This window comes from Schistocerca americana, chromosome 10 (genome assembly GCF_021461395.2).
Source record: "Schistocerca americana isolate TAMUIC-IGC-003095 chromosome 10, iqSchAmer2.1, whole genome shotgun sequence".
NCBI lineage: Eukaryota > Metazoa > Arthropoda > Insecta > Orthoptera > Acrididae > Schistocerca > Schistocerca americana.
In genome coordinates, this window is record NC_060128.1 from 188,877,784 (window position 1) to 189,021,962 (window position 144,179).

Here is a 144,179-nt window from a genome sequence, read left to right on the forward strand (position 1 = left end):
TACAGCTCATGGAGTCTTGTTGCTGCACTGGGTGTACACCGGAGCGAGGCAGGATGTGTGGATGGGTAACTGCTGTCATTTAAAGCAACGTGGCCAATATGACTTGTTTGATGCAGTGAGAAAACAAGTATTGTACTGTGTCTGCACTACATGTTTTAATTCAGATAGTCCGTTACTGTGTAATAACTTTTATTTAATAAATTTTTTTTTAGTTTTGTTTTGAACTGTCCAATTGTGTCAATATCTCTTATATTTTGTGGTAATTTATTATATAATTTAATGGCATTGTACAACAACCTCTGCTGAGTTTTAACTTTATTTTTCCTCCCTAGATGCAGATTGTATTGGTTTCTAGTTTCAGTTCATTGCTGAGTGCTGTTCGAGTGTTTGGAATCTGCACTGAGTCAGATTTAATGAAGAAATCAAAGCAATTCACTACATAAGTGGGAACTCAAACAAGAACCATTGGAGGGAAAATGAAGTTCCTTTTGAGGAGCATTATTGAGAAAATTTTGAGAACTGGCATCTGAGGCTGACTGCAGAATGATTTACTGCTGCCAATGTACATTTCGTGGAAGGACTGTGAGTATAAGATTAGAGAGATTAGGGCACTTACAGAGGCACATACACAGTTGTTTTTCTGTCACTTTACTTGCGAGTGGAACAGGGAAGTAAATGATGAGTAGTGGTACAGGGTACCCCTCTGCCACACAACATACAGTGGCTTGTGGAGTTCATATGTAGATGTATATATAGCTGTAGATGGCAGACATTAGTTCTGAAGGGAATGAAAGTGTAATCACTCAATACCTGTTATGTGAGCAGCATCTCCACAAAGTGGGATACATATTGGATTGGTGCCTCATAGTATAGCACTTTTCATTGTGGCCAGTGTATTGCAATATCACTACCACCAGTCACTGTAGCTGGGGTTCAGAGTGCATGCCAATGTGTGGTGCTTGATTCAGAGATAGCTGGTTCATATTCTGTTTGTGGGAACAAATTTCATTACGAATGTTTGGTGAACAGGGGAAGCATAGGTGATGATGTAAACTCCCTGATCACAAGAATTTGTGCAATGCCATGGGTTAAATTCCAAGTCAACCCACAGTGTCTGATATACCTTTCTCACCCCCCCCCCCCTCCCCATGCACCCCTTTCCACCCCCCCCCCCCCCCCGCCCCTCTCTCTCTCTCTCTCTCTCTCTCTCTCCCTCACACACACACACACACACACACACACACACACACAATCATCAAGAACAACAGTGTTCAAGAAGTAATTAATACAACACATTTTTTTCTTAGAGCTGGTTGGTTTATTCAGGATTCCAGTACACTATATTGTTCTCCACTCTTTTGGCTACAAAAACTGTTCTGCAACATAATCTTTGTTCAGTGCAATGCCTTATGCCACCTTACTGGGAGACCCTATTTGCTGGCACGGTACCATCCTACTGGTCAATGTCAAAGCCAACGTCTTGCTGCGTCAGTAACTTCCCCATCATCCGCGTACTGCTCCCCGTGGATTGCATCTTTCATTGGGCAAAACAGATGGAAGTCAGAAGGCCTGAGATCTGGTCTGTACAGTGGATGAGGAAGAACAGTCCAATAAGTTTTGTGAGCTCCTCTCAACTGCACAGACTTAGGTGAGGCCTCGCATTGTGTCGGAGAAGGAGAAGTTAGTCTACATTTTTGTGGCACTGAACAGGGTGAAGTTGTTTCTTTCATTTCCTGAAGCTAGCACAATACACTCTAGAGTTGATCATTGCACATGAGGGAGGACATCAAACAGAATAACCTCTTCAGAATCCAAAAAGACTGTCAGCATGACTTTACCAGCTAAGGCTGCAGCTTTGAACATTTTTTTTTTTTGAGGAGAGGTGGTGTGCTGCCTCTCTGTGCATTGCGTAATTGTTTCCATTTGGAAGTGACGAACCCGTGTTTCATTACATGTGACGATAATCGACATTAATTGTCACGAACAGCCTCTTAACGTGCAAGGAGTTCTGCGCAGAAGACCCTTCGTTCTTCTTTACGGTCTCCTGTTAAGTGGCAAGGAACCCAGGGGGCACACACCTTTGAGTACCCCACCTGGTGGGTGAGTGTGTCAGTGCTATCAACAGAGACGTCCAGTTGAACAGTGAGCTGTTTGATTGTCATCCATTAATCACATCAAACGAGAGTGTCTGCAGATTCCAACGCTACAGGAGTCACAGCTGTGTGCAGCCGATCAGTATGCAGGAGACGGGACAGGTTTGTGTAGCCTCGTTGCGATGACGACAGGTGCCTCGTTCAATGACTCACCGTGCTTTTGTTCACTGCCAGGTCTCCGTAGACATTCCACAAGTGCCTATGATTGCTCCGGTTTTCTAGTAAAAGACACCCAATGACAGCTCTCTGCTTGGAATGCACCTCCATTACAGACACCGTTTCAAAGGATACACATAGTGCTGCCACCTACTGCAACTTCATTAAACTATAGGGGCTGAAACGGTAATATTCGATGATGTCCTACAAAAAAGTCTGCATTTTTCAGCTGAAATTGTCCAAGAAAAAAAGTTCGCTGCATTACACGTTGTATGCCCCACGTACATTCATCATGTTTATCTACAACGTTGATATACCAACTTGAATCTTTGTATCAGGCACTTAGTATGTTTAGTCATTGTTTAAGTCATTCTTATCAAGATTTGAGTTTGACAGTTGTGCTAACTGCAAAGAAACGTGTAACTGAATAGAAATAATGTTTCGCTGGGGTTTAGTGTAGGAGAGCTCACTGTTCAGGGTTGCTGCTTTCAGTACGACAAAGTAAGAGTGCAACATTGTTTACAGCAGTATTCTCTAGCATTTCTGACTGAGTCAGTGACTATTAAATAATATCTTGCCACTATTAAACATTTATTCACTGTCTGATGATGGAGAACAAGACAGAAAGATTTCCTCCGAGTAATGAAGATATGTCATTGAAAAAAATTAATGACTATGGATTTCATGCACCTGTGACTAATAGTAATATAAACAGATCAGATTTACAACCACTATGGGGATAAATAGGTATTTTTTTCCAGGCTAGTGTGATATAAAATAAAAACAGATATTTTCTCCCGAATTTTCACCTAAGGTTTACACTGGTCTTTAATTTATGGAAATAGTTTCACTGTTGTGTGGAAACCTGGTTCCACATACCTCTGGAAATGTACCCAGGACATATCGGACCAGTGTCAAGCAGAATTACTGCTGTATTGTCCTCCAAAAGTGGACCAAGACACTAGTAAGCAGGTGTCCATGTTTTGGGCCATTAGTGTGTGTAAAATAGTATGAATGAATAGTGGTTTTTTAATTCTTTTATTTTTTCTTTATCTCTGCACTTACTATTCAAATTCATTCACCATGACATTTCATTTCTTCCTTCCAGAATTTATGTACCACCATTTTCCATTACATTCATCGAAATCTCCACAACTACTTTACAGAATATGACAGATATCACAAAAAGAAAAGCACTTTTATGTTGGTCCACAACAATTTTTACTTATTCACATACCTGAGAGCAGCCAAGAAATGACAAATCAGACTGTGAATGAGTATTTTAGCAGAATATTGGGAACAGCATTTTCTGATTTTCTTGCTTCTTTTAGGATGCACCTTTAATGCATGGCCCATCACAGACATAATGAATTCAACACTTCAATTTGAGCATTCAGTCTTTGCATTCCGCAGCTCTAACCGAGAAAGGGAACCTTTAGGGAAGTGGAGTGAGTTGAGGTATACATTTATAAAATGCTAGCAAATCATATAAACTTAATCTGTACAATTGTATTCACACCATACTATTACTATTTGTGCCAAATGTAATCTCATAAGTAGAAGGAAAATGGCTGCTTTGAAGAAACCTACTGTTTCCTCAGTTATATTATTATGGTAGCAGACAGGAATAACAAATTTTCTTGCACCTTATTTTGTATGGCATATAGTATGAAGCTGATGCTCCGTAAGTAACAGAGATTCTCTTGAATCCAGCTCATGCTGTATACAGTGACTGTCAAGGCAAGTTTTTAAATAAATAATGGGTGGATTATTGTGTTGCTTGCGGTATGGAGCATTTGTGAAGATCACTATACTTCAGATTAATATTGCTGGCATAAGATGAATCCAAATGCTTTTTTAAAATATTTTTAGTCATATTTGAATGATACTTCAGTATTTTTTTTTAAGAGAATATTGGCAACCTCCACTGAATGAAACACCTACCACTACGTGTGTATGTAAAAATTAATGTTGGTGACATTTTCATTCAAATATTGGATGTTTTGCTTTTTCAAAAAAGAAAAAAAAAGGCTTACATCAGATGCAGTTTGAAGAGATTTTGTGACTGCAATTGACTGCAATCCCAAAAGTCTTCAAATATTTAATTTGCAGGGAAAATTTTAAATTTCACATGAGATGTAGTACATGAAATTGTCATTTGGAAAGATTTTCAGCAAACAAATCCTCTCAACAGAATAATTTTTCTGAGAGTTTCTCTGATAATATTAACTTTTTTGATTTTACTGAAGTCTAGTTCTAAGTGCTAAAAATTATGAAGTGCTTCCACTCGGCGTTTCCTTATATTGTTGACAATATCGCAGAAAATTATCCATAGTGCCACTGCAATACTTACTGTGAGCGCTTTCTTGCATCTCCTTCTTTGAAATAGGTACTCAAATTGTGTCCTTTCTTCTGTGATGCAAGTACAATTGTTAAGAAATTTACTCTACTCAAGCATGTTCAGTCATCTTATTCAACAAAACTTCTAATGTGCAAAACATTATAGCAGTTTCAGGACCTGGGCTGTCTTGTGAACCAATGAGTTTGTAGGATCATTATTGACACTGCGATGTGTAGACACATCCAGTGAATTGTAAGCACTGCAACTGTAGACATCATGTGATATTAAAACAGTGGCATTTCTGTCATTGTCCTCCTTACATAAAGAAGCTGTGAGTAGTTTAAAAATGCAAAGCACTGTTCCACAAGGATTATACGGGCTTCCTTGGGTCCATAAGAAAGATGTACCCCTGCGGCCCACAGAAAGTTTACAGCTAAACTAATAGCAGCACACAAAGTTTGGTAACAATAAGATGCTTGCAATTTTTTAGGTCAAGCAGTACACCGTGAGAACATGAAGAGTGTAGATCTATGTCTGTCTTATATTAAAACTTCATCAGAACAGGACTCGGAAGGCCTAACAGTACTGACCGATCGCCATGTCATCCTCAGCCTATAGGCGTCACTGGATGGAGGGGCATGTGGTCAGCACACCTCTCTCCTAGTCATTGTCACTTTTTGTGACCGAAGCCACTACTTCTCAATCAGTTTGCCTCACAACCGCTGAGTGCGCCCCACTTGCCAACTTGGCAGCTTGGACAGTCACCTATACGAGTGCTAGCCAAGACCGACAATGGTTAAATTTGGTGAGCTGACAGGACCTGGTGTTATCACTGCAGCAAGACTGTTGGCATTTGTCTTACCTAAATAATTTAATTATGAGTTCAAAATTTAGTTACAACTCTCATGTTTTTATACAACATTGATTTGTTTTACTTCCACAACATGAACATATGTTTTCATATAATTTATGAGTTTGATATCAGGTGATAAAAGGAACCCACAATTTACACATTTGTTCTATAATGTGTTTTTGTGAAATGATATGCCTAAAAATAGAAAATAAAATAAATTGGGGAAACATCTGACACGCTTTTCAATGATGCTCAAAATAGTGTACAGGTGAACTTGTCGTATGTTGTTTTAGGCGTCATTCAAAAATGTACCAAATGTTTCTCATCTGTTTTATTTCTTGCTTTTAGACAAATCATTTCATAAAATGTTCAACCCTTTTTTCCAAAAAAATTAACATAGCTCTGCCAACTGTTTGTGAAGTATTTAAAATTTCCTTCAAAGCAGTAATTAGGTTTTGTAATTGCCATGTTTTCTCTTTTCTCCAAAACTAGACATCACGCTGTTCAATTTAAAATGCTATTTATCCATTTCCCGCTCTTCATTTGGCTATGCAAATATGGACAAAACTTTAATCTCAGATCACTAATTAAGTTCTTCTTAATTACTCTCATTAATTTCAAGCAATTGAATGGTTACAGAATAAATATGAACTCTTTTGTGCACTCATTTGATCCTTCCTGGCAGAATAAAACTGTGCTGGAACGAGACTTGAACCTAGGACCTTTGCCTTTCATGAGTGCTAGTCCCACAAGGTATGCACAAGAACATTTTGCTAAGTTTGGAAGGTAGGAGATGAGGTACTGGCAGAAGTAAAGTTGTGAGGGTGACTTGTGGATTGTGCGTGGATACCTCAGTCAGCAGAGCGAGTTTCAATTAAACTAGATGCCATTCTGGTCAACTTGATATTTCCACTTCTCACTCCTCATTTAGCCATGAAAATTTGGACAAAATCTGTTGTGTAGTTTCTAGGGAGTCTTGTTTCTGATCCACTCAAACATTTGACCAAAACTTAGATGACACTGTTTTCTGTTAATATTTGTATTTAATTTGTTAATATTTGTATTTTGTGTATCACGATATGAACCTTGGAAATGCAAATGTAAATGCAAATGCAAATGTAAATTGACTCTCTGTATAAACTCTTTTTAAAAAAATGAGGAAACTTGTTTTATTCATCAATTACGTCAATTTTAAATAATAACTGATAACACAGAAATAACAATAAAATTTTAAAAATTAATTAGTATTGTCAAAACATAAAAAAGGTCACCACATTATTAATAGTTTTTGCAAAGCAGTTACTCACTTTCCGTGGAACACTAGTGTTCAGAGCAACACAGTTTGGTGAACTACACTCTAAAGAGCAGTTTGGGGCCTTAGCACTCTTATAGGGATCATATCTTCTTCTGTAGGCGATGGAATTACGGTCCCTTCAATGGTTTTCATTTGACAGCCTCTGACTTGTTTCTTTTTGGACGCAAATTACAGTATTGCCTATGAACACACACAGAAATAAAAGTGAAGATATTATCTGTACAGTTAGAGGGAGTGGCAGGAATGGGTTGAGCTGTGAGTGCTCCATACTCTTCAAAATTTTCATTTAATGAAACATCAAAAACAATTTTACAATTAATTTCCACAATTTTAAAAATGACACATTAAAAATGTTCAAAAGCAGATAACAAACCCCCAATTATACCCAAAAAATGTTGAAACAACTTGAATAATAAAATTACAGAAGGCTGTCCACCAAATTAAGTATAATAGCCAAATGTTTTAAAATGCATAAAAGACTCAAAATACAATGTTGCATCTAAGCCAGATCACCACATACAATCTTGGTATAATGATGAAAATTGTACATGAAAGCTTGCTCTAAATAATGGCACACAAATCTGCTCTTGCCAATATGACAGTTATAACTTACCGGCAAATATCACCACACATAACCAATATGGAAGCAATTTGGAAATGTGAAAAATTACCAAACACTTTCACAAATTCTCAAAATTATTTGGACTATGCACTCAGAACAGATTTATGGCGACAACATTAACCACAAAAGGCAAGGCTTCAAACAAAATCACTGCAAGAGGAAGCCAGATTGAGACACAAGCTCTCGAGCAGAAAATATGCCACAGTTTGTTTCGATTATAAGCGATCACATCACCAGGCAACAGGTACAATGTAGACTACATTTCTTTTATTTCTGACTATGATCACAAATTTTACCTCCTTGGATTTCCAGTTCATTCAGTGATGATTTTCCTCAGATCTGCAGCAAAACATGGGAAATAACACAAATACAACTAGTGGATTGTCTGCACCTTAAAACAATAAAACATGTCATAATGAAAGATTACTGGCATACATGTGAAAAATATGTACTTTAAATATGATGGGGCATAACTGTTTTAAAACATGTTGTAATACAGGGTGATTATAAATGAATATTGGGGTTTTAACACTTTGTAATATTTATTACATTAAACTTATAGTTATAAATGATGTGTCAAATGAAAGAGCAACTCAAACAGTTTTACCAAGAACCTTATAAATGTTCAATGTGAGCACTGGCGTAGCGAAGTACGCGATTGGTTGAACTTCACTGTACCCAACTAGGCCACTAGGGGCCCAATGAAAAAGGCTTGCTTTGCATGGCCTCCATGTTCACCCGACCTAACGCCATGCGATTTTTTCCTTTGGGGCTTCATCAAGGATGGCGTGTATGTGCCTCCACTACCAACAGACCTCCCCAAATGAAGAAACTGAATTGAAGTAGCTGTTGCTACAATCACTGAAGACACACTTATAAACGTTTGGGAAGAACCTGGCTATAGACTTGATTTGTGCTGTGTGACAAATGGTGCTCACTTTGAACATTTATAAGGTTCTTGGTAAAACTGTTTGAGCTGCTCTTTCTTTTTATATATCATTTATAACTGTAAGTTTAATACAATAAATATATAAAGTGTTAAAACCCCAATATTCATTTATAAACACCCTGTATAATGAAGCAGTGGCAGCACCATCAAAAGGTGCTTAGTATGATTGCACCTATTTGAAATGTGGTATGTACTAGGCCACAGTGTTGTTAACAGTGCTACTCTTCATAAGAAATTGCTGTACTGTAGCCACGAAATGTTTGTGTCGTAAGCTCGTTAGATGCCACTAGTGTAGGGGTACACATATTTGTCAATTATATGATTTTATTATACGGTATAAAGAAAAGAATACAACAGGTAAAGTTTACAGAGGCCTTACCACGTGTGTAAATTATTACGGAGATAAAATTCAATAAATTATGAACATGATTGAAGTAAAATTTAAATTTTTAAAAAGAATATGCTTAAGCAACAATAATTCTGACAAAGTCTTGTGGTGAATTTAGATAAAAATATAATGAAATATATCTAAAAACAAAGATGATGTGACTTACCAAACGAAAGCACTGGCAGGTCGACAGACACACAAACAAACACAAACATACGCACAAAATTCAAGCTTTTGCAACCAACGGTTGCTTCGTCAGGAAAGAGGGAAGGAGAGGGAAAGACGAAAGGATGTGGGTTTAAGGGAGAGGGTAAGGAGTCATTCCAATCCCGGGAGCGGAAAGACTTACCTTAGGGGAAAAAAAGGATGGGTATACACTCGCACACACACACATATCCATCCACACATATACAGACACAATGACATACACAAGAACAAGCTTTTGGAGCCAACAGGATAATACAAAAATGATAAAATAAATAGGGAAAAAAGCCAAATGGATGAAACAACAGACTGTAGCAAGTAATCGATGCCCATTGCTGACACAGTCACCAGAAATAGTCAGTGGAATTTAACCACCAGAGACCCTCTCATGACTCGTTTTATGTTGTTTAAGGTGCAGACAATCGACTAACTGTATTTGTGTTTTTCCCCATGTTTTACTGCAGATCTGAAGACGGTCATTGCTGAATGAAACTGGTAGTCTAAGGACTCACTAATTTTGTGATCATAGACAGAAATAAAAGAAATTTATTCTACACTCTTTGGATCACTGTTCCATTTGTGACCATGTCACTGCACTGAATAAACAACACACAGTACTGATGAACAGTGATAATTTTATAACAGGACAGCATGCACTCAATAATCATTAGTTGCTCAAGTACTAAGTGGAACTGTATGTACACAGAAATAAATCTGATCTCTAGCACGAGCTCACTACCGATCATATCAGGGAGATAATTAACAGCAACTTGAGCTCAATGTGTCACCCCAAGCTGTGCCTTCCAGGAACAGACAGGGCAGACAGCTCTACAACAAAAAGAGCTGTAGCTCCACTGCTCAGCTAGCACACACTCTCCACTGGCCACTGAGAGTGTACAGTGGCTACCCGCATGTTTCGCCAAACTCGTGCTACTAGATGGTGCTTCCTTATAATTTGTCTGCCATTTCTATGAAATTATAAAAGAGAAAGGAAGCTATGGCAAGAGTGATAAATTTAAAAAATTAACAATTTATTCATAATTTATAATGAAAATAGAAATAACTGATTTACTGCCTGTATCTACAAAATATCCCTTCATCTGCTTACATCCCTCAGAAGTGGAAAACTTAACACGAAAAACAGAGTTCTCAAATCTAAGTTTTCACCCCTTACCACTGACTGTTCGTATGCCCAAATAGTAGGGTGATCCTCGATTACAATTTATTTTTCAACAGAGATTTAAAAAATTAGAATCAGTTGGAGAATATTGATGGATCTTTTCATAATGTTCAAACCCCCATTACTTTTAGAGAAACGCAATGAATGGTGGATGGACTACATTTTCTTTTATTTACCTATTTTATCTGATATTCTGATTCTACAAATCTCGAAACATATAATGCAAAAGTCTGATGGAATGATAGAGTTTTTCAACCTCTGTGTGATGTCTCCATTTATCGCTAGAAAATAATAGCGATAAAAAACTAAAAATCGGTTATTTGAAAAACTGGCTATGTTGAGCAGTTTTACTAGTTGTGCATTAAACTGGAGACAAAAAAAACCCACGTAACTGAAAACCAGTCATTTCAGCGATAACTGCCATCCCTTTTTCCCAGGCACGCGTCCGAGTCCATCCGACCTGCTCAGTCAGCGGTGCCTCTGGGTTCCTCGTGAGGTGCCACAACCTCCATCACAGCGGTCTGCGGCTTCCCTCCTAGGCTCTGGATGGTGCTGGTGACACCTCGTGCCTGTTGCCACTGCACTCGTGTTACAGTGCCGGTGCTGCCACCTCTTCAGACTGCAAATTGTTATGTCTACAGATAGCACACTACAAAGTCTGTGAGAAAAGTAGTGAGACTGGTATTTTTATCTACCAAAGTTTTTATTTTTTCAAACAACAATATTGTCTCCTTAAAGGTAGATCCCTTCTGCAGCTATACATCAGTGGAGCCACTGTTCCAGTATCGGTAGCTGTGCGGAAAGAGTTCAGCTGGTACGGCCTTTGACATTCGGTCACATTCTTCTGAATGTTCTCTGGAGTCACAAAATGAATCCTTTTAAGACATTCTTCAACTCAGAAAAAAAGTCATAAGGCCTCAGATCAGATGAACAGGAGGGCTGTGGAACAACAAGAACACCTTTTGAGGTCAGAAATTCGATGATGTAAGTGGCCGTGTGACGTGGGGCATTGTAGTGATGCAGCATCCACTTGTCTGCAATGTCTTTTCTCACTCCATTCGGCCTTTTCCAGAGCCTCTCGAGGGCAACTTTTTCAAACACTTGGCTGACAGTTTGTCCTAGACGAACAAATTCTTTATACCCCTACTGTCAAAAAAGCAAATCAGCACTTTTTTGATCTTCAGTTTGCTCATTTGAGCTTTTCTGTTCGAAGAGACGTCTCAGTGTGCCACTCCTCACTTTCCTGCTTTGTCTCAGAATTGTACTCAAAAATCCTTGTTTCGTCAGCTGTGGTCATTGGCAGTCCTCTCTAGAAGATTAATGCATATGTTTCTTCGATTGTCCTTCTGCCAGTTGTGAGGTTTCGCAGCATCATTTTAGCACAAACCTTTCCTATGTGCAAGTCTTCGGTCAAAATTTGATGTGTGGTGAAAGTGTTTAAGTTTAACAGGTACCCATCATCCTTATTGTTAAACGTTGGTCTGATCTCAAAGGAGCATACACGTGTTGGACATTTTTCATAGGTTTTTGAAGCTGAAGACATCCTCGAGAGAGGTTCACCATCAACATGTTCTCACCCTTTCAAAAATGATTTGTGCCGGCAAACACCCGTGCTCCCGATAAGGAATGTTCCCCAAAGCCTCGTCTCGACTTCTCAAAGGCCGCGCTGGTGGATTCCCCAAGTTTAGTGCAAAACTTGACAGTATGATGTAGCTCTACATTCTGCTGTTCCATTTTTGGAACACATAACAAAAACACAACTCCATTGATGACACTCTCAAAAATCACGTGATAGCTGTAAGGAGCTGAAATTCGGCCTGAGCATCTAGAAGGGATGAACACACCGGACTACATAAGTAGAATAACATAGCATTGACACATTGTGTTGCCAGTCTCATTACTTTCCTCACTCACCTCGTATCCTAGCTTTTGGAACCAATACTTTCTTCCTCAGAGGAGAGAGAGGGTTAGAGTGGGAAGGATGAAAATGGAGTGCAATGGGCTCAGAGCCATCTGCAGTGAGGGCAAGGGTAAGCACTGGTCACATCCTGGGGCTTGAGTTTGCTGGCCTCCCTTTCTAACCTTCCCACTGTATCCCTCTACCCTTCCTGAGGACATTCCTAAAGGTAGGGTAATGTCTTCACTTTTACTTCAGTGTCTGCCTATCAGCAGTACTGAACATTTTATCTGTTGAAGAAAGTTCTGGTTAGCCATTCTGCCTCATATTTATTAGTTTTCTGTTACAAGGAGGAGACAATGGTCTTCATATGACTTACTAAAAAATTTAAAAAAATTAATGTAAAATACTTTTTATGCTTAGATTATAATTCTTGGTATTCTGTTTGGCAAGATGATGATTGTCAGTTGTTTTCTACAACCACCTTCAGATTGTTCAAAAAGCAAAAAACAAGTGCACGTGCATTGAAAAACATGATTAACTACAGTCATGCAGTGAAATATATTCATACTTTGGGCCAACAAGGTTATGACAGTATGTACTTTACAACTTCTTTACCACTTAGCCAGGTCGTAAACCATAATATCGCAAGATGTTGTCTATGAGTTACATTTGGAATGTCTTGTGAGACAAGTTGGACTTGTGACATTTTGCTTTTAACCTTCAACTTGTGCAAATTTTATGCAGATGACTATTTTATAAGCTATGTTGTGTTATTCCTTTGTAGGCCAGGCTATGGAACAGCTGACAGTACTTGTACCATTGCATATACTGTTCTCACTATAATACCTTCTGTGAAATTGCAAATAAAGTTTTACTAATGCTACTGGCAATTTTCTTTCTTTATATCTTCATCTTGCAGGATTATGGTTTAAAACCTGGTTCCCTCACAAAGAACTTTTTAACTACATTCTGTCATAATCTTGTTGGCCCACAATATGGATGCACAATTCCAGTTAATGATGTCCTACAGTGCACATGCACCGCTATTTTACAGTCTGAATGATCCGAGGATGATTGAAGTAAACAACTGAAACTAGTCATCATGATGTAATTGTATAATGAAAATTGTGGTCTAGGCATAAAAAAGTATTTTGCATTAAAAATTTTTTATGTTTTAATAAGTTTTCTATAATTTCCTGAAATACATGAATCACTGCAATACAGCACATAGCTTATGCATCTATTCTCATTGTCCAGCGTAAGCTGAAACTAAACAAAAACCATAACCTTCTGCCAGTTTACTGTATCCTACATCTACATCTCTTTCTATACTTTGCAAACCACTGTGAAGAGCATGGCAGAGGGTACATCCCATTGTATCACTTAATAGGGCTTTCTCCCATTTGATACACATTTGGAGTGCAGGAGGAATGATTGTTTAAATGCCTCCGTGCATGCAATGATTAATCTAATCTCGTCCTCACGATAGCTACAGGAGCAATACATATAGGGTTGTAGTATATTCCTAGAGCCATCATTTAAGGTGAGTTCTTGTAACTTTGATAATAGATTTTCTCAGGATAATTTACGTATATTTTCAATAGGCTTCCAGTTCAGTTCCTTCAATGCATCTGTGACGTTCTCCCACAGACCAAACAAATCTGTAACCATTCATGCTGCTCTTCTCTGTATACATTCAATATCTCACGTTAATCCTATTCAGTACAGGTCCCACACACTCAAGCAATATTCTAGAACTGGTCGCACGAGTAATTTGTATGCAATATCCTTTGTAGACTGATTGCACTTCCCAGTATTCTTCCAATAAAGTGAAGTCTACCACCTGCTGAACTGACAACTGAGCCTATGTGATCATTACATTTCATATCCCTACAAAGTGTTACACCCAGGAGTGGTACAAGTTGACCAATTCCAGCTGTTACTGACTGACATTGTTTTCATACTACACTCTGTTTTCTCATTGTGTGAAGTGAACAATTTTACATTCCTGAACATTTGAAGGAAGTTGCCAATTTCTGCACAATTTTGAAATCGCTTCGAGATCTGACTGAATACTTGAGCAGCTTCTTTCACACAGTACTTCATTATACATAACTGCATCATCTACAAGAAGTCTGACATTAATATTATTGATGTCTGCAAAGTCATTAATATATGACATGAACAGCAAGGGTCTCAACACACTTCCCTGGGGCACATCTGAAGCTACTTCTTTCTACATCTGTCAATGATTCTCCATCTGAGGTAACATGCTGCACCCTCCCTACAAAAAAAAGTTTCATTTCCATCACAAATTTCACTTGATTTCCATACAGTTGTACTGTCGGTCATAAATTTAGGTGTGGTATTGAGTCAAATGCTTTTCAGAAACTAATAATACAGAGTCCATCTGGCTATATTGGCACAAGGTTTTCAGTATGCTGTGTTAGAAATGAGAGTTTAACACAATCGATGTTTTCAGAAGCTGTGCTGACCGGCATGCAGCACGTCATTCTGTTCGAGATAACTCATTAGTTTCAGCTCGGCACATATTGTAAGATTCTACAACAAACTGATGTCAAGAATAATGGACAACAGTTTTATGTATCATTTCTGGTATCCTCCTTGTAGATGGGCGTCATCTGTACTTTCTTGAAGCTACTATGCACATTTTTTTTGTTGAAGGGATCTATGGAAGATTATAGCTGAAATAGGGAATAACTCAGCTGCAAATTCAGTATACAATCTGTTGCGAGTTCCATCATTACCTGGAGCTTTGTTCAGTTTTCACTGTTTTAGCTGTTTCCTGATGCTACATCTACTTTGCTCACCTTTCAGTGGTATGAGAATTGATTTGGGCCAATACCCTTGGGTTTTCCTTTGTAAAGGCACATTTGAAAATGAAGTTAAGCATTTCTGATTTGTTTTGGGACCCACAATTTTAGTTCCGGTCTCATTGGTAACTCACTCAACACTAACTTAGGTGCCACTAACAGCCTTCTCATTCAGTATTTCTTTGGATTTAATGGAATGTCCACAAAACTATTTGTGCAAAACAATCAGTATTAAACTGTAAATAATTAGGCTTACTGTCCAAAATAATCCTCAAATAATTTCTTCTCACTATGTTATTATACAAGGTCATTGAGGAATGTGAAGCAGCAGCTCTGAGGTTGGAAAACTGACAATAGCTGGAAGAGTGATGTTCATTTGATCAGATCATTGTGTCTCATAGGTACTGCTATGAAAGATAACATTTGGGAATGTGGAACGAGTTGAGGTATACGTTAACACGACACTAGCAAATTGTGGACATTTAATGAGTATGCAACACTGACAATACAGTACCACTTAATGGTATTCGAGTCTGTGGCAGATAAATTTAATTGAGTAAATAAAAAAGAAAGTTGTCAGTTTGAAAAAAGCTGTGGTACCTCCTCAGTTTTGCTAAATGAATGCTATTTATATCCTACTAGTTAGGCTTAATATTTACTGTACTAATTACCATTCTATTTTTTGAAGAGAATACTCCAGCTGTTTGCTGAGTTCTGCTCGCAGTACATTGCCACTTGTTATGCTGCTCTATAATGAACAATGTAGCTATCAGAACTATTAGTTCCTCAACAGATTTCAGATATGTTGCAGAAAGAGTGGATAATGGGGCAAGTTTTTATTTTTTAATTGGTGGAGATTCCCAGTTTCTTGCTTTCTGTTGTCTGGGAGCCTGATGCGTAACTCATCATGATAGAACATAACTCTGTTCTGGTATGAGGACGAGGAGGCAAAGTCAATATGAAAATTATTTTTGTTTCCTGTACTGTGAGTGTGTATAGCACAGTTCAGTTGAAACGGATTTTTATGAGATGTGGCTATAAAATAACAGGACTATTGCTGTAAAATATTTTATTTGAAAAATTTACATATTTAGTTACCTCACTGTCAATGTACTTCCCTCCTCTATTCCTAGAATCCTCTGTGCAAATTTTCCACTGATGGAAACAGTGCCGCAATTCTTCCTACGTGAACTTGATCTCTCAGCTTAAACGACTTCAATTGCCATCGCCTTTTTGTTGGCACAATAAACATCCCTTAATGTCAGTGTGAGGGGGAATAGAAGGAGGAGATGGGGCGGGTGTTAAAATGGACATAGAGAGTGGGAAGGAGGAGACTGACAGAAAGAGGGGGCAGAGTAGGAGGTGGGGGGAAGGAGGAAATGAGCAGGAGGAGGTGGGTGAAAGAGAGAGAGAGGGGAGGAGGAGGACGAGGAGGAGGAGATAGACAGAGATAGGGGGAAAAGGAGAGTTTCCATAGACATTTAGCAACTGCAAAGCATTGCCAGATTCACTAGTAATATAAACAGGAAACATTGTTTCCAAACATTCAGACATACGTGGGGTATGTATATTTTTAAACAATAATATACAAATTTTCTGTCAAAACTAACTGCAAGAAAGAAAATGCTATGCTCTGAAAATATGCAGTTTCATTTTCTTTCTCACTCTCAGTGTGACCTACTATAATAGGGCATTTAAACCGTCAGACAAACTGTTTCTCCCACATATATTATGTCTGCTTGTACATAATTTTAAACAAAAATTGTATATACAGTAATGTATTGTTTTGTTTCCTTCATCAGAGTTGGTTTCAACATAGAACACGAAAATTGTATTTATGGCTTATCAGCTAATGATTACAATACAGCTGGAGAATCTGAACAGTCCAAAACTTGGTAATCCTATCTGTCTGTAGGCTAAAACTATGCAACAGCTGGAGAGGACTATCTCATACCCTGTATACAATGATCCTAGTCAATTTATACATTCATTTTAAGCAGTTTATCAATTTATCCATTCATTTTAATCAATTTCAGTTCCCAGCCATAGTTTTGTTTGCAATAACAATGTAAATATGGGTCAAGGTCAAAGAGAGGGTGGAAGAAGAGGCATACAGAGAATGGAGGGACACAGGAGATGGACGGAGAGAAGGGGGACGATGTGATATTAATTTCATACTCTTTCCTTTTTATCTGTTCGTACGAAGAACTTTCAAATTATTTTTATGTAACTGTTTTCACACAGATGGAAGTACCACAGATGGAAGTACCACAGATGTTAAGTCCCATAGTGCTCAGAGCCATTAGCCACAGATGGAAGGACGAGGCCTTTGCCTTGATAAGGAAAAATTTTAAGCCCCACAAAGTTACATGAAAAAAAAAGGACGCATAACGAACAAATTATCCGTATGGGAAGAAATTGGTAGCTGTTATCTACATGTAAAGACAAAAAAATGATTAAAGTTTCAGAAAAATTGCACGATTTGTTAAAGAGAAAGAGTTTCACAAACTGAGCAAGTCAATAACACATTGATTCACCTCTGGCCCTTATGCAAGCAGTTATTCGGCTTGACACTGATTGACAGAGTTGCTGTATGTCCTACTGAGGGGTGTCGTGCCAAATTCTGTCCAACTGGCGCATTACATCATCAAATTCCAGAGCTAGTTGGAGGGCCCTGTCCATAATTCTCCTCACGTTCTCAGTTGAGGAGAGATCCGGTGACCTTGCTGGCCAAGGTCGGATGTTGCAAGTACGAAGGCAAGCAGTAGAAACTCTCGCCGTGTATGGGTGGGAATTATCTTGGTGAAATGTTAGCCCAGGACGGGATGTCACGAAGAGCAACAAAACGGGCCACAGAATCGTCGACGTACCGCAGTGCCAGAAGAATGCCCCGGATGACAGTCAAAGGGGTCCTGCTAGGAAACGAAATGGCGCTCCAGACCATCAGACCTCACTGTCGGGCCGTATGTCGGGCGACAATCAGGTTGGCATCCCACTGCGGTGCTGAGCGTACATTTCAGTAAGATAATCCCCGGCTGCACACGGCGAGAGCTTCTACTGCTTGTCTTCATGCTTGCCAAACCCTATCTCGGCCAGCGAGGTCGCCAGATCTCATCCCAACTGAAGACGTATGGGGCATTGTGGGCACGGCCCTCCAACCAGCTTGGGATTTTGACGATGTAACGCGCCAATTGGGCAGGATTTGGCACAATGTCCATCAGCAGCACATGCAACTACTCTGTCAATCAATGTCAAGCTGCTAGCATAAGGACCAGAGGTGAGCCAACGCGTTACTGACGTGATCAGTTTGTGAAGCTCTTTTTCTTGAATAAATCGTCCAATTTTTCTGAAACTGAAACCATTTTTTGTCTGTACATGTAGATCACATCTACTAATTTCTGTCCCATATGCATATATGTTTCATGGTGCGTCGTTTTTTATTTTTTGGCTGAATGTTTTCACATGGACGTCTCTGGTTCGGAAGGAAACTGAAGCCAGATTCTGTGCCACCAGCCTTTCATTTTCCACTGGATTTAGCACGTAAAATAAGTGGAAGCCACCAATTCGGAGAAAAACGCAAGAAAAATCTACGTAACAAACTGAAGAATAAGGTGCATTTAATTTGCGCTGTTATCGACATGTGACTGAAATTAAATTCAGTTTATATGAAAATCGGATGAAGAGGGAATTGCGATACTAAAACCCGACTTTGACCTGTGACTATATAGTGAATATGCGACAACGTCGTAAACAACACGCAAACTATAACGTTCCGATTCCGATTTCGAGAATGTGGTAAATTGGTGGGAAAATTAATCGAACTACGGCTATTACGACCAATAACGTATAAATAAGAGGATAAGATAAAGAAGTGCGTATTGTAACAAGTAGTTCTATAGATGTAACAGACATAGCTACGCACAGTTCGGTCTAAAAAAATTATTTATCGTAAGTAAATGGTAGCCGAGGTGGAAACTGCGATGCGCCGTTTCGAATATGTATTTACTTGCAGTAGTAAATCGAAATAGTTATCAAAAAAGAACTGTTTACCTCAAGAAATCGAAGCTCGTGTTGGAAAAAATTCTATTTAGACATACATCTTAGGCGCAGACTGTGATGAATAATTAGTAATAACGTGTGTACCATGAGTAAATCAAAACAGTTACTACAAAAAGAAAAGAATCTGAACAATTTATGGTGAAGGAAATGAAAGTCGTAAAATACAGCACAATAGCTGCGGTGGGGGTCAAGTTAAACACTAAGAATTAAAAAAAAAAAAAAAGAAAAGAAAACGGAAGATGTCGTAAAGAAAGACTGATAACTCCATTAAATAATATAATTTCCTCGGAGACAGAAGAGACAGTATTTGGTTTCTGATACACAGCACAGACAAAAATAAACCAACGATACTATGACAACAAACTACGCTACAAAATGCAGCTCAAACTGCGCACCAAATGGCGTCACAGCGGCTATTATGATTACTGTTATGTTGCACCGCAAATTCTTCTTGAACTGAGGATCAATAAGAAGCACCGTGACTAAGGTTGTGGAATAAGAACTGCTATTTTCCAAGACACCATTACGAAGATGGGCGGCATAAATTAGACAGCCGCAGTACTCGCAAATATTCCTATCTTCTTTTCTGTCAGACACCATTCAGTCATTGCTGCGCAATAATAATGACTTCTTTCTCACTAAATATCCACCACTTCTTTTGGTGTTCCTTCGCTTTTACTGCCCCTTATAGTTTACTATCAATCTTTATGTCGTTATCCGTCAATTACGCATGAGTTCGATTATCTCCTTAAGGTTTTAATGTTGGGTTAATATAGCAATGACTTCACTGACATTGGTTGCGGGATTTTATTCTTGATGACGAATGCTACGAATTTGTTCCTTGCCTCATTATCTTTTCTGCACTGAAATAATATACGGTTTGTATCTCCCCGAGTAGTATCGTCACAATGACAGGCTGGTGTGTGGTTTATATGCAGTCGCTATAAATGCTCTCGGAATGTCCCAAGATTGAGCATTACTCAATGCGGTTGTTGCTAGTCGGGCTCAATAAACGTTCTGAAATCAAGGTCGCTTCGGAATTCGTGGTTGTATTTGCGCATAGTCCTGTAATTTGGCCCATTCTTCCTGCCAGGATTCGAATGCCCTTTTTCGAATAAGTTGTCCATATTCTGTACAGGGAAGCTTGCTCGTAGAGTGCTTTGCTAGTTGACCCGCTTTTTCACTGCCTCTGTGTTCGACTCGGCAGAGATAAAGGGAGTGAGCGGTCCACGAATATCTGTGGTCTAAGAGCAACGGTGACAGTTGAATACAGAGATTCGGCTTATCCTTTGGCGTATACGTTCCCTGAACTCGGACCGAGTAGAAAAGAACGGAAAAAGAAAGGACGATGTCGGCTACTGGAGCCGTTTGTCTGGTGGTGGCGGTGTGCGCGATGTACGCTACGGCCGAAGAGGTGGACCCCAGCCTGGAGTGGTCGCCGACCCGCGTGCTGCGCGGGGGCGGAGGCCGCAGCGAGCGCGCCGTGCTGGGACTGCTGGCCGGCGGGGGCGTGCCGGACAGCGAGCTGCAGCTGGAGGCGGAGGCGGGGGCGGAGGGGGAGGCGCGCGTCGCCAAGCGGCAGGCGGCCGGCCTGGACTGGCAGCTGCTGGCCGAGGAGGGCGGCGGCGAGGCCAGGACCCGCGTCAAGCGCGCACAGGTCAGTCGCGGGGTACCTCCTACATTACATTACATTACATTAGATTAGTTTTTCGTTCCATAGATCCGTGCTGAGGAGATCCTCGTGGATGTGGAACATGTCAATTTTTTTATTTTTTATATAAAAAGCTGAAATAACAATATTAATAGTATGAATATATATATACATCATTCGTTTCTATTAAAAAATTCGTCAATGGAGTAGGATAGTATGAATATATACATCATTTGTTTCTATTAAAAAATTCGTCAATGGAGTAGAAGGAGTTGGCCACTAGTAAGTCTTTCAGGCTCCTTTTAAACTGATCTTTATTTGTAACTAAATTTTTTATGTTTGCTGGCAAATTATTGAAGATGAGGGTTCCTGAGTAGTGGACCCCTTTTTGAACTAAAGTAAGCGCTTTTAAGTCCTTGTGCAGATCATTTTTGTTCCTGGTATTGTATGTATGAACTGAGCTGTTTGTTGGAAAAAGAGATATATTATTTAGGACAAATTTCATTAAGGAGTAAATATACTGAGAGGCAGTAGTTAGTATACCCAGTTCTTTGAAGAGGTTTCTACAGGACGTCCGTGAATTTACTCCACAAATAATACTTATTACACGCTTTTGGACTCTGAAAACTTTTGTTTGACTTGAAGAGTTACCCCAAAATATTATACTATATGACATTATGGAATGAAAGTAGGCAAAGTATGCAAGCTTTTTCATTTTTATGTCGCCTATGTCTGCTAACACTCGTATTGGAAATACAGATTTGTTAAGTCCTTTCTGCAGTTCTGTGGTGTGCTCCTCCCAACTAAATTTATTATCAAGTTGTAATCCCAGGAATTTAAGACTCTCAACCCCTTCTATCTGCTCTTCTTCATACTTTATGCATATGCTGAGTGGAGACCTCTTACAGGTTCTGAACTGCATATAGTGAGTCTTTTCGAAATTTAATGTCAGTGAGTTGGCTTTAAACCATTTATTAATATCCACAAAAATATCATTAGCAGATCTTTCTAGAACTACACTCGACATACTATTTATTGCAATACTTGTGTCATCTGCAAACAAAACTAACTCTGCTTCTGGCAGTGTAACTGATGAGAGATCATTAATGTACACAAGAAAAAGCAATGGTCCTAAGATGGATCCTTGTGGGATACCACATGTAATTTCTTCCCACTCTGATGATGACTGATGACTTAATTCACTAGTCCCTTGCACTGACACCCTTTGTTTCCTGATAGCGAGGTATGACTTTCGAACCATTTTGCAGCACTGCCCGTGACTCCATAGAATTCTAATTATTTAAAAGGATGGTGTGGTTCATACAATCGAATGCCTTTGACAAATCACAGAAAATACCTGCTGCTTGTAACATCGTGTCGTGTGCTGCACTACTCGTTGGAAGTCCCCTGCAGAAATACTGAGCAGTGCTACCTTTACAGCCGACCATAATTGCGAAAGTGTGCACGCACTGGCTCCTCCATTATGTCTCATAAATGTTCCACGGTATTCATCCTAGGCGGCCTGGGGGATCAAATTGTCCAGAAGGTTCTTCAAACCAATCGTGAACAATTGGGGCTGGTGACACGGGACTTTGTCATTCATAATTCGTGTTGGTCTCCAAGTAGCCGAACATAAACATTTCTAGTTAATGACTAGTTCAGCTGGACCAGAGGACCCAGTCCGTACCGTGTAAACACAGCCCACATCATTACGGAGCCACCACCAGCTTGCACAGTGCCTCGTTGACAACTTGCATCCGTGCTTTCGTGGTGTCTGCGCCACACTCGAACAGCTCTCACCGACTGAAATCGGAACTCAGTTGACCAGGCTACGTTTTCCAGTTGTCCTGGCGCCCGACCACAGGAGAGGCGCTGCAGGCGGTGTCGTGTTGTTAGCAAAGGCACTCGCGCCGGTCGCCTGTTGCCGTAGCCCGTTAACCTTCATGCGGTCGCGCTAGAAATAGTCACGCGAGTTTTCATCGATCTCTAGAGGTTTTCCCCTTTTAAAGGTCATATTTCCACAAAATATCGACATAGGATATCTCACACAATATTGCAAACACATTTGTAATCAAAATTATTTATTTAACAAAAAATATACAATTGAATACAAAAAGGAAGCCAAATACCCAAATGAAATATAAGAACATTTTTTTTAATTGTAATATTTTGGGACTATATAATGTAATACTTAAGACTAGAATTATTCACTGTCTTAACTCGTCACAAGAAAAGCTAATTTTGCTTTGAAAAAAGAATTTTTGATTGAAAACGTCACAAACATTTCTGTCAGATGAAAAATCAGTCTGTATCCATTTCATTTCAGTTTTGAGGCTGACAATTATTGCACGTAACTGTCGTGGTTGAATGTCGTAGAGAGACGTTTCTTCCACATTCTCGCTTTTATATTCTTTTTTGAGCCATACAAATAACATATTCCTCTCCTTGTAGGGGTTGATACAGCTGAATAAACTACGTCACTCTCTCTGTAATTTTCCAAAAATACTAACAAATCTTTTGGTAAATGCTTCAATTTAGCTCTTTCTTTCAGGTTTTCGCTCATCAGTTCCAAAGATAACGCATGTAAGAATTGTCTTCTCGTTTTTTCTTTCATATTAGCTGTGTTGAAATAAAAAATGCGTAACGAATTTATTGCTGCCAAGTCAAGTAAGCGGAAAAATATACATGCAGGCCGCCTTTGTGTTCTTCTTGATGTTGAAATTCTGGAGCACATGTACATTCACTAGAGAATTGGAAGAGTCTATAAAATTTAGGAATTATAGGGGAATTACAAAAAGAAATACTTACATTCCGAAGTAGACGAGTAGAACAAAGTCTCGTAAGCGCTCGCAAGGCGGTAAACTGACCCCCGAACGTGTTCGGACCTATTTGAACTTGTCCTGAGAGGCAGAGAGGTGCGACTTGGACCAACTTTGAGCAGCATCTGTCGGAAAAAGTTGCAACTAGAGAATACATGTCCCTCCCGCCGCCTCGTTACCTTTGTGGAATAAGTATGGCGCGAAATTGCAAAAACGCGGTCACTTCGCCGCCCGCGCGAGCGCGTGAAGGTTAAAGCTAAATTTTGCCACACTGTCCTAACAGATACTTTCATCGTACGTCCCACATTGATTTCTGCGGTTATTTCAGCCAGAGTTCCTTGTCTTTTAGCCAATGACAAATCTACGAAATGGAACGTCTTATAGGTCTCCTGGTACCATTCCGCGTTCAAAGTCTGTTAATTCCCGTCGTGGGCGCATAATCGCGTCGCAAACCTTTTCACGTGGATCGGCTCAATACAAATCACCGCACCGCCAGTGCGCCTTGTGTACGCGATATTATCGCCATCTGTTACGTGCATTTCGCTACGACATGACTTTTGCCACCTCATTGTATAACACACACATATTACTGCCTTATTTCTGGTTTATTCATCCATTTAAACAAAACACTTTGCGGGCATGACCGTGTACGGTTAAATTTTACTTGCGGCATCAGCTGCGTTGTCCGCCGATGCTGTTTTTTTCTACTAGCCAGAATTCGTTCAAAATTATAGGATATACTCACTGGGGTATTGTGCTTATTTTAACACAAGGATTTTCTTAGTTTTTAAATCTCAGAGAATTTAGAGCCTTACGTACATAGAAAAGTGTGGATAGTTTCCTTATGTCAACTTTTTACAAAAATAATTATAATCTTAAAACTAACCAATACTTTTAGAAATCCATTGCTTGAAGTAGTTAGAAATGTAAGTAATTTTTTTTTTCAAATTTTTATTCCCAATAGTCTTGATAAAAAGCGCCTGTTACATGACTAAATTTTCCACCCTCTCCGGAGCCCCTTATCGATGCTGTGTGCTGTTGTTGACAGTTCCTTTCCCTTGGCCGTAACCAGTCGGTTGGTAGTACAAAGCAGCCAGTGAGAATTGCTGAATCTAATGATTTGTTTCGCCGCAATATATGAATTGATAACTTTTGTTTTCGACATGGGTAGCACGAGAGAGGCAATTATTGATCTGGCTATTATGGATTATACAGGGTGTTTCAAAAATGACCGGTATATTTGAAACGGCAATAAAAACTAAACGAGCAGCGATAGAAATACACCGTTTGTTGCAATATGCTTGGGACAACAGTACATTTTCAGGCAGACAAACTTTCGAAATTACAGTAGTTACAATTTTCAACAACAGATGGCGCTGCAAGTGATGTGAAAGATATAGAAGACAACGCAGTCTGTGGGTGCGCCATTCTGTACGTCAGCTTTCTGCTGTAAGCGTGTGCTGTTCACAACGTGCAAGTGTGCTGTAGACAACATGGTTTATTCCTTAGAACAGAGGATTTTTCTGGTGTTGGAATTCCACCGCCTAGAACACAGTGTTGTTGCAACAAGACGAAGTTTTCAACGGAGGTTTAATGTAACCAAAGGACCGAAAAGCGATACAATAAAGGATCTGTTTGAAAAATTTCAACGGACTGGGAACGTGACGGATGAACATGCTGGAAAGGTAGGGCAACCACAGAGGGCAACGCGCAGCTAGTGCAGCAGGTGATCCAACAGCGGCCTCGGGTTTTCGTTCGCCGTGTTGCAGCTGCGGTCCAAATGACGCCAACGTCCACGTATCGTCTCATGCGCCAGAGTTTACACCTCTATCCATACAAAATTCAAACGCGGCAACTCCTCAGCGCCGCTACCATTGCTGCACGAGAGACATTCGCTAACGATATAGTGCACAGGATTGATGACGGCGATATGCATGTGGGCAGCATTTGGTTTACTGACGAAGCTTATTTTTACCTGGACGGCTTCGTCAATAAACAGAACTGGCGCATATGGGGAACCGAAAAGCCCCATGTTGCAGTCCCATCGTCCCTGCATCCTCAAAAAGCACTGGTCTGGGCCGACATTTCTTCCAAAGGAATCATTGGCCCATTTTTCAGATCCGAAACGATTACTGCATCACGCTATCTGGACATTCTTCGTGAATTTGTGGCGGTACAAACTGCCTTAGACGACACTGCGAACACCTCGTGGTTTATGCAAGATGGTGCCCGGCCACATCGCACGGCCGACGTCTTTAATTTCCTGAATGAATATTTCGATGATCGTGTGATTGCTTTGGGCTATCCGAAACATACAGGAGGCGGCGTGGATTGGCCTCCCTAGTCGCCAGACATGAACCCCTGTGACTTCTTTCTGTGGGGACACTTGAAAGACCAGGTGTACCGCCAGAATCCAGAAACCATTGAACAGCTGAAGCAGTACATCTCATCTGCATGTGAAACCATTCCGCCAGACACGTTGTCAAAGGTTTCGGGTAATTTCATTCAGAGACTACGCCATATTATTGCTACGCATGGTGGATATGTGGAAAATATCGTACTATAGAGTTTCCCAGACCGCAGCGCCATCTGTTGTTGAAAATTGTAACTACTGTAATTTCGAAAGTTTGTCTGCCTGAAAATGTACTGTTGTCCCAAGCATATTGCAACAAACGGTGTATTTCTATCGCTGCTCGTTTAGTTTTTATTGCCGTTTCAAATATACCGGTCATTTTTGAAACACCCAGTAAGTTGATTACAGTTTTCGTATCCATTTCTTGTTTGTATGTTTCTCGGCTCGGAATGTGACAAGATTTCTGGGGATGTTGTGTCATATTACAGTATTATAGTTTGGTTGTGAGTAAGCGATGCCAATGAATCTGACAACAGGAAAACTGGTTGTGGTGACGGTCTGGTCTGTAGCGTGGCCCAGTGTTGGTTCCGAAAACTTTGTCTTGCATTTTACAAAAGTCCCAGTTTCCAAGATTGTGGTTACGCAGATTCCTCAGAGCACAATTTCCATTTTAAGAAACATTCTATTTCATATGACGTTCTTTACAGCATATTCCATTACGCCGCCACATAATTTCTTGTACTCCGTACGACGTTTATTAAACTCAGTTTTCTCATTTCTGCCGCCACCCTGTCCGATACTTTACAGAGTGGCAGTGTTTCTCTACTGGTCATAGACTGGTCACGCGTCAGCTTCGCGTAACCAGTGCGATGGTACTTTCAGGTAACCAAATAGAGGTGAAATTTAAACAATTCCGTTCTTCGTTATTGTCATTAAAATTTGACCGTATTTTTTTGTTGCGACCTAATGGCATAGCTTCAATTGCTGCGAGTGAAATGAGCTGCAATTAAATTTACGGTCTTGATTGTCACGAATTTTTGATTGTTTCCCCGAGTACGTCACGAATTTCAATGTTGTGTTTAGGTTCGAATGGGGCAGTTTGGATGTAAAGTTGGCGAAGACAACGAATGTGAAAGCCAAAAGACATAGTTGTGGTGGCAGATTGCTATGTAGCATAGCGCAAGGTCTCGGTTAGGTTGACAAGTGAAAGTTTGTGAGTTGGTTATGTCATCGAATGTGAAAGCTAAAATACCAGGTTCTGGTGAGAGACTGATCTGTGCCTTAAGCTCGACGCCAATGTTATGTTGGAATGTGAGCTGTATTCGCAAAAATTACATTAATAATCTTTGTTGCCGCATATATTTAACTGTTTTTTCCAAATATGTCGCGAATTACGAAGTTGTGGCTTCAATTGTTACTAGCGAAACGAGCAATAATTGAATTTATAATCTTGTCACAAACATTTTACTGTTTTTTTTCCCGAATGTCACGTTTTCTTGCGAATGTGTCGCGAATTACGAGGTTATTGTTAGCACAAGTTCAATTAAATTTATAATCTTGATCGACGAAATATTTGACTGTTTCTTTCATACCTGTTATGATTTTGCCGGCCGGGGTGGCCGAGCGGTTTAAGGCGCTACAGTCTGGAACCGCACGACCACTACGGTCGCAGGTTCGAATCCTGCCTCGGGCATGGATGTGTGTGATGTCCTTAGGTTAGTTAGGTTTAAGTAGTTCTAAGTTCTAGGGGACTTATGACCACAGCAGTTGAGTCCCATAGTGCTCAGAGCCATTTGAACCATTTGTTATGATTTTGGACGTTGTGACAATGTTCTTTCGAAACATGTCGTCTGTCCGCTGCTGTCACCGGCTACGTAGAACTAAGGTCTCGATCGTACGTATACGACGATAATTTAAGGTCGTGCACGAACACACGATCCACCCTTCTGCTCGGGCGTCTATTGTACGATCTTTTGAAACGCTTACTATTGTTCAGATTTCATCTTTTTTATTATTTTATTTTTTATGTTTTTTAAAAAATTTTACAGTTCATTTCCAAAATCCGATTTTTATTAGGCTACATACCATTCTGCCCAGCTGGAGGATTCCCCAATATCCATCCGGGGGATTCCCCAATTTTATCACGCAGCAGCTTCGTTAGTCAACTTAGATTATTCTCCGAGCTGAATGCCCAGGAATTCACCGTACTGACTGCTTTGCATCCTGCGCAGTGCTCATACGTAAGAGAAAACGATTACAGTTAACTTGTTGGCTCAGGTTATGATAATGAGTGATTTATAAGGTGTTAAGTAGTGCAAAATTTTATCAGTGGGAACAGAAGACAGTGATAGTGGTCCTAGTACTCCAAAGTAATCTACAGCGGGCATGTTTAAATGTAAGAGGCGAAAACAAAAATATAGAAAAATCTGGGAAACTAATCCTGAATTTAAAGTTTCATGTTTACTGATGAATCGAACTCTGAAAGGGTTAAATGTAGAATCCGTAATGTAACTTTAGTGTCTGGATTGGAATGTGTTAAAAAAATTCTAAAAGTGAAAATATTCTCAAAAAAGTGAAGGTGGTGCCATCTAAGAGCCATACAATTTTGAGAACATTTGTGAAATGAGCTACAACTGATGCGTCTTTAAATAATCAGGCTCACATTACTGAAAAAGAAATCGGCAGAATTCGTGGCAGAACACAATCATCGTTTTATTGTTGTAGATCAACTGGAGGGCATAGTTAAAAGTTGCTTTCCTGATTCTAAACCCGCCGACGCTATACATTTGCGTTGCACCAGATGTTCCAACATCGTAAAGAATGTGATAGTAGAGAGCCATAAGAATGAACTTGCAGAAAAACTGGGACATAAAACATTCAACGTTTTTACTGATGAGTCAACAGACGCCGTGTGTCGTAGTTAGATATTTTGATAAAGACACAAATAAAATTGAGAGTAAATTTTTCAGTCTTTGTGAAATTTCGAAGCAGGGAAAATATGATAAGGTAAATGAAGGTGCAACAAGTAAACAGTTTATTCTAATTCAATACTTTCATTTTATGAGTGCAATGTTGCTGCAAACAATGTTACATGGTTTGCATCTGATGGTTGTAATTCTATGATGCGGTCAAGGAACTCTGTTGCTACTAGGTAACCTGAAAAACATCAAGGACTAATTATTCTCAAATGTATGTGTCACTCGCTTCACATGTGTGCCAGTGAAGCTTGTAAATGTCTTTCCTGACTTTGTGATGACCTAGCTAGGAACATTCACAACCATTTTAAGGCAAGTGCAAGGAGAGAGACACAACTGCATGAAGTTCAAGGATTCTAGATATCAAAATTCATAAATTGTTGCATCCATCACAGACAAGATGGCTATCTTTGCGGGCCTTTGTAGTCATAATTTTAGAACAGTGAGTTTTGATTTTAAAGAACTAGAGGAGAGGCTGACTGCGGCAGAAGAAACTCACCGATCACTCAGTGACAATTTTTAAAAAAATATTTTATTAGTTTTGGCCGACATTTTACCGAAATTCACAGATTTAAACAAGTATTTCCAGAGTGGTAAAGTTGTTATTATTGACTTACATGAACAGATGGAAGAAGGGTACAAGGAAATGTTGCTTTGCTACATGGGTGGGGCGTATGCTCTAACCAATAAACTGACACTGACCCCTAACAGCAGGGCGAAGTTTCTTCCTGACAGCCAAATGAATTTAGGAATTGAAGATCAATTCAGAAACCAATGAACGGTAAACTCAAAAAGATTTTTTTCGTACCTTTTCAAATTGTTCAGTATGGCCCCCTTGAGATGCACGGTATACTTCAAGCTGTTCCTACACTGCAACGATCACGTCTTGAGTTACACCTTCCACAGCTGCTGTTATGTGATGTCTCAGTTTATTCATTGTTGTCGGTAACGGAGGCACAGAAACAGTCTTTTATAAACCCCCACAAACAATAATCACATACAGTCAGGTCAGGTGACCTTGGAGGCCAGTAATGAAAGGCTGAATCATTTGGTCCAGTGCGACCGATCCATCGTTCAGTACTCCTTTGATTTAAAAATTCTCGCACTTCCAGACGCCAGTGTGGCGCTGCCCCATCCTGTTGGTAAATGGAGTCATTCGAATCAGTCTCCAACTGCGGGAAAAGGAAGTTCTCAAGCATGTCGAGATATGTGCTTCCTGTAACCGTGTTCTCGGTAAAGAAAAATGAACCATATACCGTTTCCCGTGAAGCTGCACAAAACAGATTACCACTCGTGTTGAACAACTTCATGTGGTTGTTCCGTACCCCATGTCCTCACATTATGACGGTTCACCTTTCCATTTAATTGGAATGTTGCTTCGTCACTTAAACACTAAGCGTGGAAGAAAACTGTCATCCTCCATCTGGCCAAGATCGACATCACAGAACTGCACACGTTGTAGTTTGGCACCTTCACGAAGGGCCTGCAGTAGCTGAATTTTGTACGGTTTCATGTGTAAACGTCGACGCAACACGCGCCAGACGGACATCGGGGGCAAGTTGAGTTGTCGAGCTGCACGGCGAACTCCTCGTGAAACTGTGGCAGATGCGTTCGACGTCTGTGTCAGACACTCGGGGACGGCCCGGCGATCTGCCTTTACACAAACAACCTGTTTCTCGGCATTGTTCATGCCATCGTCTAATGCTCTGTGCTGTAGGAGGATCCACACCGTACCTTGTACGAAAGTCACGCTGAACAGTTATTACTGATCCGCAATGCGCAAAACGTAGCGCACTAAACGCTTTCTGTTGTCCCGACACCATTTTTACTAGAACTGAAGTGGGCGCTCACTTACGCTGCCTAACGGGAGCCAAGTAAAACTCGAGAGTTTGCTCTTTTCAACAGTACGTTGTTCGCGCACATATCTCAAATAACACAACAGTTATGATTTTTTAAAAATCGGATGGTTCTTTTTGATAGACGGTGTATAATCAATGGGATGTCGTGAAATACTTTTATCGAAAATGTTGGGATTTCATGCAGGTGGGATGTCTAGAACTGAAGTGATGATGATTTATTGCCACTGCTTGCAGTTTTGACGCCTAAAAGTACTCTTTCAAACAAACAAAGAGAAAAGCTCCCTGTCTTATACCTGTTATGTCAAAAGTAGAGATGATAATAAGCATCTACAACAAATCGATGATGACTGGAAGAAACTTCCTATCGTAAAAATAGACGAAAATGTTAAGAACTTTTCAAAAGTGGACGTATTTTGGGGGATCGTACTCAAAATAAGAACTTTATTTGGCGAGAGAGAGTTCCCAGCCCCACCAGAATTCGCACTATCGTGTTTATCCATTACATATTCAAGTGCTGACTGCGAAGGAGTTTTTAGTATGATGAATCTTATAAAAGTGAAAAATAGGAGTAGGTTCGCTACTTCCACATTGAATGGAAGTTTGTTTGCTAGCCAGTGTGTGAGGAGCAGAAAAAAAAATCCTGCTGAAAACATGCTCAATAGCATGAAGAAAACGCACGTACATTCACGGCCATCCACTTTCAGTTTTTCTGTTCCTAACCCTTCACAGGAGGAAGAAGATGATGTGATGATGCATTCCATTTGTAGGTCTTCTTCCAAGGTAAGCATTTGAGTTGTTTCTCTGCATAATTTTATGAACCATATTATTTAATTGTTGTAAATTCTTTCCTAATTAAAAATTTAAAAATCAATCGCATTAATACGTGGAGAAGTAAGCGTGAAATAATCGGACGCGCATATTTTTTATGTGGTACCACTATAAAGCCCCGTCCGAGGCCGGTCGAGACCTCTTCCCAGTACACTGCAACAATCATAATAGCGCTGTAATTCCGTTTTTCTTGACGGTAAGCACGTAAAGTGAGAAAATTTCAGAAAAGGATTAAAATTATGCTTAAATTTGTTGGCCGTCGCCAAGTGCTTTCATTATGAAATATTGGATGATTATAGATTAGGTAATTTGCGCTGACTTTTAAGCAGAAGCGCAGTTTTGACGCATCTCATTATTTTTGACCTCTCATCTCCTGAACTATTTGCTGTACGGTGATAATATGTTGCAGGTGTATCCGGTGATATACGTACATACTATATGCAAAATGTGTTGCGAATGGCATTAGTGGTAAAGAAGTGATAAATGAAAAAGCATCACGGCTGATTCTGAAGCTTCGCTGCACGCGCAGTGCAAGCAGATGGTAGTTTTTGATACGTCTAAGTGTCTGTCACTCCTACCCCCCTCCCCTCCCCCCAGAAGTATCTGCAACAGTGATATAATTTAGCACGTGCACTCAGCAATATATGCACATACTGTCTGCAAAGTGTGTTGGCGTGTTAAGAATAGCATCAATAGCAACGAAGTAAAAAATTACAACATCTTGGCAGATGCTGAAGTTTGACCACCTGAACAGCGAACATGTACTTGTAGTAATCGATAAACTTTTTCCTTCCATCATTTTGTGGGGGCTGTCGGCGAGAAAAGATTTCGCAAAGGTTTGAAACTGTACGTGAAGTTCGTTGGAAGTCTGTAATTGTGTCATTTTCGAGTAACAGAGGAACAAAGTTGGAATATTTTAGCGCCGTCAGCTTCAAGGCAAATACTTTGTTTGTAATGGTAATATTCATTTTGTCGTGTTAAACTTAGGTTACTCTTAATGAGTACATTATGACAGCGTGTTAAATTCTTAAATTCGGTCAATAATTACGCGAAATATTGAATATGAACTTTTTGTTGCCCATGGAAGCCGTTAGATCGGACACCCAAAATCGGATTTTAGATTGTAGATGTGTAGATTCCCTTAACGAAATGTATGGTAATTTTGATGCAGTTATGCGATCCAGTAACGCTGAAAGGTTGGCAACGCTGCCCTTCATACCTGACGGCGTGCGCTAATAACATTGCTGCGCGGAACACGTGAGTATGCCACTGAACCTGGTGTTGCAATAGTTCTGGCCCTGAATTTTGGGTAAGAAATGGAACTACTTTTAGTAGAGTTCGAGGATCTAGAGGAATTTGCAGTACTAGCCGTCTGTTTCGACCAGTAAAATAAACTAGTATGGAACGGATGGCTGGAAGATCCTGAAGGGCAGATTCAGCTGCCTATTTGGAAAGGTTTTCCCTATCCTTCGCGCCCGCAGGTATCTTTCGAAGTGAAGTATAATCTGTATTAGTAAGAGGAGCCGTTAAGTGTAGCTGACGGTGATGTGAGTGTGTGAAGTGTAGTATCATGTCCGTGTTTGAGATGACGGGAAGAGGGAGGGTTTTGAAACCCGCTATCGTCACAGCCGGCTCTTCGCGAATAGCACCGAGGGGCCGCCGAGCTTCGAAGTTCCCATCCGACAAACCGGATCACCATCAACCGAATCAGACACCCTCACTTCGTGAGACGCTACCGAGAGGTTTGGAATTTAGCCCAGGATTTCGGCGCAAAGACTGCCGATCACCAACTTTACGCCACCAGCTCTGCTCGCCTTGTCGGCCAAATACAAACGTGGGAACTTAAATAGTGGCAACTATTTATTCACAACCGAAAGAGTTACGTGTTTGGACCTGTTACGCCGGCTGGTGTGGCCAAGCGGTTCTAGGCGCTTCGGTCTGGAACCGCGCCACCGCAGCGGTCGCAGGTTCGAATCCTGCCTCGGGCATGGATGTGTGTGATGTCCTTAGGTTAGTTAGGTTCAAGTAGTTCTAAGTTCTAGGGAACTGATGACCTCAGATGTTAAGTCCCATAGTGCTCAGAGCCATTTGAACCATTTTTGCACCTGTTACTGTCCTTCAAAGTAGTCACCAGCGTTATGTAGAACCCGTTGCCAGCGATGTGGAAGGCGTAGTATACCGTTGGCAGAGCCTGTTCCGTTGATAGTGCGAATGGAGCGGTCTACTGCCTGTCGAATCTTCAAATGGCTCTAAGCATTATGGGACTTAACATCTGAGGTCATCAGTCCCCTAGACTTAGAACTACACTACTGGCCATTAAAATTGCTGCAACAAGAATAAATGCAGATGATAAACGGGTATTCATTGTAAAAAATATATTATACTAGAACTGACATGTGATTACATTTTCACGCAATTTGGGTGCATAGATCATGAAAAATCAGTACCCAGAACGACCATCTCTGGCCGTAATAACGGCCTTGATACGCCTGGGAATTGAGTCAAAAAGAGCTTGGATGGCTGTTCAGGTACAGCTATCCATGCAGCTTCAACACGATACCACAGTTCATCAAGAGTAGTGACTGGCGTATTGTGAGGAGCCAGTTGCTCGGCCACCAGATCTGGAGAATGTGCCGGCCAGGGCAGCAGTCGAACATATTCTGTATCCAGCACCTGCAACATGCGGTCGTGCATTATCCTGCTGAAATTTAGGGTTTCGCTGGGATCGAATGAAGGGTAGAGCCACGGGTCGTAACACATCTGAAATGTAACGTCCACTGTTCAAAGTGCCGTCAACGCGATCAAGAGGTGACCGAGACGTGTAACCAATGGCACCCCATACCATCACGCCGGGTGATACGACAGTAAGTCGATGACGAATACACGCTTCCAATGTGCGTTCACCGCGATGCCGCCAAACACGGATGCGACCATCATGATGCTGTAAACAGAACCTGGATTCATCCGAAAAAAATGACGTTTTGCCATTCGTGCACCCAGGTTCGTCGATGAGTACACCATCGCAGACGCTCCTGTCAGTGATGCAGCGTCAATGGTAACCGCAGCCATGGTCTCCGAGCTGATAGTCCATGCTGCTGCAAACGTCGTCGAACTGTTCGTGCAGATGGTTGTTGTGTTACAAACGTCCCCACTTGCTGACTCAGGGATCGACACGTGGCTGCACGATCCGTTACAGCGATGCGGATAAGATGCCTGTCATCTCGACTGGTAGTGATACGAGGCCGTTGGGATCCAGCACGGCGCTCCGTGTTACCCTCCTGAACCCACCGATTCCATATTCTGCTAACAGTCATTGGATCTCGACCAACGCGAACAGCGATAACGCGACACGAGAAACCGCAATCGCAATAGGCTACAATCCGACCTTTATCAAAGTCGGAAACGTGATGGTACGCTTTTCTCCTCCTTACACAGTGGATCACAACAACGTTTCACCAGGCAACGCCGGTCAACTGCTGTTTGTGTATGAGAAATCGGTTCGAAACTTTCCTCATGTCAGCACGTTGTAGGTGTCGCCACAGGCGCCAACCTTGTGTGAATGCTCTGAAAAGCTAACCATTTGCATATCACAGCATCTTCTTCCTGTCGGTTAAATTTCGCGTCTGTAGCACGTCATCTTCTTGGCGTAGCAATTTTAATGGCCAGTAGTGTACTTAAATCTAACTAACCTAAGCACATCACACACAGCCATGCCCGAGGCAGGATTCGAACCTGCGATCGTAGCGGCAGCGTGGTTGCGGACTGAAGCGTCTAGAACTGCTCGGCCACAACGGCCGGCTCTGTCGAATCTCTGGAACAGTTCTGAAGCGAATGCCACGAAGTGGTTCCTTCATCTTCGGAATCAATTCATAGTCACAAAGACTTAAGTCGTATTATTGTTCGTTTTTGGAGCATCACCTGCAACCAGCTTTGCGAAAGAAGCGGCGACACTTTCTGCGCAACCCACCCATCATTTTGCACGACAATGCTCGGGCGCGTACAGCGCAAGCCGTGACTGTTCTGTTCGGTCGATGGGACTGGGAAGTACTGCACCATCCACCAAACTCCCCGGAGTTAAGTCCTTGCGACTTTGATTTGTTCCGAATATGAAGGAACCACTTCGTTGCATTCGCTTCAGAACTTCCAGAGATTCGACAGGCGGTAGACCGCTCCATTCGCGCCATCAACAGAACAGGCTCTGCTAACGGTATACTACGCCTTCCACATCGCTGGCAACGGGTTCTACACAACGCTGGCGACTACTTTGAAAGACATGAACAGGTGCAAACATGTAACTCTTTTGTATCGGTTGTGAATAAATAGTGGCCACTATTTAAGTTCCAAACCTCGTAGAAACTTTTTGAGAAAAGCATATTTGTCCTGTCAGCTAGACTGTTGTATGCTTATGCCCAACCGGGTTCGATTATTACAATCGTCTGTACTGTTGCTGGTTATTGTGACATCTTGGTGCGTATTTTAAGGTGCATTTTGGTACAAGTGCAGCTTTTCCTTTGCGTGCTGCACGTAATGAAGATGAGAACTGAACACGGTGAGTCGTCAATCGAGTATGAATAGACAGTCACGTTGTTCGTTCGTAATTCTGCATACTTCGTAAATGAAATAGGCTGCTACTTTGTTTCACTCACAACAATTTGAGCTGAGCTATTGGGTCTCGCCTTAACCAGCATCAGGAGATCGCGACGCATCGAAATGTGTAGGATATGACTGTAAACATGTGTGCTGCTCGTTTCACTTGCAAGAGCTTTAGCTGTGCCCTCAGGTCCCGTCCTAACCGCAACTGGGAAAATTCGAAATATCTGGAAAACTCACCGAATCTCATTGGCTACCGTGTACTGTCACCCGGTTGGCTACCAATTCGTCCAGCGATAAGGAGTTGCATAGCGCATTTCAGCTATACAGCTAAAGCCTGTTTTGCGATACTATCTTCGATTTATTTGCAGTAAGTATGATTTCTTTATTTCCAACTGTACGTCACTGTTCATATGTTTTTTATATGTTTATTTGTTAGCCGTTCAGCATGTTTACCATGCAGTTCGCTTCGTCAAAATACACTTTACATATTCATACAAGTATAGTTGTTACTAACTTTTACACTATACATTGTGCATATACACTCCTGGAAATTGAAATAAGAACACCGTGAATTCATTGTCCCAGGAAGGGGAAACTTTATTGACACATTCCTGGGGTCAGATACATCACATGATCACACTGACAGAACCACAGGCACATAGACACAGGCAACAGAGCATGCACAATGTCGGCACTAGTACAGTGTATATCCACCTTTCGCAGCAATGCAGGCTGCTATTCTCCCATGGAGACGATCGTAGCGATGCTGGATGTAGTCCTGTGGAACGGCTTGCCATGCCATTTCCACCTGGCGCCTCAGTTGGACCAGCGTTCGTGCTGGACGTGCAGACCGCGTGAGACGACGCTTCATCCAGTCCCAAACATGCACAATGGGGGACAGATCCGGAGATCTTGCTGGCCAGGGTAGTTGACTTACACCTTCTAGAGCACGTTGGGTGGCACGGGATACATGCGGACGTGCATTGTCCTGTTGGAACAGCAAGTTCCCTTGCCGGTCTAGGAATGGTAGAAAGATGGGTTCGATGACGGTTTGGATGTACCGTGCACTATTCAGTGTCCCCTCGACGATCACCAGTGGTGTACGGCCAGTGTAGGAGATCGCTCCCTACACCATGATGCCGGGTGTTGGCCCTGTGTGCCTCGGTCGTATGCAGTCCTGATTGTGGCGCTCACCTGCACGGCGCCAAACACGCATACGACCATCATTGGCACCAAGGCAGAAGCGACTCTCATCGCTGAAGACGACACGTCTCCATTCGTCCCTCCATTCACGCCTGTCGCGACACCGCTGGAGGCGGGCTGCACGATGTTGGGGCGTGAGCGGAAGACGGCCTAACGGTGTGCGGGACCGTAGCCCAGCTTCATGGAGACGGTTGCGAATGGTCCTTGCCGATACCCCAGGAGCAACAGTGTCCCTAATTTGCTGGGAAGTGGCGGTGCGGTCCCCTACGGCACTGCGTAGGATCCTACGGTCTTGGCGTGCATCCGTGCGTCGCTGCGGTCCGGTCCCAGGTCGACGGGCACGTGCACCTTCCGCCGACCACTGGCGACAACATCGATGTACTGTGGAGACCTCACGCCCCACGTGTTGAGCAATTCGGCGGTACGTCCACCCGGCCTCCCGCATGCCCACTATACGCCCTCGCTCAAAGTCCGTCAACTGCACATACGGTTCACGTCCACGCTGTCGCGGCATGCTACCAGTGTTAAAGACTGCGATGGAGCTCCGTATGCCACGGCAAACTGGCTGACACTGACGGCGGTTGTGCACAAATGCTGCGCAGCTAGCGCCATTCGACGGCCAACACCGCGGTTCCTGGTGTGTCCGCTGTGCCGTGCGTGTGATCATTGCTTGTACAGCCCTCTCGCAGTGTCCGGAGCAAGTATGGTGGGTCTGACACACTGGTGTCAATGTGTTCTTTTTTCCATTTCCAGGAGTGTATATATATATATATATATATATATATATATATATATATATATATATATATATATATATACTCATTTTTAGCAGTTAGTACTTTTTACATTTTACACACATCATCATTTTACATATAGACATAAATACATAAACTTCTTATTAATCAGAAGATTTCTGTAATAATCATTATGTAGTTTACATTCAAGAATTAATTATACAGTTTTACAAATTTGTTAATGATAGTTACAATATTTCATTGTTTATACATTTCTTCCACATTACTTCCAAGATATTCTTCAATTAAGTAGTATGCTTTATTTTTAACCATGTGTCTAATACCTCCTTAAATTTAAAGTGGGTGAGGGTTTTGACTGATTGTGGGAGTTTGTTATATAACTTTAGACTTACGTGTCTGCGACAACTTAGAGTACGGTATATCAACCATGCAGTTGTTTCTAGAGCTGTGCAAATGTAAATTGACTCTCTGTATAAATTGTTGTATATTTTCTTTTACGTATATTAAGCAGTTATACATATAGAGGCTTGGGAGGGTCATTATGTGTAATAGACTGAAGTTCTCCTTACAGGTTTCTCTAGGACCCAATCCTTGTATACATCTAATTGCCTGTTTTTTTCCATTTCAATACACAGTTTTTGCCTGTTGAATTACCCCATAACAGAATCCCATATTGTATCTGTGACTGAAAAAATGCACAGTAGCAGAGCATCAACAAACTTTTACTGACAGAATATCTTAGTTTTGTACAGGAGGAATACCACGCGTGTAAGTTTGCCTGTGAGAGAACTTAAATGATCATCTCATGAGAGTCTTTAGTCTATTTTTAGTCCCAATAGTTTGATACTGTGGTTTTCTTCTTTTCGTACCTTCAGATTAAAATAAATTTCCTTCGTTTCCATTACCGCTGTAGAATTCTTTTTGTAATGCCTTTACTCGATTCGTATTCTTTCTGATGAATGTGTCCCTTAAGAATCTGTGAATGCGGAAGTCTTCTTCTCCCGAGGAAGTAAGTATCGTAACCAAAACTGACTGTTTTATTTATTTTTCAGAATATGGCTACGGACGTGATGTGTTAGTCGCCGTGTTCTTTACGTCGCCTGACGCTTGTTGACTCCGTCACTGGTCAAAACGTGCCGTCTGACATCGGAAGGTGTCACTAGTATCGTAATTTTCATCTAATCCGAATTTGCGATAGCCTGCTAGATGTCGGCTTCGACCAATGACGTGATGGTATTTCCTGCTCTGACATTATTTCCTGATGCACATTTTGAACTGTGTTGCCCCATACTCTACAGCGTTGTTCATTTTCATGTTTTCGCTGGTTCTTTTCAATTTTTTAAGCTCTGCTATGAATCAGAAAAACATTGTCCTCTGCCTAAAAAATTCTGCTGTAGTTTCTATTTTGTCGGTAATTTTAACATTTCGACGAGTTATTACACATTGCTGTTGTGAAATACGAAGCCAGCTGCAAGTCCCGCTAGCGCGCCTCATTTTGCCTCGTTTTTTGGGATGCCGGAAGTGTCGGCTGTGGCATCCTGCAACTGCATGTCACTGTCCTGAATTCGGTTGAGGAGATTGATTACGTGAGGGGTTTTCTTCAAAATTTGTATCCCCTCCCACCACTTGCTGAGATGTGGTCCGAACCACCCTCCCCCTTTCCCCCATATGCGAGATTTATCCCGTCACCGGGTGAAAATACGTAAAAATGAATTTTTTAAAATTTGTTTTAAGCATTGATTGACACACTTTAATAAAACCATGTTATATTTACTAAGTGCATTAAACATTCTCTTTTAGCATTGATTAAAAACACTTTATTTTAAAGATGCCAACCCTGAATAGTAATCGGCCGGAAAACACAGATGGAGACGGACAAACATACTCTGTGGCAAATAGTGTTGGACCTTTAGCAGGATCCCTAAAACACTGACCATATATATATATATATATATATATATATATATATATATATATATATATATATATTAAATGTCGCAGAACCTTTACTTGCCTTTGCAGATGAAATACGACATTGTTTGTACCTTCCTTTGTTCCGTATGATTACGTGGCTTTTCAGTCTCTTGATTTATATGATCACTAAGATAATTCTTGGTGAACTTCAGCTTAGCTTCCTGCCACTAACGGTTCACTTCTTGCTCGCACACACGTGTTTCGACTTGCCGCCGTGTAACAGTTTTGATACAAATTTGTGTGGAACACAGTGAGACCGTCTTGCCGCGCAGCAGGGAAGTCGCCAGGCGACATCTCGCGCGGCGCGTGTCTCAGGCCGGAGAACCCTCTGTACCCACTCGTGTACCCTCACTTCGAAGAGGCCATAAAGACAGATGAGCACTTCAATGATGTCTGCGCTCAGGATTAATTATACAAAACGTTATCCGTTATTTTGTAGGGCGGGCAACCACAGCCAAACTTCGACATTTTTTCAAAGAAAATTCCGCACTGCCTGTATGAATGAGTTTTGTCTGCGCGAGCGCTTTCTGGGTTTCGGTCAGTCAGTCAGGCCGTGTTCTTCTGCCGCGCGGCTCCTCTCAACTAGCATGGTCATTGCCGCTAACATCATTTAAAAAATTAAAAAAAAATTTAAAATTTTTACTACTGTTTTCACCATATGACGGTACATTGGACATGAATGGTGGGGAGTGGCTACGGGGCAATGTTCAACGTTACTATGTTATAAATAGCGTATACTGCCTGAGGATGCACCGATAAGTGGTGCGAAACCGGTCGCAGATTTAATAAAAATCATTCATACAGCCAGTGCGGAACTTTCTTTGAAAAAAATTTATCCGTTATACTAATGTATGGTCTCTGAATTAAGAAGTTGACTTGGGATTTTCATTTTCCCCTTCCCCCCTTTAAACGATATTTGGTGAGATTTTGCCAGACACCTCTCCAATCCCACCGTTTTGAGTTGACGTAATTAATTGGGAACTACAAGGTGATGCACAAAAATATTGCTCAAATTCAGGATTTTTTTCTGCATACTGGAATGTAGTAGACAAATGGGGTTTGCTGCAACGAATAAAACATACATTGACGTTTTTATTGCTATTTTTTATTGAAAAATATTTATATTTCCACTGTGTTACTGGTATTTTCCCGAAGCAGCTCTGAAAGGCGTTAGGTCGACGGTTGTTATAACTACGGTTGTGGTTATCTGAAACATGCAATTAACACATCACCCTGATCCTTACAGCTGTAATTTCAGTTCATCGCAAGGACTTGGAAAAAAATACCCCTCAATTATAGATATTTGAAAAAACTGGCCATTTTTGGACCTCCCTTCTTTGACCGAAAAAATATCAACATAAAAAAATTGGCTTCAAGGGAGAGCAAAAATCATTAAAGCTCTATGAAAATTGTAGCGTATATGACGACAACCATGCCGAAAAACGTGGTTTTGACAGAAACGCGTTTAAAATTTGACAAGCATTTATCATATAAAAAACGAACTAAGGTTGAAACTTTTAGGATATCATCGATGCGTGGTCCAGAACAACTATCGCCCCGGCTAATGGATGGTCGCTTTGTGCTACTTTGACCTGATAAGGCCACATTTTCGTCCTCAAAGCTCTTTTCGTCGCTGATCGCATCGCCGCTATCTTCTCTTATCTTCACAGCACCGGCGCATTTCGTCACCGATTTTGACTTGGAGGGCATTTGCGACGTGCATTAATGCAGTATGGCCTACATTGAATAAACATACGGCCAAGACTGAAGAAGACAGTTTCACTTCGGCTGGGTGTTATTTTTGGAGCGTATCTCCAGTTTTGAAAAAAACCGCCCAAACAACGCTCCAGGAAATCATCAGGTTTAGTCAAATACAGTAGTTATAAATAGGGGTGATGGTATCGGTAACGACTTGTGGCAATGGTGTTTTGTGTTTATAACTTTCCAATTCACCGTTTGCTTTAGCCCACAGAACCGTTACTTTTTGGAGTTCGCGCATAATATTTTGGGGAATAATTCTTCAATGTATTATACATTCGAATTCCACAATAAAAAAATTTCGTCACACTGTCTTCCCCCTTAGTGGACAGCCTCTTAGACATGCGCACTAGCTTCTTGGAAAGGTGTAATAACATATTGTAGCAATTGTTTACATTTACGGCCTACTCTTGAAATTTACAAACATAATTTGTACGAGCGTAACAGGTTGGTATGTTCTACTTGAGCTATATAGTTAAATTTCAGCATGGGTTGCTAGCTTCATTTATTTATCCCAAAAATGTTTTTCTTTTCAGTTAGTTCCGGGTAACGTTGTCTCCACGCCAGTAGTAGAGTTTTGTTTTTTCTGTTCTGACGGGCACAGTTACAGTTTTGATTGTGATACATAAGCTCTGCGTACGATGACGATCCGAAACGTTATGACCACCTCCTTAACAGCAAGTCGGTTCACCTTCGAGACGGAATACAGCAGCGATTCGACAGGCCCTCGGTAGGCTTGTCGGGCTCTGTGGCTCCAGACGGCTGCGCTCGGGTCCCGCAGTTTCCGTAGGGTTAGAGCCAGTGGCTTGTGGCCGAGCACGTGCTACCCGATACCATCCCAGGCGTCTTCCAGCGGGTTGGCGTCAGGTGACTTCGGTCGCCGGGGCATCAACGTCAGTTCACTACGATGCACCTCAAACCACTGTGGCAGGATTCTGGCCTCGTGACGCGGACAGTTGGCCCGCTGGAAGATGCCATCGCCGTCAGGGAAGGCATCCGATGTGAAGAGATGCAGGTGATCCGCAGTAACGCTCACACAGTGCACAGCTGTCGCGGTGCCTTCGATTAACACCGCAGGCCCTATGGAAGCCTGCACGCCGCGCGGGATTAGCCGAGCGGTCTACAGCGCTGCAGTCCCGGCGGAGGTTCGAGTCCTCCCTCGGGCATGGGTGTGCGTGTTTGTCCTTAGGATAATTTAGGTTAAGTAGTGTGTAAGCTTAGGGATTGATGACCTTAGCAATTAAGCTCCGTAAGATTTCACACACATTTGAACACTTTTTTTGAAGCCTGCACGACTGTCCCCCGTGGCATAGCGTGTAAGCATTATAGCAGGGAAGGCGAATCGTCGACTTAGGTTCAGTGGGAGGTTTTTAGGGAAGTGTGGTGCAGGAGGATCTGCAGCGAATTGACGCATGGTGCAGAGAATGGCAATTGAATCTCAATGTAGACAAGTGTAATGTGCTGCGAATATATAGAAAGATAGATCCCTTATCATTTAGCTACAATATAGCAGTTCAGCAACTGGAAGCAGTTAATTCCATAAATTATCTAGGATTACGCATTAGGAGTGATTTAAAATGGAATGATCATATAAAGTTGATCGTCGGTGAAGCAGATGCCAGACTGAGATTCATTGGAAGAATCCTAAGGAAATGCAATCCGAAAACAAAGGAAGTAGGTTACAGTACGCTTGTTCGCCCACTGCTTGAATACTGCTCAGCAGTGTTGGATCCGTACCAGATAGGGTTGATAGAAGAGATAGAGAAGATCCAACGGAGAGCAGCGCGCTTCGTTACAGGATCATTTAGTAATCGCGAAAGCGATTCGGAGATGATAGATAAACTCCAGTGGAAGACTCTGCAGGAGAGACGCTCAGTAGCTCGGTACAGGCTTTTGTTGAAGTTTAGAGAACATACCTTCACTGAGGAGTCAAGCAGTATATTGCTCCCTCCTACGTATATCTCGCGAAGAGACCGTGAGGATAAAATCAGAGAGATTAGAGCCCACACAGAGGCATACCGACAATCCTCCTTTCCACGAACAATACGAGACTGGAATAGAAGGGAGAACCGATAGAGGTACTCAAGGTACCCTCCGCCACACACCGTCAGGTGGCTTGCGGAGTATGGACGTAGATGTAGATGTAGATCTGTACAGGAAGCTAGTGCGACCCATTGTTGAGCACTGTTCGAGGGTATGGCATCCGTTCCAGGTCGGATTAAAAGAAAACGTCGAAGCAATACAGGGGTGGGCTGCTGGCTTTGCTACCGGCAGGTTCGATCGACATGCAAGTGTTACGGATATTCTTCGGGAGCTCAGTTGGTAATCGCTGGACTGACGAAGACATTCATTTCGAAGAGCACTACCGAGAAACTAAAAGACAACCGGCATTCGAAGCTGACTGCAGAACGATTCTACCGCCGCGAACATACGTTTCGCGAAGGATCACCAAGAAAGTTAACAGAAATTAGAGCTCGTAGAGCTCGTATGAAGGCATCCCCCCCCATGAACCATGGACCTTGCCGTTGGTGGGGAGGCTTGCGTGCCTCAGCGATACAGATAGCCGTACCGTAGGTGCAACCACAACGGAGGGGTATCTGTTGAGAGGCCAGGCAAACGTGTGGTTCCTGAAGAGGGGCAGCAGCCTTTTCAGTAGTTGCAAGGGCAACAGTCTGGATGATTGACTGATCTGGCCTTGTAACAATAACCAAAACGGCCTTGCTGTGCTGGTACTGCGAACGGCTGAAAGCAAGGGGAAACTACAGCCGTAATTTTTCCCGAGGGCATGCAGCTTTACTGTATGATTACATGATGATGGCGTCCTCTTGGGTCAAATATTCCGGAGGTAAAATAGTCCCCCATTCGGATCTCCGGGCGGGGACTACTCAAGAGGATGTCGTTATCAGGAGAAAGAAAACTGGCATTCTACGGATCGGAGCGTGGAATGTCAGATCCCTTAATCGGGCAGGTAGGTTAGAAAATTTAAAAAGGGAAATGGATAGGTTAAAGTAAGATATAGTGGGAATTAGTGAAGTTCGGTGGCAGGAGGAACAAGACTTCTGGTCAGGTGACTACAGGGTTATAAACACAAAATCAAATAGGGGTAATGCAGGAGTAGGTTTAATAATGAATAGGAAAATAGGAATGCAGGTAAGCTACTACAAACAGCATAGTGAACGCATTATTGTGGCCAAGATAGATACGAAGCCCACGCCTACTACAGTAGTACAAGTTTATATGCCAACTAGCTCTGCAGATGACGAAGAAATTGAAGAAATGTATGATGAAATAAAAGAAATTATTCAGATTGTGAAGGGAGACGAAAATTTAATAGTCATGGGTGACTGGAATTCGAGTGTAGGAAAAGGGAGAGAAGGAAACATAGTAGGTGAATATGGATTGGGGGACAAAAATGAAAGAGGAAGCCGCCTGGTCGAATTTTGCACAGAGCACAACATAATCATAACTAACACTTGGTTTAAGAATCATGAAAGAAGGTTGTATACATGGAAGAACCCTGGAGATACTAAAAGGTATCAGATAGATTATATAATGTTAAGACAGAGATTTAGGAACCAGGTTTTAAATTGTAAGACATTTCCAGGGGCAGATGAGGACTCTGACCACAATCTATTGGTTATGACCTGTAGATTAAAACTGAAGAAACTGCAAAAAGGTGGGAATTTAACGAGATGGGACCTGGATAAACTAAAAGAACCAGAGGTTGTACAGAGATTCAGGGAGAGCATAAGGGAGCAATTGACAGGAATGGGGGAAATAAATACAGTAGAAGAAGAATGGGTAGCTTTGAGGGATGAAGTAGTGAAGGCAGCAGAGGATCAAGTAGGTAAAAAGACGAGGGCTAGTAGGAATCCTTGGGTAACAGAAGAAATATTGAATTTAATTGATGAAAGGAGAAAATATAAAAATGCAGTAAGTGAAACAGGCAAAAAGGAATACAAACGTCTCAAAAATGAGATCGACAGGAAGTGCAAAATGGCTAAGCAGGGATGGCTAGAGGACAAATGTAAGGATGTAGAGGCCTATCTCACTAGGGGTAAGATAGATACCGCCTACAGGAAAATTAAAGAGACCTTTGGAGATAAGAGAACCACTTGTATGAATATCAAGAGCTCAGATGGAAACCCAGTTCTAAGCAAAGAAGGGAAAGCAGAAAGGTGGAAGGAGTATATAGAGGGTCTATACAAGGGCAATGTACTTGAGGACAATACTATGGAAATGGAAGAGGATGTAGATGAAGATGAAATGGGAGATATGATACTGCGTGAAGAGTTTGACAGAGCACTGAAAGACCTGAGTCGAAACAAGGCCCCCGGAGTAGACAATATTCCATTGGAACTACTGACGGCCGTGGGAGAGCCAGTCCTGACAAAACTCTACCATCTGGTGAGCAAGATGTATGAAACAGGCGAAATACCCTCAGACTTCAAGAAGAATATAATAATTCCAATCCCAAAGAAAGCAGGTGTTGACAGATGTGAAAATTACCGAACTATCAGCTTAATAAGTCACAGCTGCAAAATACTAACACGAATTCTTTACAGACGAATGGAAAAACTAGTAGAAGCCAACCTCGGGGAAGATCAGTTTGGATTCCGTAGAAACACTGGAACACGTGAGGCAATACTGACCTTACGACTTATCTTAGAAGAAAGATTAAGGAAAGGCAAACCTACGTTTCTAGCATTTGTAGACTTAGAGAAAGCTTTTGACAATGTTGACTGGAATACTCTCTTTCAAATTCTAAAGGTGGCAGGGGTAAAATACAGGGAGCGAAAGGCTATTTACAATTTGTACAGAAACCAGATGGCAGTTATAAGAGTCGAGGGACATGAAAGGGAAGCAGTGGTTGGGAAGGGAGTAAGACAGGGTTGTAGCCTCTCCCCGATGTTGTTCAATCTGTGTATTGAGCAAGCAGTAAAGGAAACAAAAGAAAAATTCGGAGTAGGTATTAAAATTCATGGAGAAGAAATAAAAACTTTGAGGTTCGCCGATGACATTGTAATTCTGTCAGAGACAGCAAAGGACTTGGAAGAGCAGTTGAATGGAATGGACAGTGTCTTGAAAGGAGGATATAAGATGAACATCAACAAAAGCAAAACAAGGATAATGGAATGTAGTCTAATTAAGTCGGGTGATGCTGAGGGAATTAGATTAGGAAATGAGACACTTAAAGTAGTAAAGGAGTTTTGCTATTTGGGGAGTAAAATAACTGATGATGGTCGAAGTAGAGAGGATATAAAATGTAGACTGGCAATGGCAAGGAAAGCGTTTCTGAAGAAGAGAAATTTGTTAACATCCAGTATTGATTTAAGTGTCAGGAAGTCATTTCTGAAAGTATTCGTATGGAGTTTAGCCATGTATGGAAGTGAAACATGGACGATAAATAGTTTGGACAAGAAGAGAATAGAAGCTTTTGAAATGTGGTGCTACAGAAGAATGCTGAAGATTATATGGGTAGATCACATAACTAATGAGGAGGTATTGAATAGAATTGGGGAGAAGAGAAGTTTGTGGCACAACTTGACCAGAATAAGGGATCGGTTGGTAGGGCATGTTCTGAGGCATCAAGGGATCACCAATTTAGTATTGGAGGGCAGCGTGGAGGGTAAAAATCGTAGAGGGAGACCAAGAGATGAATACACTAAGCAGATTCAGAAGGATGTAGGTTGCAGTAGGTACTGGGAGATGAAAAAGCTTGCACAGGATAGAGTAGCATGGAGAGCTGCATCAAACCAGTCTCAGGACTGAAGACCACAACAACAACAACATGAAGGCATATACATAGTCTTTTTCCCCTCCTCTGTTTGGGAGTAGCCGGCCGGAGTGGCCGAGCTGTACTAGGCGCTGCAGTCTGGAACCGCGCGACCGCTACGGTCGCAGGTTCGAATCCTGCCTCGGGTATGGATGTGTGTGATGTCCTTAGGTTAGTTGGGTTTAAGTAGTTCTAAGTTCTAAGCGACTGATGACCTCAGAAGTTAAGTCCCAAAGCGCTCAGAGCGATTTGAACCATCTGTTTGGGAGTAGAACAGGAAAGGAAGTGACTAGTACTCTCCGCCAGGTACCGTACCGTGGCTTGGGGAGTATGGATGTATATGTAGATAATACAGCTCCCGTGCCTACTGCAGCCGTAACTGCAGATGTCGCTGGGTGAAGTCGGAAGTAGGTAGGGGTCGCCTGCTGCCGCGCGTTGGACGGCGCCTTCCAGAAAACTGGCGCCCGCTCCAGCACTGCTCTCTGTCGCCAGGTCTGTCACAACCGCCACCTGTCCCACTTTTCAGAGGAGACGAGCCTCGAGCCTCCAGCCGCCCCGTGACCTTGGGCGGACGTCGAACACCTTGCCGTACACTTGTGGCCTCACTCTCCTTCAGCCGCTTTCCCTGTCACTGACGGAAGTAGAAGTAACTCGAGGCCTGCCGCAGGGAACTGCGTTGGCATCCTTGCTTGTTGTGATGTATGTTAATAACCTGTCAGATAACATTAATTTCAAACCAAGAGTCTTTTTTATTACAATGAAACAATGTATAATAAAATACTATCTGAAAAAGCTGCACAAATTTTCAGTCAGGTCTTAGATTTCGAAGGGCAACTTGTTTCAGATGTTCAGAATCGTAAAATTGTGCACTTCACACAACGAAAAAGCTTTGTATCCTGATTACAATATGATTTAATCACATTAGCAACCAGTCGACTCATACAAATACCTGATAAAACACTTTGTGCGGATATGGAATGGAACGGTCACCTAAGTTCAGTCGTAGGTAAAGCGGGCGGCTGAGTTCATTTTATTGGCAGGATAACAGGGAACTTGATAGATCTAGAAAGGAGATTGCTTGCAAAACACTCGTGAGACTCATCATAGAATATTGCTCAAATGTGTGCCACCTGTGCCAAGTAGGACTGCAAAGGAGACTGTTTACGAACACTTCTTTTTCCCGTCTTAAAACAGTGCTCATTTTTTGTGGAAACCCTTATTAAATGAGGAATCTAAGAGTGTAAGACAGTCCCCTGCGTACCATATCCGTAGGGACCAGAAAGACAAGTTCAGCATAATTCCACGTCGCACAGAGTCATTTAAGCAGTCATCGGTCCTGCACTTCGTACACGAAATCTAAATCTATGGTGCAGTGAGAAGTACCCTCTGCCATACACTGGAGAATGGCTTGTAGATTATGAATGCAGACGTAGACGTATCCGAGCTGCTATCGGTACTTTTTCGCTCAGTGCACTGACTGTCGGTTACCAGAAACCTTACGCTTCCGCCTCTCCTTCCCTTCCTCTAATGAAAACACCGCAAGTGCCGTAACCCGAGCTCAGTAGACCCAAAATATGCGAACACGTCTCTCGGCTTATCCGTAGATACTCGGCCGTTTCTGACGAAACGACTGTCAGAGATTCCGACGTAATTTGGATGCATTTTAGCGCAGCCCCGTTTTCGAAACCCAGTTACTGTTTTTGTCTAATTTGTTTATTTTTCTCGTTTATGTCCATAGCAAGTTACTATACGATTATTTCGTGTCAAGTTAGGGGATGCAAGGGCGTTATATTAATCGTAAAATTACATCTGGGTTTGACAATAAGTCTAATTCATATTATATTATACAGGGCGTTCAAAAAGAAAAGTCTAGAATACTTTGAGAGGAGGTAGTACTCATCGAAACAAGAAAAACAAGTCCAGTAAACATGGATGCGAAAATGCATACTTTCTGCCATAAACGCGTGTTTACAGGAGGTGTTCAACGAGGCGTCCATTCATAACAATGCACTCCTCTGCTCTCCGGCACAAGGATGACGAACCTTTTGAAGTATACCCGCTTGTTGTTGTGCCAGCTGGCACACATCGAATACGCGACCCTGTAGTGTCCACACATTGTTGACTGTCGTGGCATAGACCAACTCCTTCAAGTTTCCCCATAACCAAATGTCTAGGGGACTGAGGTCTGGCGAACGAGCAGGCTCGATGACATCAACTTTCATCTGGCATCCCTAGGCAAGGAGGTTTGACGGTAATCTTTCAATATTTGTATTTGTTGCTGCAGTGGCACAGCCTCCAGCTAGGTAGGAGATACATTAATGAGAAAGTCCAGATAATGGGTCCCAGTTAAACCTTGTGGTAGTAGTATGGCCCTATTAATCTGTCGCCAAGTACGCTCGATTGAGAATCGGTTTTGGTGCCGTCTTTCCTGGATTGCTTGCGCATTTACACCTGCTCGTACATGCTGGTTATGGAAATTCACAACACCATCTCTCGTGAACCTGCCTCATCAGTAAATAAAATGTTGGATGTAAACAGTGGATCTGCGGCACACTTCCGCAACAGCCGTTGACAGAACCGCCGCCTGCCGTGACGATCCTGTGGCCTTAGGGCCTGAACGAGGTGTGGATGATATGGGTACAGCAATCGTTACTGACGTACCCCCAGATACGAGGGTGAGGGACGCCTTCTGCTGCTGCCGATCGTCGCACACTGGTCCCAGGGGTTTCTTCATCGAACGTAGGAGGCGCTCCTCCGTGTCAGGAGGGGCCTCCCACTGTCAGTCTACCGAGGTGCGAGGGCACCTCTCAGACGCTGGAAAAGTCTGCCAAACAGTTGATCAGAGGGCACTCTGCGCTGTGGACATTTTTTCAGCGTAGGGGGCATCGGCTCACAGGCTACCTCCATTTGCTAAACCACAGCACAATATCATATCCGCCATTTCACTGGTCGAGTAGTAGACTTCCATTTCTAAAAGTGGTAGAAGAGAGAAAATGTAAATGTACGTACAAACATCAATAACAGTAAACACTTAAGTAAATCCGCGTGTGGAAGATGGTAAAACACTATGATACATACCAAGGGCTGACAGCACTGTACAATAAAGAGTCATAGACACGACGAAAACTAACGTAGCATCGAACCGCACAACTGACTGCATGCCACCTAATGGTAGGTAGAGAACCGTGAGTATGACAGCACAATACCCTGCCTACACATTTGGCGGAGCACCAACGCAAGCGTCGCGCAGCCCCTCCATAAACACGTGTCTATCTCGGAAAGTATGCGTTTCCCGGACCCATCTTTATTGGACTTATTTTTCTTGTTTCGATGAGTACTGCCACCTCTCAAAGTATCTGACTTTTTTTTTTGAACACTTTTTTTTTGAACACCCTGTATGATACATGTGTGTACGGTATTTTCAGGAGATGCGACATTTTTGAAATTCTTATATTCTTGTATTTCGTTCTTGTATCAGTTGCCTATTTTGTTCTTATGTCTGCTCTCGAGGAAGATTTGGTGCATTCTCTTTATGATACCGTTTGTGAAAACATTCGAAACAGAAGTTTCAACAGCACGAGCACTGCGCCAAGGGGGTTTGCCACAGAGAGATTTCTTCGTATGGATGTGACGTGGGAAAGAAACGTCGTTAACATTGCTGAAGATTTCACGCGTTGGCAATAATTTCGCGGCAAACCACGCATAACGGACAACTTTTCCGAAAAGTGACGCTTCCTATTGATTAAGAATCAAGACACAATAGAGAAATTTCACCGAAAACAATATGACATAAATTTTCCATTCACTTTTCCCCCCCTTTTTTTTAAATTTGTTGATCAGACATACAGTCACTTAACGAATAAGAACAACGTTATTTGAGTATGCACTGGAAAACATTCGCATAGTAATATTTTAAGGACTGGGTAGATAAATGAAATAAACAATAAAATAAAATAACATAAAAATGCAGTAATCGGGTTTCGAACTCGGGATGCAAAAGTGAAAATCTGCGCCGCTAGCCACTTTGCGACTAGCTGGGCTGAGCTTATCGCGCGCTAAAAGGCATTGGAATTCGTCGGAAACTTTGATGACGGTCGTTTCCTCAGAAACGGTCGAGTATCTACGGATCAACCGAGACACTAGTTCGGTTATCTTGACCCCTCTTCCTCTGAGTGAAGTTTCTGAGAAATCGGGTTACGGCACCTCACGTGTTCTCCTCGTAAATTGTGAAGATAAGAACGTATTGCTGCACCAGGATTTGAGGCCACTGCTTCCGCGCTGGTGTGCATTAGCAACCTCGGCCCAGTTTTGACGCTGCGGACACGCTGGGAGCAGTCATTTCGACAATACTGCTAAAAGCCGGTGTTTATTGTTTTGCAGTTGGTGCTGAACTCGGAAGAGGATGCAGGCGACATCGAGGCGATGCAAGAGGAGTCGGCCAACGAGGGCGGCTTCGACGTCAGTGTCGGTGGCGACGGCGCGGAGGAGGGGCAGGCGGAGTGGCTGGAGCGGCGCGGCGTCCCTGCCAGGTGGGCGGCTGTCCAGGGCTCCAGACGTACTGGAACATCAGCCACGGGGTAGCAGGGGGGCGCGAGTCACCTGCGAGCGTAGAGGACGTGTAGGTCGCACTGCCCTAAAAGAGGACTGGAGCGAGTTTTCGACTCACTGTTAACACTGTGCATGCAATGCCCCTTTTTTATTTGAACTTAACAACTCTCTATTGCAATATGCTGACATGCATGTGAAGGGTCAGCCAAAAGTCCCTTAGCAGTTGAAAATGCAATTCACAGATTTATTTATTTAGTTCGTAAGGCTCACATGTAGTGTAAAATATACATTAGTATATGTATATAACAATAATACAGAAAGACAAAACTAATTAAATGTCAATATCTAAGTTTTTTAAGCCGCATAAGAGCTGTATCGTCAGCTTTCATGAGGTCGCTGCAACTCCCCTGTTAGGAACGCAAGGGGTATTCATCCCTAATGTGCTTGACTGTCTGGTTCGGAGCTCCACAGTCACAAACCGGAGATGGTGAAGCACACCATTTGTAAAGTGAATCTCGCGCGCCGGCCGAGCCCAGTGCGAGCTCTGTTCAGTTGGACCCACAGCTTCCTGTTGAGTTCTGTGCCAGCAGTATCAACAGTTATACTTTCGGAGCCACTCACGCTTTGCAGGATTTTCAATAAGTTGGCGCTTCTGACCAAACAGGTGTCTCACCTCGATATTTCTGGCATCTAGCTGTTCTACTTGATTTCTTAAACGGAATCTATTTCGTCGTAGGGGTAATTCCAGATTCTCCTGTAGCTTGCAGTATTCTCTAAGCGAGGCCTCACTTCTGTGGATTTCTTGTTCATATGTGTTCCTCAGCAGAGAAAGTCAAGAAATAGGTGTTGGCTGGATTGTCCCAGTAATTAACTGCATAGTGTGGTCCAACCGGACGTCGATCAGGTTGGTGTGGCAGCTGATGAGCCACACCAGGGCGCAGTACTGGCTGCTGACAAGACCGGGGCAATGGATGACATGCTCCCCATGTCATTTCACAAAATGTGTTAATAATGTTGTTACGAGTTTTTATCTTGGCAGCGGCATTTGCAAGATGTCTTTTACAAGAAAGGATGCGGTCAAGGGCGACACCAGCGTACATCGGGTACTCGTATGGCGAATGGAATGCGTACTGGAATGCGGTAGGCAAATGGGGTTTACTGCAACGAATAAAGCGTACATAGAAGTTTATATTAGTATTTTTTATTCAAAAATGTTAATATCTTCACTGTGTAACTGGGATTTTCCCGAGGCAGCTCTGAAAGGAGGTAGATCGACGGTTGTCGCTGTAACTCCCGTTGTGGTTATCTGAAACATGAAAACAGCATATGTCTTTGAGCCTTACATATGTGATTTCACTTCATCATAGGGATTTGCAAACAAACAAAAATTGGCAAAATTAATGATATTTGAAAAAATGGCCATTTTTGGAACCTTCCTTTTGCTGAAAAAATACTAAATATTAACATAAAAAATATCGGCTACGGTGAACTGAAGAGAATTCAATTAGCTTCAACAAAACTTGAAACTTCGGGAAATCATCGATACCTGGTCCATAATGACTACCGCCCTGGCTGGTGGATGGCATTTCATCGCCGATTTTGATTTGAAGGACATTTGCCAAGTTCACTAACGCAGTGTGGACTACACTGAATGGACATATGGCCAAATTTGAAGCAATGTTGACAATTTCGCTTCGGCTAGATGTTATTTTTGGAGCGTATCTACAAATGAGACTATTGAAACTTTCGTTCACATTTTGAGTAAAACCACCCAAGCAACGATCCAGAAAATGCGGTTTACTCAAATCGGTATAAATAGGAGTGATGGCGTCGGTAACGACTTGTGGCAATGTCGTTTTGTGTTTATAGCTTTCCAGTTCACCGTTTGCTTTAGCGCGCTGCTAACTGGACAAGGATTGCTCGCCATCAGCACGGGAGTGATGTTGAGGCTTACCATCCGATGAACTCTTGTAAAGTAGTGGGGCGCAAATAGCATTGTACGTATTCTCAGCAGAGTCGGCGTTAACACGAACAGCTTTGCCATATACAAAAATGGTCCAAATGGCTCTAAAGACTATGGGACTTAACATCTGAGGTCATCAGTCCCCTAGAACTTAGAACTACTTAAACCTAACTAACCTAAGGACATCACACACATCCACGCCCGAGGCAGGATTGAACCTGCGACCGTAGCAGTCGCGCGGTTCCAGACTGAAGCGCCTAGAACCGCTCGGCGACCGTGGCCGGCCTTGCCATATACAGCTGACAGCGTCTGCGAGGTGTCAGCATAAGAAAAGTGTAACTCTACTACGTGTTCGAGACACTTATAAACGTTTGTACCATAAGAATCGGTCCTAAACATCTGGTTGACGCAACGAAGGAAGTGTGAGCGCGGAACCCGTTCTCTAACGCCGAGGCAAGCTGTCCACGCTCGGCTTCAAACGTTCACAGAATCGTTACCTTTTGAAGTACGCGCATAATATTTTGGGCAATAATTCTTCAATGTATTTACATTCGAATTCCGTAATAAAAAAGATTCGAGTTTTTTGGACCGTCACCCTGTCGTTCCCCCTTTAGCCAATTCCGATTGCCGGCCGCTGTGGACGAGCAGTTCTGGGCGCTTGAGTCCGGAACCGCGCGACTGCTACGGTCGCAGGTTCGAATCCTGCCTCGGGCATGGATGTGTGTGATGTCCTTAGGTTAGTTGGGTTTAAGTAGTTCTAAGTTCTAGGGGACTGATGACCTCAGATGTTAAGTCCCATAGTGCTAAGAGCCATTTGAAGCAATTCCGATTGAAGACGATCGAACGCTGTATGTTGCGGATACAAGGACTACCGGCGTTAAGTTGTGCAAGTATGTTCGGCCACTGCGCTAGCCGTGCCTACACAAAAAAATGGCTCTGAGCATTATGGCTTCTTTTCTTCTGAGGCCATCAGTCCCCTAGAACTTAGAACTACTTAAACCTAACTAACCTAAGGACATCGCACACATCCATGCCCGAGACAGGATTCGAACCTGCGACCGTAGCGGTCGCGCGGTTCCAGACGTGCCTACGCAGATGGGATACACTTCCCAGACTGACATCTAAGACGAGGACGAAACTTTGACTGACGTGTTTACATAAAAATGGTAAATAAACGTACGACATAAAACATCCTTTCCGTTGTTATTGTTCATTTTTATAGAAGTACTTCTAATGCTAGTTTTTGCAGGTAATGTCTTCCTGTAATTAATTTCCAGCCAGTGAGTGAACGTCATTTCGGCGAATAATTCGAACTTAAAACAGCTTTGTCCAATTTCACGAAAAACAATGTATTTTTGTTGCTGTTTTTCCCGTCTTGTGTAAATTATTTACATTGCATTTCGCGTTTGTTGTACGTTGCTACATTACTCGTAATTTTTTTAAAAAAGAGTAACATACGATCAAAAGTTGCAAAATATTACGTCAATTTTTTCAAGCGTAGCTGAATACATATTTTTGTTTCTTGAAAAGTAAAACTGGACCAAAGTAAATCATTTTATCGTTTGGACCATAGCAGTGTGTAAATTCTTAATTTGGCGCAAAAATGAACCCAATTGGGCGCTTTGTTCAGTTACTATGGTTAAAAATCGAAAATTCGTTTTTTTTAAATTTTTTTAATATAAATGACGGTTTGGGGAGGGTGCAGTAACGGCGTACTTCCGCTGCCGGCTATTGCAAAGATTGTTAGCCTAATCCGTTATTGACATTTTAACTTTTGAAACTTTTGAAAAATTGTTTTTCCTAAGTAGACTGGCTATTGCAATATAGACATTTCTTCCAGCGGTAGACCATTACAGAGTTTTGATCTAGTTTCGTAGCTACATTTGGTTCGTTAGCTCTATTCTAGATGAGTATTGGTGTTTACTGGAATGGTGCGAGCACGGTTAGCGTGTAAATCATTTGTATTGTGATCACGTGCCAAGCAGAAATGCAGAGTCTTAAAAGTATGACTGTTGTGATTCCAGCGTTCCAGGAGACGAAGGTAAAGAAGAGAAGTGCAGCGGTGATGAAGAGGAGAGGGAAGTGGCGCTGGGTAAAAACGATGCGAAACCGCCGAAGTAGCGAGACACGGCGGGGCTTCCCGGAGCGCCCAGCTGTGGCGGGGCGTCCCCGCGCTGCTTGCGGCGGCCAGAACTTTTGTTGATGTTGATTAGTTGTTGCAACGCTATTTCTCCCTTTCGATTACAATAAACGAGTTAGTGTGCACGTCTAGACGTCACGCATAGAAGCACTGCCAACGTTTAAAATTGTGACATGACGAAGGCGGCGTGCAACAAACGTCAGGTTGGTGTTAAATGTACCACGTGCTCTAACACGCCAAAGATTTATTTCTGTGCCAAGGCAAAAAGTAAACCTACGTCCTGTACATAACGAAATATCGTACGTCCGGTTCCTCATTTTTGAACGTCGCTTGTTTGTGAGAAGCTAGCATTGCGTGTCGTGTGAGGAGGGGAATCGTCCGCCGTTGCGGAATTCCAGAGCGGAAGGACGGCGGCGTAGCCACACTGCGATGCTGTCGCTGCCGCACCACTGTCGTTGGAGTACGGAATCTGTGGGTTCGGGGGAACGGCAGTCGACACGGAGCAGGATCTTAACAGCCCCACGTGACTAGCCCCCGAGAGGACGGCCACGTTGTTCACTCGGCCGTGCAGGACGTACCGGCAGCAGCTCGACTTTGGAAGTGGGTTGGTTCGCAGCGAAACAAACAAGCATCGACACGACCGGCAGCGGCCCCGGCCCAGACAGCAAAGCAGCCAACAGCGCAACAAACTGTGTGCCTGGTAAAACTACTGATTTTTGAGTTGATACGTGAACGAGATTAACAGACAAGACATACATAGTTATTTATGTGGAAATGAGGCAAAAACGATTAAGAACGCGTAACTGCGATTAATTATACACTAATGGCTATTAAAATTGCTACAACACGAAGATGACGTGCTACAAACCCGAAATTTAACCGACAGGAAGAAGATGATGTGATATGCAAATGGTTAGCTTTTCAGAGCATTCACGCAAGGCTGACGCCGGTGGCGACACCTACAACGTGCTGACATGACGAAAGTTTCCCACCGATTTCTCATACACAAGCAGCAGTTGACCGGCGTTGCTTGGTCAAACGTTGTTGTGATGCCTCGTGTAAGGAGGAGAAACGCGTACCATCACGTTTCCGACTTTGATAAAGGTCAGATTGTAGCCTATCGCGATTGCGGTTTATCGTATCGCGACATTGCTGCTCGCGTTGGTCGAGATCCAATGACTGTTAGCAGAATAGAGAATCGGTGGGTTCAGGAGGGTAATACGGAACGCCGTGCTGGATCCCAACGGCCTCGTATCACTAGCAGTCGAGATGACAGGCATCTTATCCACACGGCTGTAACGGATCGTGCAGCCACGTATCGATCCCTGAGTCAACAGATGGGGACGTTTGCAAGACAACAACCATGTGCACGAACAGTTCGACGACGTTTGCAGCAGCATGGACTATCAGCTCGGAGACCGTGGCTGCGGTTACCCTTGACGCTGCATCACAGACAGGAGCGCCTGCGACGGTGTACTCGACGATGAACCTGGGTGCACGAATGGCAAAACGTCATTTTTTCGGATGAATCCAGGTTCTGTTTACAGCATCATGATGGTCGCATCCGTGTTTGCCGACATCGCGTTGAACGCACATTGGAAGCGTGTATTCGTCATCACCATATTGGCGTCTCACCCGGCTTGATGGTATGGGGTGCCATTGGTTACACGTCTCGGTCACCTCTTGCTCGCATTGACGGCACTCTGAACAGTGGACGTTACATTTCAGATGTGGCTCTAACCTTCATTCGATCCCTGCGAATCCCTATATTTCAGCAGGATAATGCACGACCGCATGTTGCAGGTCGTGTACGGGCCTTTCTGGATACAGAAAATGTTCGACTGCTGCCCTGGCCAGCACATGCTCCAGATCTCTCTCCAATTGAAAACGTCTGGTCAATGGTGGTCGAGCTACTGGCTAGTCACAATACGCCAGTCACTACTCTTGATGAACTGTGATATCGTGTTGAAGCTGCATGGGCAGCTGTACCTGTGCACGCCATCCAAGCTCTGTTTGACTCAATGCCCAGGCGTATCAAGGCCGTTATTACGGCCAGAGGTGGTTGTTCTGGGTACTGATTTCTCAGGATCTATGCACCCAAATTGCGTGAAAATGTAATCACATGTCAGTTCTAGTATAATATATTTGTCCAATGAATACCCGTTTATCATCTGCATTTCTTCTTGTTGTAGCAATATTAATGGCCAGTAGTGTACATCATCACCAGAACATTAGTAAACATAGCTGCTGACGTATTTGAAAAAATCGGTTGTTTTCTTGCGTATGAAGTGCTAGGGACACCTGGTGCATTTTCAAATGTACACTAGTTCTCTAGTAAAGCATGCACAGATTTCCAAGTAATATTTTTGTTCACAAACACTGAATCACGCACATCGCAGTCGGTTATATTCACACAATTTTCTGGTTCCGGCATAACTTGGAGAACAAATTGAGTGACTCGAATTTTTTTAATGGAATTCCTTTTGAATAGACCTCCAGTTTAAAATCATTATCCGTCACGACATGCACTAAGTAATGGCACTGCACACACAGATCTATACACATTGTAACAATGTAGTCTTCTCTCACTGTTTTTACCCAGTTCTTCTGTAAAGATATTGAATTAACTTTATCTTTCAGTTCCTGAACGCTGCAGTATCAAAGCCTGTTTAAATCCTCATTATAGCTGGCTGCACCAATCTTGATGCTTTCCTGCAATTCTGCTACCTCCAACGTGCTCATTTTTTTCTTCTGGTCTCTTTGTGGATGGTCCAGCATCTGAAGATAGGCAGGCTGGACACACCTGGAAAATGCCTGGCTTGACATTTCAACCAAGCCTATGTTTTGAAAATGGAGCACTTACAGGTTTTTCCGTCTGTGGGAGATGCTTCCCACATAATGTCGCTAGCTTTGAAATGCGTGCGACATGCCCGAAACCGAGCAGTGAAGTATATTAATCGGTATGCATGTGTAAGCATGCGTACGTAATGTGTCTCATAACGCAATCCATAAAAACGGAACTTCTCCGGTGCTTACACCTCGGGTTCTACTGGTGATAAAAAGGGAGGGTCAAGTGTTTTGGACAGTCCTTGGGCCAGGGACCGTTTGTACAGCTAACAGAATGATCGCCTCAGTGTTACTATCCTACAGTTCAGGGTCGAAGTTTGAATACTACACACTTCCTCCTCCTTTGGAAAATGGAGCAAATCTGTTGGTTCTTTCTGCATTTTATGTGGTCTGTGGTGGGTTTGATGGGACTTATGAAGGCACCATTAGTTCACGGGCTGTTCATCGGAAAACTGAAAAAATGTGTTTTATTTCTTACTATATTTTTACTTACAACAGCGGACCAAAACCCAGTCGAGGATTCAGAGACTGGCATGCACAGCAAATGGTTGTAATTTTTACGATGTTCTCGATCAAACTTGAAAATTTTTTTGATGTGTTTACTCGTTTCCGCGAGACAGAGCTTCATATTTGCCCTACTTGTAAACGTAAAATGCAGCGTGAGACGAAAACGTTCTTTACGAAGTGACGTAGCAAGGAGGAACGTTTTTTTGACATAATATCCTGTTTGATGTAAAAAATTAGTCTTGCGTTACCTCAGTTTCACATAAGTAGATGATATGACTTTTACTGACCTATAAATTTGTTTTCATATTACTTACATGCCTTGCTGCAGCCGGGAAAAGGAAGGAACCAGCGGAAAAATGCTCCTACAGGAGCACAAAAAATTATAAATTTCCCGCCTATTCAAAAGACTGCCTGAAAAGTGGGTAGCAGCTACCTCATTTCACCTTCCTTAGCCTCTTTAAAAATTTTCCCAGAAATTTTGTCGTGTGAACACATTTGTACATTTTTTAACATGCAACTCACCTCAAACTCCCCTAACTGTAACTCGCTTACACCCACTAGTCTGTCGCTGTAAGTCGCTCCCACTTGCCCTTTCTCAGTCACTCATTCAACCCAACTCCTGCCATGATCTCTTTTTTCGCCTCTTGATCACTGTCTGCTGTGTCACAGCCACAGTTCCCTTCGTTCTGCCCCACTACTGCAGTCTCCTCTCCCTGTCACTGTCTCCCTCTTGTTGCTCTCTCTCACCGCTACTCTCTCATTCCTTCCTTCCCACTGCTGCTGTCTCTTCTCTCACTATCTCTCTCTTTCTCGTTGTCATTGTCATGCACTCTGTCTCTCATTATCACTGGCTCTCATCCACTTCCACTTTCTCCTTCTCTTTATTGCTCCCCCTCTGGCACACTCTCCCTCACTCTTTTCCTAGCAAAGTCCTGCCACTGTCAACTATGTTGCACTACGATTGTGTCCCTCTCTTTCTCTCACACTACCGTTGTCTTCTTCATTCTTTCTATAACACAACCACTGTCTAATATCTTCCAGTATTTATTACTTTTCCTTCTCGTTGCCGTTCCACTCTCTTCTTCTCTCTCAGCTTAAAGACGAACGAATATGTCAGCATGCCAAAATTTTTGGGAAATTTTTTAAAGGTGCTGAGAAAGGTAGAATGGGGCAGCTGGTATCCCACTTCTCAGACAGAGTCTTTAAAACAAACCGGAAAAATTCACATTTTTTGTGCTCCAATAGCAGCATTTTTCCGCTGGTGTAGCAATATTTGACGTGTCTTCCTAAAGTGCAGGACCGATTTCAAGCAAACATGGTACACATTTCATTTCTGCCTGGAAAGAATTTCTGTGGTGGTGAGAACCCCCCGCCCCCCCCCCCCCCCCATCAAAGGGATGGAGGTGTGGGTGAATAAGCACATAATATCAAACCTTTACGTGACTTTTTTCTCGGTCACGACCACTGCAAAGTGATGAAGGAAAAAAAGTTTGTCGCTACTACATTTTTGCTGTTCGTGCAGTAAAACTGCCACTTGAAGCACAATGTGTTAATCTATTACTTCTTTACTGCTAACTGTATTCGTGACACAATTTGCAGACAGTATTCACATATGCCACTGAATGTATCAGAAATATTACTCCATTGTACGACATTACGTCTGCTGCATGAGAGGAAAATAAATGAAACAGACCAGTTCATTCTTACTTTCAGCAGACAGAAAACAAGGTAAGCATACAGACATTAATGATGTACTCTTCCGTCAATAATTCATTGTATCGTCGCATGGATTTGTTTTCGAAATATAGCAGTTAAAAATACAGAACTTGATCGCTTTAGTATGTAATAGTAGACGAGGGTAATGATGCACTAAAAGAGTACAGGTGTGCACCTCCGTGAAAAAGAAGCTGGGTGAAGCTGAAATGAAGGAGAAAGTAAGCAGTGAATTGGAAACAACAGACTTGGCTGAAGAATAAGTGTGGGAAAACCGTGCATGGGTGTCTTACAGAGCAACCAGTAAAGGAGAAACAAAGCAGAAGAGAAGAGGAAACACCAGATGCACTGGAGTATTGGAGGCTTGCAGCATTTGTAACGATGTGTATTTACAAGAAGATTACGATAACCGGTTCCAGTGGCGGCTTCTTATGATGTCCTAATGTGCTACAGCGTACTACAAATATCACACTAAAATTACGCGATTTCGCTTCGGATGCGAGCCGGAAATCACGCTAAAATTATACCATTACTCTTCAAACGCGGGACAGAAATCGCACTAAAATTAAGTCATTTTTCTCGAAATGCGTGCTCGTGTGCTAATGTAAAAGACGAAAACATGTTCAGCAGCGTTCTCTCCGCAATAACTAGAATCCAGTGTCGAGTGCTGGAACGACGGTCACCGCGCTACGATGAACTCACACGTCAGAGATGTGACGCAACTGTCTGGTTTCTGCTCTGCTTGCTCTGTTGTGACATCATCCCTTCCGGCACTGCAACTGCTGCGTCGCTCACAGCGACAGGTCAATCTATTTTTCTTTGAAATTGCGTGCAGCGTACTGTGAAAGCAGAGTATGATCACTTTTTTAAAGAGCTATTGTCTTGACGTCACTGCGGATGAGCGGTTCAAACCACAGACTGGTAGCGTGCGGACCTCGTTTCGACGGCTGCTGATAACAATATTTTTTCATTGTATCTCATTCCTCGCAATTTGCCTCTAATTAATTACAAAATTTAAAAACAACAGTTCACTTTACATGCGTAACATTAGTATATTCGATTTAGTTACGATTACTGCCATTGTAAGTAAAAAGTCTATGTAGGCTAGATATGAGAAAATTCAGTATGAAAGTGTTTTCTGTAAGTGATCTACTAAAGAGACCCTTTCCCTGTACATCTTTGGAGGAGACAATGTAGATGTACTTCAAATGTAAATGTAACAGTGTAGGGGCGTGGAACGAGGTTTACCAATTTGGCTTGAGTAACACTGAAAATTTCGAAATAGTTGCAAAATATTTTGATCAACTTCTTAACTGTCCAGAAACAATCCATAAGCTTGAATACTGAAACACTCGCGAAAATCTAGAAGTAGATTTATCCTCAACTATTAAAAAAATGAAAAAGTTATTAAAACCTTGTAAAGCTAGTGGAGGAGACTATTACAACTGAGCTTTTGTACTAGTCTATGCGAGAAACAAAAAAGAATTAAAATCAATCTTTCAGAAAATTTGGAAAACAGAAAAGCTTCCAGGAGAGTGGAACGTGGCCTTGATACATCCACTACATAAAAAAGGTAATAAACAAGATTTTAAAAACAACGGAGGAAATTCTTTGCAGCAAGTTGCATATAACATATTTTCAAGATTATACTAAATAACAGAGTAGAAGCAACACTGCAGTGTAATTCAGGTGAATATCAAGGTGGTTTTAGGAAGGAAATTCAGGTGAATATCAAGGTGGTTTAAGGACAGATCGTGTTATGAACAAATATTCAATCTCAAGTCAATCACTCGCCACAGGTTGCTGGTTTCAAAAGGACAGTATTTTTCTTTGAAACTGAGTGCAGCGTACTGTACAAGAGTAGAGTATGAGGGATTTTTAAATTGCCTTTGTCAGGTTTCCATCGTGGGCGATTGATCCAGGCCATAGGCTGGTAGTTCTGAAAACTGAGTTTGATTGCTGTAGATACCAACAGTTTGTTCTCGAGAATGTTAATGTATTGATTATATATTTAAACAGTTCAATTTATTTACATAAAATTAAGAGACTAAATCTAGTTATAATTCTACCATTATAAGTGAACAAACTGTAGCACATTGGTATACTTTTGCACTAACCACTATTGACCAGTTCACTGCTCCGTTGTTTTTTTTGAGTCATCAGTCATCCGACTGGTTTGATGTGGCCCGCCACGGATTCCCCTCCCTGTGCCAAACTCTTCATCTCAGAATAGCACTTGCAACCTGCGTCCTCAATTATTTGCTGGATGTATTCCAATCTCTGTCTTCCTCTACAGTTTTTGCCCTCTACGGCTCCTTCTGGCACCCCATGGAAGTCAGTCCCTGATGTCTCTTAACAGATGTCCTATCATCCTGTCCCTTCTCCTTGTCAGTGTTTTCCACATAAGCCTTTCCTCTCCGATTGTGCGCAGAACCTCCTCATTCCTTACTTATCAGTCCACCTAATTTTCAACGTTCGTCTGTAGCACCACATCTCAAATGCTTCGATCCTCTTCTGTTCCAGTTTTCCCACAGTACATGTTTCACTACCATACAATGTTAAGGCCTATGTTTGATGCTAGTAGACTTCTCTTGGCCAGGAATGCCCTTTTTTCCAGTGATGGTCTGCTTCTGATGTTCTCCTTTTTCATTCCTCATAGGTTATTTTGCTGCCCAGGTAGCAGAATACCTTAGCCTCATCTACTTCCTGATCATCAATCCTGATGTTAAGTTTCTCGCTGTTCTCATTTCTACTACTTCTCGTTACTTTCGTCTTTCTTCGATTCTTAGAATCACTACCTACAATTAGGAAAGAGCCTCATGAAGTGTGTTGCATCCGTGGAAAAGTAGGTACGTCAAAGAATTGTGATGCAGCTGTGTCTGGTGCTCTGGTTGAGATCACGCTGCGTGTGCTGGAGAAGACTCCCCAACACTACATTTGTAGTGACTGGTTATCCAAAAACTGTGCATATCGAAAGCTGTCGAAATGAGAGCGGCTTGCTGCAGCGGTTAGTGATCCCCTGACTACTGGAATAAAAGGAACCATTTGCTCGCTTGAGAGAAGTGTCCAGCTTTCTGCTTCCCAGATTACGTCCGTTTCTGATCAGACTTAGAGAAATATCCCGGTTCGTCAGACAGAAATTATGGCAACCCTGCGCTCAGCAGCAACGCTATGCGGGCAATGCGTTGTTCAGTGTCGCTAACTCTCCAAAACAAATTAGCTAAATGTGTCTACAAGAGGAAGACAAAAAAAATCTGAATTAAACTAAGGTGTATTATGCGCAGTTTCATTTTTACAATTATTGTAGCCTAACAGACTAGCGTGAATTTTTATTTCTTTTCGTAATTTGGTATCTTTTGGATATTACAGAAATACAAACAATTGACATAATTTGAATTACATATCCTTGATAATACGAAACAATAGAGATGCATTTTTAGAAGTTCAAAACGGATTAGATGCATCACTCACTATGCATGTTAATTTAAACATTAATTTGTATCCAAGAAACCTATATTACTTCATCCAAATCATCTGTGCATTGTAGTGAGACTGACACCTTAGCAAACTGCTTCACTAAAAGAAGATGGCTGTTCCTCTCCTGTTTATTGGAAATGTTAAGTGTACGACGTCTGATTAATCCTACATATATCAAAATCTCCTTTGTTTAGAAGTGATTCCTTCGTTTTTGTGAAGTTCAGATACTTTCCTTATGTCAGCGCAGATTCTAATAACAAACTTTCATGGGATATGACAGGATGTTTTGAAATCTTAGTTCAATGTAAATAACTTTCCTTTAATCGACATGCATTTTAATACCTTCCTACAGCCAAGGAAAAAAGCGCCCGAAAACAGCGAAATGATTGTGAGAATAGCCTTACTTCCGGACCTCACCCATTTGCCAGGTAGACGGTATTAAAGAGAAGCCAGAGTCAGCGCTGTTGTTGTTGTGGTCTTCAGTCCAGAGACAGGTTTGATGCAGCTCTCCATGCTGCTCTATCGTGTGCAAGCTTCTTCATCTCCCAGTACCTACTGCAATCTAAATCCTTCTGAATCTGCTTGGTGTATTCATATCTTGATCTCCCTCTACGATTTCTACCCTCCACGCTGCCCTCCAATACTAAACTGGTGATCCCTTGATGCCTCAGAACATGTCCTACCAACCGATCCCTTCTTCTAGTCAAGTTGTGCCACAAGTTTCTCGTCTCCTCAATTCTATTCAATACCTCCTCATTAGTTATGTGGTCTACCCATGTAATCTTCAGCATTATTCTGTAACACCAGATTGCGAAAGCTTCTATTCTCTTCTTGTCCAAACTATTTATAGTCCATGTTTCACTACCATACATGGCTACATTCCATACAAATACTTTCAGAATCGCCTTCCTGACACTTAAACCTATACTCGATGTTAACAAATTTCCCTTCTTTAGAAACGCTTTTCTTGCCATTGCCAGTTCACATTTTATATCCTCTCTACTTCGACCAGCATAAGCTATTTTGCTCCCCAAATAGCAAAACTCCTTTACTACTTTAAGTGTCTCATTGCCTGATCTAAGTCCCTCAGCATCGCCCGATTTAATTCGATTACATTCTATTATCCTCGTTTTGCTTTTGTTGGTGTTCATCTTATTTCCTTCTTTCAAGACACTGTCCATTCCGTTCAACTGCTCTTCCAGGTCCTTTGCTGTCTCTGACAGAATTACAATGTCATCGGCGAACCTCAAAGTTTTTATTTCTTCTCCATGGATTGTAATTCCTAATCCAAATTTTTCGTTTGTTTCCTTCTCTGCTTGCTCAATGTACAGATTGGTTAACATCGGGGATAGGCTACAACCCTGTCTCAGTCCCTTCTCAACCACTGCTTCCCTTTCATGCCCACTCGACTCTTAAAACTGCCATCTAGTTTCTGTACAAATTGTAAATAGCCTTTCGCTTCCTGTATTTTACCCCTGCCACCTTCAGAATTGGAAAGAGAGTATTCCAGTCAACATTGTCAAAAGCTTTCTCTAAGTCTACAAATGCTAGAAATGTAGGTTTGCCTTTCCTTTATCTTCTAAGATAAGTCATAGGGTCAGTATTGCCTCACGTGTTCCAACATTTCTGCGGAATCTAAACTGATCTTCGCCGAGGTCGGCTTCTGCCAGTTTTTCCATTCGTCTGTAAAGAATTCGCGTTAGTATTTTGCAGCTGTGACTTATTAAACTGATAGTTCGGTAATTTTCACATCTGTCAACACCTGCTTTCTTTGGGATCGGAATTATTATATTCTTCTTGGAGGGTATTTCGGCTGTCTCATACATCTTGTTCACCAGATGGTAGTTTTGTCAGGGCTGGCTCTCGCAAGGTTATCAGTAGTTCTAATGGTATGTCGTCTACTCCCGGGGCCTTGTTTCGACTTAGATCGTTCAGTGCTCTGTCAGACTCTTCACGCAATATCGTAGCTCCCGTTTCATTTAGCGCTAAAAAAGCTAATTTGGTAACACTGGCGTTGTTGCCCTCACTTGTCCGGCTGCCGTGTAGACGACGCGGAGGCGAGCAGTAGCACGCCAGCCACACTTCCGCACTAGTACACAAATTCCCTAAGTTTGACACAGAGCCAAGCAAATGGGTCGCAAGAAACTAATTGGGTGGGTGGTATGTTGTAGACACCTGAAGAAAACGAGAAACAGGATGCAGTGGCTTCGTCAGCTCAGCAGGAGAAGATACTATGTTGGGACATTCGTTGTAGTTTTTAACGACTAGGGAAACGTTGCTGATAAATTTTTCAGCTATTTTAGGGTGAGTATGCAAACCTTTGGCACTCAGCATGTAAGAATAAAGTTAAAATAGTTCAAACGGCTCTGAGCACTATGCGACTTACCGAGCGAGGTGGCGCAGTGGTTACTACATTGGACGCGCATTCGGGAGGACGACGGTTCAATCCCGCGTCCGGCCATCCAGATTTGGGTTTTCCGTGAATTCCCTAAATCGCTCCAGGCAAATGCCGGGATGGTTCCTTTGAAAGGGCACTGCCGACTTCTTCCACGTCCTTATCTAATCCGATGAGACCGATGATCTCGCTGTTTGGTCTCTTCCCCCCAAACAATCCTATCCACTATGCGACTTAACATCTGAGGTCATCCGTCCCCTAGAACTTAGAACTACTTAAACCTAACTAACCTAAGGACGTCACACACATCCATGCCCGAGGCAGGATTCGAACCTGCGACCGTAGCGGTGACGCGGTTCCAGACTGAAGCGCCCAGAACCACTCGGCCACTGTGGCCGGCATAAGAATAAAGGCCTGAATCCTAAGCCACAACGCATCCTTCAGAGAATGTATCTAACCTACACACATGTTGGCATCCACAAATAGGGAAAAGGGAAATCGAAATATTTGAAATTTTATTGTAATTTTTATTCGTGTCTCAAAGAACTTGAATGTACAAGGTGTTCGGAAATTCCCGTAACAATTTTCTAGGACTTGGCAGTGAGTACGCAATATCTGGAATAGGAACACATGTCCGGATTTCAGTTCAGGTGTGTGACGCGCCCACGTCTGCTGGGGGAAAGAGAAAAGTCTCACAGTTTTTGTCCCGGTATGCAGTAGAGTAGACACGATGGCGTGTACTACGTCAGATGGTCACCTGGTATCACTAAACGTCGTGTGCAAAGTTTAGTTTAGGACACTCCTGTAGAGAAAGAGGAAGATCTGCTGGCATGAGTTGTGGCTGCTGCACTACAAACTGGAGTGGAGAGTGTGTACCACAACAAGCTTCGTTGATGCAGTGTCTGTAACAGCGTCGGTGGTCACCTAATTGAGCCGCTGTTCTGTACGTACAGTATGTGCTAGGTACTTTTTTGCTTTGGAGCAATGTGAACACGATATGTTCCAAATGTTAATACAAACAAATCTGCTTAGGTGAGAAATGGATGTTTCGTTGTGTTTGCTTTTGAATTGTTACCTAATAATTGTATTGCGTCACGCCTAATCCAATTCCTCGAGCAGAAGCAGAAGCGGACGGGTCGAAAAGCTGATGTGGCGGAACCGGTTTATAGTGTTTCCTGACTTTAATTACTTGTAAATGATATTTCAGGTAGATAAAAAAAAATACAAAACCAGTTACCTATTGTCTGCGTAACAATTCGTTTGATTTCAAAAATGATTATCCCGGCTAATATTTGTCACTCTGCTAAAGAAATCTACACTTGACGTTGTGTAGAAATGTTGTCTGTAAAGTCGTGTGAGTGGCACTAAATTGCATGTAATTTATCACATTTTACACAACTGTTACTTAAGATGGAAGCACTTTTCTCTAGCAAAAGGAACATTTAGTCACAAAATACTACCGGCGCACAACACTGACGTATGTCTCCTATTAAAATATCTCATGTAAATCGTCCGAAATAATTAGACTTCATACATCAGCAAATAAGAAATTGATGTGCTGTGAGCACTATTTTTAAAGATTCAATCTGAGTTGAATTTTGTCTTTTAAAGTAGATTCGGGACCACCGGTGCCCATTTATTTCCATTCATTTATATCTAACAACATTTATGTTTGTTAAAATTCTCGATTCAAAACTGCCGCGGAGATATTTTTGCTAAGATGGCGGCAGACATACGATAATCAATTTATCCATTGTTATTTTCCATTCCTATTATATCAAGGTAATATAATTAGATAAAACTCTTTAAGCCTTTTATCTCTATTCTTTAGCATTTAAAATCATCTCGAATGAGAAATACCGTCATATTTTTTAGACCAGCTACTAGTAAACTCCGCTGTAAGTTACTAGCACTAACGGCTGCGCTCCTAATTGTGAGACTGAAAATTAACACTTAAAAACATTGATTAGATTGGATTACAATTGAAATAAATACAAGCCCACGTCTAGACAACAGCGGCTCTATTTTTCAAATAATAATTAACAATATATAGTTACAGGTTTTCTCTTTACAGACCTCACACGTCTTACGTCCGAACACTTCATCCGTTAGCACAGGAAGAACAACTGAACCATAATTATCACAGATAACAAAAGAAGATTATAATTTTCGTTGTCCATGAGTGTAGTTCTCTGATTATAATTTTAATTCACACAGAAATTAAATTATTACAGAAATAATGAAATAATTATCGTCATTTTTACACGATACAGTCCTTTTATAGTAGTATCGATAATATTTGTTGAAGTTTGTTCATTTAGTTCAGTTTAACATCTTGTGGCTAGAACATATTGTCGTGGATATTACACTGAATTGAAACCGTCGTAAAACAGTACGTTTCCCGACATGGGTTGCTGACCCAAACGTTATGTACTCATTCTCCTCTACAAGTCCTAGAAGTTTTTAACGTCGAACACCCTGAATAGTATTATGCATTTGAAAGATGTTTAAGAACCTAATATATATGTCTTAAAATATAATACTGTAGTAAATTCTTAAATACAAAAGATGTTTAAGAAGAAGCCTTAAACGTTTAATTTACGAAGTGGATGAGTTAAGTGATGAACTTTCGGAGTGTTCTGAGACAGCTACGGTGGTGACTACTTTGTGTTGAATGGCGTTCATGGGATGTGCTGGGAAAGTAATCCACACTTCAATCTACTGCCTTTCTTGCGTTTATCAATTTTAGAAACCATGTGTAACACTCTTGAGTTGTAATTTCGCTATTCGATCGTCGTCAAAACAGTCTGAGGACGGAATTAACCCACTGAAAAGTGACGCAGAATGGCACCAGTTACTTCGTGGTAAACTGGGTCTGGTTTTCTTCCTTTCGTTTTAAGTAATGTGTTGATTTCTAAAATGTTTCAACGTGCAACGTCCGTAATGATAGAAACAGGCATACCTTCGTATGAAAGGACGCAAACTACAACAAACATGTAAAAAAAATTGTAAACGCTAACAATGCTTCTCAATCAGCCTGTAATATAAGCAGTTTTACAAATTTTTTTTGGAAAAATTAATGCAGCAATCAACGAAAATCTTCTTGCCCAGTATTCATTGATCCTTGGACAACATTTTCTGACTCTTTAAAGAGAAATACAGTGATCATTAAGTCCCCCACGCGAGGAGTTACAGCTGCTCTGTTCAAAATGAGGTTTGTCCATGAGGCACCTCCTGCAGTCTTTTCTTACCTGAAGTAATAATAACAAAAAAAGAAACACTTTTCTTAATCTATGGGATATTGCGCACGGAGTAATGGCACAGTTTCGTTTTTTTAAATTTGAAAAAATAATAAAATGGCGGACGTTTGAAACAAAGACGTTAGTCAAGTCGTGCTTTTTATCAAGCTTTTTGCAACAACTAAAATAATCTAAAATAAAAAAACTAAAATAAGAAATTAGCCTGTTACTGCTTGCAGACAGGTCGAGGAGTAACTCAGCCAAATTTCGGATATATAAGTCTACCCGCAATCCATTCAGTCACTGACTGCAGTGCAGTGTGAGAGCGGTCTACCGTCTAGGTTGGCGTCTTGAGACGAAAGTGAGATTGAGAGGAACCTTCCTTTTTTACGAAAAATCCTGTATGTAGCAACAGAATTAAGTGACAAGCATTGATAATAGAATTAGTTAATGATTAAGAGAAATTTCGTGCTGGAAGTTTTCGACAAATGTTGTACTGTATATCCTCCTGAGACCTGATGTCCATTATAATGGACATCGAGTTTCCTGTCCTGCTGTCAGAGATTCTGCATTTTCCGTTGTAATACCTGTGGCACATTTGAATGGATTGTATGCTGCAGCCATCTGGCGGGAGAAACAGTCACTACGATCACTTGGCGCCAAGTAACAGCTTTGTTTACGACGTGTTACGATGGCAGGTGAGTTCCCCGTCATTATTGTGTTTTTTTCGAAACTTATTTGATGAAAAAAAGGACCTATTGTAGACAGTATCTATAAATGGTGCTTATACGACCTTTCTGTGCAATAAGGTTTGGTAGTACTGTGTATTTCCATAAGTTATTGTTGCAAAACAGTAATGTCCACTATAGCGGATGCTGGGACTTGCGGCCACATTTCTGAGCACTATTTCGTAGGAATTAATGGTGATTACCTTCGCTAATTTCCAATACATTTCGTGTTGTGACTGTTGCTCAATGACATTATGTGATGCACTACTATCATTATTTCCTGTAAGGAAAGTAGGCTCTATGTTAAAACAATCATTTTCTTAAAGGATACACATCAAAGCTCAGTTCAGAAGAAATTTTAGAACTTCTTTTGAATGGAGACGTGTCAGATCTTGAGATTAGTGAGGAGGAGGATGGTGATTTTGATCTGGCAGATGATGCTATGCAACAATCGAATGTTCCTTCCCCAAGTGAACAGAGTAGCAGCTGCACTGATAATTCTGATGATGACGAGAGTTCTTCGCAGAATCGCAGGATGTTTTGGGAGAAATGCGAAAGGTAAGTGAGATACCTTCTTGTAAACAATTTTCTATTATTCCTGATATTTTCGATCTTTCCTTGATGCTTTGTTTCCAAATTTCAGGTTTGAGGGACTCCAGGTTACCTTCTCGCCCACGGAAGTTGCAGAACATAATGAGAATCAGATCATGGACTACTTTCAGCAATACTTTGACTTGGCCTTTTTTAAGGATACTTCTGAACTTACCAATATGAGATATTTACAGCAGACTGGAAGGTCTTTAAAGCTGTCTGCCAAGGAATTGCGGGTATTTATTGGAGCAACAATACTAATGTCTTGTTTGAGATACCCTAGAGTTAGGATGTACTGGGGTAAAACAACAAGAGTTATTAGCATTACTGAAATTATGACTCGAGACCGATACTTCACCATTAGAAGTAATTTGAAGGTGACAGACGATAATGCTGTAACAGAGGAAACTAGAAGGAAAGATAAGTTGTGGAAAATAAGACCACTTTTAGAACGTGTAAAGAGAGCATGCCTCAGTTTACCTCGATCTCCTGAAGTGGCAGTGGATGAACAAATGATCCCGTTTACTGGAGCATGTGCAATAAAACAATTTGTCAGGGGAAAGCCAAATCCTGAAGGGCTCAAAAATTTTGTGTTGGCTGCTCCTTCAGGACTAGTCCTTGACTTTGAGATTTATCAGGGTAAAGGAACATTCCCAGAAGCTATTGGTCAACAATTAAAACAAGGAATAGGGGCCTCAGCAGTCCTCAGGCTTTGCCAGAGCCTTCCAGAAGGAACACATGTGTTTTTTGATAGGTATTTTACCTCTGTTCCGTTACTGGAATCATTGGCTGAAAAAACCTTGCCTGCCACTGGAACAATCATGAAGTCAAGAATACCCAGAGCAGTCCATCTGACAGCAGACAAGATTCTTGCAAATCAAGGACGTGGGTCTGTTGACCAGACAGTGAGAAAAGACAAACTCATTTCTATTGTAAAATGGTATGACCAAAAGCCAGTCACAACTGCATCGACGAAGGTTGGGAAGAACCCTATGGATCAATGTAAAAGGTGGTCGAAAAAAGATCGGAGATACATTCAGGTTCCCCGTCCAGCAGTAATCAGCTGCTACAATAAAAATATGGGTGGCATAGACCTGATTGACAGAATGATGAGTTTTTACAGGATCTGCACCAGAACCAAAAAGTGGACCGTAAAAACTATTTTTCACTTCATAGATCTGGGAATTGCAAATAGCTGGATTCAGTACAGAAGTGACAGAATTAAGAACGATGAGCCAAAGAAGAATATCCTGCAGTACCTTGATTTCAAAATTAGAATTGCTGAGCATTTGTTAAGGGGCCAAGAGGAACAACATTCTGATGAAGATGATGAGGAGTCAACTCCTAAAAGGCGAAGATTACTGCCGCCACAATCACCTTCACCTTCTGTAACCTATTTACCAGAAATGACAGGGTTGAAAAATAGCATGAGGTGTAAGAACAGTGGCTGCACTAAGAAAACCAAAATAAGGTGCAAAGGTTGTTCAGTTTTCCTCTGTCTGACATCACAGAAAAACTGTTTCTCTGAGTATCATCAGAAATAAAACTGTCAAAATTTGTCATTTATTTTAATTTTTAAATTTATATTAATTATTTTAAATTAATAATCAGTGTGTGATTCAAGTAATATCTGCATAATAAGACTGTATTTTGTTCAATAAACTAAAAATAAAGTACTTTTTTTACATTTTCAACTTTCTTTCTAATGTTTACTTATACATCTCCAAGACCCAGTGTCCATTGTAATAGACACTTTACTTCTTTTCTAATGTTTACTTACATGTCTCCAAGACCCAGTGTCCATTGTAATGGACACTTCAGAAAACCATGAATTTAAAAGAAAAAAAGAAAATTTTTTGCGAATCTTATTTCACTACCTTCTGTTTAACAGGTACAGAATATCTGTTTCCAAAAAAATCATGACAGTTGTCGCCAGGTCTCAGGAGGATATTCTCCACACTCCTAAGCACCGAAACAAACGAGTCAAAGCGTCTACATTTATTTCCTCGAAAATATAATATTTATAAACATATCAAACAGTATTCCGTCATCTATCAGGATTACATCCGGGATATTTTTAATTCTCGTTCCGCTATTTGGGCTGACAACCTCTCAGCCATTCTCAATGTGAGTCGCTTGCAGGATTTTTAAATTACTTTATACAATACTGTGAAGTAATCATGTGCGAGTACCCCAGTGAACTGTGTGTAAAGTGATTTAAAAATCTTGTAAGCAACTCACCTTGAGACAAGTTGTAAGGTTGTCAGCCCAAAGTATAGGACCAACTATATCCAGGATGCGCGCCCGAAATATTCGATCCTAAGGGTAAAATTAAAGAAACAAGCAGAACAATATTTCGAAGCCAGTAAGCCTTTTAACTTTGCCCTTTGTTTAATTTTTTCTTTCTGAGTGCCAAATAACATAGAAAATTATTTTTCTCATAAAGTAGACCTGACATTTTCAGTGCTGAAACAATTTACATTAAAAAAAAACGTTTATCCGTTTACATTCTTATTTATGCATAATGTTGTGGACTATATCTTCGTCAGAGTACTGTAAAACGCAAATAAATACCTTTTTACTTCCAAATATTTCATATTTTTTGCGGTAGAGCACTAACATAAAAAAATTACCACGCCCACATGTAAGTAACATCTAATACATTTGTCTTGCGCCAGTACAGGTAGTCGGGCCTGCTGGTCTAGCGGTACAATATGTGCCCCACAGCCGAGAGGTCAGCGGATCGAATCTCCGTCAAAGCAGAAATTTTTTTTATCTGTCTGCGAACTACGTAGCCTTTACCTCTCAAAGACGTGCAAACCACGCTTAACGATACATAGGTATTATGGCGATAGATTTTATATCATACGCGTTTGAAATTAAAATTAGTTAAAATATTCAGCACCGTATATTACAGTATTCATACAGTTTACAAAGACGGGTATTTTAAGAAATTTAAAAATTCCTGTCGGACGCAACAACCAAATATACAGAAAAAATGACTCTCCTTTTTCCGGACGGACCCCGCCTGACTTGGAATGGGAAACAAAATCGTGCGTGCTATCGCGTGTCTAAGGCAAGAGTTTGAAGCGGCCAGGGTTACAGATGTTGTGAGGAGGTGGCGGCTGCGTGCTGAGAAAGCTATGCAAGGCCAGTAGCGGCATCTCTTCGACATCCCTGGTACTAACTTGGAACGAACTCGTGCGTCGATAGTAATGCCATCTTTTGGAGTTCCCGGTACTAGTTGCGACTGCGCAGATATGCCACCTCCTTGCATCTTCTACATCCCTGGAACCACATCGTCTCACGCTAGCTGACGTCGACCGAGGTGGAATGTCGCCCGCCGCCATTGTGATTCTTCTTAAGAAAATAAACATCTAATCAAAACCGCAGCAGATAACTTCTTTACAGAACTCGGTATTTTTCACGTTAATACTGACAGAGGAGGAAGATGTGGTAGATGAGAGGTAAAAATTTTTCTGCTGACGAGGATTTGAACGCAGAACCCAGTTAGAACTTAGCTATACATGCACGACTGATTGACATCAATCAGCCCCTGACGTGTATTTAATATTCACTGTGCCGCCAAAGAATATGGTAATGCTTCATCTTCGTTGCACTGTACTCCAAACACTCACTTTTTTGTGCAATTCAGGGGGAGGGGGGATTCGTGCAGTTGATGTGGTTTTTCGTAACCCAGATGAGTTAATACTGCATTCCCATCTGGCGTTGCTGTGGACATGAACCGTCGTTTTCAGGAAATTACATCTGAACAGCACGAATTCTGAACAAATGCGTGAAGTGTTTCAACATTTGCGCAGTAGCACAACGTGCACTGGATTAACTGTTTTATTGGTCGAACTAAGCGTCATACGATGAGCTGTTTTACAATATATATCTCTACGTGATTAACCGTGAATGATGAGGCACGGAAATTAAACATTACGTGCGTTTCAGATATTTAATACAGTATTATTCGACAGAACAGCTACTTGCTTGTTTGCGTCACGAACGCGCGCACACACACTCCGCTGCTCGACTCTCTTCGTTACCGTCGCTCGCCTACGCCACTAGCCGCACGATGTGGCTGGACGCAAGGGAAGCAAGTTTGCAGCCGCGCTGAAGCTTCTTATCAACGTGATGGGGAGTAATCGCGTCCGCAAACGACAGCCGAAGCGTACACACCCCCCGCGACTGGGAGCATGTCTACCAAGTTGCGGAGATGTGGGTGAAGGAAGAAAGAGCCGCGCTCCGGCAGGCGGAAGACGAGGAGCAACAGCCTACTTCGAAGTACCCATATTCCAATACAACGAGAGGCCATCAAACCACCTGCGAGGTCGACGGGGGATGGTAAACGACCATATGCACTTATGTCTATTTTATTCATGAATTTGAAAAAGGTACATAATATCAGAGAGCAAAAGACGTTGCGTCAAGCAATGTCCTCAACATTTTACAAATAACTCGTAGACCATAAGCACAAGGTGCTGCCACCAAGCGGCTCCTTCGTGCATCAGAGGCCCTGTTGTGAGGCGCCGTCGGTAGATGTCGGGCGCGGTATACTGCTCCACGTGCTCAACGTACTTAATGCTTACCGCTCTTGCCGCGCAATGAAAATCTGTTACAAATAGTGTTTCGTAAAGTATTTTATACGGAGGAGACGTCATCTAAAAGGAACTTTCATTATACATGAGACTGCTCTTATGAAAGCGAAATTCGGAACGCGCCTTTCGCTTGTATTTTGTACGAAAAAGAGGTACTTTGCCACCACTCTTATTACTTTCAACGGTTGTGTCAGTTTGTGTGGCCGAAAAACGCGATTCAATCATCATAAAGTATTAGCATTGATCTGTAGTTTCATAACTTGTGGGCATACGATACATTACAGAGACATTAATGCGTTAAGAAAATAGCAAACGTCAAAACAGTTTTGCCAGCACTGTTAAGAATAGCACGATATTTCAGGAAGCAAACGTCAAAACAGTTTTACCAGCACTGTTAAGAATAGCACGATATTTCAGGAAGGATGATAAGTATTCCTCAATTTGAAAAATAGTGAACGCATTCTTTCATTCCATTCAAAAGCTTATCCCTTCCTCATCGCCGGCCGGTGTGGCCGTGCGGTTTAGACGCTTCAGTCTGGAACCGCGTGACCGCTACGGTCGCAGGTTTGAATCCTGCCTCGGGCATGGATGTGTGTGATGTCCTTAGGTTAGTTAGGTTTAATTAGTTCTAAGTTCTAGGCGACTGATGACCTCAGAAGTTAAGTCGCATAGTGCTCAGAACCAACCAACCAACCTTCCTCATCTTGGAACATAAGACCTCATTTCCCTTATGATTTCGAAACTAATCAGGATGATAACTGTTGTCTTCTGATCACTTTTTCAATAGTTTCTCGTTAAAGAACTCGCTATTATTATTTCCATCCATTAGTAGGAATATGTATTGTCAATTCGTGTAGCTGCAATTAGGGCTTTTCATTTACGGACAATTGAGTAGAAAGCCAATGTGCACTCCGTTCCAGACGTGGAACGGGTCCTTCCGGATGACATGAAGAGCACAGGGTGCAGCCAACTGCAGGTAGTGGCTCACGTCGGTACCAATGATGTGTGTCACTTTGGATCAGAAGAGATTTTCTCTGGCTTCGAGCGGCCAACACAAGTGGTAAAGGCTTGCTTGCGAGATGAAAGCAGAGCTGACCATTTGCAGCATAGTCGACAGGACCGACTGCGGACCTCTGGTACAGAGCCGAGTGGAGGTTCTGAATCAGAAGCTCAGCGACTCTGCGACCGTGTGGGCTGCAGATTCCTCGATTTGCGCCAAAGGATGGTTGGGTTTCGGGTTCCGCAGAAAAGGTCAGAAATCCACTATACGCAGGATGCGGCTATACGGGTAGCAGGGGCTGCGTGCCGTGGACTGGGCGTTTTTTTTTAGGTTAGAAGGTCTCCCGAAAACACAAAAAGGGCTTCAGTCACAAAGGGTGCAGGCCGAACACAAGAAGGACGTAGATACAGGAACCATTGGTATAACAGTTGTAAATTGTCGTAGCTGTGTTGGGAAAGTACCAGAGCTCCAAACGCTAATAGAAAGCACTGATGCTCAAATCGTTTTAGGCTCTGAAAACTGGCTAAAGAAGAACCTAACGGTATTCAGAAAGGATAGGTTAAACACGGTTGTTGGCGGTGGCGTGTTTGCTGCTGTTAGAAGTAGTTTATCTTGTCGCGAAATTGAAGTAGATGGTTCCGGCGAGTTACTATGGGCAGAGGTCATTGTTGGCAACCGGAATAAAATAATAATTGGATCTTTTTACCGACCTCCCAATTCAGATGATACAAGTGCTGAAAGGTTCAAAGAAAACTTGAATTTGATTTATAAGACACATCCCCGACTCATACGATTACAGTTGGTGGTCACTTCAATTTACCCTCGATATGTTGGCGAAAATACATGTTTAATTCCGGAGGTACGCAAAAAACATCGTCCGAAATTGTGCTAAATGCATTCTCTGAAAATTATTTCGAGTAGTAGGTCATTAGTCCAGGCGAATTGTAAACGGTAGTGAAAATACACTTGACCTCTTAGCAACAAATAATCCTGAGTTAATAACGAGCATCAAAACGGATACAGGGATTAGTGAACACAGGGTTGTCGTAGCGAGACTGAATATTGTAAGCCCCAAATCCTCCAAAAATAAGCGAAAAATATACCTATTCAAAAAAGCATATAAAACTTCAGCTGACTCCTTCCTGAGAGACAATCTCCACTCCTTCTAAACTAACAATATAAACGTAGACCAAATGTGGCTTGCATTCTAAGAAACAGTATCGGCAGCAATTGAGACATTTATATCAGATAAATTAACAAGCGACGGAGCTGATTCTTCTTGGTACACAAAACGGGTCAGAAACTGTTGCATAAACAACGAAAAAAAATTTGCCAAATTTAAACAGAGACAGAATCTCCAAGATTGGCGATCTTTTACAGAAGCTCGAAATTTAGCGCGGACTTCAATGCGAGATGCTTACAATAGTTCCCACAACGAAACTTTGTCTCTTAACCTGGCAGAAAGTCAGCAGAGGTTCTGGTCGTATGTGAAGTATGCTAGCGGCAAGACACAATCAATGCCTTCTCTGCGCGATAGCGATGGAGACACTGTCGAAGACAGTGGTGCCAAAGCATAGTTACTAAACACAGCCTTCCGAATTGCCTTCACAAAAGAAGACGAAGTAAATGTTCCAGAATTTGAATCAATAACAGCTGCCAACATGAGTAACGTTGAAGTAGATATCCTCGGAGTAGTGAAGCAACTTAAATCACTTAATAAAAGCAAGTCTTGTGATCCAGACTGTACCAACTAGGTTACTTTCAGAGTATGTTGATGCGTTAGCTCCATAGCTAAGTTCCATACTTAACAATCATATACAACCGTTCGTTTGACGAAAGATCGGTACGCAAAGACTGGAAAGTTGCACAGGTCACACCAATATTCAAGAAAGATAGTAGGAGTAATCCACTAAATCACAGGCCCGTATCATTAATGGCGATATGCAGCAGGATCTTGGAACATATATTGCCTTCGAACATTATGAATTACCTCCAAGAAAGCGGTCTATTGACACACTGTCAACACAGGTTTAGAAAACACCGTTCTTGTGAAACACAACTAGTTCTTTACACACACGAAGTGTTTGCTATTATCAACGGATTTCACATTAATTCCGTATTTATAGATTTGTGAAACGCCTTTGACAATACAGCACACAAATGACTTTTAGTGAAATTGCGTGCTTATGGAATATCTTTTCAGTTATGTGAGTGGATTCATGATTTCCTGCCACAGGGGTCACAGTTGTAGTAATTGACGGGTAGGCGACGAGTAAAACAGAAGTGATTTCTGGCGTTCTTCAAAGTAGCGTTATAGGCCCTCTGCTTTTCTTTATCTATATAAACGATTTAGATGGTAATCTGAGCAGATGCTTTAGGTTGTTTGCGGATGACGCTGTCGTTCATATACTACTAAAGTCATCAGAAGATCAAAACAAATTGCAAAAGATTTAGAAAAGATATCACTATGGTGCGAAAATTGGCGATTGACCCTAAATAACGAAAAGTGTGAGCTCATCCACATGAGTGCTAAAAGGAATCCGTTAAACTTCGGTTAGACGATAAATCAGTCAAATCTAAGGGCCGTAAATTCTACTAAATACCTAGAAATTACAATTACGAACAACTTAAATTGGAGGGAATACATAGAACATGTTGTGGGTAAGGCTAACCAAAGACTGCGTTTTATTGGCAGAACATTTAGAAAATGTAACAGATCTACTAAGGAGACTGTCTACACTACGCTTGTCCGTCCTCTCTTAGAAAGCGTGTGGGGTCCTTACCAGATAGGATTGATGGAGTACATCGAAAAAATTCAAAGAAGGGCAGCACGTTTTGTATTATCGCGAAATAGGAGAGAAAGTGTCACTGAAATGATGCAGGATTTGGGATGGACATAATTAAAACAAAGGTTTTTTTCGTTGCGGAGGAATATTTTCACGGAATTCGAATCAGCAACTTCCTCCTCCGAATCCGATAATATTTTGTTGACGCGGACCTACATACGGAGAAACGATGACTATGATAAAATAAGGAAAATCAGAGCTCGTACGGAAAACTGTAGGTGCTCGTTTTTACCGCGCGCTATACGAGATAGGAATAATAGACAATTGTGAAGGTGGTTCGATGAACCCTCTGCCAGGCACTTAAATATGATTTGCAGAGTATCGATGTAGATGTAGAACAAAAGAGATACCAAATATACTGTAAATACCATGAACCATGGACCTTGCCGTTGGTGGGGAGGCTTGCGTGCCTCAGCGATACAGATAGCCGTACCGTAGGTGCAACCACAACGGAGGGGTATCTGTTGAGAGGCCAGACAAACGTGTGGTTCCTGAAGAGGGGCAGCAGCCTTTTCAGTAGTTGCAAGGGCAACAGTCTGGATGATTGACTGATCTGGCCTTGTAACAATAACCAAAACGGCCTTGCTGTGCTGGTACTGCGAACGGCTGAAAGCAAGGGGAAACTACAGCCGTAATTTTTCTCGAGGGCATGCAGCTTTACTGTATGATTACATAATGATGGCGTCCTCTTGGGTAAAATATGAAAAAGCTTGCACAAGATAGAGTAGCATGGAGAGCTGCATCAAACCAGTCTCAGGACTGAAGACCACAACAACAACATATTGTTTGACACCTGTAACGATTCTGTTTATCACACTGTCAGCTTACTATGCTATTTGGTAACAAAATAACACGTAAACAATGTAAACGAATTTTTTATTGGGCTGCTGTGTTATGTATTGAAATATTGTTCACACTAAAAAAGTACTCATATCTGAAACGGAAAATATGGTAGAAATTTTTGGGATAATTTAGTTTCACGGACACTAACAAAAGCGTAAGCAGCGTTGTTTATTCGTAGCATTTCTCTTATTTTTCCATGAAAACAGGAGATATGTAATCGTCTTCGTATCACATTCCATAAATCTCAGTTGTTATTAGATTTTTTGTAATGAGCAATAGCTTCTGCAATTATAATTAGTGAATTTACACATCTATTGTTAGTAAGAATATATAAGACCCGCGAGAAATCGTATGGGACGCCCAGTTATGATGTAAGATCTTGATCAGAATTCTGTACACCTGAAACAGTAAATGGCTTTCCACATCTTTCGAGAATCATGGTGTTCTCTGGGCCTTTTTCACTTCAGGAGTTACCTGCAGCGAAGCATCGAAACGAAGAGACTCGTTCATGCTCTGTGCGGCTGGTTCCGGTGGAGGTTGGAGTCCTCCGTCGGGCATGGGTGTGTGTGTGTTTGTCCTTTGGATAATTTAGGTTAAGTAGTGTGTAAGCTTAGGGACTGATGACCTTAGCAGTTAAGTCCCATAAGATTTCACACACATCTGAACATTTGAAGAGACTCGTAAGTTCTGACCAATGTTTATTATTTTGAACACACTGGGTTACACCCCCTCAACTTTAATAACATTAATCTGTGCTACTATTTCCAAAATTAATGTATCGTAAAACGTTTACTTTGAGTTATTTTCTTTTCACAATATTTCTCCCCAGCGAGCCGGCTACACCACAGCTTCAGCCATTTCCTATTTTATCCTAGAAGAAATTCGTGGGTATTGTGATAACGGTGTAGATCGACGTAATTTTTAAATATCTAGAAGCAGAATTGATCGTTTTTACAAATGGTGATCTAAACTCGTTTTCTTTTCAGCGTTGGTATCTGAATGTTTTTGTTAAAATGATATGAATCTCCGGTATAAGATAGGAAATAAAATGAAATTAATCTACTGTTGAACGAAATGGTCATATATTCTTTCTCGAACAGATAAATAGTTCAGTAACGTTCACTACATTAAACCCAAAAATTTATGAAATTATTCTTCAGTGCCATTAAATTTGATTACCTATCGACACTTATAGATATCACTGATAGCTAAAATAATTTCACTAGCTTACGTGAAACCGCTCATTATGTAAATATAAACAAATTGAAAAAATAGGTAGTCACGAACAACGAAACACGTGTTTACCAGCTGTCAAGTTGTGTGCTGCACGCCATACAATGGCCGACACCAAGTTCCGTCACTTCAAAATTAGTAACATTTATTGCGCGGAAAATAACAATGTGACAGTTTTGCAAACTGCAATAAATGATTTGTAGTAAGTGTGGGTATTATTAAAAACATTATCAGCAAAACCGAAATAAATGATACAGAGAGTATATTAACTATTGGTTGGAGGACTAACCAGGACTAGTGCCAATTAATGAATAACTGTAATTTAACGGTAACATCTTGGCATTTGATAATAAAACAAAATAAGTTTTAAATAAAATTTTTACCAATCGAAACTTCAATAACCGACGCTTCACGATGGTGGTGGAATTACGTACGCACTCTCGTGAAAAATCAAGATGCGTATCGTGCGTCGATCTGAATGAAGAAACCAAATAATTTTATCCGGACTTATACAATGAATTATTACTGTGTATTTTAAAAACGTTGCAGTAATACGCGTCAGTAAATAACGATCTACATCTACCTATGCACTTGTACCTCGCTCCCCAGTATGAAGTACATTTCACGGGGTATGCCTCATTGTACTACTTATTAGGGCTTCTTCCCTTTTCGTTCACGTATAGGGCACGGGAAACCCGTTTAAATAGCTCTGGGAGTGCTGTAATTAGGCCTATTCTAATTTTGTACTCATGATACCTGTGTGAGCGATATCTAGGGGGTTGTAGTGTATTCCTACGTTCACCATTTATATCCGATTCTTGAAACTGAGTTAGTAGGTTTTCTCTGGACAGTTTCCTCCTATCTTCACGAATCTGCCAGTTCAGTTCTAACAACAACTCCGTGGCACTCTCGCGGGCCAACCAAACCTGTGACCATTCGTGCTGCCCTTCTCTGTATACATTCGGTATCCCCTGCTAATCCTTTTTGGTGTGGGTCCCGCACACTTGAACAATATTCTAGAATGGGTGTCACGAGTGTGCACTCTGACAGCATCTCCCTAGCATTCCACCAGCGGACAAAGTCTGCCATATGGCTTCCCTACGACTCAGCCCGAGTCATCGTTCCACTTCACGTCTCTACTAAGATCAGGATGTTAATTACAGAATTTATCGTGCTTAAGTACATTAGTTTAGATTTAGCACAAAATAAATACTCTTTTGTTTTAAGTACAAAATTAGTACATAAATTGTGCCTACGAGAGCTTGCTTTCCAATAACATTCCTTCACAAAACTGTCTGGGTTGACCGTGTTTCAGCTCTTATTTGGATCCCAAGGTTCTGCTAGTATTTTGCGAGCTAGACTTTGCAGCTGTTGACTTCAGATTATTTATTCGTTCCTTTCGGTGATGTCCTGACTATTGGATACTGGTCTTTGTTATTGTCGAAGCCATTCATGGGGTAGCATTGCAATATGGAGGCGTGTACAGAGTGAAAACAGATGCCACACGATTAATCACTGAGCAGAGTTGTGGCTGTCTGCACTGCTCACAAAAATGTAGTCGTTCGCTTGTTTTTCCAGCATCGTTCGCAGTCCATTCGCAGCCATTATGCTGTTGATCCTGCAGCATTGAGTATTGCGCTATGATGTTGGCCGTCTGAGATCGGCATTGACGGTTCACGCAATATAAAGACTGCATAGCTTTATAAATATTGTCGCTGGCTCAATATATTATAGACCTCTCCCCAATATAAGTCGGTCTGCGCGCAGAAGCACTTTCTCCTTCTGTGTTATGCAGCTACTAAATGTTACGTAGCTACTAAACCACCGTAAATTTTACTACGCCAAATTTTATTCAAAGAAAGTCATAATTTGTGGGTTGTGCACTGGCTAGTTACAGTATTATTGGTTCTCCAATGGTATGTTACACACAAAATAAGGACAAAATGTTCTGTTTTATACCCTACAATGACAATTTTACTGTGGTGTCACCGCAAGACACCACACTTGCTAGGTGGTAGCCTTTAAATCGGCCGCGGTCCGGTAGTATACGTCGGACCCGCGTGTCGCCGCTGTCAGTGATTGCAGACCGAGCGCCGCCACACGGCAGGTCTACAAAGACTTCCTAGCACTCGCCCCAGTTGTACAGCCGACTTTGCTAGCAATGGTTCACTGACAAATTACGCTCTCATTAGCCGAGACGATAGTTAGCATAGCCTTCAGCTACGTCATTTGCTACCACCTAGCAAGGCGCCATTATCATTTGCTGTTAATCTTGTGATGCCTGTACCGTCAGACCGATGTTCACCAATTATGGATTAAAGTTAAGTATTCCCGAAGCTACGTACTTTTCTTGATAGTATAATTACCTGTTCCAGACCTCCCTCCAGCCTGCGTGAGCTTAAACGCGTGCCTTTCGGCTACCCGTCACAGTGGATTGGCTGTCTTGCCAGTCCACAAGATTTACCGCTCAAAATGTTGCTGTAAGAGAAGTCATAATGTTATGCACATACTGTCTATGATGCAGAATTGTCTGCGATCTTGTGGGCACTGGAGCAGATGAGACATTCTTCCTCTCCTAAATTTCTTGTCTGTTCCGATTCACTCAGTGCCCTTCAATCATTGCACCATTTGTATCCGGCAGATAAAATAGTCCAGACCATCCAGGATGCCCTCCTCCGACTACAGCGACTGGGGAAGGTTGTAGCTTTCTGCTGGGTTCCGGGGCATGTCGGCATTGCTGGGAATGAAAGGGCAGATCTCGCAGCCAAGGAGGCGTGTCTCGCCCCACAAGTATCTCAGTGTGCTATCCCCCTTCACGCACTCACCTCGCTGTTGAGCTCACGGGTCATGCGTCGGCGGGAGGATGAGTGGCTGGAAGTGACTGACAATAAGCTCCTTATAGTCAAGCCCACAACGCGTGTGTGGTGTACTTCCTTTCAGCCCCGTCGACGGGACGAGGTTCTCCTCACTCGGCTTCGAATAGGCCAGAGCCCTATGACGCACGGCTTCCTGCTCCGGCGAGAGGACCCTCCAATGTGTGGTGCTTGCGGCGTCCAGGTCACTGTGCGCCACGTTTTATTGGATTGCGTTTTATTTTCTGACCAGCGGGTCGCGGCTGACTTGCCAGCGGACCTGCCATCTATTTTAGGCAACACACGGACGAATGTGGTTAAAGTTTTAAAGTTCTGTGCCCTGTCAAATGTTTTTACAAAGATTTTAGGGAGAGGATTTTAATTTGCTCACTGTGTGACAAACTCGCCCATATTTTATGTAAGTGGCCAGCCAATAACAATTTTCAGTGACATTCTTGTTGCTATGTTTCCCCTTTCCTTAGGTTTTACTTTCTTATGTAGCATTTTCCTTCTTTTCCTGCTTTCTTTGAGTGTGTGCTTTAGTTTTCTTAGGTCTGTCCACATTCGTTCCTTTTAATGTGTGTCAGGGCGCTGATGACCTCGATGTTGAGCGCGCATAAGCCCCAACACACCACCACCACCACCACCACCAATTATCGTAACTTCAAGCGAGAATCTTGTGCTTCATTACAATTCGAGCAAGTTCTAGCTCAGCCTTCCTAGGCCACCCGGGGTTTTTTCTTCCAAGTCCGCGTTTGCATGCATCTACATCAGGGAGTCTCCAGACTATGAACTATGGATGGGAAAAGCCGACGGGTTAAAACCGATACCGGTGTTTTAGTTCTGAATAACCGGTATTTTTCGGTATTTGTTTGGTCTCAGTTATAACAGGTGTTTTTTTAGTTTTAGTAATAATCAGGTAAAGAAATCGAAATATGAGTTAGCCATAGCAGCAACATTAAAATTTTTCATTTTTAAATAAAGCTTTTTTTTTTAAAGGAAGTGAGTAATTTTTGATTCGTATAACTTCCATTGCTTTGAAATATTGCGTTACTATGAAAAATGGGAAAACCGATGGGGGCTATTTTACTAGCAATGCCGACAGGAACGAGCAAAAAACACACTGCATAAGAAATGGTACAACGTTGCTGAGACAATGATGTACCAGTTACCAGTTACCATGTCGCGTGGCATATTAAATGGTACGCGTGCCCGCGCACCGTGTAAGGCTTGCCGCATCTGGTCTAATGGCAGTTTCTCGCTTTCATCGTCAGAAACCAATTGTGTTACAGAATGGCCGCCATCTCTAATCTGTAAATATTTTACGAAGTGTTGTTAAGGACCGTCGATGGTCGAACCCGGGATTCTAGTTGGCAGAGCTGAAGCAGGGACAAACCGTGCCGCTTTTCATTACGAGGCCGAGAGCAATTTCAGTAGCGTCAAGGGGCAGTTCAGAGTGATACAGCGGTAATCGAAAGTGTTCCTTTGTTCAGCTAGTTTACACAAGTGTAACGTCAGCGCGCCGCCCGTGCGCTGTTCCGCGAGTCCGGCCGCCTCAGCACTCCGCTGCTGCGGCCATCGAGGCTGCCCGGCGATGGAAGTCAGCCGCGCCCGCCCGGTCGTCGCCCTCCGAGGCATAGCGACAGGTGCCGCTCTGCTGTCTGCGATTTCAGACACTGTTACAGTCGCTGGTTCCCGCCGCCGCCCCCTGCCCCGTTTGGTCCACTCTGGCTGACCGTGGAACAAAGGTGGTTGTATTGGTCACCTGTGGGCCTCGGCCACTGCTCCTCCCAGGACAGGACCGGACTCGAACCTGCGGCCTCGTGGATGCTGCGCCGCAACTTGCCGGATGGCAGCACCCACTGGTGTCCCTGGCGCTGGCTGCAACTCTGCCACGCCTCCCACAGCGTAAAGGGAATGTGGCCCATCCTGGACCGGCTGCAGACTGCTGTCACTGCCCTCCTTCAGGCAGACCGTGCCATCTCCAAGTACCCGGCTGCCATACCGTCCCGCCCCGGTGTTGCGTCCCCGGAGGCGTAATACAGCCCGAACAAGCACATAGAAACAAAGTACAGGTTCACACAGAATATTTACAAAATCACCGCCAGACCCTTATAAGCAAAGACCAGCACAGGTCTGACCCGACTCTCGGCTGACCTGGCACCCCTTCCCTCAAGCTAAAAGTGCCTCACTATTTATACTGTTTTTCCCCTCCTTCTGACGAAGTGCCAGAGAGAGACAGAAACTATGGCAGGGGTAAATTCCCATACGTCAGCCTCTTACACATCGCCACTCCCGGCTCTGCCCTACTGCCTTACCTAATACATCTCAGTAACTTAAAGCAACGCCGCAGTTCCCTGCCTTACTGTTGCTCCACTCCAAACAAATCGTACGTGCAATACGCCGCTGCAGCTCCGCGACATGTTTACCCTGCCTGGCCTACTGGCTGCCGACTATTACCACACACTGCCAGTGGCCCCAGACTTCATCGTCCAACCACACCTTTACTGAATTTTTAACAAAATTCCCCTTTCCTACGACTAAGACTAATACTAGCGCAGAAGTGTGGTATCGATGAGCTCCAATGCTCCATTTGCTTTAAGGGTTACAAACGGGAGGAACCACAACAAAATTGCGACATCATGTAAGGAGAAAAGTTAAAATTTAACTTTTCGTTCCTACTTTATAGTCCGCAGCTCGTGGTCGTGCGGTAGCGTTCTCGCTTCCCGCGCTGGGGTTCCCGGGTTTCGATTCCCGGCGGGGTCGGGGATTTTCCCTGGCTCGTAATGACTGGATGTTGTGTGATGTCCTTAGGTTAGTTAGGTTTAAGTAGTTCTAAGTTCTAGGGGACTGATGACCATAGCTGTTAAGTCCCATAGTGCTCAGAGCCATTTGCCATTTTTTTTCCTACTTTACAATAAAAATAGAGAGCAGATATTCTGCTGCCGGTGTCTACATAATATGCCCTTATCTGCTTGCAGCCTTTAGAAACGGACAAATTAACACGAAATATAAAGTTACTCACTCTCAGTTTTCACCCTTTGGCACTGACTATTCGAAATGCCCAAATAGTGGTATGATCCTCGATTACAACGTGAATTTTGAGTAAAGTTTCAAAAAAGTGGAATCAATAGTAAAATATGAGTGATTTTTTTATAATATTCAGCTACTTGACAATTTTCGACAAAATCAGCAAATGGCAGATGGATTTCGTTTTCTTTTATCTGCCTGTTTAATTTATTATTTTCATTCTGTGTACCTTCAAACTGGGCGAGGCAATACTTTCAATCTTTTTTCGATTTCTACGTTCATTACAGGAAATAATAGGAGTAAAAATCCAGTGATAATCGGTTATTTCAGAAACTGTTAAGTTGGACGGTTTTAACAGCCTGGTTAGACTGGTGTTAAAAAAAAGCGGTATAACCGAAAACCGCCACCCCTACCGCGAACACCCCACCAATCCGGCCAGTGGTAACGGCGGCTCAGACGTGCGTAATTTTTTTCTTATAACTGTCGCACCTTGGTTACCTAGCACATCCCATAACCAGTGATTTCGCATAACAAGTAGAAGAAAATGTAAGAAATTGACTCGCCTAACGAACGATGTTTCGCGTAAACTTTTTCTAGCATTCTCAAAAATTTTAGAAAAGGTAATGTACAATCGGTTTCATAACCACTTTATCACAAATAACATGCTTTCAAAGTCGCAGTTCGGATTTCTAAAGCGTTCTGATATTGAGAAGGCTGTCTACACTTACAGTGAAAATGTACTTAATTCATTCGACAAAAAATTGCAGTCAGCTGGTATATTTTGCGATCTGTGTAAATCACAATACCCTTTTAAGTAAATTAAAATATTATAGTGTAACAGGAAATGCTGCGAAATGGTTCAAATATTATATCTCTGGCAGGAAACAAAGGGTGTTATTAGGAAAGAGACATGTATTAAACTATCAGGCATCATCCAACTGAGAATTAATTTTATGTTGGGTTCCACAAGGTTCCATCTTAGGGTACTTACTTTTTCTTGTATATATCATTGACCTTTCATCAGTAACATTACCAGATGCCAAGTTTGTTTTGTTTGCCGATGATACAAACATTGCAATAAATAGCAAATCAAGTGTAGTCTTAGAAATATCGCCTAATAAAATATTTGTGGACACTAATCACTGGTTCTTAGCCAATTCTTTGTCACTAAACTTTGAAAAAACACACTATATGCAGTTCAGAACTTTTAAGGCGTGTCCCACGAGTATATGCCTAACATACGATGACAAGGAGATAGAAGAAGTGGACAGTGTTAAATTCTTGGGATTACAGCTTGATAATAAATTCAACTGGGAGGAGCACACCACAGAAGTGCTGAAGCGTCCTAACAAGTCTCTATTTGCAACGCGAATTGTGTCAGACATAGGGGATATAAAAACGAAAAAGCTGGCATACTACGCTTACTTTCATTCCATAATGTCATATGAGATTATTTTTTGGCGTACTTCATCAAGCCAAGCTAAAGTTTTCTGGGCACATAACGTGCAATATGTTATATGTGGTGTGAACTCAAGAACATCCTGCAGAGGCCTGTTTAGGGAACAAGGGATGCTAACTTCTGCTTCCCAATATGAAATCTGTCATTAAAAATACACTCCTGGAAATTGAAATAAGAACACCGTGAATTCATTGTCCCAGGAAGGGGAAACTTTATTGACACATTCCTGGGGTCAGATACATCACATGATCACACTGACAGAACCACAGGCACATAGACACAGGCAACAGAGCATGCACAATGTCGGCACTAGTACAGTGTATATCCACCTTTCGCAGCAATGCAGGCTGCTATTCTCCCATGGAGACGATCGTAGCGATGCTGGATGTAGTCCTGTGGAACGGCTTGCCATGCCATTTCCACCTGGCGCCTCAGTTGGACCAGAGTTCGTGCTGGAAGTGCAGACCGCGTGAGACGACGCTTCATCCAGTCCCAAACATGCTCAATGGGGGACAGATCCGGAGATCTTGCTGGCCAGGGTAGTTGACTTACACCTTCTAGAGCACATTGGGTGGCACAGGATACATGCGGACGTGCATTGTCCTGTTGGAACAGCAAGTTCCCTTGCCGGTCTAGGAATGGTAGAACGATGGGTTCGATGACGGTTTGGATGTACCGTGCACTATTCAGTGTCCCCTCGACGATCACCAGTGGTGTACGGCCAGTGTAGGAGATCGCTCCCCACACCATGATGCCGGGTGTTGGCCCTGTGTGCCTCGGTCGTATGCAGTCCTGATTGTGGCGCTCACCTGCACGGCGCCAAACACGCATACGACCATCATTGGCACCAAGGCAAAAGCGACTCTCATCGCTGAAGACGACACGTCTCCATTCGTCCCTCCATTCACGCCTGTCGCGACACCACTGGAGGCGGGCTGCACGATGTTGGGGCGTGAGCGGAAGACGGCCTAACGGTGTGCGGGACCGTAGCCCAGCTTCATGGAGACGGTTGCGAATGGTCCTCGCCGATACCCCAGGAGCAACAGTGTCCCTAATTTGCTGGGAAGTGGCGGTGCGGTCCCCTACGGCACTGCGTAGGATCCTACGGTCTTGGCGTGCATCCGTGCGTCGCTGCGGTCCGGTCCCAGGTCGACGGGCACGTGCACCTTCCGCCGACCACTGGCGACAACATCGATGTACTGTGGAGACCTCACGCCCCACGTGTTGAGCAATTCGGCGGTACGTCCACCCGGCCTCCCGCATGCCCACTATACGCCCTCGCTCAAAGTCCGTCAACTGCACATAAGGTTCACGTCCACGCTGTCGCGGCATGCTACCAGTGTTAAAGACTGCGATGGAGCTCCGTATGCCACGGCAAACTGGCTGACACTGACGGCGGCGGTGCACAAATGCTGCGCAGCTAGCGCCATTCGACGGCCAACACCGCGGTTCCTGGTGTGTCCGCTGTGCCGTGCGTGTGATCATTGCTTGTACAGCCCTCTCGCAGTGTCCGGAGCAAGTATGGTGGGTCTGACACACCGGTGTCAATGTGTTCTTTTTTCCATTTCTAGGAGTGTATATCACTTTTTCAAACCACAGCTCAATTCATGGAATCAATACTAGAAATAAGAATAATCTTTACAAGGATTTAAAGTCACTTACTCTTGTACAAAATCATGTGCATTATTCAGGAACAAACATTTTCAATAACTTGCCAGCAGCCATAAAAAGCTTAACAACCAATGAAATTCAGTTTAAGAGAGGCCTAAAGGATTTATTGGTGGCCAACTCGTGCTCCATTGATGAATTTCTCAGTAGAACCAACTGATTTGTGTGAGTGTGTGTGTGTGTGTGTGTGCGTGTGTGTGTGAGTGTGTGTGCATATACAGGGTGTTACAAAAAGGTACGGCCAAACTTTCAGGAAACATTGCTCACACACAAAGAAAGAAAATATGTTATGTGGACATGTGTCCGAAAATGGTTACTTTCCATGTTAGAGCTCATTTTATTACTTCTCTTCAAATCACATTAATCATGGAGTGGAAACACACAGCAACAGAACGTACCAGCGTGACTTCAAACACTTTGTTACAGGAAATGTTCAAAATGTCCTCCGTTAGCGAGGATACATGCATCCACCCTCCGTCGCATGGAATTCCTGATGCGCTGATGCAGCCCTGGAGATGGCGTATTGTGTCACAGCCGTCCGCAACACGAGCACGAAGAGTCTCTACATTTGGTACTGGGGTTGCGTAGACATGAGCTTTCAAATGCCTCCATAAATGAAAGTCAAGAGGGTTGGGGTCAGGAGAGCGGGGAGGCCATGGAATTGGTCCGCCTCTACCAATCCATCGGTCACCGAATCTGTTGTTGAGAAGCGTACGAACACTTCGACTGAAATGTGCAGGAGCTCCATCGTGCATGAACCACATGTTGTGTCGTACTTCTAAAGGCACATGTTCTAGCAGCACGGGTAGAGTATCCCGTATGAAATCAAGGTGGTGAATCGAGGAAGTACAGTACATACTGACGAAACTAAAATGAGCTGTAACATGGAAATTAACCGTTTCCAGACACATGTCCGCATAACATATTTTCTTTCTTTGTGTGTGAGGAATGTTTCCTGAAAGTTTGGCCGTACCTTTTTGTAACACCCTGTATATAAGTACAATCTAACTTCTGCACCATTTCAGTGCAGTAATGTGTTCATTGTAAATAAGTATTGTAGTAGTTTTATTATATGTTTATTACCTTATAAATAAAAAAACATTTTTTAAAATTTTAAATTCAGTGCATTAATGCGATCTTAGTAAATGAGTGTGTCTAAATAAGTTTCTTTCATATAGTGTTCATTAAAAAAAATGACGATCATTCCGCTTGGGACCTGTGGAAGGTACATTAGCTTATTTGTTGTCATGTATTATTGTTTTTCTGACATGCTCTACATCCTGGTGGACCTCCTCACTACAGATCAATCTAATCCAATATAATCAGTGTCGTTTTTCAGTCTACAATAACCGTTTCAAAAAGCACCGTCTAGCCTGGATTGATCTCTGTGGCCACTGAGTCACGCTGTCTTCTATGAACTACCACTCAGCAATGTCGAAACTCTGGCAACACTGTATTGTCAGCCACAGTGACCGCAATGCGACTCGCCGCAGTTGCTGTCAGCTGTACCACTGCTCGGGGTTCCGCGATGATGTTGCCAATTCTCCGCAACGATGCTGCAACATCTTTTCTTCAACGGCGCATGGTAACCCACAGTTTCCCTCGCAGTATCTGTTTATGCATCCCATTTCTAATCTGTCGTCGTTAACTAAAACGGATTCATTAAAGATGCTCATAAGGCAGTAGCTATGCACGTTACGAATTTAATTAACGATAATGCTGTGTCTCTTTTTCGACAAATTTCGAAGCACAGGCATAACCAAATATCTTTAGACATTAGGGTGTACTGTTGCACAAAGAAAAAATGGAATATTGCACTATAGATCTGTTTTGTTTTTTCGGAATGGGACGCATTGACCTAATCTGCATGGATTCCTACAGAAAAAAATCCTTAACGAGTGTTAATAACTCGCAAGAGTCAGGGACGAATCATGCTCGTTACGCCAGATAACACTGACAGAGTAAAATATACAACGATAATATATTATACAAAATGGTACAATAATAAGTTGTTTTTATTCTATGACCAGTTAAGATACATTGATTGCCTATCTCGTCGGTTCTCGGTACAAAATTTTATACGTTATGAATGAAACACACACAATCAATATTCTACAACACTGTCGTATATTACACCATTGCTGTGTGCCTTTCATTAACTGACATATATAATTCAGCATTTTACAGGGTGGCCAAAAGTATCCCCAAGTGAAATTCCTTGACTTCCAGACAAGTTTTGGCATTATGCCCTGGCAAATTTTGAGATCTCATGGGTAAGTAGAGAGATAAGTTGACAGTCCGTCTTTGCAGCTATAGTACAAGAAACAGTAGTGCCAAACAAAGAAATATCTAACACTTGCAAGCAGATGGCGTTTCCCAATGTGAGCAGAAATCTTAAGTACTAACATCAACATCTTTTGTAACTGTTTTTAGATCGAGAATGCAAGCCAAATAGTATGTGTGTTTCATGAAGACCATTGAAATTATTTTATTCCAATAAAACAAAACACCTTTGGTGACAAAAATACACATTTCCTTGGGATCGCAAGACAGATTTGAAATACCTTAACTGATTTCAGAAATAACCTCAGAGGCCGGCCACTGTGGCCGAGCGGTTCTAGGCGCTTCAGTCCGGAACCACGCGGCTGCTACGGTCGCAGGTTCGAATCCTGCCTCGGGCATGGATGTGTGTCATGTCCTTAGGTTAGTTAGGTTTAAATAGTTCTAAGTCTAGGGGACTGATGACCTAAGATGTTAAGTCCTATAGTGCTTAGAGCCAATTGAATCATTTTGAATATCCTCAGACGAAAACAGGCCTCTTGAAGGAAGTTCATAAGGTAGGTAAGAGTTGCGTAAACCAACAATATAGGTGACTGCCAGTAAGATGATGGTTCTGCTATCTCCATTACTGTCGGTTATTACCCATTATGTTACATCTATTAGTTTATAGGTATTGTGTGACTTTTCTTTCGAGAAATATATGAGCACATACCGTACAAACCGCCGGTTACTGCCACAATTTTCTTCTTCTTATCGATCGTCCATACTTTCTAATATATAGAGTACTTTCGAAGTGCCAAAATGTACTAGAATAAATAAAATGTCTATAAAACGCCACACCGTGGAACGTACTTGCAGTGAGACAGTCGCAGTTTTTGAAATCCATCGCCCGCGTCCTCTGACCTGTAGTCCTGAGTCCACGGATAAACCACGAGAATCCACCGCATTGTGCTACATACAAACAGACCTGCGGGCAAGTCAGTGAGACTAAATCTGACGGGCAGGGGCTGCACATTAGTGGGAAATGATGGGCTTCAGATCGGTAGGCCCGATCCGTTAGAGGTACCAGCAGAAATGGCCTGCAGTTTTGGCCCGTCACGGGAATCCACTCGTGTGGCCAGCTATTCACGTGTCACAGACACCATGTAGTGAAATGAGGTCGCGGTGACCAATCCATCCGACAGATGAGAATCAATGAGGACAGGTAGCAACTTACCATAAAGACGAACGCTGAGCCGCAGATAGGCACATACGAAAGACAATCACACGCCCGCAACTAAATTTTCGGCCGTCGCCTTTTTTAGGAAACGAGAGCACACACACATTCACACAATCAATAATGCACGACTCATGCAGACTTGACCGCTGTGTCAGCAGTCTCTCAGAATCAGATCCAAACAAACCTCAGGCCTGCCTGCATCTCGCCGGCAGCTGCTAGGCTAGCAGCACTGACTGCAAGCTGGGGGGAGGGGAAGTGTAGGAAGGGGAGAAGCAGTAAGAGTGAGGGAGTGGGAAGCCGCGAACGTACTCAGCCACTGACGATGCATGACATCTCACTAAACAAGTCACTTCATCTACTGAGACAAAATACGAGATTTTTTCCAGTGGTTCTTTACCCCAATTTCCCTGACACGTTTGAAATTCCCTGATTTCTAGAACCTGTGGCAACCCTGTCATTAACAATTTGAGCTTTCTTCAAAATTTATCTTACTAAAGTGACATAATATTCAAGCAAAGTTGACACTCGGCGCGGTGGCTGACGGGAGCGACTGTAAATGGGAAATACCTTTACGGTTGTTCCCATCAGCCATCGCGCCGTGTCAGCTTATGGCGTTTAGTACAAACGCAGTTAACACTGCAATTATGTTTATCGAGATATATATAGCCGTAACCTTAGAATTGTTTGCAGTTCTGGATCAAGTTTACTAGTGGAAATTATCAGCAGCGACTTCAAATGCTCGTCAGTTAGTTTAGATCCGTAAATACTTTCTGTGTATTCCATTTTGAAAAATTTTTTTCCACAGAGACACGTGGTGCCGAAAGTGGAAAAAAAGCTACGACGAAACTTATGCAACAGATTAAACTGTGTGGGTGGAATACTCTTATAAAATTCCAGCAATGGTGCATTTAGATATTTCTCTTTATAAAAATCGCCAAATTGCAAATCAGCCGTACCCATTTGAAGTTCTGGAGCAAGAGTTTCTATATCGGCGTTAAAAGGATTTTGAAAAAGATCTTGATATCGTTTGCAACTGCATCAAAATCTGAAAAACGACACTCAAAATTTACTTTTAAAACACTCAAAGTTTCAAATGAGAAATTTGACTGAAATCGAGTATTAAAATGTGAAAATCATGAAACATTTTTCCTTCAGTTGAGACTGACAAAACCATTTTTGTCGAAAGGGTTTAATACGAGGTCTGTTCAAACAATTCCGAAACTTCGTCCACAAAGTTTTCTATGCTTACCATTGTGCATGGTCTCTCCACAACTGATACACTACTCCCAACGCCGTTTCTACTCCCAGAAGCAGGATCGTGCGAAGCGCCGTCTGCGAATTTCCTTTCGTCTCGTCTGTCGTCACAAATCTTCATCCTTTCAACGGAGTTTTCAACTTTAGAAATAAAAAAAAAAGTCCACACGGGCCAGGCCTGCAGAGTGTGGAGGATGAGACAGCTCAGTGATTTCGTTTTTTGTGCAATAATCAGGCACCAACAGGGATGAATATGCGGGTGTTTTATCGTGATGCAAGAGCCACGAATTGTCTCGCCACATCTCAGGCCTTTATTTCCTTCTCACATTTTCTCACAGACGTCGCAACACGTCGCGATAGTACCATCGATTAACAGTTTGTCCCTGTGGCACCAATTCAAGATGAACTAATCCTGTAAAGTCAAAGAAAATTATCAGCATGGTTTCGACATTTGACCTGATCTGACGAACTTTTTTGGTCTTGGAGAACCTTTCCCGACCCATTCTGAAGTCTGAACGTTGATCTCAACATTACAACCGCAGATCCACGTCTCACCGCCAGTTATGATTGTCTTAAGGAAAATCTCGTTCTCATTTGCGCGATCCAAAAGCTCTTGAAAGGTTGGGAGACGAAAGTCCTTCTGGTCTTAGACTCATGAGCCGTGGGAAGAACTTGGCGGCATTCCAAGATGCCGAGTGAGGACTTCGTGACATGATATACAGCTGAAATGTAGCATTCTCCTGCAGTCTCTCGGACAGTCAGTCTTCGATTGTCACGCACAATTTCGTTGAAGTTCCTGACACGAGCCTCGTCGGTAGACGCCGAAGGGCGTCCTGAACGAGGGTCATGTTTAATATGGGTCCTTTCATGTAAACCATTCGTAACACCGAGTGCGCCTTAAGCACTCATCGCTGTAGACTTCCTGCATCATTTGGTGTGTTCCTGTACAGGTTTCTCTCGAGTTTCACACAAAATTTAATGCAGACGAGTTGCTCCTCTAATTCTGCCATCTCGAACTTCGCAAACTGTGCGATACAATGTTCTACTCGATAGAGCACTGAACAACAACTAGCAGACAGTCAACAATGAAACTTCCGACAGCTACACATTAAACGCATGCGTGTGCAGGGACGCCAACCACGCATTTCGCTCCGGCACACCACTGTCGCGAAATTACGAATGTTCCGGAATTTTTATGAACAGACCTTGAATGAGTATACAAATCTGGCAGTAGCAGGTGTTCTCTTTGTAATTTTAAATTAAGTTTGTCCATGTGTTTCGTTAAATCTGTGGAAAAAGGTAATTTCCAAAGCCACTCACGGTTTTGTAACCAAGCCAGAGGTCGGTTCCTCTCATTCAAGAAAATTTCGATTGCTGTTCGGAGCACAAAAACATCGCGTCAGAACTTTTCCACAGCTAAGCCAGTGTACTGCTGTATAATATGGTAGGTCATTTTCTTCACTCTCTGCAATAAACTCGTGGAATTGACGATGATCGAAAGCATGTGAACTTATAAATAATTGAATGCTGACATAACCGACTTAAAAACTGACGTATCAAGACAATTCTGCACAATTTAGACTACGATTAATAGTTTTGATCCATCATCATTTTCTATTGCTTTTGACACGACAGCAAGACACCTTCATTTTCTCCGCATGTGTTCTTGCCACCACCAGTTTTTATACATCCAAAGTTTTTCTACTGAAGATTATTTTTGTGAACAGCGTTTCCTACTTCTGCAAAAATTCCTTCTCTCGTGGCCGTGCCGTGAATGTCAAGAAGCCCTTCCATGCCGTGAATTTTATGAACGCCAAGAAGCTCTTCGCACACTTCATCACTTTTGTTTATCCCTCCAACAAAAGTTAATACCTGTGCAGTATCTGAAACATCTGCTGACTCAACCGGAACCAAAGATAACCATTGTAAGTGTCGGATTTTCTCAGCCAATTGAGTTAAGATATTTTCAGCAATATCATTTACTTTTCGAGCGACAGCGTTCGCTGACAAACTGATGTTTTCATGTGAATTGGCGTATTCTGGACACTTTTTTTTGACCTGCTGCAACCTAGCAATCCCTTATTGATTCGCCGTTAGTATACTGTTTTGCATGTTTCTCTATCGAGTGAGCTGCCTCTTCTTGTTGAGCATTTATTTTCTAAAACAACGTTTGCTGAGATTTCAAACCGTGTTTGAAGGACTCGCGCATTTCCAACCGTTGGCGTCCGGTAAATTTGGAAGAACTCTGAGAATGTTTAACATCATAACGACGTTTTACATTGCACTTTCTGAGAACCGATAATTGTTTCATCGCGAATTACACACATTGCCTTATTACCTGACTCAGTCAGCTAATGCTGACGTCCCCACTGCCCTTTAAAATTTCTGCTCTCTCTATCTGCCCTCCGTTTCTGTTCTATACTTTCACAAATCCACACAAAGAGGATGAAACTGCAAATCAAAATGATGCCAGTTAACAGTCATCTCGTTGAGATCGGGTGTTATGTCAGCGGTCCGCGTCTCCCCAACTCGCTTTAATAATTAACAGTATACTAGATATAACATTTGACAGTATTAAGAAGAAAAGTTCTGAGTAAAGAACTGCACTGAACTGTGGTATGTCCAACTTTTCTTGAGCCGTGCCAGTTGTGGCCGCAGGGCACGAAGACGTAACCATTATTTGCCTGGCGCTGTTTAGCGCTCCACAAACCAATTTTAGTTGAATTAAATACTCACTGTTAAACACATTGTATCTCCGCGTAGAAACTGTAGCCCCAAAACTCACTAGTCCTATTATATTTTGATTTTCCGACCACACACGTTGCCTGTATCCATAACTTGGTGCTGTACTACTGCACTTAACGTCACTACTCTCCGGAAGGCGTCACTACTATATAATTAGCGACGTCGGAAGCAGCGTAACAACACGTAAGGCACAGGACGCGCATCGCCTATTACCGCAGCAATGAAATGTCCTGGACACTGTGATGACCTCAACCCACAGGAAAAATAATTATCAAAATCTGAACTGTGAAGTCATCCAAAATTCTAGTAGGAAAACCACACTCTTTGTTATACTTCTCAATTGTTCACGATCCCACTTTGTTTATGAACTGAAACTCTAATATTCACGAGAAACTGCTCTGAAATTAACCTGAACCGACAAAATTGTATATATATTCTCTGAAACTTCAAAGACATCTAAGACAACATCCAAAAGCAATTAGAAAAAGTGACAAAATTTCGTGAATCACACACAATACTGTTAATAATCGCATGAACACTGAGGGGGGGGGGGGGGGGGGGGGTTCACCACCCATCTACCCACTTTTGAGTATAACCGGTGTCTCTTAATACTACGACTCGTAGCAATACGATATCAAAAACTTTTATTACTGGGTAAACAGTCCCTACGTGATTTGACAGCTGACATTTATAATTCCCGCTCACGTCAGGAAATGCACCAATACGGGAATAGCAGCTTTTACGTTATTGGTCAGAACGCAAGCAATTATGGCGGTCGCCGTATTTTTCGTGCGAAGCCAATTTCGCGACAAAATACTCTTATTAGTCACTGTCATATATCTAGTCTCATAACAATACATAAAACTACATAAAATAACTACAATAATTTTGACATGCAAGGAGAATTAGTTCTAGTGAGAGGAAGAAGTTTATATTTACTGGTGTTTCAACAATAACTACCAGGCAACTTTTAATTCACTGATTGTAATTTTATTTTCGTTAGCAGGAAGCAAACATAAACTAAACAAAGAATTTATTTAAATAGAGTCTGTAATTCTTATACTTTTTATAGAGAAAGAAAGTTTCTGGGTCAGGGGATAGCGTTCGGCGAAATTTCATAACTTTTTGTTGCATACGAAGCGTTGCGTTGGGCAGCACAATGTCTGCGGGTTACAATGATGAGAGCAGGATACAGGCAGTTCCGCTGGTTAATCTTCTCCGGCGAAACGCAAATAAAGTTCCGGCACAGCTGTATCATTAACCCAGTGGTGTTTAACAAACCACAAGACGCCAATATACGACCGTTGTTGACATGTCCTCTCTTTCAAAGTACATGGCGTAGATATCGCTCGTTTTTACACTTTATGCCCTGTCCGTGACGCTATCGTCCATAATTGCACAGTTCGTCAGATTCATATAGTCTTAGCCACAAATGCACAGTTCATAGAATTGTTCTTGTGTGTGAAGCACACCGTAAACAATGTCCACTCTGTTCTCGCATTTCAAACATCGACAACGTCACTGAAAGTCATTTATATTGGACAGTTAATTAAAGTCTTCACTTTCATGGCTTGATAAAATGTGAAATACAACAGTTCCACCACCCAAAACCAATACCAGCAAAGTTCATTCGCATAAAAGCACTGTTCGTGTCGGCCACAACAAAGTAATGTTAGCGGCACTTTCACAGTCCGGTTTATTTGCTCGCGATGGCATTACATATCGCAGTGGTAAAGAGAATTAACAATCTGATAGTTCGGTATCACAGTTCATACAATTACGTATGCTTTTCATAAAACACAGTACTATTTTTTTTCCGCACGCGCTTCACAGACACACCATCCACCATCCCCTCTACTACACAACAATCGTTCGACTATCGATATCACTATCGCTGTCCCCTGTCTATAGATGTTATATCGTTATCGTAAATGACATAAATCTTTATAAATGTTATTGACTGCATTTTCCACAATTAATAATATTCCAAAAGAGAACTTTACAAACTTTACCACAGGTACAAAGCAAGAAACATACTTATCCATTGGAAAACGAAATAATCACAATTACATCTTTACATTTAAAAACAACAGTAGAATGTTACGTAATCACAATTAGAAATGCCCATATGAACAAAAGAAAAAGAATAGAAATCTAAAGAAAATCACGAAAAAAAATTTATATGCGTAATTAGCAATGCCTTCACAACACTTGCCCTCAAGTGCCAACAGAAATAGCGGAGTGCAGGTGCAGTCCACCCCCCCCCCCCCCCCTCCAACCTGTGCCACTGTGCCATACGTACCTCGATCACCGTCTAGATCTGAAACGAAAATTTACACGTAATTCAACTTTAAAGTATGTTTTTCTTGATGCAGTAATTTACCAACAGCCATATGTATTGTAGAAATTTATTTTATGAACTTCTTATGTGCTACCAGTTTCGGCATTACATTGATGCCATTTTCAGGCCCCACACGTCATAGTCGTAAAATCGATATACACAGAGTCTGTGTCGTCTGGCCACCAAGAACTGTTGCATAGCGATTTGATTCACGGATCCAGTTATATGGCTCCTTCCGCGTATAGCGACTTTACGACTATGACGTGTGGGGCCTGAAGATGGCATCAATGTAATGCCGAAACTGGTAGCACATAAAAAGTTCATAAAATAAATTTCTACAATACATACGGCTGTTCGTAATTTATTGCATCAAGAAGTACATGCCAGCCGTTGTCCCACAGTCCATAATGGATCAACAAAGATTAGAGTATGTTGCTGCGATGAACTGTGGTATGTCCAACTTTTCTTGAGGCGGGCCAATGGTGGCCGCAGGGCACGACGAGGTAACCATTATTTGCCTGGTGCTGATAACCGCGCAGTTTAGCGCCCCACAAACCAAATATCATAATCATCACTGTTTGCCGCCGAGTGGCGAGTAGTGTTGCGGTGGTAAGTTAGCCCGCAGTGCTGATAGCATATGCAGCTCGCGTTACGTTCTGACCACTTGCTGTGATGTTAATGACGCATGTGAAAGCGCGTTACAACGACCTTCACGAGTGTTGTTTGTTTGTAGCAAAGTGTACGAAGGTCACAGCTCAAGGGCGAGGAATAAGCAGTGCACTACGAAGCGCTACAGCACCGCCACTCGCGTCGGCTCGTGAAGACTGGCAGCAGTGGTAAGCGTCACGAGGTAAGCGTACCGAGGAGTTCCGAGTTGTGCTACGGTATCAGGCCTCAAGAAAGCTTACACCGACTATAGCTAGGTACTGGACTTGTGACTTAGTGGAAGAGACACTATGCCCCTCACGCTAAAATATTTGAGACCCCTGAAACATACACTAAAAACAAGTTATCATAAGTACTAACCTGACACATTGACAATTATGGGAATTACTTTGAAAAAAAAAGGGAACCCTTTTTCTTCTTCTTCTTGAAACTCACTTCCGTAGTAAATTACAACGAAGCATTTATGTATCTTTAGCGGGACGAATATCAGTTGTTTATACAGGATGTTCGGAAATTACTGTTACAGACTTCTAGGACTTGCGGAGGGGTAAAGAATATTTTGACTAGGAACCCATGTCCGGAAACGTCATCGACAGACACAGAGCGTCAAAGTTACAAACGCTGGCGCCTGTAACTGTATGTACACGCATCAAAAACAGTTTTACACCACCTCGGTTCCGAGAGCTCCGGAACCTGTACACAAAATTGGAATAGATATCAACATAAACATCATTTTCGTCCTTTTTATTGCCCATGAAAACCACACATTGCACGCTGTACCACCTTACAACGAGACCATCAGAAGTAGTGGTTCAGATTGCTGTACTCACCGGTACCTCTAATACCCAGTAGCACGTCCTCTTGCATTGATGCATGCCTGTATTCTTCGTGGCATACCATCCACAAGTTCATCAAAGCGCTGTTGGTCCAGATTGTCCAACTCCTCAACGGCGATTCAGCGTACATCCTTCAGTGTGGTTAGTGGGTCACGTCTTCCATAAAGAGCCCTTTTCAATCTATCCCAGGCATGTTCGATAGGGTTCATGTCTGGAGAACATGCTGGCCTGTCTATTCGAGCCATGTCGTTATCCTGAAGGAAGTCATTCACAAGATGTGCACGATGGGGACGCGAATGGTCCTCCACGAAGACCAGTGCCTCGCCAATATGCTGCCGATATGGTTTCACTATCGGTCGGAGATTGGCATGCACGTATCGTACACCCGCTAGGGCGCCTTCCATGACCACCAGCGGGGTACGTCGGCCCCACATAATGCCACCTTAAAACAGCAGGGTACCTCCACCTTGGTCCACTCGGTGGGCAGTGTGTCTAAGCCGCTCAGCCTGACCGGGATGCCTCCAAACACGTCCCCTACGATTGTCTGGTTGAAGGCATATGCGACACGTCGGTAAAGAGAACGTGACACCAATCCTGAGCGGTGTATTCGGCATGTTGTTGGACCCATCTGTACCGCGCTGCAAGGTGTCGTGGTCGCAAAGGTGGACCTCGCCATGGTCGTCGGGAGTGAAGTAGCGCATCATGCAGCCTATTGCCCACAGTTTGAGTCGTAACACGACGTCCTGTCGCTGCACGAAAAGCATCATTCAACACGTTGCCGTTGCTGTCAGGGTTCCTCCGAGCCATAATTGGTAGGTAGCGGTCATGCCCTGAGCGAGGCATGTCAACGACAGTTCCTGTCTCTCTGCATCTCCTCCACGTCCGAAAAATATCGCTCTGGTTCACTGCGAGACTGCTCGACACTTCCCTTTTTGAGAGCCCTTCCTGGCACTAAGTAACAATGCGGACGCTTTCGAACTGCGGTATTGACAGCCTAGGCATGGTTAAAATAGAGGCAACACGAGCCGTGTACCTCCTTCCTGGTGGAATGACTGAAAGTGATCGGCTGTCGGACCCTCTCCGTCTAATAGGCGCTGCTCATGCATGGTTGTTTACATCTTTGGGAGGGTTTAGTGACGTCTCTGAACAGTCAAAGGGACTGTGTCCGTGACACAATATCCACAGTCAACGTATATTTTCAGGAGTTGTGGGAACCGGGGTGATAAAACACTTTTTTTGATGTGTGCATATAGAGGGCGGATTCTGTGCTGATGTTACCGACTTTCAAGAATGATGTATCAATTTGCAGTTAGGGTTCCTGTACAGGAAACGAACGAAAGCTGCATGATACTTCTGACAATGAAATACGTGTAATGGTACTTTAATGCTAAGAATGTATAGTATGCAGCTTTCAGAGGTGGTGGTATAGACCAAAACAAAAAGAAATCTAGTAAACATGGGCTGTAAAATGCATACTTGAGTGCTATGAGCTCTTTTTCAATACAGATGTGTTTTATACTAGCGAAGATGAACAAGGGCTCATAGCTCTTACGGTATGCATTTTAGAGCCCATGTGTACTGGACGTTTTGTCTTGTCTTGGTCTATGCCACCACCTCTGGAAGTTTGCAGCCCTACAGTCTTACTGTCAGAGGTATCAGAACGGTTTTCGCTTGTAACTTTCGAGTCATTCGTTTCCGGTACAGGGACCCTTACCTCAAGTTGATACATTTATCCTTCTCCATCATCACTGGAAGTTTGTAACATCGTCACGGAATCTCCCTGTAATGCATACTGTATATTTACAGGCGCCGGTGTCTGAAGTTTTCAGACCCTGTGGCGTCTGTGCATGACGCTTCAGGACTCGGGTTCCTGCTTAAAATGTTATGTACTCACTCCCCTCTACAAGTTCTACAAGTTTGTAAGGGAAATTTCCGACCACCCTATATATTGACGAAGTCAAGGCCTATGGTGCAGTTTGCTGTATCACTTTTCCTGGGCCGGAGAAGACTTGAACCCCGTCGGCGTGGCAGGCTTGAAGACTTGTAAATTTATTGCTGTTTAACTTTCAAAGGGCTACACTCCGGATTTAGATAGTTTTGCACCCTATGGAACTTAAACTCTGTTCATTCAGTTTGTACTGTAATAATGAGCGTCCTACGGGACTTTGACTTTTATAAAGCCTGCGTCTAATGAACTTAGACTCAGTGACAATATAACCGGTCTTCAGCCGTCAGAAATATTATTGCTCTATTTCAGAAAATCACTTAATTTATTTTTAATTTCAATACATGTCGGAGTGTTGTTGTTGTTGTGGTCTTCAGTCCAGAGACTGGCATGATGTAGCTCTCCATGCTACTCTATCCTGTGCAACCTTCTTCATCTCCCAGTACCTACTGCAACCTACATCCTTCTGAATCTGCTTAGTGCATTCATCTCTTGGTCTGCGATTTTTACCCTCCACGTTGCCCTCCAATACTAAATTGGTGATCCCTTGATGCCTCAGAACATGTTCTACCAACCGATCCCTTCTTCTAGTCAAGTTGTGCCGCAAATTTCTCTTCTCCCCAATTCTATTCAGTACCTCCTCATTACTTATGACATCTACCCATCTGATCTTCAGCATTCTTCTGTAGCACCACATTTCGAAAGCTTCTATTGCCTTCTTGTCTAAACTGTTTATCGTCCATGTTTCACTTCCATACATGGTTACACTCCATACAAATACTTCCATAAACGACTTCCTGACAAATCTATACTCGATGTCGGAGTAGAAATGCTATTAACCTTTGGTAAATAAACTTGTTCAACTAGCGCCACCTGTGTATGATTGCTCGACACTTCATACACTGAACATTTCTTTAAAACACAGGAGTTGAAACTGTTCAAATGAAACTGAATGAACCGTCCAATGCTCCGCTGTAGCCGTATTTGTTCACGTCACCTGTAAACCCTCACAACCGATTTTGCAACTTTTGAGTTGCATTTTCTGGTGCAAATATGAATGCTGTGGCACAGGTTACAGGACGCCGCAGAGTAACAATTGTTCACTGTATGACGAGTCAAGCAGTCATGTATAACTGTTTCAGCTGTGGGTGGGACAGTTTCAAAATCATCTGCATCGCTACCTGGGTACTTTTTGTGCTGCACCTTCAGAAGTACCAGCTGGCGGCGAGGTTGTGCGTGCAGGTCGGGCTCACGCGTGTCCTGCGGCGCAGGTAGTCAGCGCTTACAGGACGCTCATTGTAACAGTGCGCACGGCCTAATGGAACCGCCGTGTCCCTCTGACCAGGTATCGATGCTACTCCAACAGATGCAGCTCACTCGCCAATTCCTGATCGAGTATCTGGCAGCCACCTCTCGCCTCTCTGAGACTGGCTCCAAAGTCGAGGCCACCGGCTTTCCAGCCGCTCAACAGGAAGGTCGAACCGTGGCATCAGCACTTCCTCACTCACAACCAGTTTACTTGAATATGACTCTCACTTGCACGTGGAGGCAGCCCGCCACAAGTTTTTTTATTTGTCATAAATTCCAAGTACAGTCAGACAGAGAATGGATTGCCCGCCTTCAGGATTTATTTCGTGACTGCCGGTTTCAATGCAGTAACCCTGAGTGCAAGCAGTCACATACTTCTTTCTCGGTTAAAAATATGGTTTTAGTGCATGTACTCCAGATGGTGGTCTTAGAATTGATCTCTTGAAGCTCACGACCCCATCTCTAGAGACGTGTCTTCAGGCCACACGAATGATTGCGTTCGCTCCTCGGCTGCCACACAGGACTTCTCATAACTGAAACTTCCTGGCAGATTAAAACTGTGTGCCGGACCGAGACTCGAACTCGCGGCCCGAGTCTCGGTCCGGCACACAGTTTTAATCTGCCAGGAAGTTTCATATCAGCGCACACTCCGCTGCAGAGTGAAAATCTCATTCTCACAACTGTTTCCGGCTCAGACAATACGTCGTCCTCAAACCCAGTTACAGATACCTGCCCGATCAGGCTTAACCAAGTTCAGACAAAGACACGGCGACCTGCTGCCATCTCCAACTGCTTCCTTCCTGCTTTCAGTGTTTTAGCAGCCATCAGCGACAGTAATACCATTACCGGCAAACAAAGTGCACCTCCGGTGGAAAATACAGACATAGGGCCGAAATGTGCCAGTCAGCTTTGTAGAGGTCAGTTGAAAAGGGGGGCTGACATATTTGCCATGATAATTTTCGGGGTATTTCGGCCATAAATGTGAATCAAGTTGCGAATTTGATAAATGTGCCCAATTTATGTAATATCGATATAATCATATTGTTTATAAGACTGAGTTCGAGACCAGAGATGTTGGTCAGACAGATTGGCTTTCCTTTGTCAGAGTAAGTCAGAGTGTGTTATAGCAGAGTATATTGGACAGTCTGGAAGTGTACTTGGTTTAAAGAGGATGGAAGCTGGCCTGCTGCATTATTTAAAAAGGATTTTGTAATAATACGTTTTGAGGGAAGATGTTAAGCAAATGAGATTATGTTAACGGAAGAATGATAAAAGCCAACTTTAGAGGTAACCCAGTTTCTTATATATGTAACTGTGCAGCTTCTCATTGATAGAACATTGCGTATGGTTGAAGTTTGCTGTAGAAATTTTGTAAAGAAGTATACGGCCTTGTCTTACAGTTGAAACAAGTGTCAAGGGAGGCAACTGTACACAGCAGAGTTATTAAGAAACGTTTTGCTAACTTGTCTAGGAGTGAGAACTGAAGTGTTGGCAGAAGAGCCAACACTGTTTTTCTAGAGGAGGCCGAAATGCACGCGTTTAATTACACGCTGACTGGCGTGAGGTCTGGAACAGGACAATATCTTGAGAATTGCAAATAAAGTACGTAGTTGATATAATACTTAACTTTAATCCACAATTGTAGAACATCTCTCTTGATGATACATGCTTCACATAATAAATATCAATTGAATACGGCGCCTTGCTAGGTCGTAGCAAATGTAGCTGAAGGCTATGCTAACTATCGTCTCGGCAAATGAGAGCGTATTTGTCAGTGAACCTTTGCTGTGAACGTCGGCTGTACAACTGGGGCGAGTGCCAGGACGTCTCTCTAGACCTGCCGTGTGGTGGCGCTCGGTCTGCAATTACTGACAGTGGCGACATGCGGGTCCGGCGTATACTAATGGACCGCGGCCGATTTAAAGGCTACCACCTAGCAAGTGTGGTGTCTGGCGGTGACACCACAAGAACTTCAGGAAAAGATGTATTGTTGCCATGGCTTAATGAAGCACTGTTGAACTTGGAGTCTTTCTTCTCATTTATCAGTCGTTAAGATTAGTTCCCCACTTTCATTTACTTTCATGGCTGTGTTTGCATACTGGCATATAGGGAATTGTTTACTGAGAAGCATTTTGTAAACATTGGTAAGATGCCGTCTTTTACTGCATATCTCATCATTATTCCTAACAGCAACAAGTTGCGGGGCAAACGAGTGTTCCGTGCGCAGAGGTGGTCAACAAATTTAATGAGCGTCGAAGTTCATGTCCAGTGTAAGGCACAGCGATTACCAGAGTGTATTTATGAAAATAATATCATTATCAGTTCTCAGGCTTAGTACCACTAAAATATTTCAGTAAAGTTCTATCTAATGAATTTTCAACCAGTTTTATCAGAAAGTTAGGTGCGTTAATTTTTATGTTCATTTACTGCGTAATTACAAAAACAGTTCTGGTACAGAGATTCTTTGCAACACTAAAGATAAGGATTAAGAATATTCAGGGCCAACATTTTAAAGTGATTTGTTTTGCAGTAAGATCGCCTATGTAAATTTCGAATTTCGTTGAAAATTGATTGGTTTCTCGTAGACGAATTGTTTGATGTACCGGCTGGTACATCACGTGACGTGAGCTCCACGTATTTCTGTTCAAAAATAAATTTTCAGTTAGTTCTGTTGTCCTGCATTGAAATTTAGATATTTCGATATCAAAACGAAGTTTTACTCAATTTTCAGATACCAACTTCACACTTATTAATACGAGCTTAAATAAATAAGATACTTTCACGCGGACTGCGCCCCCATGGATACCTCAGACATGGGCTCAGACAATATGAATTAACTGCATCAAATGGTTCAAATGGCTGTGGGCACTATGGGACTCAACTTCTGAGGTCATTAGTCCCCTAGAACTTAGAACTACTTAAACCTAACTAACCTAAGGACATCATCCATGCCAGAGGCAGGATTCGAACCTGCGACCGTAGCGGTCTCGCGGTTCCAGACTGCAGCGCCTAGAACCGCACGGCCACTTCGGCCGGGTTAACTGCATCCATACATACCATATATTCAATCAGTTTTCGCACATTATAGAAAGCCTCTCGTTTAATTGTCGAAATCAATGACGTACCCACCCCCTTACACATAGATACGAGATACGCTGTGACCATTATCGATTGGGAACCATATTATACCGTCAGCTCCTTTCGTCTGCAACGCTTTGATACTGGACGTTATCGTAGAGTCCTCATAAAAGTTAATGAACAATTTTTGGTCCAAGTGCAATACTGATCTCATGTGATAATAGCCAGGGTTTTGATGACGGATGCCTCGAGAGTTCTCACTGTCTTAGGCACGGACATTTTTATTGCACAAGAGTCAGGAATTCACAACTCCTTGGCTATAATCAACTCCCTGGATACAAACATGTACTTCAAAGATTTTTTTTTCAAAATTCACCTTTGTATTTTGACAACCCTCTTTGGGTGGTTGAGACTTTGAAGCCCTCCTTCCATCGACAACGTCTAAGCTTTTTAAGGCTAGAAATGTTCTTTTTGCACTCAGGGATAGGCTTCAGGGGGCATTACAGGGCCTAAAAGATGAGTTCTTCCTCATTCTAGTCCCCCACAGCCCATGGGCCACGCCCATTGTCATTGTTGAAAATGGTGCCTTACGCATTTGTGGAGATTTCAGGACAGCTGTCGAGGCCCAGTCAGTCACCGATGCATAGTCGATACCTAAGGTAGAGGACATCGCGGCTCATCTAGCAGGCGGAAAAGTGTTTGTAGAAATTGAGCTGAGAGACATGTACCTCCAAGTGCCATTGGATGAAGGATCCTGACATATCCTAGTCATCAATATTCCCTTCAAGATGTCCCAATACAACAGACTTCCCTTTGGTACAGCCAGCACTATGGAGATATTTCAGTGATACCAGGAGCATCTGACTCGGCGTTCTCGTCATGGACAAAGATGCCCAGGCCACGGTCAGCAACCTGAATGCTTTGTCGACAGTCCTCCAACTGGCCATTCTAAAATGCAACAACTACAAGTGTTGTTTCTTTGTCTAGTTGAGTATCGACACTTCATCAGTTCTTCCAGCATTTGCCTCAGTACATCGAGGCTGTACAAAAAGTTTTGGCTCCTCAATTATCACCAAAAATTTATTCACCATGCAGCTACCATTGCCAAACCACTACACCACACACTGTGGGTAAATGTCCACTGACAATGGACGTTGATATGTGATAACACTTTCAGGAGCTTAAAACAGTCCCTTCTCCATACCTCATGCCTCATAGCATATGACTCTGCCAAGCATTTTATGCCGGCCGGAGTGGGCAAGAGGTTCTAGGCGCTTCAGTCTGGAACCGCGCGACCGCTACTGTCGCAGGTTCGAATCCTGCCTCGGGCATGGCTCTGAGCACTATGGGACTTAACATCTGAGGTCATCAGACCCCTAGAACTTAGAACTAATTAAACCTAACCAACCTAAGGACATCAGACACATCTATACCCGAGGCAGGATTCGAGCCTGCGATCGTAGCGGTCGCGCTGTTCCAGACTGTAGCGCCTAGAACCGCTCGGCCACTCCGACCGGCTGATCGTTGTATCACTCAGAGAGGAAATGCAAGCTCAGTCGGCATTTCACAAGAATGTGTGGGCCACAATATTGCTTGGCTTAGCTATCGGAAGATCTGTGGACGATGAGTACCCTGGATGTTGACTCTTGAAATGAAAGCGCGCGGACTTCAAATTTACCAGGAGCTCCTCTCGCATTACGAGAATGAAGGTGACGCCTTTCTCCATTCAATTGTTACAGGAGACGAAACGTGGGTACACCATTACGCCCGGAGACGAAACGTCTGTCTATGGAATAACGACACAAAGACTCGGCCCAGAAAAAGAAATTCAAGACGCAGCCCTCAGCTGGAAAAATCATGGCCACAGTGTTCAGGGACGCAGATGGCGTTATCCATATTGATTTCCTTGATCGTGGAACATCACTAAATTCAGAGCGTTACATGGCAACGCTGCGAACTCTGAAACGACGGCTAACAAGGGTCAGAAAGGGAAAGGGAAATGTTTTCCTGCAGCATGACAATGCCAAACCACACACTTCACGTGCCACCACAGCAGAGCTTCAGAGACTGAATCTCACCCCCGTATGGCATCCTGCATACCGTCCAGATTTAGCACGGTCTGACTTCGATCTGTTCCGGATACTGAAAGACGATCTGCGGGGACATCATTATGCTTCTGATAAAGACGTTGAGAGAAATGTGAGACTGTGATTGCCGAAACAGAGTGCTGACTTCTTCCGTGACAGCTTCAGAGAACTTGTTCACCATTGGCAGAAATGTATCCAATTGTCTGGTGATTATGTGGAAAAGTGAATATCGGTAATTAAAGATCTGGTTTTTATTTATTAAAATATTCCCATCCAAAGCCAATTAACGAAGGTGGAGGCCTCTGTAAGAGTTGTTGGTTGACGAGTCGCAAGAGTCACTTCTCGTCCCATTGTATCCCACACGTGCTCGACTGGAGAGAAGTCCGGAGATGGTTCTGGCCTGGAAAGTTTCTGCACGTCTTGCAGAGCACGTTGAGTTTCACGACAGTGTGTGGGCGACGATTATCCTGTTGGAGAAACACATCACCTTCCCTTTGCAATAACGACAAAAGAATGGGTCTAACAACACTCCACATGTAGCTAGTGCTGGTTAACGTCCCCTTGAGAAATAACAAAGGTAAAAGAAAGGTGTAGCTTGTCGCACTCCAGACTACAAGGCTTGGGAGTCTCAGATGAATGCCCTCTACGGTTGGTTGGTTTGTGGGATTGAACGGACCAGACTACTAGGGCTATCGGTCCCTTTTCCATGAACTTGAAACACCCACAAGGAATAAAAAAAAAACAATGGAGATGACAAGAGACGACACAGGACAAGAAAGACACAGACAGAGACCAGAAAAAAGGAATTAAAATCGCACCGAGTGTGACAGTGGTTGGCCGACCATAGAAACAAAAAACAAGACAACCGCCAAGAAACGCACTAAAAAATCCAGTCGAAAATCGTAGGTCAAAGGCCAGACTCAACACAAAAAAAGGACAAACAGATCAAGCGATAAAAACCCTCTGCGCGAATAAAATTCAAAACTAAATCTGCCATTACAACGTCATCTGATAAGAGTGGAGGTAGCGTATCAGGCAGCGCAAACATCTGCCTGAGCGGAGTTAAAAGTGGGCAGTCCAACAAAATGTGGACCACCGTCAAAGCTGACCCGCAGCGACATACAGGCGGGTCCTCGCGGCGCAATAAATAGCTGTGGGTCGTCCAGGTGTGGCCAATGCGCAGCCGGCAGAGGACAGCAGAGTCCTTGCGGGAGGCATACAAGGAGCAGCGCCACACACCAGTATTCTCCTTGACGGCTCCAAGTTTGTTAGGTGAATCACCCCGCGTGCAAAGTATCTTCTGCCGCAAAACTGACCTGAGGTCACTCTCCGAAAGGCCAGTCTCCAAAGCTGGTGCACTGACAGCCCGTTTGGCCGGTGTGTCAAGACGTTCATTACCGAGGATGCCGACATGGCCCGGGGTCCACACAAAGACCACAGAGCGGCCGCAACGGGCAAGAGTATGGAGGGACTCCCAGACAGCCATTACCAGACGAGAGCGAGGGAAGCACTGGTCGAGAGCTCGTAAACCGCTCAGGGAGTCACTACAGGTGACCAAGGACTCATCTGAGCAGGAGCGGATATATTCTAGGGAGCGACAGATGGCGACCAGCTCGGCAGTGAAAACAGTGCAGCCAGCCGGCAATGAGCGTTGCTCAGAATGATCCCCTAGAGTAAGAGCATAACCAACTCTAGCAACCACCGAACCGTCAGCATAGACAACGTTAGAGCCTTGAAACGCGACAAGGATTGAAATAAAGCGGCAGCAGAGGGCCTCGGGAGGGACTGAGTCCTTCGGTCCCTGTGCCCAATCCAGTCGAAGGTATGGGTGGGGTACACATCACGGGACGGTCTACGTCGTACGCGTAAATGATCATCATTTGCCTGTAGGCAGAATCTGCTTTCATCCATCTTCCACGTGTTCCTCCTATGGCAGCCGTCAAGCCGTGCACGTCGATGCTGTGGTGTGAGTGGAAGACAAGCTAGAGCTGTGATGCCTGTAGTCTCACTGCTAATAACCGATTCACAACAGTTAGTGTTAACGCTTCTGGGCCCAGAAGTCGTCTTTATCTGCCACTGCTTTCACAATACGATCCTGATGGGCGCCTGTGCTGTGTGGAGGTCTAGAACCTCATCTACACGTTTGAGAATCTTCACGTGACCACTGAGACCAGCGTTGTTGCAAAACTGTCGCAACACTACCAACTTGTGTGGCAGTTATCCAACAGGACCATCCCGCCACTCGCAAGGCCACAATTTGATCCCTTTGAAACTCGCTCAGCTGGCTCTAGGAAGGGCGAGTCCATCTCCGTAGCGCAGTTCCTTCTTGCTTCACATATCTGCACCATACTGAACCGTCTGCCTGTGAGCATTCCCTATTAAAGTATAGATATACATGGTGTTACACTGTTGGTGGACGACATTGAAACCATTATCAGTACATCTACTATCTCCCAGGTGGTATCATCGGCATTTATAACAATGTCACAGGATTTGATTCCACATTATCTTTTGGTCTTCGTACATCCATATTTAAACTGGATGAAGGTGGGACAATGCTGGTATAATTTTTTTATTAAAATGAAATTCCTCCAGCTGTACTTAAGATTTTTTATTTACTTCGCTACTAGTTTCGGCGTTGCCTCAACGCCATCTTCGGGCCCGTACAATTTGCCACACACAACTAATTTCATCAAAGTGTACCGGCCTGAAGATGGCGTTGACGCAACGCCGAAACTAGTAGCGAAGTAAATAAAAAATCTTAAGTACAGCTGGAGAATTTCATTTTAATAACAAAAATACTGTTGTTAGCCTATTGATAGCCACCTTGTGAAAAAAATGGTACAAATGGCTCTGAGCACTATGGGTCTTAACATCTGTGGGCATGTCACTTAGAACTTAGAACTACTTAAAGCTAACTAACCAAAGGACATCACACACATCCATGCCCGATGCAGGATTCGAGCCTGTGACCGTAGCGGTCACGCGGTTCCAGACTGAAGCGTCAAGAGCCGCACGGCCACACCAGCCGGCCTTGTGAAAAACAGTGACCCTATAACATTCCCTTTGGGTACACCCGAAGTCACTTTTACGTCTGGAGATTTCTCACCATTCAGAATGGCAACCTTGTTCTGTTTGCTACAGACTCGTCTACCCGATCTCACAGGTGGTCTGATATTCCATGCGCTCGTATTTTGTTCAACAGTCGGCAGTGCGGAACCTCCGGTAGTCGAGGAACACGGCATGCACCTGGGCCCCTGTGTCTACTGCTTTCCGCGTCTCGTGCAGGAAACAGAGCGAACTGGGCATTACACGGTCGTTGCTTCCGGAAAGCACGTTGACTCCAGCAGAGCGGATTTTTCGATATACACAAACATTATAACTCGCGAGTGTAAAAGACGTTCAAAAATTCTGCAACAGACCGAGGCTACAGTTCTGGGCGTCGTTTCGACGGCAGAAGCGTGGACAGCGTTGCCCGTCACGCGAGAGGCAGAGGATCGGATCGCATTGCGAGCGCCGAGTAATTCCGCGCGGTGACCATCGGCGCCACGGGATCCGCTTATTAGTCCATCACGGGCAGAAATATTGCACGCGCCAGGCTTTGAGACAGCTAGCTGCGGCGTCCATTAGGTTAACAAGGCGATGGCCGCGCGGCTTTTTAACTGATTCTCGCAGATCCTCGGGGAACTGCTGTCGGCTACCAGGGTGGCGCACCTGGTTGGCTCTGTGTAGGACAGACCTGCTCTACAGCCAACGATCTCGTGTACACATCTGAAAGCTCGACAACACTAGCCAGTCACTCCAACAATTTCTGTCTGCGCAGTTTGGGTCCGTGGAGCAGATTTTTCGTGAAAACGTTGGGACGAAATCACAACAAGTGCTTCATGTTACTACGAGGGTTGTTTTTTAAGTAAGGGCCGTTTTTATTTTTTTAAAAAAGATAAAAATACTTTTGTAAAAAAACTTTTATTTTCTGATTCTACACACTTTTACCTATTTTTCTACATAGTTGCCTTGTTTATTTAAGCACTTGTCATACCGTACAACTAAGTTTTTAATTCCCTCTTCAAAGAATTCGGCCGCCTGCTCCGACAGCCAAGAGTTCACGGCCGCCTTCACTTCATCGTCGTCATTGAAGCGCTGCCCGTCAATATCGTGTTTCAGGTACCGGAAAAGGTGAAAATCGCTAGGAGCAAGGTCGGGGCTGTATGGTGCATGGTCCAAAACTTCCCAGCCAAAAGAATCAATCAAATCCCGAGGTGTGAGGCCTAGCGTTATCGTGCAGGAGCAAAACTCCTTTTGTCAGCATGCCGCGCCTTTTGTTTTGAATTGCTCTGCGGAGCTTCTTTAGAGTTGCACAGTAGGCATCCGAGTTGATTGTCGTTCCTCGTGGCATAAAGTCCACTAGCAAACACCGCGCCGGTCCCAGAACAGAGTTGCCATAATCTTGCGCTTTGACAGCGTCTGTTTGGCTTTGACCTTGACGGGTGAGGTTGTGTGTCGCCATTCCATCGATTGTCGCTTGCTTTCGGGAGTGATATGGGATACCCATGTTTCATCTCCAGTGACAATTTGACTCAACATGTCATCCCCTTCTTCCTCGTAACGAATCAAGAAGTCCAATGAAGTGGCAAATCTCTTCCCTTTGTGGTCCTCTGTGAGGAGTCTGGGTACCCACCGAGAACACAGTTTCTTAAAGTTTAGATTTTCAGAAACAATTTTGTACAAAACCGATCTTGAAACTTGTGGAAATTGCAAAGAAAGAGTGGAAATTGTGAATCTTCTGTCCTGACGAATCTTTGTTTCGACTGCAGCCATCAAATCATCAGTGATCACTGAGGGCCGGCCCGAGCGTTCTTCGTCACGGACGTTTTGACGGCCATTTTTAAACTCTCTAACCCATTGACGCACTTTACCTTCACTCATTGCATTCGAGCCATAAACTTCTGTTAACTGACGATGAATTTCTGCAGCTGATGGGCTTCTCGCGCCCAAAAAACGTATCACTGACCGTATCTCACACGCGGCGGGCGATTGAATAATCGTAAACATTATAAAGTAGCACAGCGATGCGTACACGTCAGCTACAGAGCTGCAACTTGCATCAGTGTGAACGGGAAGGATGCCGGCAAGTGGCGCGGTGGCGTGTTGCGGCGTCCGCGCGAACTACGGGACTATAGGCGCGGACGGCCCTTACTTAAAAAACAACCCCCGTATGTAATTTTAATTACCTATCTCTTTAATACAGTGGTTGCACTGAGTAGTATAGGGCTGGTCATAAGTTCGTAGCGTCTTTTCATAAGTTTAATAAACACAAGAGGTGCATGTAACAGAGATGTTATCGTCAATAATCCACTGATCAGCAGAACGTCATGGCCACCTAACTAATAGCCGGTACGTCAACCTTAGGCACGGATAACAGCGGCGACGCTGGTCTTGGTAGGTTGCTGGCGGGAGTTGGCACCACATCTCTAGACAGAAGTGACGCCCGCCCCTATAGCTTAGTGGTCAGCGTGACGGATTGCCGTCCTGCGGACCCGGGTTCGATTCCCGGCTGGATCGGAGATTTCCTCCGCTCAGGGACTAGGTGTTGTGTTGTCTTCATCATCATTTTAGACCCATCCGGCGCGCAGGTCGCCCAATGTGGCGTCGAATGTAATAAGACCTGCACCAAGACAGCCGGATCTGCCCCGTAAGGGGCCTCCTGGCCAATGACGCCAATCGCTCATTTCCATTTCTACACAGAAGTCACTTAACTCCCGCAAATTACGGGGAGGATGAACTCTGAGACTATGTTCAGCCACATCCCAGATGTGTCCGATCGGGTGTATGATGATTAACTATATGTATACATTGTGGAATAATGGTGGAAATTGATTAATAATTGCTTGAATAATTGAAGAAAAAAAACTGATTCGAAAGAGTAATTGAAAGAAACTGCAAGGTAATTTATGAGTTTGTACACAATCCTGGGTGACTTTAACTGATACAAATATTAATAGACCTCCAATATCAACACATTCAACGTCAATATTCATAATTTGCATTATGTACTGCTTCACATTAATTCCATTGTGCGTAGTCTTGATTGTGACAATGCCAATGCAGGATCGCTCCTCCGCTGCTAGCGCAAATTCCTCTTGTCTATATACTGGAGGTAAAGTGCTTTTTTGAGCTGTATAGTAACGTGAAATTTCTGCTACCTATTTTTTTTTGTTACTGTGTGCGGGTTCTTGGACTCCTTTTGAGCTATATGTCAAGTGAAATTTCCGATACCAGTTTTTGTTACTGTGGTTTTGTTTGTTGTTGACAATTTCTTTTGGTTGATTTTTGCGTTCGTATTTGTTTACCCTCCGAAACCCCGCAATTACTGTGGTTGTCCCGTTAGTTTCATGTTATTTCTGCGATTAAATATTTTTCCTATAATTTTCGTTCGCGCATATAACGAGTGATGTTACGTCATATTGTTCGACTGCTATTCGGTAAGTACCGATCGAACACGAATGGAAACCACAGTGAAAATCCACTGAAGCTTTGCACAGATGCGTTGGGTAGTGCCTCTAGACTGCCGGTAGATAGCGTAACGTCACTCTTTTCAGTTCTGAGCACACTGTGAGCTCGCAAATATGCCAAGAACAATAGCGTCTACCGCCAAGTATGAGGGCCTGGCGAGAGATTTCCCCTGAGGTCGCGCAGCCCACATAATATCACTGTCACGCATTTCCTTCTTCATGACAACTCTCGGCCACACTCCACACGGGCAATGATGACGTCCGTGCAGCGTTTTCGATGTGAAATGTTTGACCACTCGCCATACAGCCTGGACAGGCTCCCTCTGATCCCCCTCTCTCCTCACCTGAAACACTGGCTATGAATACAACATTGTGGCACAGAAAACGAGCTACAGACCAGCGCATGGAATTGGCAGAACGCACGGGCGGCTGCCTTCTATGACGAGAGTATAGGAAATTTGATACAGTGCTGCGACAACCGTCTCAGTCGGAACGGCCACTATGTAGAGAAGTAGCTGGAAGGTGTAACTAACAGTTGGAAATGAAACTTGTTTCCACTGAGGTTTCCATTTCACGACCAATCGGAATTTAATTTCCGCCATCTTGTTGGCATCACTGGTCAAGGCCGATGGGTGGTATCGCAATCTTCGTTTATATTCTCTGTTGGTTGGTTGGTTGATTTGGGGAGAGGACCAAACAGCGAGATCATCCGTCCCATCGGATTAGGGAAGGATAGGGAAGGAAGTCGGCCGTGTCCTTTCAATGGAACCATCCCGACATTTGTCTGAAGCGATTTAGTGAAATCATGGAAAACCTAAATCAGGATGACCGCACGCGGGTTCGAAACGTGGTTCTGCCGAATGCGAGTCCAGTGTGCTAACCGACGCGCCACCTCTCTCGGTATATACTCACTCTCTCTCTGTCTCTCTCTCTCTCTCTCTCTGTGTCTGTCTGTCTGTCTCTCTCTCTCTCTCTCTCTCTGTGTGTGTGTGTGTGTGTGTGTGTGTGTGTGCACGCGTAGAGAAGGTGCCCAGAAGGGACGTCGTCTCGAGCAAGCCATTCAGGCGGTTCTTATCTCGTACGGATGGTCGCCGGCGGTGAGCGCTGAAAGACTCGCTGACAATCGCGCGCAGCCAACAGCAGTCGCAGATTCCGAGTGCGTCGAGGCGGCGCGGGGAACCCCCGAAGGGCGTGGCCAGCGGGCGGCCGGCGAGGTGGCTGCCGTAATGAGCGGAGCGTCGCGTGACGTCACACGGCGCCGGCGTCACGCACCGCGCGGCCGCCGACTCATAACCAGATGGGATTCCTGCGGTAGGCGGCGCGGCTCATTTGATAGATGGACGGCGCAGGCGGCGAAAAAAACAGGACAGGAAAGGTAGTAATAATTGCGGGGGCTTCATTAGGCTGCACCGGAGGATTTAGACTCTGTGCGTTGCCCTGCTGCCCGATTCAGACCAGTGGGTCGAAAAATTCCAAGCAGAGGCTGAAAAACGGAATGAAAACGGGATGTACACAAGTGTACACGAGAAAAATTACCCCACATTAGGAGACATCAGCTTGATACTGTATCACACCGCTTCTACCACAGATGACGGCCTGAATACAGCGACGAAGAGAGGCGTCAAATATCTGCAGCTATGCCACATCCAGCTTAAGTTACGCATTGATGATCAGATCCTCTGGAGCTAGGAAATCGTGGGGGATATCGCTGCTGTTTTTCACCCACTATGCCTAAGAATAATAGGGATCTGCCCCATCGATATTCACGTACGATGTACACTGAGGGGACAAAAGTCATGGGATTTCTCCAAATATCGTGTCTGATCTTTCTCCCGGCGTAGTGCAGCAACCCTACGTAGCCAGGATTAAACAAGTCGTCGGAAGTCCCCTGATGAAATACTGAGGCGTGCTGTCTCTACAGCCATCCATAATTGCGGAAGTGTTGCCGGTGCAGGATTTCGTGCACGAAATGACCGCTCGATAATGTCCCATAGGTATTAAATGTGGTTCATGTTGGGCAATCTGGTTCGTCAAATAATTTACTCAAATTGTCCAGATTTTTCTTCAAACGAATAGTGAATAATTTTGGCCCAGAGACATAGAGCATTGTCATCCATTAAAAATTCCATCGTTGTTTGGGAACATGAAGTCCATCAACGGCAGCAAATGGTCTGGAAGTAGCCGAACATTGTAATTTAGAGTTAATGATCGTTTCAGTTGGAACAGAGGACCTATTCCATTCTATGTGAAAACAGACAGCATCAGGTTGCACAGAGCCTTTTTGAGAACTAGGGTCCCTAGCTTTGTGGGGTCTGCTCCACTCTCGAAGCCTACCATCAGGTCTTACCAATTGAAATCGGGACTCGTCTGACTGTGCCACGATCTTCCAGTCGCCTAGGGTCCAACCGACATCATCTCTAGCCCAGGAAAGACGCTGCAGGCGCTGTGTTAGCAAAGACACTCGCGTCGGTCGTCTGCTGCCATAGCCCATTAATGTCAAATTTCGCAGCACTGTCCCAACGGGTACTTTCGTCGTACGTCGCACACTGATTTCTGCGGTTATTTCACCCAGTGTTGCTTGTTTGTTAGCACCGACAACTGAAAGCAAACGTCGCTGCTCTCGGTCGTCAAGTGAAGACCGTCGGCCATTGCTTTGTCCGCGGTGAGAAATAACGACTGAAGTTTGTTATTCTCGGCACACTCTTGCCACTATGGATCTCGGATTATTGAATTCCGTAACAATTTCGTAGTTGGAATGTCCCATGCATCTAGCTCCAACCACCATTCCGCACTCAAAGTCTGTTAATTCCCGTCATATGGTCATAGTCACGTCTAAAATGTTTTAACATGAATGACCAGAGTACAAATGACAGCTCCGTCACTCCACTGCCCTATTATTCCTGGTGCACGCAATACTACCTCCAACTGCATATCTGAATATCGCTATCCCGTGACTTTAGTCGCCTCAGTGTGCAGCAGCGTCTACTGCCCAGGTCGAGTCAGCCTCGACCGAGTCTAACAAAAATTTCAACTCCAGTCATGCAGAAGAGTTGAAAGACAGCGCAACTACAGTCGAAGTCATGTGCATAACTTTCTCACGAGTATTAAAGACAAAGTACATGTGTGGCTATGTGATACAACTAACGGAGGGGTGCCCTTCATCACTGGATATGATCCTTACCCACCTATTGTGACATTACCGTCACGTACTACTGCCTGATATTGATTCATTTTGACGCTACTTCGTGGTCCATTATATGTTGAGTGCACTGATCACATTTTGTAGCAGGAAAGCGTTACGTTTTCCTCACTGGGAAGAAGTTCTGCCGGTGTGGTCCCTGGGTTGGCAGGAGATGGTCAGTGATTCAGGTCCCCTAGCTGTGGGCAGTTTTCGCGGAAGTGAGGCTTTGGTCCGCTTCTTGCTTTCGTCGGCAGGCGCCTCTCCTAGGCTGTCCGGAAGGCACACTTCCCATCGAAAACGCTGCACGGACGTCATCATTGCCCGTGTGGAGTGTGGCCGAGAGTTGTCATGAAGAAGGAAATGCGTGACAGTGATGTTATGTGGGCTGCGCGACCTCAGGGGAAATCTCTCGCCAGGCCCTCATACTTGGCGGTAGGCGCTATTGTTCTTGGCATATTTACGAGCTCACAGTGTGCTCAGAACTGAAAAGAGTGACGTTACGCTATCTACTGGCAGTCTAGAGACACTGCCCAACACATCTGTGCGAAGCTTCAGTGGATTTTCACTGTGGTTTCCATTCGTGTACGATCGGAACTTACTTACCGAATAGCAGTCGAACAATATGACGTAACATCACTCGTTATATGCGCGAACGAAAATTATAGAAAAAATATTTAATCGCAGAAATAACATGAAACTAATGAGGCAACCACAGGTATTGCAGGGTTTCGCAGGGTTAACAAATACGAACGCAAAAATCAAGCAAAGGAAATTGCCAACAACAAACAAAACTGGTATCGGAAATTTCACTTCACTTATATAGCTCAAACATAGTTACAAAAAAAAAAAATAGGTATAAGAAATTTCACGCTTCCTATATAGCTCAAAAAAGCACTTTACCTTGAGTATATAGCTCAAACGAAACCTACGATAGCACAAAACCGCTCAAGATTTGACAAACCCAGTATCTAACACTTCTCTTGATGTATATAGCTAACCAAAACTTACTCATATAGCCAATATCTAAAACCTAACCTAACCAATTTACATAAACCAAACTCCACTGTACCTACCAATCGCAATCCAACATAATTAGAACAACTAGCAACACAACCCAAACATTCATAAAATATTGTATTACCACCAATTTGGACGTACGAGAAACACACAGTTATGGACATAAACACATATCATACAAACTACGAAAAATTCGTAAAAACGTACTTACCACCCAAAATCTAGCAGTCTAGCTTTAGCAAAAAATAATATGTCATCGGACACACTCCCTCGAATGGCCGCCTTGACTTCTCAAACCAGGGACCCCTCCGCACAAAACGATGTATTGTTGTCCCACTGGCATAGCCACGTATAAGTGTTCCCAAACTATTCGTCCAAATCCATAAAGGAGACAGAGAACATCAAGACAAATGCAATGTTTTTGATGCTAAGGACAATTTTCATAATAGGTAGTTTAGCATACTAACTGCAGCAGTGGCATTCATAGAAACTGCTCGGACGCGCGACCAGCGGACAGTACGCGCGCTGTACATCGTCGGACCATCGACTTTCCTGTCCATATGAAGATTCCTGGTGTGTACGCAATGGTACGACCAGCAACGGCAATCCTAGCGATGAGGTCTTCTTCTGTTTCCACAACGGTTTCATATAGCAGTTGCTTCATGTGCCCCCAGAGGGAGATATCCAGACATTCCTAACAGCAATGCCGAGATGGGCTGGCGTTCCATCGTGCTGGAAGTACCTCCATTGTGGACATCCAACCACTACAGCCAACAATCCGTACACAGTGCAGCTTACGAGAGTGCCAGTACACATTCCCAGTCAGCGACACCGACAGCGCAGCTTACATCAGCAGTGCTAACATTACAAGCAGACCACAGGGACTGTGTTAGTTATTGGAATATACACTCCTGGAAATTGAAATAAGAACACCGTGAATTCATTGTCCCAGGAAGGGGAAACTTTATTGACACATTCCTGGGGTCAGATACATCACATGATCACACTGACAGAACCACAGGCACATAGACACAGGCAACAGAGCATGCACAATGTCGGCACTAGTACAGTGTATATCCACCTTTCGCAGCAATGCAGGCTGCTATTCTCCCATGGAGACGATCGTAGAGATGCTGGATGTAGTCCTGTGGAACGGCTTGCCATGCCATTTCCATCTGGCGCCTCAGTTGGGCCAGCGTTCGTGCTGGACGTGCAGGCCGCGTGAGACGACGCTTCATCCAGTCCCAAACATGCTCAATGGGGGACAGATCCGGAGATCTTGCTGGCCAGGGTAGTTGACTTACACTTTCTAGAGCACGTTGGGTGGCACGGGATACATGCGGACGTGCATTGTCCTGTTGGAACAGCAAGTTCCCTTGCCGGTCTAGGAATGGTAGAACGATGGGTTCGACGACGGTTTGGATGTACCGTGCACTATTCAGTGTCCCCTCGACGATCACCAGTGGTGTACGGCCAGTGTAGGAGATCGCTCCCCACACCATGATGCCGGGTGTTGGCCCTGTGTGCCTCGGTCGTATGCAGTCCTGATTGTGGCGCTCACCTGCACGGCGCCAAACACGCATACGACCATCATTGGCACCAAGGCAGAAGCGACTCTCATCGCTGAAGACGACACGTCTCCATTCGTCCCTCCATTCACGCCTGTCGCGACACCACTGGAGGCGGGCTGCACGATGTTGGGGCGTGAGCGGAAGACGGCCTAACGGTGTGCGGGACCGTAGCCCAGCTTCATGGAGACGGTTGCGAATGGTCCTCGCCGATACCCCAGGAGCAACAGTGTCCCTAATTTGCTGGGAAGTGGCGGTGCGGTCCCCTACGGCACTGCGTAGGATCCTACGGTCTTGGCGTGCATCCGTGCGTCGCTGCGGTCCGGTCCCAGGTCGACGGGCACGTGCACCTTCCGCCGACCACTGGCGACAACATCGATGTACTGTGGAGACCTCACGCCCCACGTGTTGAGCAATTCGGCGGTACGTCCACCCGGCCTCCCGCATGCCCACTACACGCCCTCGCTCAAAGTCCGTCAACTGCACATACGGTTCACGTCCACGCTGTCGCGGCATGCTACCAGTGTTAAAGACTGCGATGGAGCTCCGTATGCCACGGCAAACTGGCTGACACTGACGGCGGCGGTGCACAAATGCTGCGCAGCTAGCGCCATTCGACGGCCAACACCGCGGTTCCTGGTGTGTCCGCTGTGCCGTGCGTGTGATCATCGCTTGTACAACCCTCTCGCAGTGTCCGGAGCAAGTATGGTGGGTCTGACACACCGGTGTCAATGTGTTCTTTTTTCCATTTCCAGGAGTGTATTTGTTTCGATGTTCTCTGCCTCATGTATTAACTCGGTCGACTAGTTACCGAACACCCTGTATAGCTCAAACGAAATCCACCATAGCCCAAACCACAATTGGACATATCCGGCGGCTAATTCTCCACTATATAGCTAAATCGAAATGCATAGCACCACAAAACCAAAACATACTCATATCGAAAATCTAACTTCACACATTGAAGTAAAACAAACTCCACGATACCTACGAATCACACTCCAACATACACTACTGGCCATTAAAATTGCTACACCAAGAAGAAATGCAGATGATAAACGGGTATTCATTGGAAAAATATATTATACCAGAATTGCCATGTGATTACATTTTCACGCAATTTGGGTGCATAGATCCTGAGAAATCAGTACCCAGAACAACCACATCTGGCCGTAATAACGGCCTTGATACGCCTGGGCATTGAGTCAAACAGAGATTGGATGGCGTGTACAAGTACAGCTACCCAGGCAGCTTCAACACGATACCACAGTTCATTAAAAGTAATGACTGGCGTATTGCGACGAGCCAGTTGCTCGGCCACCATTGACCAGACGTTTTCAGTTGGTGAGAGGTCTGGAGAATGTGCTGGCCAGGGCAGCAGTTGAACATTTTCTGTATTCAGAAAGGCCCATACAGGACCTGCAACATGCGGTCGTGCATTATCCTGCTGAAATGTAGGGCTTCGCAGGGATCGAATGAAGGGTAGAGCCACAGGTCGTAGCACATCTGAAATATAACGTCCACTGCTCAAAGTGCCATCAATGCGAACAAGGCGTGACCGAGACGTGTAATGAATGGCACCCCATACCATCACGCCCGTTGATACGCCAGTATGGCGATGACGAATACACGCTTCCAATGTGCGTTCACCGCGATGTCGCCAAACACGGATGCGACCATCATGATGCTGTAAACAGAACCTGAATTCATGCGAAAAAATGACGTTTTGCCATTCGTGCACCCAGGTTTGATGAAAAATTGCTTTACCATAAACTGGATGTACAGCAGACACAGAACTATGCACATAAACACACACACCATATACACTATAATTATATTTATCACCTAAACTCAGTCGACACAGAAAACTAGCAGTCAAGCGTCAGCAACAAGCAGTATGTCATCAGTACGATCTCTCTAACGGCTAGCCTAGACTTCTCAGACCAGGTAGCCCACTGAATTAAAACGCAAAATGCTGTTCCGGTGACAACGCCACGTATGCTACTCCCTCGCCCGAGATACGTCAAATTTGGGCATTTTCACGCCTTCTCCACGAACATGACACTTCACATACTCGACAACTAAACCGAATAACTGCAGGAATTTAATCGTGTTCTACATGGTATCACCCACTGCGGCATGCAGGGATCTACTCACCAACTTCGTTATCATAGCCGGCCGGAGTGGCCGTGCGGTTCTGGGCGCTACAGTCTGGAGCCGAGCGACCACTACGGTCGCAGGTTCGAATCCTGCCTCGGGCATGGATATCTGTCATGTCCTTAGGTTAGTTAGGTTTACTTAGTTCTACGTTCTAGGCGACTGATGACCTCAAAAGTTAAGTCGCATAGTGCTCAGAGCCATTTAAACCATTTGAACGTAAAATGAAATCACCAGCCACAATCAACACACTGCACTAAATATTAAAATCCCAGAAACGAATTTATTGCCCATGACTACCAACATCAAAATAGCTCACTAACAAAGCGCCACAAAATCTTCCAATGTAATTCTCGCAAGCAGCACTCAAGGACTCCCATTAGCCCCTAACATTACTCGTAAACAGCTCTAGAGGGCGCCACCGCATGGCGGTCTCTGCAAACACTCCTCACCACCATGACGGCATGCAAAACAACAGAGTTACGTCACGCGTCCGAACATACGAGACGAGTGGTATCGCAAACGTCCGTTGATACGACCCCCCCCCCCCCCCCCCCCCGCCCCGTGCACACACACAGTGCTCTCACTGCGGCATTATTAGGGCGATAGGTTCGTGTTACGTACACTGACAAGCCAAAATGTTATGACCAGTTGCTTAATTGCGTGTGGGGTCACCTTTATTTTATTTTATTTTATTTACATGTCAAGTTCCGTAGGACCAAATTGAGGAGCAAATCTCCAAGGTCATGGAACGTGTCAGTACATGAACTTACAGCATAAAAGTAATACCAGATAAAAATAAATGTTCATGAACCTGAAAGAAAATCAGTCAATAAGTTAAAGCAACGCTATCAGCAATACAATGAGAATCAGCTTAATTTTTCAAGGAACTCCTCTACAGAATAGAAGGAGTGACCCATGAGGAAACTCTTCAGTTTCGATTTGAAAGCGAGCGTATTACTGATAAGATTTTTGAATTCGAGTGGCAGCTTATTGAAAATGGATGCAGCAGTATACTGCGCACCTTTTTGTACAAGAGTTAAGGAAGTCCGATCCAAATGGGGGTTTGATTTCTGCCGAGTATTAACCGAGTGAAAGCTGCTTTGGAATGCAATACAGCAGCGGTTCTACGTGGCATGGATGCGACAAGCGCTTCGTTGGTTTCCGGAGGTAGCTGTCTATGCACGGGTCACGAAATTCAAGTAACCACAGACTGCTGATTTTTGGGCGCAGAGCTGGGTCTTAGAAGCTTTCCATTAGGCACAGGTAGGGCGAATCTGGTGACCAAGATGTCAACGTGAGGTCACTATCATGTTTCGCGAAGCACTGTAGCACAGGCCATTATCTTGCTGGACGATGCCATCACTGTCGGGATAGACATGCCCGGCATTGCTATATTTATCATATGGAGTTGGCGCCGAAACATACACGTGTGGCAAGAACAGAACCCCATGTCATCAAAGTGCTTAATGCTGTGAGATGGCTTACTTGCACGCAGCAGCTGCAGAGATTCGTCACAGGGCGAAACAGAGTTGGTAAAAGCTATGCTAAAAATAGATGTCAACGCTGATTGGCAAAAATTTACAGTGATTTGAAGACGTCATCTGTAAACGGTGATCGGGAGCAGTCGATGAGGAACAGTCTTATTGCATGGAGAACATGGTAACTCACACATGAAATGTGTTTGCACTAGCGAATATAGACAACCATTGGTTGTAGAATGGAATGACGACAGTGGAAATTCGTGTGCGATCTGGACTCGAACACGGTTGGCTCTGAGCACTATGGGACTCAACTTCCGAGGTCATCAGTCCGCTAGAACTTAGAACTACTTAAACCTAATTAACCTAAGGACATCACACACATCCATGCCCCAGGCAGGACTCGAACCTGCGACCGTAGCGGTCTCGCGGTTCCAGACTGCAGCGCCTAGAACCGCTCGGCCACTTCGGCCGGCCCTCGAACACGGATTTCCCGCTTATCACGAGCGGTCGCCGTATCATACCGGGTGACCAAAAAGTCAGTCTAAATTTGAAAACTGAATAAATCACGGATTAATGTAGATAGATAAGTACAAATTCACACATATGCTTGGAATGACATGGGGTTTTATTAGAACCAAAAAAATACAAAAAATGTCCGACAGATGGTACTTCATCTGATCAGAATATCAATAATTAGCATAACAAAGTAAGACAAAGTAAAGATGATGTTCTTTACAGGAAATGCTTGATATGTCCACCATCATTCCTCAACAATAGCTGTAGTCGAGGAATAATGTTGTGAACAGCACTGTAAAGGATGTACGGAGTTATGTTGAGGCATTGGCGTCTGATGTTGTCTTTCAGCATCCCTCGAGATGTCGGTCGATCACGATACACTTGCGACTTCAGGTAACCCCAAAGCCAATAATGGCACGGACTGAGGTCTGGGGACGTGGGAGGCCAAGCATGACGAAAGTGGCGGCTGAGCACACGATCATCACCAACTATCATCACCAAACGACGCGCACAAGAGATCTTTCAACCGTCTAGCAATATGGGGTGGAGCGCCATCCTGCACAAACATCGTACGTTCCAGCAGGTGTTTATCAGCCAGGCTGGGGATGATGCGATTCTGCAACATATCGGCGTACCTCTCACCCCTCACGGTGGCAGTTACAAAACCAAAATCACGCATTTCCTTGAAGAAAAAAAGGCCGGATAACGGAGATGTGGTAAATCCAACCCATACCGTGACTTTCTCGTCGTGCAATGGAGTTTCCACGGCAGTTCTAGGATTTTCGGTGGTCCAAATTCTGCAGTTGTGGGCGTTGACAGATCCTCGGAGCGTGAAATGAGCTTCGTCGGTCCACAACACGTTACTCAATCAATCGTCATCTTCCGCCATCTTTTGAAACGCAAATGCCCTCTGCTTCACTAAATCGCCAGGTAACAGTTCATGATGCCGATGGAGTTTGTGCGGATAGCATCGGAGGGTACGCCTAAGTGTCAACCAAACAGTAGTGTATGGAATGCCGGTGCGACGTGCGACTGCACGAGCGTTGACTTCCCCGTGCATAGACGAACCCGCTACAGTCTCCATTTCTTCCTGAACTGTCTCAGCAGTATTACGCCTTGTACTCGGTCGGCCACTACGGGGTCTATCGTCTAAACAACCCGTGGCTTAGAACTTCGAAATCATTCTCGCCACAGCTGCATTAGTCAACTGACCTTTACCCGTTCGAATCCCCTTCCTATGACGATAGGATCGTAAAGCTGAACTAGCACATTCCCCATTCTGATAATACAGCTTCACTAAAAGCGCCTTTTCAGGTAACGTCAACATGCTGCGACTGCTGGCGCATCTAAAAAAAAAAAAAAAAATGGTTCAGATGGCTCAGAGCACTATGGGACTTAACATCTTAGGTCACCAGTCCCCTAGAACTTAGAACTACTTAAACCTAACTAACCTAAGGACATCACACACATCCATGCCCGAGGCAGGATTCGAACCTGCAACCGTAGCAGTCCCGCGGTTCCGGACTGAAGCGCCTAGAACCGCTCGGCCACCGCGGCCGGCGGCGCGTCTGATTCTATCTCTCTCATTACAGCTCCTTTTATACACGATTGTCATGCGCAGTCACTGACGTTTTGCTGTCCAGCGCCATCTTTCGGACATTTTGTGAACTTTGTTTTTTTTTTCTTGGTTCTAATAAAACCTCATGTCATTCCAAGCATGTGTGTCAATTTTTACCCCTCTATCTACATTATTCCGTGGTTTATTAAGTTTTCAAATTTATACTGACTTTTCGATCACCCGATATTTTTTATTATTCTTTTGGTACGAAAATGGAATGTTAATTATCTGAGGTGATCAGACCTTTATAATAGATCTTTCACTGGGAAACTGACTTACACGTCACAGTGCAAAAATGAACAGGGCAATTTGCAGCCATCGAACATTACACTATATCAGATACAATCTTATGGTTTTAACTAATCGATAAAGGCATTTCCATAAATAACTGTCAAGTTTCATATTTATACCATAAACCAACAATGCAGCTCTAGTGTTTTGTGTTTTGACACTATTAGACACACAATCTGACTGTCAAGTAAGTTCTGTACAGTAGCTTGTCAAATTTCAAAAACTACTTTCTGAAGTAGCTAAACCACACACCAAAAATTTACAGTAAAAATTTAAATAATATCCTTAAGGTAACTACAGTACATCACTGTCAACGCAGTCTTCTTTTTTGATACTAACCAATGCCCATTCTTTCAAATATAATTTTTAACATATTACGGAACTTTTTCTTGTGATTCGAGTACCTTATAATTTTGTGGTATTCACACAACATGTGTACCATGAGCTCTATGGTGCTGTCGGATCCTAGTTTGTTAATGACGTAATTAACAAAATTTCCCGGCAACCAGTACACAGCGTTATTTCTTGCCTCAGGGAAATAGCGTGCTTCACGCCTGTGTATCAATGACAGCGATATACTCTCGGGGGACGTCCTTGTAATCAGAGCTGTTTGCTCCCGGATCCACTTCCAACTATTCATGTGACCTCTGCAAGTGTATCTATGAATTATTATGTCAACTAGATGGCACTGTTGACATACATTTGTTTCAGAGAGTCCGATTGGACACAGTCTTTCATTGGTGCTATGTTGTTAACTGGCTTGTACCATGACGTTTTTATGTTAGACGTGAGCACATTAGAACTAATGTTTTTCCAAATCTCAATTCAATCAATGTTTGGACACTGTCGTTCTATTTTGTTCCTTCCTTCGCTGGTCTTTCGTTCCCGCATTATGGCTCTTGATGTTAATTGTCGTGACTGTCTGATTTCGGCATTTACATAACTGAACTCAACATAGAAAACCCTCACATGCTGTAAATGACTGTTGATATTCTGCACGTCAATCGGGGGAAGCAGGCTTCAAGGTTTAATGATCATGAAAAGTTGGCTGGTTATGCTTTCTCGCGAGTCTCTTATTAAAGTAACTTGCCTTTTGATAAAAAGTGCAGAGGCTTTATCCGTTGTATCAGTTAAAACTAGTCCACAATTTTTAGGATCTAAAGTGGCTACTTGAGTAGGTACTCTGAACACTTCACCTTTCCACAAAAAGTTGGTGATTTTCGACATTATTCTCCTCACTAGCATTCTCGGTAGTGGGCAGATAATAAGCTTTAGCAAGGATGCATGAGCTGTAATACTTTATTCTTTGAACTTGGTTCATATATCGAGTTAAATTCTCTATAATGGCTCATTGCACTTTATCTGCTGCAACTTTCCAATTTTCATGGGGTATGCTGTCAGGGTGATCTCAAGTGTTTTATGTTGTCGGACTAATTTTGCCCACTCGAAATTGATTTTATCAAAACCTCTGAGATTTAATATCTTACTTCTTGTTTCGTTTGCATTGGATACTCTACAGTACGTATCAGTCACTGTTGCTAGCGTGGTTACCTCGTCATTATCCCTTATAATGACCCCTTTATCGTCAACATAGGCTCTTATAACTGTTTTATTTTCTGATAATGTTAAGCCTTTTAATGTAGCCTGGACATGTCTGAGGAAAGGTTCCAGGGAAATGACGAAGAGCGACATGGACAGAGATCATCCTCGTTTTATTTGTATCGGCCTGGAATGTCGACAATTCACCGCTATTTTTGCATTTATTCCAGTTGCTATGCTCTTTATCAACTGTATGACCCTATCGTTGAAACCTATTTTCTTCAACCTCTGTAGAAGATATTCATGATTTACTACAGCGAAGGCTTTATAAAAACCTAAAAAAGAGCACACTTTATGTTTGTTACAGAAGTTATTGCAATGATATCCCTGAGTTCTGAAAAATGGTTCTGCCTTGCGGGCAGTTCTGATGTTTACTAACAATTTTATCTGTAAGGGGTGAAATTCTCTTGTTTACTATTCCAGCTATTAACTTATAACCAAAATTCATCAAGATTATTTAAATCTTTGTTTCCATTATTTTTTGGCATAAGAACAATATTACTCTCCTTAAACTCAGCCGGAATCATATTACCCTGAATAACCTCATTTACAATGTCCGTGATTCTCACACCCACTATTGGCCAGTAACCGGTGTAAAACTGTGCTGGCAGACCATCCGGTTCAAATGGCTCTAAGCACTATGGGACTTGGCATCTGAGGTCATCAGTCCCCTAGACTTAGAACTACTTAAATCTAACTAACCTAAGAACATCACACACATCCATGCCCGAGGCAGGATTCGAACCTGCAACCGCAGCAGCAGCGCGGTTCCGGACTGAAGCGCCTAGAACCGCTCGGCCACAGCGGCCGGCAGACTACACGGTCCTGGGGATATTTCCAGTGGTGAGTCGCAAAGTCTCATACACGTCCTCTTCACTGACTACCTCGAGAAAATTTTCATTGTCACCTTCTGTCAGCTGTGGGGCTAGGATGTCAAGAAATTCTTCCAATGATGCATCACTACTTTGATATACAGAATATAGCTCGCAATAATAGCGATAAATCTCGTCCATGATATCCTGCTGGGTTCTGAGAATCGTACCGTTTTTCGTTCGAATTTCATCAATAAAAGTCCTTCTTCCGTTTTTCGTATGCTTCACTAAATGACACAGGGAAGTAGTTTCGTCTTCTGACGCCGATTTGGCCTTCGATTTTATTTTCAACCCTTCCATTTGGTTTCTCCTGATATTAAGTAACTTGGCTTTGACTTTTTTGATGTCTGCTGTCGGAAGTGAAGAACCTGCTGAGATCTGATCATATAGATCTCTCAAAACTGAAAAGTAATATTCTATAGCGCATTTCATTTCTCTTGCGCTTTGCGCACCGTATTAAATAAGAACCTTCCTCAACTTCGGCTTCGCCATTTTAACCCACTAGTCGATAGCACGCAGGTATATTGCCCATACTTCTTTAATCAGGTCTTCTAAATCATGATTTACTAACAAGGAAATGTTAAAATTCCACTGAATCTTGAATCGGCGAACTGGCTGTCTTGTTAGACTTATGCAAGCTAAGACACTTGAATGGTCTGAAAAGTACGTAGGAACAGTTTCTACTTTTGTCACGGAAATTTCAAAGTTTTTAGAAATATGTAATCTGTCAATCATGCTACGAGATGTTACCGTGACATAAGTGAACTCAACAATGGAGGGGTATTTGACTTCCCATATATCCTTTAATTCTAAGCCAGTAACTAGTTGTTTTAGTTCACTTCAGAAATTAAAATTAGGTAACTGATCTTTTCGATTTAAAACACAATTAAAATCACCTCCAAATAACAACTGTCTTGGATTTTTCCTTAACAAGTATATCAGTTCGTCTTTGAAGGAAGTGTTCTGTTAGCTCGGTGAGAACTTCCTGAAGGGGCATACAAGTTGATGATAGTCACACGATAGATATTTAGGTTCCGGATTCGAATTCCAGTCGTTCCACTTCACTCACTGGAATCCCTTCCCTCACCAAAACAGCTATTCCAACATTTGTTCCGTGAGACACATTTATGTAACTGACATAATCGGGAATTACTAAATCCGACGTTAGAACTTCTTGCAACATGGCTGTATCAGTCGCGGATTCGTACAGAAATTCTTTGAGTGCCGATAATTTCAAACCGGACATAATTTTATGTATGTTATTTTATTTATGTTTATAGTGGTGACAGAATAAGATTTCGTCATTGCGCTGTCACTATGTAGTTGTTTTGTTGAACTAATCTAGATACCTGTGGTTCAGGGTTCAGTTAAAATATTAACTGTTTTCTCGGAAGGCATGGAATAACACTTCAATCGGCTGATTAGTTACTGTCCCGGTTTTTTCTATTTCTGAGATTGTGTCTTGTACCGCTAGCAGACTGATTTGCTGGTAAACTTTCTGATTTTTCTTCCAGTAATTCGTGTAGGACCGTTTGGTACCGAACATTATTTGGGCTCGGGTCGCCCTTTCCGGATTTTACCTTCCAAGGTTATGAGCTATATTTACATTTGGTTGCGTTTTTATTTTACTTCGCGGCTCATCTGGAGCAGCAGCAGACGCTTTCGCAATTTCTGTTGCTGGCGCCTGTCCTGCGGTGTTGACGGTGATTTCATTTTGGCCACCACTTCCGTTTTCTTCATTAGTATCACTTAGTTCCTGATGGAAGGAAACAAATGGAGACGGTAGTTACGCAACCTCTCCATGAACTTGTTTAGTAACCGATAGCTGCTGATCTTTGCTGTCAGCTACTTCACCTCTTGTTTCTTGCAAATTAATACTGACTACACTCCCTTCATTTTCTGGTACCGTATGTTTGTTATTTTTCTGCTCATCAGTTTCCATTCGCATTCTGCCTTCCGGTTCCTCTGCCTTCTCATCGCACTGTTTTTGCTTGCGAACTGAAGGAGTTGTACGGGACAGCTCGTCCTCTGAGCAACTATCAGTTGTCTCCAGAGGTCATTTTTTCGGTTGCATTTCAGTTTCACAAGTAATGGTAACAGGATTTCCCTTTGTTGTTAACGGGGTAAACTGACTTTTATCATGAAGGGGGACATCAGCTTGGCCCGCTGCATTAACATCCTCAACCAGTTGATCCGGGCTATTCTTTGGAAACAGATCATTTAAGATAAGCTTCTGACTTCGTATCAAATTACTTTTAAGAACAACAGTTCGCCGCGGACATTCCTGTGTGAAGTGGCCGGTTTCGTTACATATATGAGATGTAGCTTCCTAATCTGTACAAACAATTCGTGCCTTATACCCACAAACTGTTATGTGTGACGGAATATTTGTCTTAACTTCCACCTCTACACAGAGGACTCCGGTGAAACATTATAGTTTAAAGCGAGGCGAGCGTCTTTCACTTGTAATTGATTTAACGTCCCCGTAGTTTGAAAGGGCTTTCTTAATCTTATCATTTTCAGTTTCAATGCGAAGATTCAAGACACGAACCGTTTCGTAATCAATGAGAGCTCTATAGATGGAAACCTTACTTTGATAGCCATTTCTATGCACAAAATCTACTTCATAGCCCCACTTTCGTAACACTTTATCAACAGTCGCTGGACTGATTAACTTGACAAAGACACAGTACTTTTCCAGATCCAGTTGCCAGGTATGGACGGTTTCAGAATTGAGACCAATTACCTGTGTGATCCAGTCATCTATTTCCAGGGACGTCGGCTGAACAGGGCGGGATTCCTTGTCAAAAGCAAATACCAAAGTATTCTTCCTGAGGTTTGTAGCCATGATTAATCCGGCGACGAAATTACGGTTAAGCAGCCGAAATTGCAATTAGCAGCAGCACGACCAGAAGGAGCGATCAGATCACAAGGGATAGGAACGAACACGGAGATTAACTAGTACAGCGATGTAAACACGGAAGTGCAGCGCCGCAGTAAACGTCCATTCACTAGCGCGGCTGAAACAGAACTGACCACTTGGCTATCCGAGCACCCTTCACCACCATACTTCACATGCCTCAGTGTGCGATGTAATTATCTTCATCCCGTCTTATTGGTCCCTACGTACGTAAGGGAACGAAGTTTATATACAGATTCCTCGCTTTATAGCGACTCTTGGAACTGTTAAGCTGGCGCAATGTCCCAGGCGACCGGAAAAAAGCTCAGGCCTTCCTGCGTATAAGAAGGGTAAAAGTGCGGACGCGCAAAATTACAGACCAATATCCTTCACTTAGGTTTGCTGCACAATTCTTGAACGTTTTCCCCACCTGGAATATAATACGCTGGCTAAGAAAAAAAATCACAACATCAAGAAGGAGTTGAGCGACCTAAACGAAAGATGTCAGGCGTTTATCTACATCTAAAAGATGATAACTGTTCAAATTTCGCGCCAGTCGCTTAAGAGTGGCGTAAGTGGCGTCACTATGAGGACGCAAATGAAATTTGCTTTCAACACGCGCTGTAACGGTCTTGAGCGTTAGTTGCCTTTCAGATTGGACGTGATGGGTTGATGTTTGTCCAAAATGCCTTCAAATCGATGTCGGTTGCTCGAGTTATCCGGATGTGGAGCGGCTTGCACAAAATAGAACAGCCTGGAGAGTTGCATCAAACCAGTACCCGAACGTACTGGGAATGTTCGTAAGCTGTGTATGCTCTACCACCGCTGTAGAGTTCTTTTTATTTTTTTATTTGTGAAATACGAGCCGAGACTTGTAAAGGCAATTGCTCTCCTTGATTACATACACACTTTTAATTCCACTTTAATGAAAAATTCATTAGCCTCGGGAAGCACGAGTAAAATAGAGGAGATTTGATTAAAATGAGGTAAGTTGATTAGCGAAGGCAGCCGCTGATACGACAAATGAATGGCGCGTTATTCCCCTGCCAGACTTTGGACAGCCTGTATTAAATGAAAGCGCCTGACACTGCAATCGAAACTGGCGAAGACTTTTCAAGTTTTTCACGTAAAGAAAAAGTGGAAAAGTTTCATGTGTAAAAGCCGTTTTATTGTTTCTCGAAATATTTCCATTAAATATTCGAATACCCTTTCACGCACTCGAACCAACCCTGAAAACATTTTCCCCACTGTTATGTTGGTACCTCAAAAACATGGTTTCAGAACTATTCGACAGCTTCTAGAACTGACGACAATCGCTGTTGACGCACATTTACGCGGTAAATGAAGTGACCACGGGCACTGAGACGTTAATTCTATGTTTTTTCTCTTTCAGATATGAGTAGTTGGTTGTTAACGTGGTCTGTGACGTAAGACATCGCGGTGGTGAAGAATAGTGGCATGTTCTCGATTTTTTTCACTATTGCTCGATGGTATATGGAAAAGAATTTGTTGTGCACCGTTTAGCATTAACTGCTCTTGGATCACCTAAATCAGTGGTTTCCAAAGTTTTTGGGTCAATGACTCCCTTGCCCAGAACATAAATATTACGCGTGGCTTCGTCGCACACGGCATCCTACTCGAAGCGAGAGGTAAGTAAGTGAGTAAGAGTAGTTATTCCTTTACCAACGTAAAGATGGTCTTATCAGTGCACAAAAAAATGTGAATATGTTTCAGTTTCTTTAAAAGACTGTGATGGAAGCCAGCTGACTCATTCTGCCTTTCTCTGTGTCTTTAGAAGTTTTCCCAAAATTTTAGCATGCGAATGAAATCGCGCTTTTCTAACATGCAACTCACTTCTCAATCCCACAAACTCCGCTAACTGTGACTCGCTGACTCCGACTAGTCCGCCATTGTAAGTTGCTCATACCCATCCACTCCCAGCTGCCCTTTCTCACTCACTCATTCAGCCCAACTCATTGTCCTTATCTCTCTGTGTCCGTCGGTCATTGTCTCCTATGCCACGGGCACGGTCCCCTCCGTTTATTTTTTGTTTATTTTACACGTCTAGTTTCGTAGGTCCAAACTCAGGAGCAAATCTCCAAGGTCATGGAACGTGTCAGTACAAGAAATTACAACAGAAAAGTAATAACAGATAAAATAAGATGTTTATGAATCCAAAAAAGACTCGCCACAAGCTTATGTAAACGGAGTCAACAACAGGAATCAGCTTAATTTTTCAAGGAAGTCCTCGATAAAATAGGAGTGGCCCATGGGGAAACTCTCCAATTTCGATTTGAAAGCGTTTGGATTACTGCTAAGATTTTTGGTAGTTTATTGAAAACGCATTTATTTACAAGGGTCAAGGAAGTGCGATCCAGACGCAGATTGGCTTTCCTACTGCTGTAGTCTCGCCTCTCCTCTCTCTGCCACTGTCTTCCTCTTGCTCTCTCTCCTATAGATAATATCTCCTCCATTCCTTCCTACTGCTGCCGTCTCTTCTCACTCTCACTATCTCTCTCTTCCTCATTGTCATTACCATACACTCTGTCTCTTATTACCAGTGGCACTCACCCATTTCCTCTTTGTCTTACCCTTTATTCCTCGCGCGTGGCACTGTCTTCTTAACTCTTTTCTTAGCACTGTTCTGTCACTGTCAGCTATGTTTCATTGCCACTGTATCCCTCCCTTTCTCACAAACTGTTATTGTCTCCTTGGCTCGTTCTACATCACAACCACTACTATCTTCCAGAGTTTATTACTTATCCATCTCTTTGCCACTTCCACTACCTTCTTCTCCCTCAGCATAAAAAAGCGAAAATACGTTCGCATGGCAAAATTTTTAGGACAATTTTTAAAGGCGCTGGGGAAAGTAGAATGAGGCGGTTGATACCTCACTTTTCAGTTAGAATCTTTTAAATAAACAAGAATATACTCTCATTGTTTGTGATCTGTTAAGAGCATTTTTTCCCCTAGTTCCCATCTTTTCGCTGCTGAAACAGGACATGTAACTCATATGAAATGTATAGGTCGGTAAAATTTAGATAGTTTTACTAACGAGAAATTGAAATAAACGAAGCGAAACTAATTTTAAACCTCATACCGGATTTTACCGGCAAAAAGAAAAGAAAAGAAAAGAAAAGACAGCATGTCCTTCAGTACTAGAACATGGGGTTCCCAGATGATAATGAAGACACTTTACGGCATATTTTTCCGTAGTACATTATTTTGTAAACAACGATTTCGCCCTGCACTGGATTTTACAAGTAGGGTAACTTTGAACCTCTGTGATTCGGAGTGATAAACGCGTAAGGATATCAAGAACATTCTCAAGGTTTTTCGAGATCGGTATCTTAGCAACATTTGGTAAAAATTTCAGCTGTGCATAGCAACCCTGGAATTCTCATCTGACTTTTGCTCCACTGGTGACGGCGAAAGTATAGTAAAAAAATTCCTTTTCTTATGGTTTCTCGAGGAACTATCTACGAAGTAACGGTGCGTCCACAATTTCAATCAAGCCCACCGAGACCACTTCGAACAGAAAAAGAGCCAGGCGATTTGCTCCTTTTGCCTAAGCAGGAAAATTGTGTAATATTCATACTTTGACCTTCTACTGTTGGGTGTACAAATGGTTCCTAGTCCAAGGAATGTCCAAAACACCTGACCCACCTTTTTATCATCCACACAACTCGAGGTACGAGCACAGGAAATTCCGTTTTTATGCGCAGCGTTTCGAATCATATTAGGTGCGCATGCTGTCGCATGTGTACCGATTAACTGTCAACATGGCACATATTAATCAACTTTTAATGTTTCTTATTCTTGCAACGAAATCAGTGGGAAGGATAAACTTGCTTCTTCATTTCCGGTTCTTCAAATCTCGGCGCAGAAATGGAATTTGTAACTCGCCTCTCTTTCTCCGCATTCGTTGGAGGTCCATGAATCTCGTGTTGACGACCGCTAAAGATGAAAAACCTCCCTCACGTAACTTACCTGTTGCAAAACGCATAAAAACTCGCAGAGCCTTGTTGCTAACTTGCGGATACTGCTGCTTCATCAAGATCCAAAACGAAATCACTGATGAAGAAACGGACTTCAATTTCAATGTGGAGTCTGAAGAAATATCAGTAAGTTTCTCTTGTTCGTTAGCAGTAAGTGTAGATGGCGCACAACTTGGCTTTCTTAGGTTGCAGCCGACCGCGGTGGCCGTGCGGTTCTAGGCGCTTCAGTCCGGAACCGCGCGACTGCTACGGTAGCAGATTCGAATCCTGCCTCGGGCATGGATGTGTGTGATGTCCTTAGGTTAGTTAGGTTTAAGTAATTCTAAGTTCTAGGGGACTGATCACCTTAGATGTTAAGTCCCATAGTGCTCAGAGCCATTTGAAGCTTTGTACTGAAAGAATGTTTGATCCAGTTGAAGTTATTAACTTCTTCCCAAAAATACTTCAGAAAATAGAGACTGAGTTCGGCTAAATGATGCAGAACACGCTGGCTGCAGTTCTTAATCAACTGGAAGTTATTGTATTCTAAAACCGCGTAAAGAGCGGGGAAATATATATATTAATCATACTACTTTTTCCTTCACAATAATAGTTTGTTTTTGAAGTATATATATGCAGATTGTAGCGATAAATGGAAACTGGTACCGAGGCTGGAATTCAAACCCAGGCCTCCTGCTCCCTATGCACTTGCGCTAACCACTACACCACCCTGGCACACTGGCTTTGCCCAACTACAAGTTTTACCCTAGCACGCCACCCCTCTTTCTGAAGGCAGAAATCGCGGCTGACGGTTGTTGCTCTCATAACCATGAAGGTATACATTTAGTGAACTGAGTTTGTGAAAAATTTCACACTGGTATGCCTGTTTCAAAACAGAGTTAGTGTCTATGAACGTCTCGAAAGTCAAATCTCTGTTGAACAATGTAAGAGTGAAACTCATTCTTGAGTTCATGCCCTCTTTTGAAGACATTCGCATGTCTAAGCAAACAACAGTTCTGTAATAAATTAGGGAAGTTCGCCCAGCCCCTGATGTCAGCGCAACTGACGTTTCGACTGAGGTGTCCGACTTCTAATGAATTCACAGAAGACAAACAAAAAGTACGAACGATTTGTGTTCGATGAAACTAGTCTTATACATCTACATATATATTCTGCATACGACCTTGCGGCGTATGGTGGAGGGTAGTTTGTTACCACTGTAAGTTCCCCTTTCCTGTTCCAGTCGCATGAGGTTCGCGGGAAGAAGGATTGTCGGTAACCCTCCGTGTGCGCTCGAATGTCTACCTTCGTGGTCTTTTAGCGAAATATACGTAGGAAGACGCTATGTATTTGCTGGCTCCTCTAGGAACGCACACTCCCGGAACTTTTTAACAATAGACAACGTCGTGATGCGGAATGCCTCCCCTGCAGTGCCTGCCACTGTACTTAGCTGAGCATCTCTGCCGTACTTTCGTGCTTACTAAATGAACTTGTAACGAAACGCGTTGTCCTTCTCTGGACCTTCTCTATTTCCTCTGTTAGTCTTATCTGAGACGGATCCGATACTGACGAGCAATATTCAAGTATTGGTCGAACGAGTGTTTAGTAGGCTACTTGATTTGCTTATGGACTACATTTCCTGAGGATCCTACCAATGAATCTCAGTCCGGCATCTGCCTTACTAGCGATTAATTTTATGTGGTCTTTGCGTTTTAAATCGTTCCACACGCAGACACCTAGGTTTTTTGTGGAAGTAAGTGCTTCCAGTGATTGTTCTCCAATTGTGTAATCAAACAGTAAAGGGTCTATCTAGCTATGTATCCGCAATACGTTTCGCGCGTTTACGTTGAGGGTCACCTGGGACTCCTTGCGCCAGGCGTCGATCGCCTGCAGCACTTCGCTACAATTTTCTACTGTCGCGACTTCTCTGCACGGAACCGCTTCATCCGCGAAGAGCCTCGTGCAACTTCCGACGATATCTTCTACGTCATTTATACACGGGGTGAATCACCTAAAACTTGGACCGCAAATATTGCGGAAATGAAAAGTGCTATGGATGTGCGGTTTCCACAGAGTGGATTGGTGTAGGTTAAGAGCTCGTATTGTTAGGCGATCAATGGGTTGTAATAATACTTGGAAAGTGTATTTTTTGTGCACACACACACTTTGTTAAATGGAACATTATCTGTTGACACTAACACATTAAAAGTAGGGTACAGCAGAATGACAGTGGTGTTTGTTGCAGGATCCCACTGCCACTCGTTTAGGAATTCCCTCGCTGACACTCGTACAATACCTGTGGCAGCACACACTAAAGAGCAACACAACTGCGCACACTGGTTGTGTGGATTCTGAGCAGTAACGAGACAACTGACCAACGCAGGCAGCGGTCATAATGGCCACCGACAGCGGCACGTGCTAACGTTTCAGCGGAGATTCCGAGAGGATAGCGGTAATGCGCCGTTGCGTATCAGGTGTGCGGACATTTGCCACGCCGGACATTTGCCACGCCGGACATTTGCCACGCCGGACGTTTGCCACGCCGGACATTTGCCACGCCGGACATTTGCCACGCCGGACATTTGCCACGCCGGACATTAGCCACGCCGGACATTTGCCACGCCGGACATTTGCCACGCCGGACATTTGCCACGCCGGACATTTGCCACGCCGGACATTTGCCACGCCGGACATTTGCCACGCCGGACATTTGCCACGGCGGACATTAGCCACGCCGGACATTTGCCACGCCGGACATTTGCCACGCCATACAGTTGCCACGGCGGACATTTGACACGATTTTACCTGTTCCGAAGGGTTGGGTCCCTTGTCTCCCCCTCCTCCTCCTCCTCCACCTCCTCACTCCCCGTCCGACCCACAGTAAAGGTACTTACTGAGCCTTTCCGCTGGTTTTCTTAACATACGTCCAGAATCTCTATGGATTTTTCGCCACATTTATAGAGAGAGGTTCGTTGTGGAAACTATTACATGCATCTCGCATTGAAATCTGCACCACATTTCGAGTCACAGTAAAACTTCGCCAATCTTGGAGATTTTGCGCTCGTCTAAATTATACGTGCCTTTTTCGGTGCTCCTGCAGCAGCTTTCTGTCGTGTTTGGTACGAATCTCTAGAGTGCTGTTGATACTATTTCTTTGAACTTAAACAACATATGGTCTTCACTTACATAGTTTGGAAGCATTGGAGACTGTCTCTTAGAAAGACGTCAACCGAATTTTTAGTTGCTTTTATAAATGTATATATTTCGCGTTTAGTTTTGGTGAATTTCTTTGTTACGGAATTGAGCCTCGCTACGGCTGTCTGTTCACTAATTCCTGTACCCGTCATGATGCTCAGGATTATTTGTGGCTAAGAGGTCAAGTGTGTTTTCGTAACCATTTACAATTTGAATGGCCTCGTGAACTAATTCTTCAAAATAAATTTAAAAAAAGCATTTAGAAAAATTACGGCAGTTGTTTTCTATCTACAATAGGCTCTGAAAATGTATTTTTGTCAACATACGGAAGGTAGACTGAAGGAACTGCCAACTATAATAGTATGAGTAGGGTACCTATTTGCGATGAGACTCGAGTTTGCTTTGAAATGTTAAGCATATGTTTCATCTGAGACTGGGGGTTGGTAAAAGGAGCAAGTTATTAATTTATTCTGGTTATCGAATATAACCTCTGTCCATACTAAGTCACAGGAACTACCTGCTTCAATGTCGCTTGTGAGCTGGAACACACATTACATTATTTTTCCTTAATTTGTGCTTCTTGTTTCTGCTGTAGTGGAGATCACAACAATTACGGTTTTTCCCTCCAAAACCTAGGATGCTTTCTCTGTGACCCTGTTAATACCAGAGCTAAACAAGGTAGAACAACAACGTACGTTACAAGCGTAGCATTCTGTATTACTTCATTTCCTTATTTCTAATGTTTTAAAATTGTACGTCGGCTTCAGATGACATGTCAATCACAGATGTTCTTACCTCTGTTTATGAACGTACTTTCAATCATGTTTTGAACATTGTCCCGCTACATCTTATTAACTAATGTTTCAGCGGAAGAGATATCGGATTTTAGAGAGTAAATTAATATGGAGTATGTTGTTCTTCTTTTCAAACATTCACATATCCATTTCTTCTTTCTTATTGTCTTTTGGACATGCAGTTGTAGTAATTAAAGTAGTCACAAATGCAGCGATCAAAAAGAAATGATTAGCGTATATTCGCATACTCTTTACATCGTTCCTTTATTGTTGCTCTGATGGCAATGGACTGTTTCTATCGCAGTCAGTAAGCGTGAAAGGAAGCTACCGTACAGACAGAGGGATCTATATTTATGCTTGGCAGAACTAATTACATACTGACATAATCGTCGGAATTGCTTTCGTTTCCCAAAAGATATAAATATTTCGATTTCGGAAAAGAAGCTCTGTATTTCGCCAAGATGTCGAAGAAGAAGGTCCCTTACCTACTGGTTGTATCGAGTAAGATGTGGAGACGACGGTTTGAAAGCGGACAGAAGGAGTACGAGGAAGGACGTCGCTTACCTGAGGGATCGCCACCTGGCGAAGGGGCAACTGTGGCAAATGTCCGGCGTGGCAAATGTCCGGCATTCGCGTATCATCGGCTGTAGTTGAGGAGCAAGCGAGAGACCTCCACGTGAGCAGTCACTTCTTTCGCCTTCCAATGCATCTTCATGTGCCTTGATCACTGCCAGTGCTCCCTGGGCAATTAATTGGTCCTTTCCAATTAGACTAACTCTCGCAGAAGGCGATTTAAAGATAATTCCAACAGCGATTACGAAATTAACAACAATATGAAACCCTATACAAAGGGCATTGTTCAGAGGCAACCTGGAAACGTGCTCAGAATATGTCAACTGAATGTTGAGGGACTGTCCAAAAATAAGGGCGAAATACTATCTAAAATTTTGAGAGAGAATAGGGCGGACGCCTTAGCGCTGCAACAGACTCATTGTGAAGATGACAACGCTCTGTGGAAGCGAGCGCGCATCCCAGGCTATAAATTAGTGTCCCGAATTAACCACCCTCAATATGGAGTTGCCAGCTTTGTCCGCAACGACTTAAAGTATGTCTCAGTTATTCTCGAGGAGAAATCAGACAAAGAAAATGTGATGGTAGCGGTGATTCAGATCGGAAATATAAAAATAGCAAATATCTAGAAACCACAGAATAGCACTTAGCGCAAACAACTCCCAGTGCTAGAACATCCTGCAATATATGTAGGCGATCTTAACAGCCATAGTTATGGGTGGGGCTATGCCGAAGAGGATGAAAATGGTAGAATGGTAGAGGTCTGGCAGAATGGATGGAAGCAAACAACTTAAAGCTCTATTATGATGCAAAGGGAAAAGGCACATTCAGGTCTGGAAGGAGGGGTACAGAGAGCACACCTCACCTCTGCCTGTCAACTGTGGACCCTTCGGAGAGTAGTAGTGGAACTATCATCAGAAAGCCGAGAAGCCAACATCGCCCCAGTCTCATCTCCTACAGGCTACACATTCCCCCAGTGCGATCTGCTC

The 144,179-nt window shown here is 43.1% G+C and overlaps 1 protein-coding gene and 1 long non-coding RNA gene across 2 annotated transcripts; both read left to right on the plus strand.

Annotated features, from left to right (window-relative positions):
* Window positions 1-20,559: 20,559 nt before the first annotated feature.
* On the plus strand, window positions 20,560-56,245 carry LOC124552743. Its single transcript, XR_006967977.1, has 3 exons — window positions 20,560-20,611; window positions 51,879-52,027; window positions 56,034-56,245. It is a non-coding gene; the product is annotated as an uncharacterized LOC124552743 (long non-coding RNA).
* Window positions 56,246-71,018: 14,773 nt separating this feature from the next.
* Window positions 71,019-105,786, plus strand: LOC124552376 (piggyBac transposable element-derived protein 3-like). The gene is made up of 5 exons (XM_047126640.1): window positions 71,019-71,025; window positions 71,382-71,613; window positions 71,699-72,648; window positions 72,823-73,034; window positions 105,610-105,786. The coding sequence occupies exons 1-5, from the start codon at window positions 71,019-71,021 to the stop codon at window positions 105,784-105,786; spliced, it is 1,578 nt and encodes a 525-aa protein (XP_046982596.1).
* The last annotated feature ends 38,393 nt before the right edge of the window (window positions 105,787-144,179 follow it).

What these genes read in the sequence shown, in the direction of transcription:
- LOC124552376 (XM_047126640.1), top strand. An exon ending in GAAGAACCCTATGGATCAAT is followed by an intron (nt 72,649 to 72,822) that starts GTAAAAGGTGGT and finishes TTCACTTCATAG; the next exon opens with ATCTGGGAATTGCAAATAGC. An exon ending in CACAATCACCTTCACCTTCT is followed by an intron (nt 73,035 to 105,609) that starts GTAACCTATTTA and finishes TAACTGTTTCAG; the next exon opens with CTGTGGGTGGGACAGTTTCA.